General features: G+C 41.4%; 4 protein-coding genes across 8 annotated transcripts; 1 reads left to right on the top strand and 3 right to left on the bottom strand.

Annotated features, from left to right (window-relative positions):
• Positions 1-11,467: 11,467 nt before the first annotated feature.
• On the bottom strand, positions 11,468-19,604 carry LOC106613509 (uncharacterized). 3 transcript variants are annotated; one of them, XM_014215828.3, is made up of 8 exons: positions 19,430-19,604; positions 18,785-18,936; positions 17,796-17,921; positions 17,426-17,536; positions 17,171-17,227; positions 12,488-12,664; positions 12,131-12,244; positions 11,468-11,693 (listed from the first exon to the last, which is right to left on the bottom strand). In XM_014215828.3, exons 3-8 carry the CDS (start codon positions 17,919-17,921, stop codon positions 11,655-11,657), a joined length of 624 nt encoding a protein of 207 aa, XP_014071303.1. In that variant the 5' UTR covers positions 18,785-18,936; positions 19,430-19,604; the 3' UTR covers positions 11,468-11,654. The 3 variants fall into 3 exon arrangements, with proteins under 3 accessions (XP_014071303.1, XP_014071314.1, XP_045579189.1); XM_014215839.3 differs by having other exon boundaries at positions 18,785-18,931; positions 19,430-19,575; XM_045723233.2 differs by lacking the exon at positions 18,785-18,936 and having other exon boundaries at positions 19,430-19,577.
• Positions 19,605-27,636: 8,032 nt separating this feature from the next.
• LOC106612488 (chitin synthase chs-2) lies at positions 27,637-46,451 on the top strand. Of its 2 annotated transcripts, none has more exons than XM_014213682.3 (19): positions 27,637-27,786; positions 29,934-30,069; positions 33,826-34,011; positions 34,125-35,206; positions 35,436-35,537; positions 35,916-36,080; positions 36,251-36,398; positions 36,572-36,637; positions 36,788-37,022; positions 37,343-37,543; positions 37,794-38,078; positions 42,297-42,476; positions 42,858-43,374; positions 43,495-43,640; positions 44,075-44,418; positions 44,884-44,994; positions 45,087-45,304; positions 45,488-45,554; positions 45,763-46,451. In XM_014213682.3, the coding sequence occupies exons 1-19, from the start codon at positions 27,740-27,742 to the stop codon at positions 45,832-45,834; spliced, it is 4,308 nt and encodes a 1,435-aa protein (XP_014069157.2). In that variant the 5' UTR covers positions 27,637-27,739; the 3' UTR covers positions 45,835-46,451. The 2 variants fall into 2 exon arrangements, with proteins under 2 accessions (XP_014069157.2, XP_014069148.2); XM_014213673.3 differs by having other exon boundaries at positions 43,492-43,640.
• Positions 46,452-46,704: 253 nt separating this feature from the next.
• On the bottom strand, positions 46,705-56,231 carry LOC106612504 (mitochondrial pyruvate carrier 1). The gene is made up of 5 exons (XM_014213689.3): positions 56,032-56,231; positions 53,632-53,635; positions 53,166-53,262; positions 52,728-52,860; positions 46,705-47,227 (listed from the first exon to the last, which is right to left on the bottom strand). Exons 1-5 carry the CDS (start codon positions 56,100-56,102, stop codon positions 47,206-47,208), a joined length of 327 nt encoding a protein of 108 aa, XP_014069164.1. The 5' UTR covers positions 56,103-56,231; the 3' UTR covers positions 46,705-47,205.
• Positions 56,232-57,855: 1,624 nt separating this feature from the next.
• LOC106612512 (ribosomal protein S6 kinase alpha-2) lies at positions 57,856-105,997 on the bottom strand. 2 transcript variants are annotated; one of them, XM_045723232.2, is made up of 21 exons: positions 105,249-105,997; positions 85,895-86,011; positions 85,697-85,778; positions 84,689-84,769; positions 83,621-83,700; positions 77,513-77,619; positions 74,749-74,786; positions 74,452-74,594; positions 73,561-73,631; positions 73,391-73,479; positions 68,544-68,608; positions 67,961-68,063; positions 67,214-67,347; positions 65,505-65,630; positions 64,940-65,029; positions 64,510-64,668; positions 64,235-64,396; positions 64,069-64,145; positions 61,296-61,413; positions 61,061-61,198; positions 57,856-60,122 (listed from the first exon to the last, which is right to left on the bottom strand). In XM_045723232.2, the coding sequence occupies exons 1-21, from the start codon at positions 105,345-105,347 to the stop codon at positions 59,997-59,999; spliced, it is 2,205 nt and encodes a 734-aa protein (XP_045579188.1). In that variant the 5' UTR covers positions 105,348-105,997; the 3' UTR covers positions 57,856-59,996. The 2 variants fall into 2 exon arrangements, with proteins under 2 accessions (XP_045579188.1, XP_014069194.1); XM_014213719.3 differs by lacking the exons at positions 85,697-85,778; positions 85,895-86,011; positions 105,249-105,997 and adding an exon at positions 85,012-85,265.
• Positions 105,998-119,049: the final 13,052 nt, after the last annotated feature.

Here is a 119,049-nt window from a genome sequence, read left to right as displayed (position 1 = left end):
TCAGTGATCTTCAGGTCGGAAAGTCGGGGCTCTAGAAAGATGCTTGAGTTTCCTTTCCTATTTTTCCCAGTCGTCTTGAAAACACTGAAGTCGGAAGTCTGAGATTTCCGAGTTCCCAGTTGTTTTGAACACGGCATTAGTCTCAGCGGAGGGAGGGAGGGAAAGAGAGACAGTAAACAGGGCCCTGACAGTACATCTCAGTAAGACAAAAGCAATTGTGTTCCAAAAAGGGTCCAGTTGCCAGGACCACAAATACAAATTCCATCTAGACACCATTGCCCTAGAGCACACAACAAACTATACATACTTCAGTCTAAACATAAGCACCACAAGTAACTTCCACAAAGCTGTGAACGAGCTGAGAGACAAGGCAAGAAAGGCCTTCTATGCCATCAAAAGGAACAGAAAATTCGACATAGCAATTAGGATCTGGCTAACAACACTTGAATCAGTTAAACAACACATTGCCCTTTATTGTTGTGAGGTCTGGGGTCCACTCACCAACCAACAATTCACAAAATGGGACAAACAACTAATTCAGACTCTGCATGCCCGAATTCTGCAAAAATATCCTCTGTGTACGAAGTAAAACACAAAATAATGCATGCAGAGCAGAATTAGGCCGTTGCCCGCTAATTAGCAAAATCAGAAAAGAGCCGTTAAATTTGACGCTGGGGCAATTGTGCGCCACTCCATGGGACTCCCGATCACATCTGGTTGTGATACAGCCTCGGGATCGAAATAGGGTCTGTAGTGATGCCTCTAGCACTGCGATGCAGTGTCTTAGACCACTGCGCCAGTAGGGAGCCCATATTGTATATATACAGTTGAAGTCGAAAGTTTACATACACCTTAGCCAAATACATTTAAACTCAGTTTTTCACAATTCCTGACATTTAATCCTTGTAAAAATTCCCTGTCTTAGGTCAGTTAGATCACCACTTTATTTTAAGAATGTAAAATGTCCGAATAATAGTAGAGAGAATGATTTATTTCAGCTTTTATTTCTTTCATCACATTCCCAGTGGTTCAGAAGTTTACAAACACTCAACTAGTATTTGGTAGCATTGCCTTTAAATTGTTTAACTTGGGTCAAATGTTTCGGGTAGCCTTCCACAAGCTTCCCACAATAAGTTGGGTGAATTTTGGCCCATTCCTCCTGACAGAGCTGGTGTAACTGAGTCAGGTTTGTAGGCCTCCTTGCTCGCACATGCTTTTTCAGTTCTGCCCACAAATTTTCTATAGAATTGAGGTCAGGGCTTTGTGATGGCCACTCCAATACCTTGACTTTGTTGTCCTTAAGCCATTTTGCCGCAACTTTGGAAGTATGCTTGGGGTCATTGTCCATTTGGAAGACCCATTTGCAACCAAGCTTTAACTTCCTGACCGATGTCTTGAGATATTGCTTCAATATATCCATTTAATTTTCCTCCCTCATGATTCCATCTATTTTGTGAAGTGCACCGCTCTTTCCTGCAGCAAAGCACCCCCACAACATGATGCTGCCACCCCCATGCTTCACGGTTGGGATGGTGTTCTGTGGCTTGCAAGCCTCCCCCTTTTTCCTCCAAACATAACAATGGTCATTATGGCCAAACCGTTCTACTTTTGTTTCATCAGACAAGAGGACATTTCTCCAAAAAGTACGATCTTTGTCCCCATGTGCAGTTGCAAACCGTAGTCTGGCTTTTTTTAATGGCGGTTTTGGAGCAGTAGCTTCTTCCTTGCTAAGCGGCCTTTCAGGTTATGTCAATATAGGACTCGTTTTACTGTGGATATAGATACTTTTGTACTTGTTTCCTCCAGCATCTTCACAAGGTCTGGTGCTGTTTTTCTGGGATTGATTTGCACGTTTCTCACCAAAGTACATTCATCTCTAGGAGACAGAACGCGTCTCTTTCCTGAGCGGTATGACGGCTGCGTGGTCCCATGGTGTTTCTACTTGCGTGCTATTGTTTGTACAGATGAACGTGGTACCTTCTGGCTTTTGGAAATTGCTCCCAAGGATGAACCAGACTTGTGAAGGTCTCCAACTTTTTTTTCTAAGGTCTTGGCTGATTTCTTTAGATTTTCCCATGATGTCAAGCAAAGAGGCACTGAGTTTAAAATATACTGCTCAAAAAAATAAAGGGAACACTTAAACAACACATCCTAGATCTGAATGAAAGAAATAATCTTATTAAATACTTTTTTCTTTACATAGTTGAATGTGCTGACAACAAAATCACACAAAAATAATCAATGGAAATCCAATTTATCAACCCATGGAGGTCTGTATTTGGAGTCACACTCAAAATTAAAGTGGAAAACCACACTACAGGCTGATCCAACTTTGATGTAATGTCCTTAAAACAAGTGAAAATGAGGCTCAGTAGTGTGTGTGGCCTCCACGTGCCTGTATGACCTCCCTACGACGCCTGGGCATGCTCCTGATGAGGTGGCGAATGGTCTCCTGAGGGATCTCCTCCCAGACCTGGACTAAAGCATCCGCTAACTCCTGGACAGTCTGTGGTGCAACGTAGCGTTGGTGGATGGAGTGAGACATGATGTCCCAGATGTGCTCAATTGGATTCAGGTCTGGGGAACGGGCGGACCAGTCCATAGCATCAATGCCTTCCTCTTGCAGGTACTGCTGACACACTCCAGCCACATGAGGTCTAGCATTGTCTTGCATTAGGAGGAACCCAGGGCCAACCGCACCAGCATATGGTCTCACAAGGGGTCTGAGGATCTCATTTCGGTACCTAATGGCAGTTAGGCTACCTCTGGCGAGCACATGGAGGGCTGTGCGGCCCCCCAAAGAAATGCCACCCCACACCATGACTGACCCACCGCCAAACCGGTCATGCTGGAGGATGTTGCAGGCAGCAGAACGTTCTCCACGGCGTCTCCAGACTCTGTCACGTCTGTCAAATGTGCTCAGTGTGAACCTGCTTTCATCTGTGAAGAGCACAGGGCGCCAGTGGCGAATTTGCCAATCTTGGTGTTCTCTGGCAAATGCCAAACGTCCTGCACGGTGTTGTGCTGTAAGCACAACCCCCACCTGTGGACGTCGGGCCCTCATACCACCCTCATGGAGTCTGTTTCTGACCATTTGAGCAGACACATGCACATTTGTGGCCTGCTGGAGTTCATTTTGCAGGGCTCTGGCAGTGCTCCTCCTTGCACAAAGGCGGAGGTAGCGGTCCTGCTGCTGGGTTGTTGCCCCCCTACGGCCTCCTCCACGTCTCCTGATGTACTGGCCTGTCTCCTGGTAGCGCCTCCATGCTCTGGACACTACGCTGACAGACACAGCAAACCTTCTTGCCACAGCTCGCATTGATGTGCCATCTTGGATGAGCTGCACTACCTGAGCCACTTGTGTGGGTTGTAGACTCCGTCTCATGCTACCACTAGAGTGAAAGCACCGCCAGCATTCAAAAGTGACCAAAACATCAGCCAGGAAGCATAGGAACTGAGAAGTGGTCTGTGGTCCCCACCTGCAGAACCACTCCTTTATTGGGGGTGTCTTGCTAATTGCCTATAATTTCCACCTGTTGTCTATTCCATTTGCACAACAGCATGTGAAATGTATTGTCAATCAGTGTGTTGCTTCCTAAGTGGACAGTTTGATTTCACAGAAGTGTGATTGACTTAGAGTTACATTGGGTTGTTTAAGTGTTCCCTTTATTTTTTTGAGCAGTGTACATCCATAGTTACACCTCCAATTGACTCAAATGATGTCAATTAGCCTATCAGAAGCTTCTAAAGCTATGACATCCTTTTCTGGAATTTTCCAAGCTGTTTAAATCCACAGTCATCTCAGTGTATGTAAACTTCTGACCCACTGGAATTGTGATACAGTGAATTATAAGTGAAATAATCTGTCTGTAAACAATTGTTGGAAAAATTACTTGTGTCATGCACAAAGTTGATGTCCTAACCGACTTCCCAAAAATATAGTTTGTTAACAAGAAATTTGTGGAGTGGTTGAAAAACGAGTTTTAATGACTCCAACCTAAGTGTATGTAAACTTTGCTCTTGCTGCTGGTGATTCTCTGATCCACCTCTATGCAGACAACACCGTTCTGTATACTTCTGGTCCTTCTTTGGACACTGTGTTAACTAACCTCCAGATGAGCTTCAATGCCGTACAACTCTCCTTCCGTAGCCTCCAATAGCTCTTTTAAATGCAAGTAAAACTAAATGCATGCTCTTCAACCGATTGCTGCCCGCACCTGCCCGCCCGTCCATCATCACTACTCTGGACGGTTCTGACTTAGAATATGTGGACAATTACAAACACCTAGGTGTCTGGTTAGACTGTAAACTCTCTTTCCAGACTCACATTAAGCATCTCCAATCCAAAATTAAATCTAGAATCGGCTTCCTATTTCGCAACAAAGCATCCTTCACTCATGCTGCCAAACATACCCTCGTAAAACTGACTATCCTACCGATCCTTGACCTCGGCGATGTCATTTACAAAATAGCCTCCAACACTCTATTCAGCAAATTGGATGCAGTCTATTACAGTGCCATCCGTTTTGTCACCAAAGCCCCATATACTACCCACCACTGCGACCTGTATGCTCTCATTGGCTGGCCCTCGCTTCATATTCGTCACCAAACCCACTGGCTCCAGGTCATCTATAAGTCTTTGCTAGGTAAAGCCCCGCCTCATCTCAGCTCACTGGTCACCATAGTAGCATCCAAGGCGAGCACTTATTTAACTACAACCAGTAAGCAAGTCGGAAATGTCAGAGTTTCCTAGTTCCGACTAGCACACGAACCGGACATATACCCAGGTATTTCTATCAGAGACAGAAAAGGAAGCGAAACACCGCGCTTGCTGTTTTTTGTTGTTACTTTTTTTGGTTCAATTAAAGTCAATGAGCCAAGTAGGTAAAGGTAAAAGGTAAAAATCTGTCGTTCTGCCCCTGAACAAGGCAGTTAGCCCACTATTCCTAGGCCATCATTGAAAATAAGAATTTGTTCTTAACTGGCTTGCCTAGTAAAAATAACATAGACCAGACCAACCTCCAATTGCATTGGTGTCGATGGGAGACACACCCAGTTAAGTAGACGGGAACTGAAAAAAAAGAAAAGTTCAACGGCCTGATTGAATTATTGCTTTTATTTAGATGTAACTTTTGCAAGGATTCTATGCACTTATTTAAGAAGAGTGCCTTCACGATGAATGTAACACAATAAGTCTGTCTTATTTTATTGATTTTCGATTATCTTATATGCTATTAACCAGTATATAAAACTATAGGCCTACTTAATGAAAATGTGAAATGTCATTATTTCAGAATTTAATCCAGTGTTTCACACTTATTGCAGCAAATGCCAACTTTATCACAGTAGGCCTGTACATACTGAATATTACTTATATTTTTTAATGGTCAATTTATTGAGTGAATCAGTGGCGACCCGTCATTCAGGGCAGGTGGGGCAGAGCCTTTACATGTTTTTTGCATGTTATTTTGGCATTAATATGTGTCACATATCAGTTTGCCAACAATGTAAAAAAATGTCTATATCATTGTTAATAAAGCCGCATACAAACATGGTCTCTTTTTTGTTTTCTTGAGTAAGGCAGCTCCAAAAGGCAGGTGTTTAAGCCTAGCTCAGGCTTTCTGTGGTGATGGGGCAAGACAGCAGAAAATAGGAGCATTGTACCGTGATTGGCTGAGCATTGCACCGTGATTGGCTCAGTGTTCTGTCACTCATGGGGACACTATGTCACCCACCTTTAGTAAGGGTAGATATCAAGAATGTGAGCCCTTTGGGTGCTGCCATAGAGTTACATTAGAAGTGCCCTTCCAAGAAGGCTAAAGGTCATTGGCCACAGATAAAATGACGTCAAATCGCGTTATATCTACAGTCGCTTTGATTGGACTGATGATGTCAACATCATCCTTTCAAAATCTTAGTTAGCAGTCATCATCATGAATCAAGTCGACAATCTACTGACAAATCCTTTTTAATCATTGTCATATGAAGAGAAATAATGAAGAGAAATTATAGATAAAACGTATCGGTGCTCATCGGCCATTGGACATAAACATTACACAAATTGGAAATCGCAAATTCAACAATGAGTGGTTTGGAAGGAATCAGTGTGTCTAACTGCAAGCATTGCAAAACAGTCATTAGCCTGCTATTCAGTGGAGTGGCTGTGTGGTCCCAAGTCTAAGATTATTGGTCTCTTTTCCTAGTTTAAAATGATAAACATACATTGGCCAAGCTGTCAATGAAGCATGATTTGTGCCGCGCTCAAAACAACTTAACTCGGAACTGCAAAATCTGACTTTAGTGAGTTCAAGACAACTGGGAACTTGGGAAAAACGAGCTACGACTGGGTTGTCTTGAACTTTGTCTTGAACTCACTAAAGTCAGATTTTGCAGTTCCGAGTTAAGTTGTTTTGAGCGCGGCACAAATCATGCTTCATTGACAGCTTGGCCAATGTATGTTTATCATTAGAATTTTCATCCAACTCAAAATTGTACATTTGGGACTTGGGCCTCTTTCTAGAGCTACAACCTGAAGATCACTGATCGTTATCATGATTCAACTTTTTTTTTCTTGAGTTCCCAGTTGTCTTGACAGAACCATAAATCCAGAGAATGCCAGACTTTGAAAGTTTGATGACAATTTGTCCACCTTTCTGTTCAAGTGAGCACAGCACAACAAGGTGAGTCCAAAAATGTATTGTATGCCGATGCATAAATGTAATAAGCGAGGGAGATATGTATAATGTAGCTAAAAAATATGTTGTATGTTGTGTAGCAAGCTGTTAGTGGCCCATGTGCCTCACCCTAATAATGTTGTTTATTTTCTCTTAATTTCACCTACTGTTCTGACTTGGTGGTGCACATGTAGCCTATAACCTGTTGAGAAATGTAATCTAATATTGTAAGAGCTTTCATTTTCTGCTTATATGCCCCCTTTATCCTACGGCTCTGACTTGGTGTACAGGGAGAACACTAAGAACGGCCCATGTTCTGAATTCTGTTGCTGTACATTTCAAAAGTGCTGAACAAATAGTTATATTGACTCTGTCCTAGCTCGCTCATGTCTTAATTGAAATTACGGATTGCCTCTTATCCGTTTGTCGTCCCCTTATGCCATAGTTTGTACATCTCAATTGTCATTAGAAACCACATTTGTTTAAGCAAGTTAGCCATATCAGCTATATTTTTGTAAAAGGCAGTAAATGAGGCTGATTAAACTGTTTCGGCTGCCAGACAAGGCTCCGCTGATAGCCAGGTGTAGCTGTGATAAGGTGTTGGGACTGCTGTTGGGACTCTGCTGTTGGGACAGCTTTATGTAGGCCCTAACTGTCACGGGTGTCGTAGGGTAGAGACCAAGACGCAGCGGGAAAATGTACACTCATCTTTATTTGGTGAAGGAAAACACATAAACGTATACAAAACAAACTTGACAGTCTTGTCAGGCAAACAAGAACAATCTCCCACAAAATCCCATGAAAAACAAACTCCTAATTATAGGACCCTCAATCAGAGGCAACAATAACCAGCTGCCTCCAATTGAAGGTCCAACCCCAATTAACTAAACATAGAACTACAAAAGACTAGATACAAATATACTAACATAGAACAATGACTAACAAATCCCGGACTAATAAATCAAATACCCCTCTACCTAAACACATACACAAAACACACCCTGAACCACAAAACAAACTCCCCCTGCCACATCCTGACCAAACTACAATAACAAATAACCCCTATACTGGTCAGGACGTGACAGTAACCCCCCCCCCCCCCAAAGGTGCAGACCCCGGATGCACCTCACAAAAAAATAAAATAAATAACCACCAAAACTAAAATAAATCCCAAAACTAAAGGGAGGGAAGGGAGGGTGGCAGCCGTCAACGACGGCTCCTGTGCTACACCCCCCCCCCCCTCCCCAAACCTCCTACAGTGGAGGTGGCTTAGGCTCAGGCCTTAATCCCCTACCTGACAAAACCACCCCCACTGCATACCTCTGCCTGAGGCCAGTCACTGAAGACCCTGGACTGTATGGCGACTCTGGGAGCTCCGGGCCGTGGGACGACTCTCCTGGTTCCGGACAGTCTTGACGAGGGACTGTCGCTGGAAGCTCTGGACAAGTCTTGTCAGGCAAACAGCTAAACAAGAGCAATCTCCCACAAAATCCCATGAAAAACAAACTCCTAATTATAGGACCCTCAATCAGAGGCAACAATAACCAGCTGCCTCCAATTGAAGGTCCAACCCCAATTAACTAAACATAGAACTACAAAAGACTAGATAGAACATAGAAATATACTAACATAGAACAATGACTAACAAATCCCGGACTAATAAATCAAATACCCCTCTACCTAAACACATACACAAAACACACCCTGAACCACATAAAACAAACTCCCCCTGCCACGTCCTGACCAAACTACACTGCTCAAAAAAATAAAGGGAACACTTAAACAACACAATGTAACTCCAAGTCAATCACACTTCTGTGAAATCAAACTGTCCACTTACGAAGCAACACTGATTGACAATACATTTCACATGCTGTTGTGCAAATGGAATAGACAACAGGTGGAAATTATAGGCAATTAGCAAGACACCCCCAATAAAGGAGTGGTTCTGCAGGTGGGGACCACAGACCAGTTCTCAGTTCCTATGCTTCCTGGCTGATGTTTTGGTCATTTTTGAATGCTGGCGGTGCTTTCACTCTAGTGGTAGCATGAGACGGAGTCTACAACTAACACAAGTGGCTCAGGTAGTGCAGCTCATCCAGGATGGCACATCAATGCGAGCTGTGGCAAGAAGGTTTGCTGTGTCTGTCAGCGTAGTGTCCAGAGCATGGAGGCGCTACCAGGAGACAGGCCAGTACATCAGGAGACGTGGAGGAGGCCGTAGGAGGGCAACAACCCAGCAGCAGGACCGCTACCTCCTCCTTTGTGCAAGGAGCAGGAGAAGCACTGCCAGAGCCCTGCAAAATGACCTCCAGCAGGCCACAAATGTGCATGTGTCTGCTCAAACGGTCAGAACCAGACTCCATGAGGGTGGTATGAGGGCCCGACGTCCACAGGTGGGGGTTGTGCTTACAGCCCAACACCGTGCAGGATGTTTGGCATTTGCCAGAGAACACCAAGATTGGCAAATTCGCCACTGGCGCCCTGTGCTCTTCACAGATGAAAGCAGGTTCACACTGAGCACGTGACAGACGTGACAGAGTCTGGAGACGCCGTGGAGAATGTTCTGCTGCCTGCAACATCCTCCAGCATGACCGGTTTGGCGGTGGGTCAGTCATGGTGTGGGGTGGCATTTCTTTGGGGGGCCGCACACTCCTCCATGTGCTCGCCAGAGGTAGCCTGACTGCCATTAGGTACCGAGATGAGATCCTCAGACCCCTTGTGAGACCATATGCTGGTGCGGTTGGCCCTGGGTTCCTCCTAATGCAAGACAATGCTAGACCTCGTGGCTGGAGTGATTCAACAGTTCCTGCAAGAGGAAGGCATTGATGCTATGGACTGGCCCGCCCGTTCCCCAGACCTGAATCCAATTGAGCACATCTGGGACATCATGTCTCGCTCCATCCACCAACGCCACGTTGCACCACAGACTGTCCAGGAGTTGGCGGATGCTTTAGTCCAGGTCTGGGAGGAGATCCCTCAGGAGACCATCCGCCACCTCATCAGGAGCATGCCCAGGCGTTGTAGAGAGGTCATACAGGCACGTGGAGGCCACACACACTACTGAGCCTCATTTTGACTTGTTTTAAGGACATTGCATCAAAGTTGGATCAGCCTGGAGTGTGGTTTTCCACTTTAATTTTGAGTGTGACTCCAAATCCAGGTTGATAAATTGGATTGCCATTGATTATTTTTGTGTGATTTTGTTGTCAGCACATTCAACTATGTAAAGAAAGAAGTATTTAATAAGATTATTTATTTCATTCAGATCTAGGATATGTTGTTTAAGTGTTCCCTTTATTTTTTTGAGCAGTATACAATAACAAATAACCCCTCTACTGGTCAGGACGTGACACTAATAGTTTGTGGCCACTCGTTGTCACCTTTATAGTGCAATTAATGTATTGTTTAGTGTTGTGTAGTGGCTTTGCTGGCATGCATCCCAAATTATTTATTTTTTGCCCCACCAATATCTACATGCTACAATCGCCACTGGAGTGAATTAATGCAGATTCTGGTCATTTAGGCTATAATAATAGGTCTACAATCTAGGTATTGACAGGCCTATAAAATGTCACTATTCTGTCTTGTTTCATGTTGGGATGTTAATTGTATTTTATAAATGCAAAACCAAATCGACCTGTTGTGTGCATGAAACTCAAAATCAGTTCTACAGGTTTGAAAAGGTGTTTATTGTTGCACAGAAGCCCTCTAGAGTCATTGAAAAATGTTTTTTATATTGTTGTCATAATATTTGCAATTGTCTAGCTAGCCTACAGATCTCTTCACATTGAACAAAAAGACTCCACGCTCTAAAGAGTTAGATTAAAACAAGTAATTAAAACACTCTGTAACCGAGATGAAAGCTGTGGGGTGCATGCTGTGACCCTGCTGAGGAAACTATTTTTTCAGAGAATAGAGCAAAATCTCTATCTGGCCCACAAAATGTCCTGGCAGTTTATAGTCCCGTCCTGTCTTCTCTTTTCCCTAGTAAAGGTGCACTGTTGGACTTGCAGTTTCCATTCCCTTCCACTGAAATGATGGGGTCTCTGTTGGTATTGATCTACATTGGGGCACTACCCACACCAGATCAGGATGAATCTCTTCTCTCTGCTGCAGCTGCTACTTATTTGCAAATGGAGGAACTACAGCAGACTTTATTAAGGAGCCACCTGGACCCATCATCTAAGTCAGACTGCTCTGTTGCAGGTAAATAATCCATCTGTTCATTATTTCAATCGTATAAGAATAAAACACTTTTGGTAATATAGTCTGTGCTACCAGCCATTTGATGAAAAGGAAATGCTTTCAGATGTTCTCTCTCACTAAACAATTTGGGAAAGCACTTTTTGGCATTAGTCTACTGTGCCATGTCGTTTGATGAAGTGAAGACGACATTAAGATGGATTTCTCTTCAACTCTAATTCAAGTGGTCTTATACTGTACAAGTGACCGTCTTTGTAAATCACATATCTAAAGTAGGCAATGAGGCATTATAAATTGTGTGTAGAGTGACGTGACCTCCTTTTGTAGAAACCTAAAAGCAGTGAAAGAGAGTTCTCTGGCTCTTGTTTCTGGCATAAGAGAAAGGCAATGATATTTTGGACCATCAAGATGATCAAAACAAATGTCTAGTGGACATTTGTATGCACTTAACTGAGTGCTTTACTCATACTTGAGCAAAAAGTGATTTTTTAATAATGAGTAAACAAGCCGACAGTGTTCTATGAAATGATAATGCTGTGAGTGGCATATAATGAATGATCTTGTTAAATACTACTGTATTACATGGATGTGTTATTTTATTTTATTACATTTATTTCAAAGTAGAAATGAAAAGTGTATACAAAGACAATTTCTATATGTGGATTTAATGAAATGTTCTACACATTGAATACATTTATTTTATATCATAAATTCCAAGTTTTCTATCCATCCATCATGGCAGAGACAGTCATAAAAGGCTTGCTTTTTCTTCATTCAGTCTGCTGATGGTAGATTGTTCATTACCACAATTGCCTGTAAAGAAGAAAAAGGACAGAGTTTATCTTAGGCATTCACCTTGCAAGAGAAAGACAAAAAAACATTATGTACACTGTATACAGTACAAACATACCAGAGGAGGTTGGTGGCACCTTAATTGGGAAGGACAGGCTTGGGGTAATGGCTGGAGCGGTTGAGTGGAATGGTATCAAACACATGGTTTCTGTGTTTGATGCCATTCCAATTGCTCTGTTCCAGCCATTATTATGAGTCGTCCTCCCCTCACCAGCCTCCACTGAAACATACACTGTATTAACATAATTTACAGATAAGATTATGTCAGATTCTTTAGGGCACTTAATAAAAATCTAAATGTATTTGATTAATTGCACTGGCATACTTACCACAGTCTACAAGCCCCAGGCTAGGATAAATAAAAGGTTATAAAGTATGTCACTGGCACAGTACTTTACCTGTGTCTTACTGGACCGCAAGGCAGCCCTGGCAAATGCTGTCATCATTATTAGGAGCACCATTCCCACTAAGCTCTGATACATGAATACAGCCTCAAGGCTGAGCAACTGGCCCTGTCAGGAGAGAGAGCAAAATTAAGGGTCTCTTTGTTTAGAAAGAATGAGAAAGTTTACAGTTTAAAGCTGTGTTATAAGATGTTTATCCTTTCTTTATTCCATTTACTGGATGTGATTTTAAAGAGATTGTCACAAACCAAATACCCAAGAGAAGAGTGCCAATAATAATTTTTACAGATAGCAGTGATCCAGTTTCACAACAACAACAGCAAAAACAACAAAAACAACAACAACATTTACCGTATGATGTTTACGCCAGGGGACATCAACGCTGGTAGAGTTTGTGATGTCATCATAGTAGGAATGATAATAGCGGTAATGGTAATACTGCATGTTCAGGATGCCTTTAAGGAATTCAAAGAAAGCCACTGTGGCCCCCAATATAGAGATGATACTAAGGGCCAGGCTTGCTGTCACCTGGAGGGTGAGAACAAAGAAAATTGTGAAAAAACAGCAAGCACGGTGACTAAGCCTCTTTCAAGGCACGCATCGGAGTAGGATTCTATTGCATTGACAAGCCATACTCTACACAGACCTGCGTGGCATAATCGATCAGAGCTGCAGGAGGCCTATATGCAAATAGACCATTGCATGGAGCATGGAGGAGGTGTGATAGTGTGGGGATGCTTTGCTGGTGACACTGTCTGTCACATCCTGACCATAGTAAGAGGTTATTTTCTATGGTAGAGTAGGTCAGGTGGTGTTTTGTGTTTTTCTATGTTTTGTATTTCTATGTTAAAGTTCTAGTTTTTCTATTTCTATGTTGTTGTTTTTTGGGTTGATCTCCAATTGGAGGCAGCTGGTCCTCGTTGTCTCTAATTGGAGATCATATTTAAGTAGGGGTTTTGCTTCCTGGGTTTTTTGGGGTTATTATATTTTGAGTAGTGTTTGTTTCTCTCTGCGTCACGGTTTGTTGTTTTGTCATTTTCAGTTATTTGTGTATTGCAAAGTTTCATGGATTTAATAAACTGGAACTACAACCACGTTGCACTTTGGTCCGCTCCTTTCGACAGCCGTGACACTGTCAGTGATTTATTTAGAAATCAAGGCACACTTAACCAGCATGGCTACCACAGCATTATGCAACGACATGATATCCTATCTGGGACTATCATTTGTTTTTCAGCAGGCCAATGACCCAACACACCTCCAGGCTGTGTAAGGGCTATTTGACCAAGAAGGAGAGTGATGGAGTGCTGCATCAGATGACCTGGCCTCCACAATCAACAGATGGTTTGGGATTAGTTGGACCGCAGAGTGAAGGAAAAGCATTCAACAAGTGGTCAGCATATGTGGGAACTCCTTCAAAAGCTGGTTGAGAGAGTGTGCAAAGCTGTCATCAAGGCAAAGGGTGGCTACTTTGAAGAATCTAAAATATATACTATTCAAAAAATAAAGGGAACACTTAAACAACACAATGTAACTCCAAGTCAATCACACTTCTTTGAAATCAAACTGTCCACTTAGGAAGCAACACTGATTGACAATAAATTTCACATGCTGTTGTGCAAATGGAATAGACAACAGGTGGAAATTATAAGCAATTAGCAAGACACCCCCAATAAAGGAGTGGTTCTGCAGGTGGGGACCACAGACCACTTCTCAGTTCCTATGCTTCCTGGCTGATGTTTTGGTCACTTTTGAATGCTGGCGGTGCTTTCACTCTAGTGGTAGCATGAGACGGAGTCTACAACCGACACAAGTGGCTCAGGTAGTGCAGCTCATCCAGGATGGCACATCAATGCGAGCTGTGGCAAGAAGGTTTGCTGTGTCTGTCAGTGTAGTGTCCAGAGCATGGAGGCGCTACCAGGAGACAGGCCAGTATATCAGGAGACGTGGAGGAGGCCATAGGAGGGCAACAACCCAGCAGCAGGACCGCTACCTCCGCCTTTGTGCAAGTAGGAGCAGGAGAAGCACTGCCAGAGCCCTGCAAAATGACCTCCAGCAGGCCACAAATGTGCATGTGTCTGCTCAAACGGTCAGAAACAGACTCCATGAGGGTGGTATGAGGGCCCGACGTCCACAGGTGGGGGTTGTGCTTACAGCCCAACACCGTGCAGGATGTTTGGCATTTGCCAGAGAACACCAAGATTGGCAAATTCGCCACTGGCGCCCTGTGCTCTTCACAGATGAAAGCAGGTTCACACTGAGCACATGTGACAGACGAGACAAAGTCTGGAGACGCCGTGGAGAACGTTCTGCTGCCTGCAACATCCTCCAGCATGACCGGTGTGGCGGTGGGTCAGTCATGATGTGGGGTGGCATTTCTTTGGGGGGCCGCACAGCCCTCCATGTGTTCGCCAGAGGTAGCCTGACTGCCATTAGGTACCGGGATGAGATCCTCAGACCCCTTGTGAGACCATGTGCTGGTGCGGTTGGCCCTGGGTTCCTCCTAATGCAAGACAATGCTAGACCTCATGTGGCTGGAGTGTGTCAGCAGTTCCTGCAAGAGGAAGGCATTGATGCTATGGACTGGCCCGCCCGTTCCCCAGACCTGAATCCAATTGAGCATATCTGGGACATCATGTCTCGCTCCATCCACCAACGCCACGTTGCACCACAGGCTGTCCAGGAGTTGGTGGATGCTTTAGTCCAGGTCTGGGAGAAGATCCCTCAGGAGACCATCCGCCACCTCATCAGGAGCATGCCCAGGCGTTGTAGGGAGGTCATACAGGCACGTGGAGGCCACACACACTACTGAGCCTCATTTTGACTTGTTTTAAGGACATTACATCAAAGTTGGATCAGCCTGTAGTGTGGTTTTCCACTTTAATTTTGAGTGTGACTTCAAATCTAGACCTCCATGGGTTGATAAATTGGATTTCCATTGATTATGTTTGCGTGATTTTGTTGTCAGCACCTTCAACTATGTAAAGAAAAAAGTATTTAATAAGATTATTTCATTCATTCAGATCTAGGATGTGTTATTTTAGTGTTCCCTTTATTTTTTGAGCAGTGTATTTAGATTTGTTTAACACTTTTTTGATTACTAAACTGAGCAAAAAAAGAAACGTCATCTCACTGTCAGCTGAGTTTATTTTCAGCAAACTTAACATGTGTAAGTATTTGTATGAACATAACAAGACTCAACATCTGAGGCATAAACTGAACAAGTTTCACAGACATGTGACTAACAGAAATTGAATAATGTGTCCCTGAACAAAGGGGGGGGGGTCAAAATTAAAAGCAACAGTCAGTATCTGGTGTGGCCACCAGCTCCATTATGTACTGCAGTGCATCTCCTCCTCATGGACTGCATCAGATTTGCCAGTTCTTGCTGTGAGATGTTACCCCACTCTTCCACCAAGGCACCTGCAAGTTCCCGGACATTTCTGTGAGGAATGGCCCTAGCCCTCACCCTCCGATCCAACAGGTCCCAGACGTGCTCAATGGGATTGAGATCCGGGCTCTTCGCTGGCCATGGCAGCACATTGACATTCCTGTCTTGCAGGAAATCACGCACAGAACGAGCAGTAGGGCTGGTGGCATTGTCATGCTGGATGGTCATGTCAGGATGAGCCTGCAGGAAGGGTACCACATGAGGGAGGAGGATGTCTTCCCTGTAACGCACAGCGGTGAGATTGCCTGCAATGACAACAAGCTCAGTCCGATGATGCTGTGACACACCACCCCAGACCATGACGGACCCTCCACCTCCAAATTGATCCCGCTCAAAAGCACAGGCCTCGGTGTAACGCTCATTCCTTCGATGATAAACGCGAATCCGACCATCATACCTGGTGAGACAAAACCGCGACTCATCAGTGAAGAGCACTTTTTGCCAGTCCTGTCTGGTCCAGCGACGATGGGTTTGTGCCCATAGGCGACGTTGTTGCCGGTGATGGTGAGAACCTGCCTTACAACAGGCCTACAAGTCCTCAGTCCAGCCTCTCTCAGCCTATTGCGGACAGTCTGAGCACTGATGGAGGGATTGTGCGTTCCTGGTGTAACTCGAGCAGTTGTTGTTGCCATCCTGTACCTGTCCCGCAGGTGTAATGTTCGGATGTACCGATCCTGGTGTTGTTACAAGTGGTCTGCCACTGCGAGGACGATCATCTGTCCGTCCTGTCTCCCTGTAGTGCTGTCTTAGGCGTCTCACAGTACGGACATTGCAATTTATTGCCCTGGCCACATCTGCAGTCCTCATGCCTCCTGCAGCATGCCTAAGGCACGTTCACGCAGCTGAGCAGGGACCCTGGGCATCTTTCTTAGTGTTTTTCAGAGTCACTAGAAAGTCCTCTTTAGTGTCCTACATTTTCATAACTGTGACCTTAATTGCCAACCTAAGCTGTTAGTGTCTTAACAACCATTCCACAGGTACATGTTTATTTATTGTTTATGGTTCATTGAACAAGCATGCGAAACAGTGTTTAAACCCTTTACAACGAAGATCTGCGAAGTTATTTGGATTTTTACAAATTATCTTTGAAAGACAGGGTCCTGAAAAAGGGACGTTTCTTTTTTTGCATATGTGTTATTTCATAATTTTGATGTCTTCACTATTATTCTACAATGTATAAAATTGTCAAAATAAAGAAAAACCCTTGAATGAGTGGTGTGTCCAAATTTTTGACTGATATATGTTTTTTCCCCCTGAGCTTTCTATATCTCCTATATATACGAAAGATGCTTCAAAGCCTTATTCCTTATGATTTATTTTTTGACTGTCTTTTTTGCCATTTATGAATGTGTTATTCAATGCGTTTCTTTGGGATTTGGTACTAAAGTACAAATTCAATATTTTATAAAATCATTATTTTATTTTTTATATATATACCTAAAGGGGTCATAAAATTCAAACCAAATGTCTTATACTAAAGAGAATTACATTTCCTGCAGGAAAGTTATCCTGGAACAGGGTGATCAAATTAAGATCTTACATCTGTAATGCCTTTGCACTGAATTCCAATTCATGTTACTCACCAATTGTTTTGAAGTATTCTTCTCTGTGAGCACGTATAACAGCCCACAGATGATGAACTGCAAAACAGCGGAGGGAGCGGGTTTATAAATTCAAAAACACAAAACTGTCATGGGAGAAAGATATCATTGATTGGAAGATTTGAAAATGCGGGCTTAAGACTCCAAGTTATGTCTTACTGTAAGTTAGATGTTATGGTATGACATTTGGATTGTCAATATGATAGATTTATATATACACACGCAAGAAATGCATACCAGGATTCCTAGCCAAAAAGAGGTGAAATTCTCCGCAGAGGACTCCAGTGGATCCATTCTCATGGGAATCGCCAAGATGAAGAGTGATGAGCCCATGAACAGCATTACTATCTAACCAACCAGACAGAGAAATTATATATTTACACATAAATGACGGGGTATCTGGGCATATAATGTTTTCATTATGAGTAACTGCTGCCTGTTACCATGCTATTACCATGTTATTACCACTTTATTTGTACTGTAATGTAAAGTGCTACCACTACATTAACGGTAAATCCTCAAATTCAAAGTTTACATTTTTGTCTGCAATGATATCTTGGAGTATTTGTTAACAATGAATACATCAGTTCTCTGTTTCCAGTCTCACCCCAATACTCTTCGGCTCCCCTCTTATGAAGCGGTGCAGGGGTTTACTCCCTCCCACTGTGGCAGAATGTGGCTCTCTTACTCCCCCTGCTGGACTGATGTCAGACACCATATTCACCGACATCATCTGTTGAAGGATACAGACCTGTTAAGATCTGTAGGCTTAACAACACAACACTAATAACATAGTAACACAATAACAGCACAATAACAACAATAACACCATGACAACACTGATAACACCATGACAGAGAAACAAAAGAGGGACATAAACAAGATCAGCTTTGATTAAAATAATTGAACTCGTGTGGTTTTATTTACACTTTAAACTATGTGGGAACAGTATAAGAAAAGTGGCAAAGCAAACCTCAGAGCAGCCAGCCTTGAAAATACTTCTGTAAAGGGCCAGACCCAATCACAGGGGTCTAGAACTTGGTGAAAGTTCATAAATATGCTATGGTATGCATCACATAAAAACAATCTAGCAACAAATTAAACATTTGAAAAAAACCACTGAGCTCATCTTTTATACATTTGACAATCATCATAGGCCATAAACTGATAAGGCGGTTATAATGTATAGCCGGTTGCTATATGCCTCATCAAACCAAGATAGCCTAACTTTTTAGTGTTTTGAAAACACAATCAGGCTGAGATTAAGTACTAGGTCTGAATCTATAAATCAAAACTAACAAATGTCATAAATAATGTATTATACTGTATTTGTTTGAAGAGAACTGCAATATTCACCAAATAGTTCACCACCAACAAAAACAACACTAGAATTGCACAGAGCACCACAGAACCTATGACATAATATGGTCGTCATGTTCAAATGGACTTTGATTACTTTTGGTGACATATGTAAAGATAAGGATGTCCAATGTGTTGATAAGAGAACCTAACCTGTTCCAAATGCACAAATAATTGAATTGCAGAATATTTAACTGATATATATATAGCATAGAAAGTGGTAAAATAGTTACAGACCTGGCTTGAAACAGAACAGAACCTTGTCGATGAACAAATATTACACAATGGAGGGAGATATTGACACGAGGGAGACGGGTGGATGTGGGGGTGGTTGGGCGGGCGGTGGATGGAGGATAGTGCCACAGAAATGTGTTTACAATGAATCTGTCCTGAAACATTAAAAGGAACTGAACACTTTTGAACAGGTTTATTTAGTTTTTTCATGTTGAATGTCCATCAGTTGAACTTAGAGAAATGACATAGCTAGTTTGTTCTGCAACTGTTTTCCAACATGAGAGATGAAGACAGAGAGACCATAGAGAGGAGCAGTGGGGGAGGGGAGAGGGGAGAGGCGGTAGGGGGTTAACAGAAAGCAAAGGGAGTGGGAGGGAGAGAAAGAAAAAGTTTTACACAATGCATACTTCTATTTGGCAGGGGTTGAGATTAGTACAGTATTCCAGAAGAATGAGGAGAGGGAGGAGAGGGGAGAAGGAGAAGGAGATGGATCATAAAGGGTATAAAGGAATGGCTTGAAGCAATGTCTGTGTGTAACATCCTATACATTCAGGATTCAGAAAATGTTCCATGCAGAGATGCTTTCTGAGCTACCGAACAAGGGAAGAGATCGAGACATATAGGGATCAAGATCAAATTGTAGCTTACCAAACTTTAGAGACTTGATCCGTTGACTAAATCAAGAGGTCATCGATCTGAACTTTTCAACAAACTTAAACTTGGGCATTTCCTCATCACTGAAGCCCTCTTACCTGACGGCTCGTAAATAAGCTTTTCTAGCAATGTACAACTAACCTCGATTTCATGATACCACCTCAGCCCCCCCCCCACTTCCAGACCCAGCTTCAACCCCAACCCCCCTCTTCCCCAAAACAGCTGTGGAGTAAATAATTATCTTTGCCCAAACTAGTGTAACATCTCTCTCTCCACACACACACACACACACACACACACACACACACACACACACACACACACACACACACACACACACACACACACACACACACACACACACACACACACACACACACATACATACACACACATAGAAAGTGGTCAAATAGTAAGAGCTGTCTCAAATGTTTGTTCTCTCGGTGCTTCTGTAGGTTTATTGATTATCATTTGACAACGAATAAACAGAAATATCAGGTAACCATGCAACCAACATATCCAATTAAATGTTATTAACTTGCCAATCTATTGCATTGAAAACAATTGAGTATGAGTTAGGGTTGGGTTTGCTTGCTGGTTATGATAGTCAGTGTAAATGTGTGTCATATCAAAGTTCAAGTTGAATAGATGGCTGTAATTTACTGTAATAGTATCAGCTAGACCTGGCACATCGGCCAAGGGGTCATATTGCCCTCTCAAATTCTTCTGAGTGAACAACAGGGATATTTTTCGTTCTATGCTAATGATCTGTGATACCGTATTAAGTTTATAAAGTGCATCCCTGTATTTGTAATTCAGTTGAAAATCACAAAAACCTTTAAAAAATATATACCTAAAGAGACTAACTTGGATGAATAAATGTGAAATAAATTACATAAAAACTATTTATAAAAAAAAAAAAAAATGACTATAACTACCTATATTAACTATCCCTGAGGTTGAATGCTTAACCTTGGCCAGTCAAGTATAGAAGAAAATCTACTTTGTCATGTCATGTATAATGGATAAGGTCAATTCAGACATATTGATTGCTCTAATAACTTAAATTGTTTTGTTAAATCAAAAGGTCTTCACTTCCTCATGTCCTACATCCTTGGCAGGATTTTTATATATATACTGCTCAAAAAAAATAAAGGGAACACTTAAACAACACATCCTAGATCTGAATGAAATAAATAATCTTATTAAATACTTTTTTCTTTACATAGCTGAATGTGCTGACAACAAAATCACACAAAAATAATCAATGGAAATCCAATTTATCAACCCATGGAGGTCTGGATTTGGAGTCACACTCAAAATTAAAGTGGAAAACCACACTACAGGCTGATCCAACTTTGATGTAATGTCCTTAAAACAAGTCAAAATGAGGCTCAGTAGTGTGTGTGGCCTCCAAATGCCACCCCACATCATGACTGACCCACCGCCAAACCGGTCATGCTGGAGGATGTTGCAGGCAGCAGAACGTCCTCCACGGCGTCTCCAGACTCTGTCACGTCTGTCACATGTGCTCAGTGTGAACCTGCTTTCATCTGTGAAGAGCACAGGGCGCCAGTGGCGAATTTGCCAATCTTGGTGTTCTCTGGCAAATGCCAAACGTCCTGCACGGTGTTGGGCTGTAAGCACAACCCCCACCTGTGGATGTCGGGCCCTCATACCACCCTCATGGAGTCTGTTTCTGACCGTTTGAGCAGACACATGCACATTTGTGGCCTGCTGGAGGTCATTTTGCAGGGCTCTGGCAGTGCTTCTCCTGCTCCTCCTTGCACAAAGGTGGAGGTAGCGGTCCTGCTGCTGGGTTGTTGCCCTCCTACGGCCTCCTCCACGTCTCCTGATGTACTGGCCTGTCTCCTGGTAGCGCCTCCATGCTCTGGACACTACGCTGACAGACACAGCAAACCTTCTTGCCACAGCTCGCATTGATGTGCCATCCTGGATGAGCTGCACTACCTGAGCCACTTGTGTGGGTTGTAGACTCATGCTACCACTAGAGTGAAAGCACCGCCAGCATTCAAAAGTGACCAAAACATCAGCCAGGAAGCATAGGAACTGAGAAGTGGTCTGTGGTCCCCACCTGCAGAACCACTCCTTTATTGGGGGTGTCTTGCTAATTGCCTATAATTTCCACCTGTTGTCTATTCCATTTGCACAACAGCATGTGACATTTATTGTCAATTAGTGTTGCTTCCTAAGTGGACAGTTTCATTTCACAGAAGTGTGATTGACTTGGAGTTACATTGTGTCCAAATCAAATCAATCAAATGTATTTTTATATAGCCCTTCGTACATCAGCTGATATTCTCAAAGTGCTGTACAGAAACCCAGCCTAAAACCCCAAACAGCAAGCAAAGCATGTGAAAGAAGCACGGTGGCTAGGAAAAACTCCCTAGGAAAAACTCCCTAGAAAGGCCAAAAACCTAGGAAGAAACCTAGAGAGGAACCAGGCTATGAGGGGTGGCCAGTCCTCTTCTGGCTGTGCAGGGTGGATATTATAACAGAACATGGTCAAGATGTTAAAATGTTAAAATGTTCATAAATGACCAGCATGGTCAAATAATAATAATCATAGTAGTTGTCGAGGGTGCAACAAGCACGTCCGGTGAACAGGTCAGGGTTCCATAGCCGCAGGCAGAACAGTTGAAACTGGAGCAGCAGCACGGCCAGGTGGACTGGGGACAGCAAAGAGTCATCATACCAGGTAGTCCTGAGGCATGGTCCTAGGGCTCAGGTCCTCCGAGAGAAAGACAGAAAGAGAGAAAGAGAGAATTAGAGAGAGCATATTTAAATACACACAGGACACCGGATAAGACAAGAGAAATACTCCAGATGTAACAGACTGACCCTAGCCCCCCGACACATAAACTACTGCAGCATAAATACTGGAGGCTGAGACAGGAGGGATCAGAAGACACTGTGGCCCCATCCGATGATACCCCCGGACAGGGCCAAACAGGCAGGATATAACCCCACCCACTTTGCCAAAGCACAGCCCCCACACCACTAGAGGGATGTCTCCAACCACCAACTTACCGTCCTAAGACAAGGCCGAGTATAGCCCACAACGATCTCCGCCATGGCACAACCCAAGGGGGGGGGCGCCAACCCAGACAGGAAGACCACGTCAGTGACTCAACCCACTCAAGTGACGCACCCCTCCCATGGACGGCATGGAAGAACACCAGTAGGCCAGTGACTCAGCCCCTGTAAAAGGGTTAGAGGCAGAGAATCCCAGTGGAAAGAGGGGAACCGGCAAGGTAGAGACAGCAAGGGCGGTTCGTTGCTCCAGCCTTTCCGTTCACCTTCACACTCCTGGGCCAGACTATACTTAATCATAGGACCTACTGAAGAGATAAGTCTTCAATAAAGACTTAAAGGTTGAGACTGAGTCTGCGTCTCTCACATTGGTAGGCAGACCATTCCATAAAAATGGAGCTCTATAGGAGAAAGCCCTACCTCCAGCCGTTTGCTTAGAAATTCTAGGGACAATTAGGAGGCCTGCGTCTTGTGACCGTAGCATACGTGTAGGTATGTACGGCAGGACCAAATCGGAAAGATAGGTAGGAGCAAGCCCATGTAATGCTTTGTAGGTTAGCAGTAAAACCTTGAAATCAGCCCTTGCCTTAACAGGAAGCCAGTGTAGGGAGGCTAGCACTGGAGTAATATGATCAAATTTTTTGGTTCTAGTCAGGATTCTAGCAGCCGTATTTAGCACTAACTGAAGTTTATTTAGTGCTTTATCCGGGTAGCCGGAAAGTAGAGCATTGCAGTAGTCCAGCCTAGAAGTAACGAAAGCATGGATTAATTTTTCTGCGTCATTTTTGGACAGAAAATTTCTGATTTTTGCAATGTTACGTAGATGGAAAAAAGCTGTCCTTTAAACAGTCTTGATATGTTCTTCAAAAGAGAGATCAGGGTCCAGAGTAACGCCGAGGTCTTTCACAGTTTTATTTGAGACGACTGTACAACCATCCAGATTAATTGTCAGATTCAACAGAAGAGCTCTTTGTTTCTTGGGACCTAGAACAAGCATCTCTGTTTTGTCCGAGTTTAAAAGTAGAAAGTTTGCAGCCATCCACTTCTTTATGTCTGAAACACAGGCTTCTAGCGAGGGCAATTTTGGGGCTTCACCATGTTTCATTGAAATGTACAGCTGTGTGTCGTCCGCATAGCAGTGAAATTTAACATTATGTTTTCGAATGACATCCCCAAGAGGTAAAATATATAGTGAAAACAATAGTGGTCCTAAAACGGAACCTTGAGGAACACCGAAATTTACAATTGATTTGTCAGAGGACAAACCATTCACAGAGACAAACTGATATCTTTCCGACAGATAAGATCTAAACCAGGCCAGAACTTGTCCATGTAGACCAATTTGGGTTTCCAATCTCTCCAAAAGAATGTGGTGATCGATGGTATCAAAAGCGGCACTAAGATCTAGGAGCACGAGGACAGATGCAGAGCCTCGGTCTGACGTCATTAAAAGGTCATTTACCACCTTCACAAGTGCAGTCTCAGTGCTATGATGGGGTCTAAAACCAGACTGAAGCGTTTCGTATACATTGTTTGTCTTCAGGAAGGCAGTGAGTTGCTGTGCAACAGCTTTTTCTAAAATTTTGGAGAGGAATGGAAGATTCGATATAGGCCGATAGTTTTTTATAATTTCTGGATCAAGATTCGGCTTTTTCAAGAGAGGCTTTATTACTGCCACTTTTAGTGAGCTTGGTACACATCCGGTGGATAGAGAGCCGTTTATTATGTTCAACATAGGAGGGCCAAGCACAGGAAGCAGCTCTTTCAGTAGTTTAGTTGGAATAGGGTCCAGTATGCAGCTTGAGGGTTTGGAGGCCATGATTATTTTCATCATTGCGTCAAGAGATATAGTACTAAAACACTTTAGTATCTCCCTTGATCCTAGGTCCTGGCAGAGTTGTGTAGACTCAGGACAATGGAGCTTTGGAGGAATACCCAGATTTAAAGAGGAGTCTGTAATTTGCTTTCTAATGATCATGATCTTTTCCTCAAAGAAGTTCATAAATGTATTACTGCTGAAGTGAAAGCCATCCTCCATTTGCGAAGGCTGCTTTTTAGTTACCTTTGCGACAGTATCAAAAAGAAATTTCGGATTGTTCTTATTTTCCTCAATTAAGTTGGAAAAATAGGATGATCGAGCAGCAGTGAGGGCTCTTCGATACTGCACGGTACTGTCTTTCCAAGCTAGTCGGAAGACTTCCAGTTTGGTGTGGCGCCATTTCCGTTCCAATTTTCTGGAAGCTTGCTTCAGAGCTCGTGTATTTTCTGTATACCAGGGAGCTAGTTTCTTATGACAGATGTTTTTAGTTTTTAGGGGTGCAACTGCATCTAGGGTATTGCGCAAGGTTAAATTGAGTTCCTCGGTTAGGTGGTTAACTGATTTTTGTCCTCTGACGTCCTTGGGTAGGCAGAGGCAGTCTGGAAGGGCATCAAGGAATCTTTGGGTTGTCTGAGAATTTATAGCACGACTTTTAATGCTCTTTGGTTGGGGTCTGAGCAGATTATTTGTTGCAATTGCAAACGTAATAAAATGGTGGTCCGATAGTCCAGGATTATGAGGAAAAACATTTAGATCCACAACATTTATTCCATGGGACAAAACTAGGTCCAGAGTATGACTGTGGCAGTGAGTAGGTCCAGAGACATGTTGGACAAAACCCACTGAGTCGATGATGGCTCCGAAAGCCTTTTGGAGTGGGTCTGTGGACTTTTCCATGTGAATGTTAAAGTCACCAAAAATTAGAATATTATCTGCTATGACTACAAGATCCGATAGGAATTCAGGGAACTCAGTGAGGAACACTGCATATGGCCCAGGAGGCCTGTAAACAGTAGCTATAAAAAGTGAGTGAGTAGGCTGCATAGATTTCATGACTAGAAGCTCAAAAGACGAAAACGTCATTGTTTTTTTTTTTTGTAAATTGATATTTGCTATCGTAAATGTTAGCAACACCTCAGCCTTTGCCGGATGCACGGGGGGTATGGTCACTAGTGTAACCAGGGGGTGAGGCCTCATTTAACACAGTAAATTCATCAGGCTTAAGCCATGTTTCAGTCAGGCCAATCACATCAAGATTATTATCAGTGATTAGTTCATTGACTATAACTGCCTTGGAAGTGAGGGATCTAACATTAAGTAACCCAATTTTGAGATGTGAGGTATCACAATCTCTTTCAATAATGGCAGGAATGGAGGAGGTCTTTATACTAGTGAGATTGCTAAAGCGAACACCGCCATTTTTAATTTTGCCCAACCTAGATCGAGGCACAGACACGGTCTCAATGGGGAAAGCTGAGCTGACTACGCTGACTGTGCTAGTGGCAGACTCCACTAAGCTGGCAGGCTGGCTAACAGCCTGCTGCCTGGCCTGCACCCTATTTCATTGTGGAGCTAGAGGAGTTAGAGCCCTGTCTATGTTCGTAGATAAGATGAGAGCACCCCTCCGGAAAACAGTTTTCAACCAGCGATTGAGTTGTGAGACTCTGCTGTAGAGCTCATCACTCCCCCTAACTGGGAGGGGGCCAGAGACAATTAATCGATGCCGACACATCTTTCTAGCTGATTTACACGCTGAAGCTATGTTGCGCTTGGTGACCTCTGACTGTTTCATCCTAACATCGTTGGTGCCGACGTGGATAACAATATCTCTATACTCTCTACACTCGCCAGTTTTAGCTTTAGCCAGCACCGTCTTTAGATTAGCCTTAACGTCGGTAGCCCTGCCCCCTGGTAAACAGTGTATGATCGCTGGATGATTAGTTTTAAGTCTAATACTGCGGGTAATGGAGTCGCCAATGACTAGGGTTTTCAATTTGTCAGAGCTAATGGTGGGAGCCGTCGGCGTCTCAGACCCCACAACGGGAGGAGTAGAGACCAGAGAAATCTCGGCCTCCGACTCCGACTCGCTTAATGGGGAGAACCGGTTGAAAGTTTCTGTCGGCTGAATAAGCGACACCGGTTGAGCATTCCTACAGCGTTTCCCTCCAGAAGACATGAGAAAGATGTCCGGCTGCGGGGACCGTGCGAGGGGGTTTATACTAACGTTACTATCTGTACTTACTGGTGGCACAGACGCTGTTTCATCCTTTCCTACACTGAAATTACCCTTGCCTAACGATCGCGTCTGAAGCTGGGCTTGCAGCACAGCTATCCTTGCCGTAAGGCGATCGTTCTCCTGTATATTATAAGTACAACGACTGCAATTAGAAGGCATCATGTTAATGTTACTTAGCTTCGGCTGTTTGAAGTCCTGACCAACCATGTCCAGATAAAACCTCCGGGGTGAAAAAGTTGAATGAAAAAAGTTGAGTGAGGGAAAAAGTAAAAATATACGGTAATGAAAAAGTAAAAAACCGTCAGGTAGCAAAGTAAGATCGGCAACAAAATGCACAGCAGCGTAAACAAGTCTGCAAGTTGTGACCGGAAACAGTGTTGTTTAAGTGTTCCCTTTATTTTTTTGAGCAGTGTATATATATATATATATATATATATATATATATATATATAATATATATTTCTAATTGATTACTGTACACATTAACAAGGAAATAACCCCTCTGAACTCTCTCTTAAGTCGTTGGAAAAACTTGGCTCCTCATGCAGTGGAGATTTGTATATCTTATTTTTGTACACATAGGCTACAAGTACAAACGGAGGATCTACATATACTAAGGGATATTTCGAACAAATTCATAATTTGTAATCCAACAAAACCATAGTTAAAGAAGGCCTGAAAGAAAAATCACATCTAAAAGTGTTTAAGATTGTGTGAGTGGTGGATTTTCATCTATGAGGTCCTTCATCATACTATGACCTTGCACTGAATCACTGTTAATTTATGCTCTGTAACAATATAACTAGAATATCAAACATGTTCTCAAAACATTGTTGCTATGTAACTCATCTTGGTAAAGAAATTGCCCCACTGAAGACATGTGAATGTTTGAGGTGGTTAATTTTGTACATACAACATGTAAATCAACCTTTCACATGTACACTGTCATAAAGGCAAACAAAAAGACACCTCATAATGCCACATTTCTTGTTTCATTAATTTCTGTGAGCAATAATAAAGATGTTAAAGTGTCTTACGTATGATCCTTGTACCTCTTTATGGTTAATGAGTAGTAAACGAGGGAGTGGCGAGGCGTTGCAGACAGTGGTAGTTGATTAAAGTAAACGTACTTAGTGCCTCAGTAAATGAACTGCTACTAAGGACTACTAAGCTCTACCACTAAGGACGGTGAAACATGGAGGAGCTCAAATTCAGAGGGCGGAAAAGGGAAGGGAGGCACAGGTAAGTTTTAGTCATCTAAAATAAATACATTCAGATGGAATGTGGGAATAATTTCAGGCAAAACTGTTAGGATTCACAGGGCCTGATCCTGAAAATAATTAGCTCTGTAGAAAAAAATGAAATTATTCCATAAATTGAAAATATTCTACCTATACTGAAATCATACTAAATAGAGGTAATACAACTATATCATGATACAACTATACCATGTACAATGACAGATATAATTTACCATTATTTGGAGGGTAATGAGCATTTTGTTTTGAAGATATACACTGAGTTTGCAAAACATTAGGAACATGACACAGACTGAACAGGTGAATCCAGGTGAAAACTATGATCCCTTATTGATGTCATTTGTTAAATCAAATCAAACTTTATTTGCCACATGCGCCGAATACAACAAGTGTAGACTTTACCGTGAAATGCTTACTTACAAGCCCTTAACCAACAGTGCAGTTCAAGAATAAGAAAATATTTACCAAGTAGGCTAAAATAAAAAGTAACACAATAACATTAACGAGGCTATATACAGGGGGCACCGGTACCGAGTCAGTGTGCAGGGGTACAGGCTAGTTGAGGTAATCTGTACATGTAGGTGGGGGCGAAGTGACTATGCATAGGAAACAAATCCACTTCAATCAGTGTAGATGAAGGGGAGGAGATGGGTTAAAGAAGGAATTTTAAGCCTTGAGACATGGATTGTGTGTGTGCCATTCAGAGGGTGAATGGGCAAGACAAAATATTTAAGTGCCTTTGAACGGGGTTTGGTAGTAGGTGCCAGGCGTACTGGTTTGAGTGTGTCAAGAACTGCAATGCTGCTGGGTTTTTCACGACCAACAGCTGTGTGTATCAAGAGTGGTCTACCAACCAAAGGACATCCAGCCAACCTGACACAACTGTGATAAGCATTGGAGTCAACATGGTCCAGGATCCTTGTGGAACACTTTTGACACATTGTAGAGTCCATGTCCCGATGAATTGGGGCTGTTCTGAGGGAAAACGAGGGTGTAACTCAATGTTAGGAAGGTGTTCCTAATGTTTTGTGCACTCAGTGTACATTAAAACCCACTAGTTTTCATTTACGTTTGGTTGAGTTGTCAACTCGCGTGAATTCAATTTGAAATCCACAACAAATTTCACCATGTCATTGGATTTAGGTTGCAAGTTGGGTGAAAAACAGACAAAGATCGCTTACGCTGATGACCTTTTGCAAATCCATGTTCCATGTTGATTCAACCTCATCACATTTATTGTTGTTTTTGTTGTTGAAATGACGTGGAACCAGTTTTTGCCCAGTGGGAAGGAAGCAAAGTTTAATTCCTTCCCAAATGCTTCTTATGACCTTTTGTTCTGATAAGCCTATCAATAGGAATGAAAAAACAAAGACATCTGACAATGTATTATTCATTACTACATTATGCTTACAATAAGTGTTTTGAGACTCATTCGAACGAGCATGACAGATGCATTGCAATACATTCATGTTTTAGGGTGAATAATAGCCTACAAATATAGGTGTAAGGCTTGTGATCAGGCCTATTTTATAGGTGGCCAGGTTGAGAACCACTGAGCTAGACCATAATCAACTGTCTATTCAGATTAATTATTTGAGACAAGATTATCAACGTTTGGTTCCCTCTTCAAATCAGTTTCTTTCAGTAAGCCTGGTAGAGATGACACTTAACCCACAAAGCTTGTATAAGCAATAGTTTACATAAGGTTAATATAATGGATAACGGTCTTATCTTTATTAGGGTGATTCAACTTGTACGGCTGGTCACAATTGGGTTGGGTATGTATTGGATGTTTCAAAGCCAAAGCTCATTAGATATATGTAGACTGGGCTATGAAGTTGTCAGTATCCACTGTACCCCATCAACAGTCCCATTTCCAATGATTCAATAGTGCCTAATATACTGTCACCTTTGCCTGCCACACACTTGAAAATGGATGTTGTTTGATGCCACTTGTGACTCACTTGTGCCACTGGACTTCCTTCGATATAACATATCTTCAAGTTAGATATTAAAGTAAAAGTTTATAGGGGGTTTATAAAGACTGGAAGTTCACGTTTTAAGGATGGTTTATGAATCAGTAAAACTGTTTTAACTAAATGTTTGAAATTGTTTTCGATACTGTCACAGGGACACCTGGGATCCATTCCAGTTGAATCCCATTGGTGCTGAGAAAGAGGAGAAGAGAAGATGCTTTGAGTTGTTCCAGCACCTGGTGGCAGGGTTCGTGGGGATAATGGTCCTGTCCAGTGCTGTCATCAGCAAGGTGAGCCACAATTAGGGACCAGCACCCTGAACCTGGCAACTACTAGATCAACACATTCAAGCATAATACCTTCTGTGATGTCATCTTATAATCATATTTTAAAGGAATAGTTCACCCAAATTACAGAAGAACACATTGGTTTCCTTATCCTGTAATCAGTCTATGGACAAGGTATGACAGCAATACATGATTTGGTTTAGTTTCCCTTGCACCATATGCTAACATTTTAGCATTTCCGGCAGAAATCCCATTTAAGTAATGGGACAGATATTAGCATTTTTTCGCACATCATGTCCAAATATTGGTCCCATGACTTGAATGATTTAATGGGATTTGTGCCACAAATGCTAAAATGTTAGCATGTGGAACAGTGGCAGGGAAATTAAAACAAATCATAGATTGCTGTCAGACATCTACCTTGTCCATAGACTGCTTACATAGACTGCTTACAGGGTAAGGAAACCAATATGTAATTGTGTGATTTGGGTAAACTATCCCTTTAATGTATATCAAATCCATACAGTATCAGATACAGTGCCTTCAGGAAAATATTCAGACCCCTTGACTTCTTCCACATTTTGTTACGTTACAGCCTTATTCTAAAATGGATTAAATATATATTTTTTTCTTAGCAATCTACACACAATACCCCATAATGGCAAAGCGAAAACAGTTTTATCTACATTTTTGCAACAAAAAAAAGAAAAAGAAATATTTACAAAAGTATTCAGACCCTTTGCTACGAGACTCAAAATTGAGCTCAGGTGCATCCTGTTTCCATTGATAATCCTTGAGATGTTTCTACAACTTAATTTGTCAGAGAGGTGACCAAGAACCCAATGGTTACTCTGACAAAGCTCTAGAGTTCCTCTGTGGAGATGGGAGAACCTTCCAGAAGGACAACCATCTCTGCAGCACAATCAGGCGTTTATGGTAGAGTGGCCAGACAGAAGCCACTCCTCAGCAAAAAGCACATGACAGCCTGCTTGGAGTTTGCCAAAAGGCACCTAAAGGCTCTCAGACCATGAGAAACAAGATTCTTTGGTCTGATGAAAATAAGACTGAACTCTTTGGCCTGAATGCCAAGCGTCACATCAGGAGGGAACTTGGCACCATCCCTACGGTGAAGCATGGTGGTGGCAGCGTCATGCTATGGGGATGTTTTTCAGTGGCAGGAACTGTGAGACTAGTCAGAATTGAGGGAAAGATGACCGGAGCAGAGTACAGTGAGATCCTTGATGAAAACCTGCTCCAGAGCACTCAGGAACTCAGACTGGGGCGAAGATTCACCTTCCAACAGGACAACGACCCTCAGCACACAGCTAAGACAAAATAGGAGTGGCTTCGGTACAAGTCTTTGTACCGAATATCCTTGAGTGGCCCATCCAGAGCCTGGAATAGAACTTGATCGAACATCTCTGGAGAGACCTGAAAATAACTGTGCAGCAACATTCTTCATCCAACCTGACAGAACTTGAGAGGATCTGCAGAGAAGAATGTGAGAAACTCCCCAAATACAGGTGTGCCAAGTTGTAGCGTCATACCCAAGAAGACTTGATGCTGTAATCACTGCCGTAGGTGCTTCAATAAAGTACTGAGTAAATGGTCTGAATACTTATGTAAATGTAATATTTCTTTTTTTTAACATTTTTATAAATTAGCAAACATTTCTAAAAACCTGTTTTTGCTATGTCATTATGGGGTATTGTCACGATCGTCAAAAGGAGTGGACCAAAGCGCAGCGAGGTAAGTGTTCATCGTAGTATTTATTTACCTCAGAACACTACAAACAAAAGGAACAAACAATGAATACGACCGTAACTTCTTCTGGCTTAACAAGCAGTAGAAAATAAAGATCCCACAAAACAAAGGGAAAAACAGGCTGCCTAAGTATGGCTTCCAATCAGAGACAACGATAGACAGCTGCCTCTGATTGGAAACCATACCCGGCCAAAACATAGAAAACAAAACATAGAATGCCCACCCACCTATCACACCCTGACCTAACTATACAGAGAAAACACAGCTCTCCTAGGTCAGAGCGTGACAGGTATTGTGTGTAGATTGATTAGGGAAGAAAAAAAATGTCATAAATTTTAGAATAAGGCTGTAATGTAACAAAATGTGGAAAAAGTCTGTTATTGGTATGTTGGCATTGCAGTTTTTGCATCCTTTTCGGTTTCTCTGACCTGGTGGGAAAACCCAGTGCAGGCGAGCAACAACATGCAAGAAATGCTGACTGAGTTGGACACCTTCAGAGACTTTGTGTTTGTGATATCCAGCCTCTTAAGGATAGTAGTCATTGCTGCTGTGTACCTCATCTACCACGTGTTGATACAGGAAAACATTGTATAGTCAGATTTTGATTTCACTCCTAAGGCCGATAAAGATGAAAATTCAATTGCAAGGCATAGAGAGACACTTGATATTGGTCTTATTGTCCTTTTCCTCCAAGCCTTTTTCTCTGCTGCATGCCATTGGTTTGGGGTGGTGGCTTGTAAGATCCACTCTATGCGAATGAGCTTCGCCTTCCCTGTCTGCTTCACTGGGCCCACCGTTCCCTTACCCACATCAGCAGTGATTCATAATTTACAAGGGAAGTGGTATGGGTTCTATATGAGACAAAACTCATGACTGTCTTTAATGAGAGGGTTTATATAAATATATGTCTATATCATAGAAGGTTGGTGGCATCTTAATTGGGGAGGACGGGCTTGTGGTGATGGCTGGAACGGAATAAGTTGAATGATATCAAATACATCAAACACATGGTTTGATGCCATTCATTCGCTTCGTTCCCGCCGTTATTATGAGCCGTTCTCCCCTCAGCAGCCTCCACTGATCTATATCCACATATATTATTTATGTGATACTTTAGGCCATGCATGACAAAGACTGAGCAATTTATTTTTTCTAACTAAATTAACAATGTTTCCATTGACAGAAGTGATACTTATTAAAGCCTCTTGTACGTTTCCCCTTACCGTCTCAGCTGGTATTGCCATCTCCATGGGCACGTGTGGAGCAAGAGAATTTATGACATGACTGTACCCTAGACACTTTGTACTCTCCTATCTGTTTTTCTCTCTAACATGTACACTGCACACATTCTCATTGTGAAGTCAAAATACTATGAAGGAAATGTTCACACTCACTATGTAATTTCAGGGTTGAGTAAGTCACTTTCTAAATGTAATCCTTTACAGTTACTAGTTACCTGTCCAAAATTGTAATCAGTAATATAACTTTTGGATTACCCAAACTCAGTAACGTAATCTGATTACATTCATTTACTTTTGGATTACTTTCCCCTTAAGAGGCGTTAGAAGAAGACAAATAGAGCCCATCAAACACATTTGATGTGTCATCATAGTGGTCTCTGACTTGTGGTTAGACTCACTCAGATGGAACAAACTTAAACTTGAGCCTTGTTTCAGTGCTGAATTTAATGTCATTGAGAAAACAGAAAGGTGTCATAATGTATTTTTGCCTATGTCCTTTCTGTATTTAAAAGTAATCCAAGAAGTAATCATCTAGTTTTTAAAAAGTATATGTAATCTGATTACAATATTTTTGATAGTAACATAATGGATTCCAGTGTTATTTAAAAACAAATCTGATTACATGTAACTGATTACATGTAATCAGCTATTACACAACCCTGTGTAGATCAGTGTCTAAATTAATTAATTCAGTCACCTTTGATTTTATAATATAAGAAGTCTGATGTCAGTTGTCTTTACATCCAATCTGCAGGGCTCTCTGCTCGTTCTATCCACACTCTCAAGCCCCACATCAACTAGGACTCCCAAGGAAAGACAATACTACGTGCTCATGCTGGTGTGCTCTTTGGTGGTGCCCAACCTGCTCGTGTTCCTCAAGTCACTGTGGAAATGCGCTTTCAAGAACTTTGTTCCGCCAAACATGAGAACTATGGGAATTGTAAGTTGACACTGTGAAATACTATACAATTTGACTCCTTTGTGATCTTTGTAACTCTTAATTGCTCCTTGAATTGCTTGCTGTCAATACAAATTGAAATCTATATCTTTCAGGTGTGTGGCATTGAATGCCTGGTGTCTCTTGGGACCTCCATCCTGGTGCTGGTAGTGATGCCCCAGTTTGATGTACTCACAAACCTGTTCATCTCTGGGGGAGTCTGCATGCTTTCCTCTGTCCTACAGATAGCATTTCGCCTGCAGAGAGAGAACTGGAAGATCATCTTCCCCATTTGTTCTCTTATGCTTGTCCTGACTGGCTACTTTCTCCTTGGGGCAGACTATTACGTTCGGGTATCCTCTTTTGTATCAGGCCAGGAAGATGACTGTTATTGGTATGTTGGCATTGCAGTTTTTGCATCCTTTTTGGTTTCTCTGACCTGGTGGGAAAACCCAGTGCAGGCGAGCAACAACATGCAAGAAATGCTGACTGAGTTGGACACCTTCAGAGACTTTGTGTTTGTGATATCCAGCATCTTAAGGATAGTAGTCATTGCTGCTGTGTACCTCATCTACCACGTGTTGATACAGGAAAACATTGTATGGTCAGATTTTGATTTCACTCCTAAGGCCGATGACGATGAAAATACAATTGCAAGGCATAGAGAGACACTTGATATTGGTCTTATTGTCCTTTTCCTCCAAGCCTTTTTCTCTGCTGCATGCCATTGGTTTGGGGTGGTGGCTTGTAAGATCCACTCTGTGCGAATGAGCTTCGCCTTCCCTGTCTGCTTCACTGGGCCTGCCGTTCTTATCCTCGGCATGATCCTTTTCCTAACGCAATCTGAAGACCTAGCTGGGGCCGACACAACTTCTATCATAGACTTTTGCTCGAGCCTCGTTGAACTAAGCACAAAGAACACTAGCACAGTTGTGATGCTGGAGATCACCAAGAGCATCTGCAGGACTTCTTTGAGCAGCTATTACTGGACCTGGCCTTTCTCCCTACTTGCGCTGGAGGGGATTTGCATGTGGCTCGGGCTCATCACATGCACCTACTACGTGTGGAACTTCAGGGTCCAGAGGATCGAGCGGACAACTGAGCTGTTTGTGCGACGCTTATACGAGTCTGCCTTCATCGACCTGTCTCTGCTTCTGAACACCAAGATGAAGGTTGTACGAACGAGGAACCAAGAGAGGCAAGATTCTGCTATTTAATTGATTAAGTCCATGTGGTCCAATACTTCACATTACAGCAGTGCAAATAGACATTTGTTCACTTATTGTTTAGTTTTACCGACAGTGCACTATATAACACAGAGACTCAGTGGTATTGTGCTGAAATATACTCACATGATTAGAAAGAGTTCTCTCTCCCCATCCATCCAAACAAGTTCTCACACTTTCCCAATGTTTTTCATTCTACAGTAGTGTTGTTGATGACGTGGAGAATTGTGTCATTTACCTCTGTGCAACAATGTGGCATGAGACCTATGATGAGATGTTGAAGATCCTGACATCCATGTTCAGGTAAAGCAGAGGCCTCTTGTATACAACACAAAACAATGGCCCCGTACACACTCAAGTTGTATAACTCATGAAGCCTTTTGGCACAAACACATTTGGCACAAACGGTTGTGATACAACAGAGAGTTGTTCTGAACAAAAATAAGTACACAAGAGTTGTTGTGACACCATAAAATTTTTGTGTAAACATGTTTGTACAGACAAACTCTCTGTTGTATCACAAGATATAATTTGTATCACAAACATTGTGTAAAATGCGTTGCATATTAGTTGTTCGGAGCCAAAAGACTCCGTACAATAGAACGAATAATAAGGAGGTGATCATAATGTTAAGCAGAAAAATCTGACTTTATGTAATCATATATGTCTTGATGGTTTCAGGTTGGACCGGTACAGAGGTGAACCAAAAGAGGAACATAAAGATGTTTTTGACTTTGAATGCCACATATTTGTTGATGACGCATTCATGATAGAAAAGGAGACAGGCAAAAAGTTTGTCAACGAATATGTGACCGATCTCATTCATGTGGTCATAGAGGTATACAGGTAAGTGGACATTTTGTTTTTCTTTGCTCTTTGTTCCATATAACAGAACCAATAGTGTCAATTAATGAGCACAAGCACTTGTAATGATGCATTCACTACAACTGACAATTCTATTAATCCAAAGACTGCAAACTGTATTATAATGAATCTTGAATGTTTGTGTATTTCAGGGTATTCACCAATAAGGAGCCTGATGATGTGTCAATTATTGAGACTCCCTATGGTGGCCGATTAATGTTTGTGATGCCAGAGGGAAACATGCTGTATTTCCATCTGAAAGATAAACAGCTGATCCGAAACAAGAAGAGATGGTCACAGGTTGGTGGGATGATTTTCAGTATTAAATATTTTCAATATTCCTGTATGTTAACATACTTTAATTACATTTCTTGCAGAATATATGTATATCTTGTAATTGCTTTCTGATTTTAGAATGGAAACACTTCAGGAAAATGAAATGGTTATAGGTTTGCATCTGACATGTCTTTCAGATCATGTACCTGTACTATCTGCTTGGGTGGAAAGGATACATTGTCAAGAATCCTCAAAAGATAACGGTATGTAATACATTTAATGCAAATGTCCATGTTATTGCCTTTATCCCTGCAATACAGGTGATCTGTAAATATGATAAATCAGTAGACAGCCATGGTTTCCATGGTTTTCCTAAATTAATGTGTATGATATTTGTTGTGTGTCTTGTATAGAGACAGAATAATCCTTGCCGTGCCAGTCTAATATCATTGGATGGGGAGAGTTTCCTGTTGCCACAGCATGACAATGACAGTAAGAGAAAACACATATCTGATGACAATACCTACATCATGGCTCTGGATGGGGATACAGACTTCCACCCCGCAGCTCTGATCTTACTGGTGGATCGACTTCGGAAGTACGGCAATGTGGGTGCTGCATGCGGAAGAATCCATCCAACAGGAATGGGTGAGTAAAGCTTTACTAAATATTTAGGTGGTCCACTCAGACATTGCTATGTCTAGCATATACACTGAGTGTACAAAACATTAGGAACACCTGCTCTTCCATGACACAGACTGACCAGGTGAATCCAGGTGAAAGCTATGATCCCTTATTGATGTCACTTGTTAAATCCACTTCAATCACTGTAGATGAAAAGGAAGAGACAGGTAGAAGAAGGATTTTTTAAAGCCTTGAGACAATTGTGGCATGGATTGTGTATGTGTGTCATTTAGAGGGTGAATGGGCAAGACAAAAGATTTAACGTGCATTGCATTCTATTGTAGGTCCAATGGTGTGGTATCAGAAATTTGAGTACGCTGTTGGTCACTGGCTCCAGAAAACAGCTGAGCACGTTTTTGGTTCAGTCCTCTGCAGTCCTGGATGCTTCAGCTTGTTCAGGGGATCAGCTCTGATGGATGACAATGTGCTCAAGAGATATACCACCACTGCAACTAGAGCCTCTGAGTACGTTCAATATGATCAAGGTGACTACTTTCTTATTCTCTCATCAACAACACTTGATTGTCGATATCAGCCTTTACACAGGTGGTTCATAGAAAGTATTATTATCACAGTTCCTTGAGCTATCTCTGTTGGCTTCAGTCGACCAAGGGTGCCATACATATTTGCAAGCTGATTAAGTGTTCCCTAGAGATAATCATTATGGTGCGCACCTGTCCTAGGACCTGATTCGTACATTGACTTTCATGAATCTTCCCTCTTCCCACTGGCCAGGTGAGGACCGCTGGCTGTGCACCCTGCTCCTCCAGCAGGGCTGGAGAGTGGAGTACAATGCTGCGTCAGATGCCTACACCAATTCCCCTCAGGAGTTCAAAGAGTTCTATAACCAGAGGCGTCGCTGGGGGCCCTCTACTCTAGCCAACACCCTGGACCTTCTGCACAGCGGCAATGAGACAGTCAAGAGGAACTCTTCTATCTCCAGGCTCTACATCTTCTACCAGATATTCACTGTCAGCTCCTCCATTCTTGGCCCTGCCTCCGTTTCTCTGATGATAGCAGGTGGGCACCAATCTCACACTGTACTGTTCGGTTATTTCTTGGAATTTTATGTGTGTGAATAGCGATTATACTGTATGACTTAGAATAACTAGAGCTCTGGTTAAAGTAGATGTACCACTTATTCCCTTAAAAACTGGTGCGTCAATCTAAATTACATAACAAAAAAATACCCGTCAAAATCTGTCAGCTTAAACTAGAGATATCTGTTTTTTTGCATTGAATGTGTCTAAATCCACCGCATCCGCCAGTGTCGCACTTCCGCACCTGCGGTTTGACCTAGAAACTACACTGCTCAAAAAAATAAAGGGAACACTTAAACAACACAATGTAACTCCAAGTCAATCACACTTCTTTGAAATCAAACTGTCCACTTAGGAAGCAACACTGATTGACAATAAATTTCACATGCTGTTGTGCAAATGGAATAGACAACAGGTGGAAATTATAGGCAATTAGCAAGACACCCCCAATAAAGGAGTGGTTCTGCAGGTGGGGACCACAGACCACTTCTCAGTTCCTATGCTTCCTGGCTGATGTTTTGGTCACTTTTGAATGCTGGCGGTGCTTTCACTCTAGTGGTAGCATGAGACGGAGTCTACAACCCACACAAGTGGCTCAGGTAGTGCAGCTCATCCAGGATGGCACATCAATGCGAGCTGTGGCAAGAACGGTTTGCTGTGTCTGTCAGTGTAGTGTCCAGAGCATGGAGGTGCTACCAGGAGACAGGCCAGTACATCAGGAGACATGGAGGAGGCCGTAGGAGGGAAACAACCCAGCAGCAGGACCGCTACCTCCGCCTTTGTGCAAGGAGGAGCAGGAGAAGCACTGCCATAGCCCTGCAAAATGACCTCCGCAGGCCACAAATGTGCATGTGTCTGCTCAAACGGTCAGAAACAGACTCCATGAGGGTGGTATGAGGGCCCGACGTCCACAGGTGGGGGTTGTGCTTACAGCCCAACACCGTGCAGGACGTTTGGCATTTGCCAGAGAACACCAAGATTGGCAAATTCGCCACTGGCGCCCTGTGCTCTTCACAGATGAAAGCAGGTTCACACTGAGCACGTGACAGACGTGACAGAGTCTGGAGACGCCGTGGAGGACGTTCTGCTGCCTGCAACATCCTCCAGCATGACCGGTTTGGCGGTGGGTCAGTCATGGTGTGGGGTGGCATTTCTTTGGGGGGCCGCACAGCCCTCCATGTGCTCGCCAGAGGTAGCCTGACTGCCATTAGGTACCGAGATGAGATCCTCAGACCCCTTGTGAGACCATATGCTGGTGCGGTTGGCCCTGGGTTCCTCCTAATGCAAGACAATGCTAGACCTCATGTGGCTGGAGTGTGTCAGCAGTTCCTGCAAGAGGACGGCATTGATGCTCTGGACTGGCCCACCCGTTCCCCAGACCTGAATCCAATTGAGCACATCTGGGACATCATGTCTTGCTCCATCCACCAACGCCACGTTGCACCACAAACTGTCCAGGAGTTGGCGGATGCTTTAGTCCAGGTCTGGGAGGAGATCCCTCAGGAGACCATCCGCCACCTCATCAGGAGCATGCCCAGGCGTTGTAGGGAGGTCAAACAGGCATGTGGAGGCCACACACACTACTGAGCCTCATTTTGACTTGTTTTAAGGACATTACATCAAAGTTGGATCAGCCTGTAGTGTGGTTTTCCACTTTAATTTTGAGTGTGACTCCAAATCCAGACCTCCATGGGTTGATAATTGGATTTCCATTGATTATTTTTGTGTGATTTTGTTGTCAGCCCATTCAACTATGTAAAGAAAAAAGTATTTAATAAGATTATTTCTTTCATTCAGATCTAGGATGTGTTGTTTAAGTGTTCCCTTTATTTTTTTGAGCAGTATATTATAACCGCTCTATGGAAAGGGACACTCTCACAAACATTTATGAATGTGTTATTCAATGCGTTTCTATGGGCTTTAGTAGTAAAGGCCAAAATCAATATTTAAATTATCCATAGTATGACCATCTTAAAACAATCCATATGTCAGCTTAACACCCCCCAACATCTTACACTCTAAATAATTAAGTAAAGTTAAGTATTTCTAATTGTGACTATATTCAAAAGCTCAACTTCAGGCAGAGCGTTGACTGACTGGGTGGATGAGATTACATATGACTTTAACATTTTAGGGCACAGGGCTAAAGGTATAACCATAAAGTATGTCTACCCATCAGTTAAAGCAGGGGTTTTCAAACTGGGGTCCGCGGAGGTACTGACATTTTTTTATGAATATCGCTAGCTGCAACACAATATCACCTTGATATCATTTTTACGTCTGCGTCCAGCATCAAGGAAGTTAGTTTCATGAGGAGGTAGTTTCATGAGCCAGTGCTAACTAGCATTAGCGCAATGAATAGTTAACATGCTAGCTGTTCCTGTTCGTCCAACTCTGGGGAAGTAGATAAATGGCTTCATTGCCAAAATCTCGAACTATCCCTTTAATATGGAGGAAATTACAGTCATTGGAGTTAATTACTGATACAGAAAATTACATTTTGGGATGGAAAAAAAGTTTCAGTGTTAACTTAGATGACCAAAAACAATTAGAAAGCATGCAGAAAAGATATTGAACTATACATATTTTTTTAATAATACCATCTTTGAGAACTAACAATCAAACACAGTCAGACAGTTAGGGAGAATAGAAATGTTTTAAACCGGGCATTCAGGACACATGACCATTGATATTGTTGTAATGCTTGAGCAGAGGAACACAGCATTAGCCATGGCAAAATGCATAGAATTGCAGCTTTAAAACTGCAACATTTTCTCTTAGCTCCGTGAAATAATTTGTAGAATTGCAGAAAATGTGCTTTACAAAAGCTAAATGTTTTCTATGCCGCCAAGATACCTTTCTAGCTAATAGACTATGTTAGACTTTACACTTCCTCTTCCAATGAACAGTGGGGAGGTCAAAATAAAGAAACTGTCTCCCAAATCTATTCAGTTTATTCACTTTTTTTTGCTAATTTATGATGCGGGTCACTGGGCCTCATGTTCGCCTGGTCAGGGGTCCCTGGGCAAAAAAAGTTTGAAAACCCATGAGTTACAGTATACAGTGCCGTGAAAAAGTTTTTGCCCCCTTTCTGATTTTTTCTATTTTTGCATATGTTTGAGACTGAATGTTAACCAAAACCTAGTATTAGATAAAGGGTGCCTGAGTTTACAAATAACAAAAAAAATGGATACTAATTTTATTTATTTAATTAACAAAGTTATGCAAACCAAACAGTTGACTCAAGTTTGCCAAAAAGCAGCTGGAATGATGATCATCAAGACTCTTGGAAGAATGTTCTATGGACAGATGAGTCAAAAGTATAACTTTTTGGACGACATCAGTCCCATTATGCCTGGCAAAAACCAAAAACTGCATTCCACAGTAAGAACCTTATATCAACAGTCAAGCATGGCGGTGGTAGTGTGATGGTTTGGGAATACTTTGCTGCCTCAGGACCTGGACGAGTTGGCTTAATAGAAGGAACCATGAATTCTGCTCTGTATCAGAGAATTCTACAGGAGAATGTCAGGTCATCCGTCTGTGAGTTGAAGCTGGAAGACAATGCAGCAGCAAGACAATGATCCAAAACACACAATCAAGTTTATATGAAAATGGCTAAAAAGCAACACATTTGAAGTTTTGGAATGGCCTAGTCAAAGTCCAGACCTAATCCCAATTGAGATGTTGTGGCAGGACTTGAAATGAGCAGTTCATGCTTGAAAATTCACAAATGTCGCTGAGTTACAGTTCTGCATGGGACAAAATTACTGATCAACAACCACAGGAAGCGTTTGGTTGGAGTCATTGCAGCTAAAGGTGGCACAACCAGTTATTGAGTGTAACGGGGCAATTACTTTATCACACAGGGGCATTCGGTGTTGTATAACTTTGTTTATGAAATAAATTAAATAAGTATTTCATTGTTGTGTTATTTGTTTACTCAGGTTCCCTTTATCTAATATTAGGTTTTGGTTGAAGATCTGATAACATTCAGTATCAAAAATATGCAAAAGTAGAGAAAATTAGAAAGGGGGCAAATACTTTTCACAGCACTGTATGACTTTTGCTTCGGTTCAATAAAACCATAAAAGTAATGTGGCGAAGATGAGTTAAGATGAGTTCAAATGGTATTGTTCTTATATGATCAGATCTCCATTCCAGGAAGTATTCACCCTTTTTCTGTCTTCCTCTTTAGGTGCTTTCCAGTTTGTGTTCAAAATTGAAGGAACCCTGTCCATAATCATAGCAGTCATCCCACCTATTTTCTACATGTTTATTTGCTTTTTGGCAAAACCAAACGCCCAGATCATCATTGCAGCCATTATGAGTGTGTTATACGCCTTTCTGATGTTAGCATCATTCTTCGCCATCATCGGTAAGCTTTGGCAATGACTTTTCACTACATACCACAAGTTGTTTATGCAAAGATAGAGGCTACCTCTTATCTTTTAAAGGGTGGGGGCTGGTGATAAATAAAATGTTATTGCCAGTCCCATCATCATAACTATTTCTATATTTTGACATTGTCGGTTAACCTATCATCAGTATGCCACAGGTAGACTTTGTTCTAGTTTCTTTTCACCCAAACATACTGTATGACATTGAGCTGTATTTAGTCTCATGACAGCTTAAGTAACTGATTTAGTTCTGGGTTCTGAGATTAAGCTGTAGTTTACCACTAACTCTTACATCACTATTGTTGATTGGTGCCAAGTCAGACTGTTACGAGTCACATTTAATTTAATTTGTTCCCCAGGTGACATGGCTATGCAGGGCACATTTATCACCCCAACTGGCCTCTTCCTGGTGTCAATGGCTGTCATGTACCTGGTAACTGCCATCCTTCATCCCCAGGAGTTCAGCATGATCATCTATGGTCTGATGTACTTCATCTGTATCCCCAGTGGTTATCTCTTGCTCACAATCTACTCGCTGGTGAACATGCACATTGTCACATGGGGCACCCGAGAGACAAACAAGGAAAAAGAAGAAAAGATGACCCAGAATGTTCTCTGTGATCGCAACTGCAAACTTTGCTGTTGGGATATGAAACTACAAGTTACTCAAGAGACCGATAACTTGCTACTCCAGCAACTCCAGCAGGTAGTCAATCCAAACACGCAAGTCACCGAACAGGTGGTGAAAGAACAACAGGCCAACTCTAAGAAAGAGATAAATAATGCACCGAATGGAGAAAACAACAAGGGCATACTTTCAAAGTCTTCAGACAGCAAATTGGCCAAGAGAGACAGCGACTCAAAATCTGATACAAGGCATGTACAAAGCATTTCACAAAGGCCCAAAGGATCTTGCTCATTATACTGTTTAATGCAAACTTTTATCAAATGAAGTGCTACATCTGTTGTAACTTTTCATAATCTTGTTCACAGCAGTGATGACAGTGTTGACAGCATTCCTAAAAAGGAGAGTGCGTATTCCAGCATTGAAGATGACAATGAAGATGATGATAATATGCTTTATGATGGTTCGCTTTATAGTGGCTTCACCGAGGAAGAAAGAGAAATACTACCTCAAAGTGGTAGGTGTTTCAGTACATGAAAGTCTAATCTTTACCATCCATTTGCTAACCTGCTTCTTGCTCACCCTTTTCAATTGAAAGCTCTTATTCTTACAGCACAGAAATGACTAGGCATTTATTGAAAAGTTACATGGTAAAATTGTAGTTACATCATAATAACCTATTAATTAAAAACATTTCATTAAATAAAGTACCACAAGCCACCATCTGGTATCAAAGTATCCACTGATTTCATACATACAATACCAGGTAAATACCAATAGAAACATCCTGTGAAATAATGCGCAACCTGTAGACATGATTATTGATAAAGGATCACGTCAATAAAAGAGTATAGCTGTAACCTCTAACATACAAAAAGTCAGTATGTAACTGCAAGTTGAATTATACTCAACAGCACCCTCATCTCTACACAATTTGCTTTCAATAAATAGATTGGGTTCAGCCTGTCAAGGAAGAGTTCCTGAAGAAATTGACCTACGCCAACATGAAAAGGAACCTTCAGGAGCAGATCCGCTACTCCCTGAGGAACAAGAACCAGGAGGATGTGTGTGAAGAGCTGGTGATGATGCTAACCGACACGGTGAATGGAGAGCTGAAGGACAAGGTGGGCCCAGAGGACGTGCTGAGCGACAGCCAGCTAGAAGAGCTGCAGTACGCCCTTAACGAGGCCGCCAGGAGGATCCTAAAAACCAACCGCATGGAGAGGCTGGAGAGAAGGGTGAAAAGAGCCATAGAGAAGACCCTCATTGCCCCACAGGTGGAGAAACTGACTGAGGTATTTGCTTGAGTGCCACATGCCATTCATATTGTATTTATATGTTATATTGTATCGCCTGGTGTCTTATCAATGCAGCTCCAGGCATTGTTTTCTCTACATATTTGGCCTGGGATGGACTTCAGCAACAAGTAGACTCAGTACTCTAGAACCACCCTTTGAATTATAATCTGAATCAGGGGCGAACTGGCTGAAATGACAGTTGGGCTGGTCCATTTTTAGTCCAGTGTGCCTCTCTAACCTGGGTTTTTAGCGCAAAATTATAAATTTCTGGCTAATAATAGGGCCATCAAGGAAAATAATCGTCAGGTGTGTTATAAATGCCAGGGCTGATTTCTGGTCCGAGTCCACCCCTGACCTGAATAGACAGTTGCGCAACAATGTGTTTGCCCTCATCTAGGTGGGGATTATGAATATTACAAATGGGCAAATATAGCTACCATGTTTCCCTATGTATTTTGGCAGGAAGAACATGACTTTTGGAAGAAACTGCTTGAGAGATACCTTGCACCTATTGTTGATGATAAAGCACATAAAGAGGAAGTGACAAGGGAACTGAAGTCACTACGGAACAAGGTGGGCTTTTATATTAATTTATTCTAAATCCGTCTACTATTCATTTACTGACATGGCTTGTAGAATGATATTTTATTTTTGCTGTTTTACAGGCAGTGTTTCTGTATTTCATTGTCAACGTTTTGTGGATTGTGGCCACTTTCTTTTTACAAGCCATTGGAAATGACGTGATTAGTATCAAGATCGAAAAAGTCTGGCCAAATGGCACATCATCTGGAGAATACCTGAAGGTGGAGCCTCTCAGTCTGATGTTCCTCTTGTCATTTGCTGTGCTTCTAGTGGTGCAGTTCCTGGCTATGCTTTACCACAGGTGGGCAAACATTTCTCAAACACAATACGATACATGATATATAATAATTTGATACATGATATATCAACATAACACCACCTTCCAAACATGCATAAGACAGACATTTACAAATAAAAGACAAAGACTAATAGAATACAATTACAACCTCAAACTAAAAGTATACTGTGTGGTTTCTCTTTTCAGAGTATATACTCTTATCCATGTAGTGTCGTACAGAAGCACAGAAAAAGACTACATTCCCAGAGACGAGGTGAGTGACCTGTTAATCCAAACAATAGGAAGGATAAAGTGTACTTGATCATTATGCACTTTAGTAGACAATGAATACTTTGTGTAATTATGGTGCAAATATATCTAATAGGTTAATAAATTATTTCCTAGACCTTGTATGAAAACATATTGTGCAGACCTAAAATGCTTGTTGTTGATCATTTTAACTATCTCCATTGTTCGTGCAGGAGGACGAGGAGGGGCTGATTCTTGAGAACCAGATAGCCAATGGCCTTGTGATCACCAGTGATGACTTGTGAAACAGGCTTTTTTGGGGGTGACTTTTTTTTTTTAACCAAGTGTTCCATCAATAAAAAGAGTGACTTTGTGAAGTGTATTGCACCTTTATGTCTAAACCTAATTCAGATATACCTAGCAGGGAAAGCTTATTATGATACTGCAGCAGTGAAATAGGAAACGGTATACTAGGATTAAAGCAGTTGTCCAATGCCTCAGTAAAAAAAATAAAAAATCTATTGAATAACAATATGAGTGATAAGATGTGTATTGAAAATAATTGTAATTTAGACAGATTGTAATTACTAACTGGGAAACAAGACAGTATTACGATCAGACAATAAATAAAATCATTAAACGCATACATACTTCTAATACACTAACCTCCATTTTTCAAGGGAAAATGACCCTTTCTAAATGTATTGCACTGAACCTATCCAACTGAAGGAAAGCCTGACCATAATAGGCTGTTTCTTGATAAAAAAACGTTAATTTTTTTTAATGAAGTGGGTTTTGCAATTTTCAACAGACAATGTAAAACATTTTAGGTAATTTTACTAGTATTTATACTGCTATGTTTATGATGTAAATGTGACTGCTTATGCTAAATGCAAATAAAAAAATGAATATTTTTAACAGATACTGTATTACGAGTCATAACATTCAATGGCCACTGCATGCGTCTATAAGAAGATATGTCTAGCTACTTCACCTCAAGTATCATTACTAAAATGAACAAGACATTTACAATAAAAAGCATGATGAGAGCAAGATACAACTTCAAAAAGTCATTGCAGTACACATAACTAAGGCAGAATGTTCACTGATGCCTTTCATCAAGGTCATTCAGAATGCAGCCTTCATGAAGGTAAAAGTTAAAATCAGCCACTCAATGGATATCAGACAGTTTATTAGACATTATGAGCATGTAGTTTGATCAGTGTAAGAGGAAGTTTCATTTATGGAAAATAGATAATGGTTTATTCATAATCTTCAGAAATAAACACTGCCATGGCAACACAGAGTAACACTTGTATTGCCTGTACATTCTGATAAAGATTGTGTTATTGGTAGCTAATACATTTACCAAAATGAGGACGTAACCTAGAGTGCATGTGTTACAGACCATCTCTTTAAAAGACATCTGTAAAAGGGCTTCTACAGACTCCATTTCATTAGTTTGTGCATGATACATGGTGCAAAATCAATCTATTCATTGACCTTATATACACCTGAAGAAACAGACATTGTGATCTTCAACATAAGTTGAAACTTAATTAACAATGAGTTTTACATAGGTATGCAATGATAAGATAAAATTGCCATACACCCGAAACCCATACAACCAAACGATGCTGGTTTCTAACTAAACTAAATATTCTGCAATTCCACCCCTAAGATGACTTCTTCTCCAAGCTGGAAAGAAGGGGAAAAAATCCATAAGAATTACTGGAGATACACATTATGTAGAATAGCATTAAGTCTTAAATTATAACCAGTGACTATGTTTCAATATCTATGTGGGTACAGTGTGTGTAATATATATATATATATATATATATATATATATATATATATATATATATATATATATATATATATATCCATCCAGTTGAAGTCAGAAGTCAACATTCACTTTGATTGGAGTCATTAAAACTCATTTTCAACCACTCCACAAATTTCTTGTTAGCAAGTCAGTTAGGACATCTACTTTGTGCATGACAAGTAATTATTTCACGTATAATTCACTGTATCACAATTCCAGTGGGTCAGCAGTTTACATACACTAAGTTGACTGTGCCTTTAAACAGCTTGGAAAATTCAAGAAAATGATGTCATGGCTTTAGAAGCTTCTGATAGGATAATTGACATCATTTGAGTCAATTGGAGATGTACCTGTGGATGTATTTCAAGGCCTACCATCAAACTCAGTGCCTCTTTGCATGACATCATGGGAAAATCAGAAGATATCAGCCTAGACCTCAGAAAAAGAAATGTAGACCTCCACAAGTCTGGTTCATCCTTGGGAGCAATTTCCAAACGCCTGAAGGTGCCACGTTCATCTGTACAAACAATAGTACGCAAGTATAAACACCATGGGACCACGCAGCCCTCATACCGCTCAGGAAGGAGATGCGTTCTGTCTCCTAGAGATGAACGTACTTTGGTGCAAAAAGTGCAACTCAACCACAGAACAACAGTAAAAGGACCTTGTGAAAGGCCGCTCAGCAAGGAAGAAGCCACTGCTCCAAAACCGCCAGACTACAGTTTGCAACTGCACATGGGGACAAAGACTCTAGTTTTTGGAAAAATGTCCCCAGGTCTGATGAAACAAAAATAGAACTGTTTGGCCATAATGACCATCGTTATGTTTGGAGGAAAAAGGGGGAGGCTTGCAAGCCGAAGAACACCATCTCAACCATGAAGCACGGGGGTGGCAGCATCATGTTGTGGGGGTGCTTTGCTGCCGGAGGGAGCGGTGCACTTCACAAAATAGATGTCATCATGAGGTAGGAAAATTATGTGGATATATTGAAGCAACATCAAGACATCGGTCAGGAAGTTAAAGCTTGGTCGCAAATGGGTCTTCCAAATGGACAATGACCCCAAGCATACTTCCAAAGTTGTGGCAAAATGGCTTAAGGACAACAAAGTCAAGGTATTGGAGTGGCATCACAAAGCCCTGAACTCAATCCTATAGAAAATATGTGGGCAGAACTGAAAAGCATGTGCGAGCAAGGAGGCCTACAAACCTAACTCAGTTACACCAGCTCTGTCAGAAGGAATGGGCCAAAAATTCACCCAACTTATTGTGGGAAGCTTGTGGAAGGCTACCCGAAACGTTTGACCCAAGTTAAACAATTTAAAGGCAATGCTACCAAATACACTCAATTAGCATGTAACTTCTAACCCACTGGGAATGTGATGAAAGAAATAAAAGCTGAAATAAATCATTCTCTCTACTATTATTCTGACATTTCACATTCTTAAAATAAAAGTGGTGATCCTAACTGACCTAAGACAGGGAATTTTTACTAGGATTAAATGTCAGGAATGATGAAAAACTGGAGTTCAAACGTATTTGGCTGAGGTGCATGTAAACTTCCGACTTCAACTGTGTGTGTGTGTGTGTGTATATATATATGTACGTAAATATATTTTTTTTTAAAGGAGAAAGACAGAGACTGTAGTTAAGATGCTATCATGGATATGGATAAAATAAATGACATGAAGTACTGTGCTTCCATGTTGTACATTTTTTGTTAATTTGATGGTAACTTTCAACATGTTCTTGGACGGGGAAAACCCAAAAGATGTTTGGGCTTCAAGGCTGTGGCCTCCTTGAAATATCCGTCTATTATACCCTAACAAGTGCCACAAAGAAGTTGTTACGGAGAGGAGACACATCTGAGCAGTGACTAAATCACATACAGTCAGAACACACCTACTCATTCAAGGTTTTTTCTTATTTATTTATTTTTTACTATTTTCTACATTGTAGAATAATAGTGAAGACATCAAAACTATGAAATAACACATATGGAACCATGTAGTAACCAGAAAAGTGTTAAACAAATCAAAATATATTTTATATTTGTGATTCTTCAATGTAGCCATCCTTTGCCTTGACAGCTTTGCACACGCTTGGCATTCTCTCAACCAGCTTCATGAGATCGTCTCCTGGAATGCATTTAAATTAACAGGTGTACCTTCTTAAAAAGTTAATTTGTGGAATTTCTGTCCTTCTTAATGTGTTTGAGCTAATCAGTTGTTGTAACAAGGTATTGTTTTTATTTAACTAGGCAAGTCAGTTAACCTCTTACATCTAGACGTTCCGCTAGCGGAACACCTGCTCCAATATCCAATGATGGGCGTGGTGCGAAATACAAACTCCTCTAAAATCCGAAAACTTCAATTTTTCAAACATATGACTATTTTACACCATTTTAAAGACAAGACTCTCGTTAATCTAACCACACTGTCCGATTTCAAAAAGGCTTTACAGCGAAAGCAAAACATTACATTATGTCAGCAGAGTACCCAGCCAGAAATAATCAGACACCCATTTTTCAAGCTAGCATATAATGTCACAAAAAACAAAACCACAGCTAAATGCAGCACTAACCTTTGATGATCTTCATCAGATGACAACCCTAGGACATTATGTTATACAATGCATGCATGTTTTGTTCAATCAAGTTCATATTTATATCAAAAACCAGCTTTTTTACATTAGCATGTGACGTTCAGAACTAGCATACCCCCGCAAACATCCGGTGAATTTACTAAATGACTCACGATAAACGTTGACAAAAAACATAACAATTATTTTAAGAATTATAGATACAGAACTCCTCTATGCAATCGATATGTCCGATTTTAAAATAGCTTTTCGGTGAAAGCACATTTTGCAATATTCTCAGTAGATAGCCCAGCCATCACGGCTAGCTATTTAGACACCGACCAAGTTTAGCCCTGACCAAACTCCGATTTACTATTACAAAAGTTTGATTACCTTTGTTGTCTTCGTCAGAATGCACTCCCAGGACTGCTACTTCAATAACAAATGTTGGTTTGGTCCAAAATAATCCATCGTTATATCCAAATAGCGGAGTTTTGTTCGTGCGTTCTAGACACTATCCGAAGTGTAAATAAGGGTTACGAGCATGGCGCAATTCGTGACAAAAGATTTCTAAATATTCCATTACCGTACTTCGAAGCATGTCAACCGCTGTTTAAAATCAATTTTTATGCCATTTTTCTCGTAAAAAAGCGATAATATTCCGACCGGGAATCTGCGTTTAGGTAAAAAGAGGAAAGAAAACAAAGCATTCGGTCAACGCGGGCATTCGGTCGACGCGGGCACTCGCCTGAGTCTCACAGTACTGTAACCAGCCACTACCCAAACGCGCTACTTTGTTTCAACCAGAGCCTGCAAAGCCACGATTCAGCTTTTTGCCGCCTTCTGAGAGACCATGTGAGCCGTAGGAAGTGTCACGTAACAGCAGAGATCCCCTGTAATGGATAGAGATGGCAAAGAAGGCCAGGAAATGGTCAGACAGGGTACTTCCTGTACAGAATCTTCTCAGGTTTTGGCCTGCCAAATGAGTTCTGTTATACTCACAGACACCATTCAAACAGTTTTAGAAACTTTGGAGTGTTTTCTATCCAAAGCTAATAATTATATGCATATTCTAGTTTCTGGGCAGGAGTAATAATCAGATTAAATCGGGTACGTTTTTTATCCGGCTGTGAAAATACTGCCCCCTATCCATAACAGGTTAAGAACAAATTCTTATTTACAGTGACGGCCTACCCTGGCCAAACCCAAACGACACTGGGCCAATTGTGCGCCGCCCTATGGGACTCCAACCACAGCCGGTTGTGATACAGCCTGGAATCGAACCAGGGTCTGTTGTGACACCTCTAGCACTGAGATGCAGTGCCTTAGACCGCTGTGCCACTCGGGAGGGTTGGTATACAGAAGATAGCACTATTTGGTAAAAGACCAAGTTAATATTATGGAAAGAACAGCTGAAATAAGAAAAGAAACCGACAGTCCATCATTACTTTAAGACAGGAATGTCAGTCAATGCATAAAAATAAAAATAAAAGTTTCTTCAAGTGCAGTTGCAAAAACCATGAAGCACTATGATGATACTGGCGCTCATGAGGACCGCCACAGGAAAGGAAGACCCAGAGATACCTCTGCTGCAGAGGATAAGTTAATTTGAGTTACCAGCCTCAGAAATCGGCAATTAACTGCACTTCAGATTGCAGCCCAAATAAATGCTTCACAGAGTTCAAGTAACAGACATGTCAACTGTTCCGAGGAGACTGCATGAAATCAGGCCTTTATGGTCTAATTGCTGCAAAGAAACCAATACTAAAGAACACCAATAAGAAGAAGAGACTTGCTTGGGCCAAGAAACACGAGCAATGGACATTAGACCGGTGGAAATCTGTCCTTTGGTCTGATGAGTCCAAATTTGAGATTTTTGGTTCGAGCCGCCACGTCTTTGTGAGACACAGAGTAGGTGAACGGATTAACTCTGCATGTGTGGTTCCCACCGTGAAGCATGGAGGTGGTGGTGTGATGGTGCTTTGCTGGTGACACTGTCAGTGATTTATTTAGAATTCAAGGCACACTTAACTAGCATGGCTACCACAGCATTCTGCAACAGTACGCCATCCCATCTGATTTGCGCTTAGTGGGACTATCATTTGTTTTTCAACAGGTCAATAACACAAAACACACCTCCAGGCTATTTGACCAAGAATGAGAGTGATGGATTACTGCATCAGATGACCTGGCCTCCACAATCACCCAACCTCAACCCAATTGAGATGGTTTGGGATGAGCTGGACAGCAGAGTGAAGGAAAAGCAGCCAACAAGTGCTCAGCCTATGTGGGAACTCCTTCAAGGCTGTTGGAAAAGCATTCCTCATGAAGCTGGTTGAGAGAATGCCAAGAGTGTGCAAAGCTGTCATCAAGACAAAGAGTGGCTATTTGAAAAACCTCAAATATATTTAGAATTGTTTAACACTTTTTTGGTTACTACATGATTCCATGTGTTATTTCATAGTTTTGATGTCTTCAATATTATTCTACAATGTAGAAAATAGTAAAAATAAAGAAAACCCCTTGAATGAGTAGGTGTGTTCAAACATTTGACTGGTACTGTATGTGTTATTATATTTATTTAACTAGGCAAATCAGTTAAGAACAAACTCTGATTTACAATGATGGCATACACCGGCCAAAGCTGGACGACCCTGGGCCAATTGTGCGCCACCCTATGTTCAGGTTGTTGTTGCACGGTGCTTTGTAACCAAAATGGAAAACTGGTATAAAACAAAATTAGTTTGGCATTGAAATAAGCAAATCATGCAGTACAGTAAAATGTGAGCTTACTTGTATTTGATAAGTCGTGATCCTTGAATGAGCTGGGCTGTCTCATTGGTTAGGTGGCAAGCAAAGAGGAGCCAATTCCTTGGCTGAACTTTGTATGCAAACCTCATAAACAGGAGTGAGTAGCAGGTCAGAGCTGCGGGGGGGGGGGGCAACAACAAAGAACACTGAATAAATAAGGACTTTCAGACATCCTTATCAGAAAAAAAACAAAATGTTCTTGCCTCGTGTGTCAGACTGCAGGAAAGGTATGTTGAAGTTCAAAGAATAATGTTAACCTATTGGAATTCTACTTTATCAAAGCATGGAGCTATTCAACAAGCGTGAGACTGCTGCTGGTATTATAGTGAACAGGTGATCAATCCCTGGCAGAAAGTCCCTAATGCTATAGCTAGCTAAAACGGCAGCAATTGTGTTGAGTCTGTTTTCCAATCGTCTCACCAAAGGTCATTCTGCCACTGATAATCTCAGGGCTTTTCTTCATGTCACTTATGGCAGCTATGGGCAGACCCCAGTTGGCCACAGGTCCCCAGAAGTGCTGGAATAGAAGTAGAAAACAAAATTAAGGAACAATTAATGTAGAGAGCAACGAGGTTACTGTAAGGGTCAAATGTATTCAAGTTGCCATAGCAATTATACAGTCTTGCCAACTAACTACCTATGAGAGGAGTCTATCTGCTATGTTCAATGAAGCCAAAAGATTCTGTGATTTTTTTTTGTATACAAAAAGTTCTGACGAAGGCCTTGAGGCCGATACGTAAAGCTAAATAAAGAGCAGTGATACTAACAAACGCAGTGTGTGGGGTTTCTTCTTTTTTCCCCTCGTTATTCAATTGTTACCATGTACCAGTAACACAGATAGCTCAGATGTGCGAGTACCTTTTGAGTAGACAAAAACAAAACTTACTGTGCTTATTTTGAACGTTCCCGGTAGGACACCAAGATGACAGACATAAGACAAAAGGAGTTTTGGTTAGGAGATATGCCTATACAGGAAAACAACCAACACATCGCATCATGCCTGACAAACTAATAATGCAGAGTTCAAGTCATGTCGGGAACTCGTGAATATGATCTTCCTACCAGGAAACATTGCATGTGAATGACCCTCCAACTCATAATTACGACAAGGAAACTCCAGTATGATCTCTGGACCCCCAGCTTTCCCACATGCATCATAGGAAATGGCCACAAACATGGCCGTGTTTTCGGCTGTCAATGTTGAGAAAGGAAAGATGCAAGAACCAATCTCAACGCTCCCAAGATGTTCCTCCGAAGTAGACAAGTCGTTCCTCTGATTACTCCAGACATGACGTAAACGCGGCATAATACTAATATAGGGCTGACATCACCAGCAACACATCAGCACACACAGCAGTAGGCTAGTTTGACAGCTAGCTCTCGAGAACCCAAGGAGGCCCACAAGGGCTTACAGCCGCCGGCCCCCTTTTGGGTTTTCGGCTGAAGGTGTCCTGACACTCTGTTTTGACGTTTAGAAATGTTAAAGCTGCAATATCTAACGTTTTGGGGCAACCCGACCAAATTCACATAGAAATGTGAGTTATAGATGTGTCATTCTCACTGAAGTGGTAAATCAAATCAGTCACATTCACGTCTTTGTGGGTGTAACAAAATACTTGTGAATCATTTCTATGTGCGCTATTCCTATGCTTCCTGTCTTAAATTTTGTATTTGTGTCTTACCACCATACACCAGCTTCAAATACAATATTTTTGGTTACTGAAAATTACTTCAGTGATTTAATGGGTACAATGATTCTCTAAACGTGCTTGTTGTCACAAAACGAAATTAGGCAAACTATTAGAATTCTGGCAACCAGGAAATGTCGGAGTGATTTCTGCATATTGCACCTTTAATAATCCTCGCTTGTGATACGGTTTTGGAAACCTTAACTTTCATACCAACGAGAAACAATCTTTCAAATACAAAAGACGTACGACACAGCCTCCAGCCGAGGTACCACAACCTCTCACCTTGCTCTAGCATTTCGATTGTTACACTCTTTCCTGAAAACCCACGTTGAATTGCGTAAGGAACACTCATGACCTATACATACTGTAATGAAACAGCAGGGAGCAGGGTTTCGAACCCTCGACATTCAAGCCCGAAGTCCGGCGCGCTTTCGACTGTGCCGCAAAAGCATGCTCGAGCGGCAGAGTCGATTTCCGCGCTTATAAACCCAGGGTCTTTACACTACTCCCTCCTTTCAAAGAGCGCGTCCTTGCGCTAGCTTGCGACTCAACGTCTTACAGGAAGGCGCTCACCGGCCAAGCACACGCACTGTCGTGGATGCAAGGTCCGATCACTTCTGACACCAATGTAATGAAACAGCAGGGAGCAGGTTTCGAACCCTCGACCTTCAAGCCCGAAGTCCGGCGCGCTATCGACTGTGCCGCAAAAGCATGCTCGAACCGCAGAGTCGATTTCCGCGCTTATAAACCCAGGGTCGTTACAATACTTTACCAGTTGTCCGTGCGGTTGGTCCTTTTGGCGGTAAGAATGTGAGACAATATCCATAGGAAAGTATAATTACAACAACTTTTCAAAGCGCTGGTTGTGCATTCACATTTGATATCGCCTGAAACATTCGCACAAAATAAAAATACATGCATGAGAAGCATGCATACTTGCCGAGCTCGTGTTTATATGGTTCTGCACATGTTTCAGGTGATATAAATCTGAACGCACTACCAGCGCTTTGAAAAGGTGATGTAATTAAACTTTCAGGTAGATATATTGTCTCGTATTTCTACCGCCATAAGGACCAACCACATGAGCAACCCGTACTTTAAAATATAATTTTATTCAACATTCTGGCTTATAGAGGTCACGAGAGGAAACGGTCCTGATTCAAATCACATGCAATTCAATGTCGGGTTTCAAAGCAAGTGTTACTCGGAACACAGCTGGGTGCAACTTTGCTAAACTAAGTACGTTAAGTGTATCTTTTGTATTTGTAAAAAAAAAAATCTAACTCGTAAAAGTTAAGTTCGAAATGTTTCCCGCAAAATGGGACGTGCAATAATGACCCAGCAATGTAATTGGGGTCATGACAAGGGCTAACTTGAGTGATGCCAAAAACATTCAAGAACAAACGTCATTCAGGCCGGACACAATATTTGTTTAAAAAAAAAAAACGTTAACGGCGGGAGCTACAATTTACAACTAACGTTAGCTCGATGCGTTTGATAATTAATTGCATTGCTATATTAGGTAGCTGGCTAGTTGGTAAAGTAAAATTGTTACTGTAGCTAGGTATCTTCCAGATCTTGCAAATGCGTCATACCTCATGAGATACTCTCTGAACTCCTTGCTTTTAAGATGGTCAACAGCTTTACGTGCCAAAGTACCTGCCATGACTGTGGTGGTTAGCAGTGCAGAGGAAATTATAACTATGGGAATGTGCAAGCTGGATAAATGCAATTTAGGTTAGAGGACACTAGTGGTCACAGCTCGTCACCAAAACATTATATTCACGACACTATCGCAATCACTCAGTTAGGACGGCTCTCATTGGTGTTGCTATGCAATCTCACGATTTCCGGCCTCATGGTGATGACTCGCCTTTACCAAATATTGTTTACAATTAAACCAAGATAGAACAAAGCTTGTCGTTTCCGATGAGTCATAGTGGGCAGAACAAGCAATGAGGAGGGCAGAACCAAGCACGAGATAGCGAGATCCTATTGGCGCGTTCTAGCATCATCTGCATATTTCCGTTAGGGAACGCCTACTCTGTGAAGTGCGCGTGTGCAGTAACTTATTCACCTTTGCACTCTTTCGAAACAAGGAGATTAAAAAAAAAACTTTTGCCACGGGTAAAGTCTACAAAACTTTGTCCACTCTGTGGATTACATATTCTAGTTTTGGGAACAGAAAACTGTATTGAAATGAAATGTTTAATCGATGAGAAACTTTGCAGAATGTCGGCTAAATTCCATCTCGTTCCATCTTCTCCCACTGCTGGCCAGTGGGTTTCCTCTCACTACCATATTTGGAAACGCCAAGCTGGTGCTTCACATTTAGGCATCTGGGGAAATATCTCTCATTTGTCTATCTGTGCATCTACTTTCTGAGATTGTGCAACTGATCCAGGATCAGCATCTTCTCTCTTGGTAGATTTATTTTTCATTATTTAACCTTTATTTAACTAGGCAAGTCAGTTAAGAACATATTCTTATTTACAATGACAGCCTAACCCGGACGACGCTGGGTCAATTGTGTGCCGCCCTATGGGACTCCCAATCACGTCCGGTTGTGATACATCCCAGGATCAAACCAGGGTCTGTAGTGACGCCTCTAGCACTGAGATGCAGTACCTTATACCGCTGCGCCACTCGGGAGCCCAATACACATATTGCTCAAGAATAGTGGCTGAACTGGTTACACCACAATTCTCAGGTGTCCCTTTAGCTATCACTTACTGGCTCAAACATATAGCTACCACCTTTAAAACATGTAGAACCAGGAAACAATGAGCAACCGTTTTAGACTGACCACACTTCCATTCAATTAGGCTTTGATTTCAACTATTTGTATAGTATTATAATAATGAATAACATGCCATTTAGCAGACACTTTTATCCAAAGCAACGTACTGTAGTGTATGCATCACATTTTATGAGTGGGACCAGTGGAAGTCAAACCCACGACCCTTGAGTTGCAAGCACCATGCTCTACAAACTGAGCCACACAGGACCACAAATTGTCAACAAACTGCCATTAGTCAACGTGTGTATGCCTGACCCATATGCGATTTATGCTGCAATTCTGCATTTCATACGGGTCCTAACTGGACTATTTCTCTAATGGTTTCCAATAAGACATTGTGACTAAGATGCTCCGTGTGGATCCACACCAATGGCTAACCGCCCCCCCGGTTCTCAGACACCAGTGAATAGTCAACCAAGAATAGCTGTCTCAAGAGTCATCTTATAAGATAGGATGTACAGCTTGTGAAGGTAAGGAGGAAAACCTTAGAAAAACACTAAACCTGACATAGTGTAAGAAGCACCATCATCTGCATGTGGTGCCAATCTCTAGCCTCGTATACCAGACTGACCACATTGTTTCAGTCACTGTGTGTATGCCTGACCCAATCATCACAAAATATCAACAAGAGTTTATTCCACACTTGATTTATTTTTACATTTAGCCTACACAGTATGTACAGTCCTACTAGCACAGATACTAACACTCACACTGACTTTGCCAATAGCTACTTTGAGGAAAATGTACTTACTATGACTGAGATGTGTGGTTGCCCCATCTAGCTGTCTTAAGATGAATGCACTAACTGTAAGTCACTCTGGATAAGAGCATCTGCTAAATGATTAAAATGTCAATGTAAATGTACTCCTTTCACAATGTTACTTTTTACTTAGTGGTTATGAGACAGTGTGTGCTCACTTGAGGGCTTTTTGACTGAACAACACAGAGCTGAAGACACTTTGAATCAATTATCTTTGCAGAAGTACCTTCAGCATGCACAAAACACTTAAGATCTATACAAGCCACAGCAGCACAAGGAGAGGCATTGATCAAGGTACTCTATTGTGTTATTCTATGGTGGATTGTTCTTTACATCATGTATTTGAGTAGTTATTCAATGAAGCTTTGTGAAAACAGAAATTAAGGCTCACTGTGCAATCAGCTATAATGCTTTTAATTTTCTCTGTCCCAATTTAGCAAGTTGTACTGTCAAAATGATGAATATATTCTAAAGGTAAGTCTGTAGTATTTACCCTATGTAACCTGTTTTGTCATATTGGTGTGTATCCCATATTCTTCTTATTATGGAGCAACTAATGCTCCATTGTGGGCTTAGGTTGATTGATAAACCATTCCTGAATTCTGTGTGCTTTCTACCTGTAATTCTATATCTCAATGTGTGAGTACACTGAATACTGTTGAGATTTCTTGTGTGTTTCACATAGCTTCTTTACTACTTGACTTGCACATAAATCAGAAACAAAGGCATCCAAGGTGGCATTCTACTGTAGGTGTTTTTTGTTGTCCCTGTTCAAAAATGGAACAATAAATGTAAATACTCATGTGAATTCATATTGGTTCCATACTGTTTAAAGATGAATGGTATATTTTCTGAAAAATAAATAAATAATGTTTTACAGACGGCAAAACAAGGTAATGCTGATAAAGGCAATGTATTTGCTAATACAACAAATACTTCCTTCCAGAAAGTCACTTCAGATCAGGTATAAAACACTTAAATCTGTTGTGTATTAAAAATAAAATAAATAGACATTTACATAAATTAATACACAAAAATAATGGATAATGTAGAAACAAATACATTTGTTTGATCAAATAACTTAAATAAGTCACATTTAAAATAAATATAACTTGCATTGGCAATTTATAAATGGGTCTGTTTTCAGTAAACCCTCCAAAAACACGTAGAATGCTGTTAGAAATGGCCAAAACTATCAAAAGCATCCAAAATAATGCTCACTAGATTTTTTTAAACAATAGAGTGAATTTGTGATCTACAGAAAATAAATATTGTACACTACAGTATATCGAACCTTATGAACCAACCTGAAAATCAAAGACAGATGCATACATATACTCTTTGTGCTCATTTAGCCATTTCAGTTTCTGTTACAAAAATGTATCAACGTATCCTCAGCAGCTGTAGCTGAACATTTACATTGCCAACAATCTGTCAGCAATTACTCTCCCAGATGAAGACTAATAAAAGTAACATTCCAACATGCCACAGCGAAAAATACAGATTTCCGATGTTGATAAAATCCCGTAAATGTAGTTAGTTATATGTAGTCATCATAAACTGTTCTCAACTTCTCTGTTACAGCCTTTATGACAGTGTCAACTTGAGGTTCTGTAAGATTACTTGGTCTTCTAGATAATATCATATGAAACATACTCTACATAATACAAAGGTGTCAAATAATTAAAGAGTAGCAGATGGCACCTAAAGGAAAAGGCAAATATGAATGAATAAAATATATGAACATTACATATCTTCAATACCAATGAACATTTGAACATCATTCTGGTTGGTCTTTTAATACCACCATTTGTTTCTAGTGCATCTAAAATCTGTAAAGATTTCTTTCTTAGTGCAACAACCGGATGTATCTTCTCCACATTTTTTTCTTCTTCTGATAAGTTGCTCCTCCTTGCTCCCACTATTGTGGACTTCCTGGTATTTTGGACGGGCACTTAAACCCCTTTTCTAACTCTGTCCCTGAATCATATATGAGGGTGCTATAAACCAGTGGATGTGAGTCTCTTCATTCCTCTTCTCTGCGCCAAACTTGAAGACTCCACAGGCTCCAGCTTTGGGGCCAGAGGCAAACGATTCAAAGCCAAGTATGTTGCAGCCATTGCACCCTAGAACGACAGAGAAAAACATCTTTAAATGATATAAAGCTGGAAAAATTGCTCTGTGGATAAAAACTGCATATTTAAAGGCCCAGTACAGTAAAACATTGGATTTTCTGTGATTTATTTACATACTATGAGGTTGGAATAATACTGTGAAATTGTGAAAATTATGATAATGTTCTTTTAGCGTAAGAGCTGTCTGAAAAGACGGCCTGAAATTTCTGCCTGTTTTGGTGGGATAGAGATTTTGCCCACCTGGTGATATCCTCAGGCGGTAAATTAGTTAATAGACCAATATGAAAGAGCATTCCAAACCTCTCTGCCGATAACAGCTAGTTTTCCGTTTTCACCTCACCACTCAGACCATTCCCAGACAGTCTTAGCAAAATTCTTAATAAGAAATTGCTAAGAAGCTATTATTTGACAATTTTAATTGAACAAAATCACAGTAAGGTATTTAATTGCTACCCAGAAATGATTTGATATTGAAATAAAAAAGGCTGCATTGGACCTTTTTAAGGGGGCAAAGCGAGCACAGTATGTGAAACTTTGAGCAGGTTTCAAATGACTTTGGCTGACAGAAGAACGCAAAAGGTCTACATGTAATGGCAGAGCTGTACACAGGGTGGCAGTAGAATGTCAGTGAATACTGAAATGGCATTTCTACAGAGGACAAATTAATTTGTAGAGACCTTTCATAAATCAGTGAGCTTTAGCAGGCAAAAATGCCTGCTAAATGCCTGCACAAAAATGCCTGCACAATTAGCTAACATAATTTGCTTAGGGACAAATCGACTAGCCTGGTCAATCAGTCAAACTGCTGGGCTGAAGTGAAACAATGTGGTCAGTCTGGTTTACGAGGCTAGAGATTGGCACAACCTGCAGATGATGGTGCTTCTTACACTATGTCAGGTTTAGTGTTTTTCTTAGGTTTTCCTCCTTACCTTCACAAGCTGTACATCTTGTCTGATGAGCTGACTCTGAGACAGCTGTTCTCGGTTGACTATCCACTGGTGTCTGAGAACCTGGGGGGCCGTCAGCCGTTGGTGTGGATCCACATGGAGCATCTTAGTTACAATGTCCTATTGGAACCCAATAAAGAAATAGTCCAGTTAGGACCAGCATTTATTAATCAAATTCAACAATGATGTGTCATTAATAAAAGCCAAGTAACCTCACCTTTGCAGCATCAGAAACTGTATCCCAGTTTCCTCCAATGAGGGCATATTTTCCACTACCAATGCGAGCCAGTATTTCCTCCGGGGTGTCATTAAGACCATTGGCAAAAGGGGTGAAGCTGTAAGCACAAGTGTGGGGAAGGACAAAACAATCATACACTTTTCAATAATACTTTAGGTAACTGAGTTAACCTTTTTCACCCTGCTCTACCGTAATGAATGTGCTAACCTGTTTCCCAAATAATTATGTATCTGGGTTTGTTTGAATTGGGGGGTCTTGTATTTCTTTTAGTATCTCAAATCAAAATCAAATTTAATTGGTTGCGTACACAGTTTAGCAGATGTTATAGAGGGTGTAGCAAAATGCTTGTGTTACTAGCTCCTAATAGTGCAGTAAAATGTCAAACAAGTAGGCCTAGACAAATAATAAAAAATAAAAAAACAATATTCAGAACGAATCCAATTAACACTATCAGTAATCCAAATGCAATCTATGCATATATACACCAGAAATAAATATACTAAGAATGATATGTACAGCAGTAGATATAAATGTTATAGTGCTTTCAGAAAGTATTCAACCCTCTTGACTTTTTCCACATTTTGTTCTGCCATAGCCTGAATTTAAATGGATTAAATTGAGATGTTGTGCCACTGATCTACACACTATACCCCATAATGTTAAAGTAGAAATTTGTATGTAGAAATTTTTACAAATTAATTACAAATGAAAAGTTGTATTCAAAGAGTATTCAAACCGTTTGTTATGACAAGCCTAAATAAGTTCAGGAGTAAAAATTTGCTTAACAAGTCACATAATACGTTTCATGGACTCACTCTGTGTGCAATAATAGAGGTTAACATGATTTTCAAATGACTACCCCATCTCCGTACACCACACATACAATTCTCTGTAAGGTCCCTCAGTCGAGTAGTGAATTTCAAGCACAGATTCAACTACATAGACCAGGAACGTTTCCAATGCCTCGCAGAGAAGGGCACCTATTGGTAGATGGGTACAAATAAAAAAGCAGACACTGAATATCCCTTTGAGCATGGTGAAGATATTAATTACACTTTAGATAGTGTATCAATACACCCAGTCACTATGACGATACAGGCGTATGTACTAACTCCGTTTCTGGAGAGGAAATAAACTGCTCAGGGATTTCACCATGAGGCCAATGGTGACATTAAAACAGTTACAGAGTATAAATGGCTATGATAGGTTAAAATTGAGGATGGATCAAGAACATTGTAGTTACTCCACAATACTAAACTAAATGACAGTGAAAAGAAGGAAGCCTATACAGAATACAAATATTCCAAAACATGCATCCTGTTTGCAATAAGGCACTAAAGTAATACTGCAAAAAATGAGGCAAAGAAACAACATTTTTGTCCTAAATACAAAGCCTTATGCTTGGGGCAAATCCAACACATCACTGAGTAACACTATATTTTCAAGCATGGTGGTGGCTTCATCATGTTATAGATACGCTTTTCATCGATAAGGACTGGGGAGTTTCAGGATAGAAATAAACATAATAGAGCTAAGCTCAGGAAAAATCCTAGAGGACAACCTGGTTCAGTCTGCTTTCCAACAGAGACAGGGAGAAAAGTTCACCTAAAACTCAAGGCCAAATATACACTGGAGTTGCTTACCAAGACGACATTGAATGTTCCTGGGTGGCCAAGTTACAGTTTTGACCTAAATTGGCTTTATAATCTATGGCAAAACCTGAAAATGGCTGTTTAGCAATAATCAACAACCAACTTGACAGAGCTTGAAGAGTTTAAAAAATAATAATAATAATGTACAATCCAGGTGTGCAAAGCTTTAAGAGACTTACCCCAAAAGACTCACAGCTGTAATCGCTGCCAAAGGTGTTTCTACCAAATATATTAGTTATTTGTCATTTATTTTTTCTAATTTTTCTTCAACTTTTCTTAAATGACAATTAAATCAATTTTAATCCCACTTTGTAACACAACAAAATGTGGAAAAAGTAAAGGGGGTTGAATACTTTCTGAAGGCACTGTATTAGCTAGGTCAAGAATCCAGTATAAATACGCAGTGTATAAACACTGTAACAAAAAATTCAATGTACAGTAGTAGATACAGTGGGTCAGAATGAGCTATGTCGAGAATACAGTATACACAGACAGTGTGAAAAACAGTATAAAAGAAACAGGAAGTGTCCAGTGTTTAATGTCTCTATATACATGGGACAGCAGCATTGGCTGTTGGTGTGTGTGAGTGTCTTTGTGAGTATGGGCTATATCTGAGGTGCTATTTTTAGGCCATTTCTCCAATAGCCTTATTGAGCAAAAACATAATAATAATAATGGCATCTAAACAGTGTTTGACATCTATGAAAGAATTCAGCTTTTTTTCTAATGCCCTGATTACAGAGATTTAAAACATGAGCCACAGGCTGGGACATTAAATTGTCAGAGCAGGTCCTGAGAGATTTGGCATTGTGCAGAGTACAATTAAAATCACTCTACCGCAGACTCAACCTCAGCTTAGAAAGTAATCCGTCGTCCACTGTCCCTCTCACCGTTCCAAAATGAGTCCTTAATCAGTGGTAGCCAGGAGAGGTAGCACAGTCCAGAATTCATTGTTTTTTGTTTGTTACTGTGAAACTGGTTTAACCAGGTTTCTAGCAAAGGTAAACTGTCACTTAGCAAAGGGAAATTGGGATATAAATGGTCTGACCCTGCGTGTTCAGTCTTCTTGAGGTTTAAATAAACCAGCGAATTAGGATTACCCTGCGAGCATAGTGTAGAGTAGGATTCCCAAACTCCAGATGTCACAAGCAGCATCATACCCCTGCTTCTTCAGGACCTATGAAAGACATGAAGAATCTGTGTCATATCACAATATAGAGATATACAGCACTTGAAATAAATAGAGCTGATCAAACCACTCCTTACCTCTGGAGCCACAAAGTTTGCTGTGTAACAGGGCGTCATGAGGAGACCATTTTCTGCCCTTAATTGTTTGGCGAACCCAAAATCACAAATTCGGATCGATTCCGGATCTCCCGTTTCATCCACATAGAGGATGTTGCTTGGTTTAAGGTCACGATGTACAACCTATGACAAAATAAATAAAATAAATTGCCAGTATGAATATGTCCTAGCTAGGAGCACTACTCCTTTCACTTTGATACAGATTTTAGTTGGACATATACATTCATGATACTGACCCCCTGTGAGTGAAGGTACTCCACTGTCTTGGTAATAGTGCAGAGCACAGCAGAGGTCTCTCGCTCAGAGAAACTCTTCTGATGGAGGATTCTGTCCAGCAGCTCTCCACCTCTCATCAACTCCATCACAAGGTACACATACTTCCCATCGTCATAGACCTAGGGGCCAAAAAGACAGTTTAATCCCACATGGAGTTATTTATGAACCAAGAGTACATTAGTCTAGTCCTCAGAGCCCACAAAAAGTGGCTAGTGAAATTCTAATAGAGATACAAATGGACAAGAGAAGATGCAGTAAAATATGATGGTCAGTGAAAACTCAAGTCTGCTGGACACATTTTTCATTAGTCATGCAAACTCACAAGGTTCTCTGTCCTTATGGAGGGCTTTCAGCATGCGCATGTGTTTGAGTCATTGAATGATTACTTACATCCTTCAGCGTGATAATGTTTGGATGCTGCCCATATCTCAACAGAATCTCAATTTCCTCAGATGGATCTTTTTTGGCTCTGTCGATGATCTGAAAGAGACACACCACACCCCGTTAGATTAGAACAGTTTTTTAATTTAATTTTTTATTTCGCAGACGCTCTTATCCAGCGACTTACAGTAGTGCATACATTTTCGTACTGGTCCCCCTGCTTGGTATCCCTCTTACGATAAAATGTGTGACAGAGCATCATCTGCACAAAATACAGAATCATTGTCGCTGCATGAATCATCCTGAGAGACTATATTATAGTTGAAAGGCTTGTAGTTGTTCCAGGATTCAAGGAAGTGAAATGTGTAAACTACATACAGTATATCACAAAGCTACTATAATTAAAGATGATATATCATTCTGGAATCCTTGTACTGATCGTAACATCCCCTTGCTGCGTATGATGCTGTTTCTTATAACTGATTGGCCGTGAAAATCATTTCTCTCCAAGAATGATAAAGTACCTATAAAAAATATTCCTCTTGAAAAGAATCTACCTATAGGGTTCACTTACTTTGACAGCATATTCAACACTGGTGATTTTGTGGATGCAGCGTTTGCAGACGGAGTACGCCCCCAAGCCCACATCCTCCTTCATCTCATACCCATCAGTGAAATGGATGTTGGTCCCATGAAGTTGCTGAAATGACAAACATATCCAGTCATCATGAAAACGTTTAAGCCTCTGCTCATATTTATGCTCTAAGCTTGTCATCTGATTTAGAAACTATTCGCTCATGTCATAATCCTGCTCAGGCAGACTAGGGAATCCATCAGTCTTCCTATAATCCTCAGACATATTCAGGGGTAGCACACTGGTATTCAAAACAGATCTACTGTAGCTATCAAATTATTCCCCTAGTAAGAATTGTCCTTGAAGAACATTCTATGTGAACAGTGTTCCAGCGAGAGTGCACTTTAGTGGCATTTCTCCTTTCTCTTGTGATGTAATGCTTCATAAGATTTAGGACGTGTTCCTTTATTGCTGTACAGTATGTCAAAACACAAATAAGAGCAAGAAAGGTGAACTGAAAATGTTCACAGTAACAGTCCATCTTGGGTTCACACATCCACCTTGCGGTCTGCAGTATAGTCCATGCTATATTGTGTTCGCTGAGAGACCTTGTCTGCACATATGTTGGCTCATTCATATTCATCCACACTGCAGTGGCATCTAATCTCACTTGTTCAATACAATGGAAATGTTCACCGTTGATCTATGCACCGCCGCAGCAGAGGATCCAAATGTTCTCAGAACGCTGCCACTGCAGAGCACCCATGGCCATGATGTCAGAGGGAACTAAGTGTTCTCACAAATCAATATGTTTTGCTGAGGGCACTGGGAGGCCTCTCTGGTGAGTGACTTCAATGAAATGCTCACTCAGGTATGAACCATCTGATAAGAATCAGTCCTGGTGGTTATGTAAGTGGATCTGTTTTTGTGTGTGCCGCAGGACACACAAAAGGGCCTCTCTGGAGCAGTGGCTAAGACGTGTGTTGTGGTTAGATCAAAAGATCAGGGGTCAGCCTTAAAGAAGAGGGTCACTTCGACCTCACTGTCATTTGTCCACTTAAAATAAATTGAATTCGTCAAAAGACAAATTCCTTAGATGTTTATGCTGTACTATAGGTAAGCGGACAGTCATGTCAGTAACAGCACCATACACAGAAAGACAGAGGTCTCTAGTGGCAGCTTGTTAGTACAGTTGGGCTACAATGTTATCTTCCTTAAGCTCCCACCTTTCATATGTGTCCAATGTGTAAGTAAGAGGACGAAGGTTGCAAAAAGGTATGAATTATGTATAGAGAAAATGTATTTAATTGAATCTTTTATGCCCCACACAATTACAAAATCACCAGAAATGACCTTTGAATATGAGTTGTATTGATGATTGTAAGGGGGCCTTTACTTTCTTTACTCAACACTTTCTGAATACAGTATCAAAAGTGGTTAATCCATTGTATTCTGATGTAATGCCATGACATCCCCCTGAGGTTCCTTCCTGATATCATATTGATTTCTTCTTCTTCCTTTTTACATACAGAAACAAGGCTTGACATTCTCCTTGATGTTGATACTCATGAGTTTTTTCTTCTTCTATATATAAATAAATAAAAGACAATAGCCTGAATGATGTCATATTAAGTATTTAAATAGAGTATGGTTGATAGAGCTGAATAACAGAGATGATTAGTCCTCTCCCTCTAGTCTATCATTCTCACTTGGACAATAGTGTTGACAGTTGAGTTTTGCCGTATTTCAGCAATGGACTGCTCCTGGTCCAGATTAGTGGCCACGAAGCTGAACCCTCTGAAGAGCTGGTGTGTGTTGGCACTGGGAGGGATGCCCGGCGAGTCTGATGGGAGAAAGGTACAGGAAATGTTACAACCACTACTGTCTAACGGGCAGGCACGAAACAAACATGGGAACTAGGACACATTGGCAACTGGAAATACATCACAGTTGACTGAATGTCAGTTATCATTAAATTCACTTTTGAAAAGGTTAGTCCCATTGTACTGTACAACTGTGGCCTAGAGGGTCTTGTCGACAGCTCTGACTTTGCAAACTAGCAGCTGATATAGGAGACTAAATAAATATTGGCACTTTTTGTACCACATTTCCTTTGCCCATGGACTATGATCCATTGAAGGATATAATACTTTCAGAGGATTCAAAAATAAAAGATTTAAAGTTGCAGCTGGGTGACTTTATGCAGATATATAAGTGTGAGTTTATGTGGACATTACAAGAGGGGGTTGTTTGTCAGTAATTGAGTGGCAATTTTATGTCAGTGTGTGAGGAGAAACCAGATGCATGGAGAAATTATTATTCTGAGCATAACAATGAAGCAAACAGCATGAAGTAAAACATAACATGATTAATGAAATTATGAGGCGACAGGGATGCAAGCACGTACACAGGCACGCACGCACAGATGAACTACTTCACCTACAATTACCAATCACCTGTTGGTGTGCGGGAGGTGAATTCAGGGTCAAAGTGGAAGGTGTCATCTGGCCTGCCCACTGCTGGTTTGAATGGAGGCTTGATCTCTCTTCTGTAAAGTTTCTGTGGTTTCACCATGAGGGGGAAAGGAAAAATAAAACTTGTATTTTTCCATTTAGTATTTGAGCTACAGATGTAGGATCCTGTTGCAGGAGAAGGACCCTGTTGCAGATGAACGGTCTTGCAATGCAGGAAAAATAAAACTTTTTTATTTGAGGTTTAAAAAGGCTTCTGGAGTTTGTAATTTCCACTTAGAAATGTCAGACTTTTTTCCCCCTTACAATTTTTTTTATCAACACCTACAAAAATGTCTATTAATTATAATCCACATATTAATTAGCTGTTAATCCTGTTGCTGCAGGATTATTTTACTGCTGTAGAAAACTGGCTCAAATGTAAGGTCCTACATGTAAGTACTGGGGTCTGGGGTAAAATACCTTTACTTCTTGTCTGAAGTTATGACAATCAAATCCTCAGGAGGACATATCCGAAGCAATGCCTTTAAGGATTTTTAGAAAGGGTTATGAAGAGCTTTATACTCACATTCCAATCTATATTTCCAAAGAAATTATGCTTTTTAATCTCCTCGACTCCATCTGGTCCAGCACCTAACAGTAAAATGCACCAGAACATTTAGATTGAATACTCTTTTTAGCTTCACTGGGCTGTAATTGCTCACTTACTAAAATTCTATCTCAAGTATCTCTGCTCCACCATATTATTCAGTGAGAATATGGGGTATTATGGGGATTATTAGGCTACACTCTCTAAACATGATTTTTGAACAAGTGTCTAGGGTGGTAAAATACAAGCCCTATGCAGTAATACATAAAGGCTCATATACATGCATATAATTAAGTGATAATGCCCTCAAAGCCGGTGTTTGGAGGATATATTTCCACTGGTTTTGTTCGTCAAGGGCCAGCAAACCATGCCAATATATCCTCCAAACACCGGCTTCGAGGGCATTATCACTTTTCTACAATGGGTGGTCATTCGTTCTATCGGTTCGGTTGCCAGAGACGCGACCCAGCCGTTCAGTCTTTTTGTTCTGTATCTATGGACACGACCCAGTCGTTCGTACTAAATGTTCCATAGCCATACTGGCTGGCAATGTTCTTATCCCTTGCTTGCTAGCTAGCCAACTATAGCTAACTTACAGTCACGTCAAAAAGTGCAGCCAGAATAACAACAAAGTAGCCGCATTTGAATTTGTTTAATCTTTTTTCTAGTGACATTTATTTGGATACATCCATAAATAACAATGAGCTAATGAGGCGTGATTTTGCCTGGCATAGAAAATGTGCTCACTCACTCGTCAGGACACTACTGTTCAGAGGAGCTAGTCAACAACACAGTGAACACAATCACTTCAAACTGAAGCTGGAAAGACTGCAAAGTAGCTGCACTTCATTTCGTTTGAGCTTTTTTCAATTTACATTTGTTTGTATATATCCATAAAAATTATTCCATCCGATTCATGATTTCGACTGGCTGAGAAACGCTCTGTCTGTTTCGTCCGGACTCCCGACACGTTCATTACTATGGGACAGCTGGAGATGGAATTTGAATACTGAAACAATGTTGCAAATGTCGGAGAGACAGACAGCAAGGTTTATATAAATCTCCACTGTTGAAAACTAAAGGTTAATCTAAAAGAAATGTGAGATAATGTCTAGATGCTTTTTATAGGGGAGATCAAGTTTAAAAATTGCCTGGCTGGACTGATGAGACAGTGGCTTGCACAGTCAGATGGAACCAAGTAAATAGGTATTTTAACATCAGATTAAACCAGTGGTAACTTGTGGAATAGACACCAGCTGCAATGCCACCCGTAGACCCACCCATTGCATAACACGTAATAAAGCATTAAACCCATCTACTTTATGATAACCGCCATCGATAAAAGACAGTACTGTGCAGCCATCTTCATCGACCTGGCCAAGGCTTTCGACTCTGTCAATCATTGCATTCTTATCGGCAGACTCAATAGCCTTGGCTTCTCAAATGACTGCCTCGCCTGGTTCACCAACTACTTCTCAGATAGAGTTCAGTGTGTCAAATCTGAGGGCCTGTTGTCCAGACCTCTGGCAGTCTCTATGGGGGTGCCACAGGGTTCAATTCTCGGGCCGACTCTTTTCTCTATATATATCAATGATGTCGCTCTAGCTGCTGGTGCTTCTCTGATCCACCTCTACGCAGACGACACCATTCTGTATACAGTCGTGGCCAAAAGTTTTGAGAATGACACAAATATTAATTTTCACAAAGTCTGCTGCCTCAGTGTCTTTAGATATTTTTGTCAGATGTTACTATGGAATACTGAAGTATAATTACAAGCATTTCATAAGTGTCAAAGGCTTTTATTGACAATTACATGAAGTTGATGCAAAGAGTCAATATTTGCAGTGTTGAGCCTTCTTTTTCAAGACCTCTGCAATCCAACCTGGCATGCTGTCAATTAACTTCTGGGCCACATCCTGACTGATGGCAGCCCATTCTTGCATAATCAATGCTTGGAGTTTGTCAGAATTTGTGGGTTTTTATTTGTCCACCCGCCTCTTGAGGATTGACCACAAGTTCTCAATGGGATTAAGGTCTGGGGAGTTTCTTGGCCATGGACCCAAAATATCGATGTTTTGTTCCCTCAGCCACTTAGTTATCTCTTTTGCCTCATGGAAAGGTGCTCCATCATGCTGGAAAAGGCATTGTTCGTCACCAAACTGTTCCTGGACGGTTGGGAGAAGTTGCTCTCGGAGGATGTGTTGGTACCGTTCTTATTTCATGGCTGTGTTCTTAGGCAAAATTGTTAGTGAGCCCACTCCCTTGGCTGAGAAGCAACCCCACACATGAATGGTCTCAGGATGCTTTACTGTTGGCATGACACAGGACTGATGGTAGCGCTCACCTTGTCTTCTCCGGACAAGCTTTTTTCCGGATGCCCCAAACAATCGGAAAGTGGGATTCATCGGAGAAAATGACTTTACCCCAGTCCTCAGCAGTTCAATCCCTGTACCTTTTGCAGAATATCAGTCTGTCCCTGATGTTTTTCCTGGAGAGAAGTGGCTTCTTTGTTACCCTTCTTGACACCAGGCCATCCTCCAAAAGTCTTCGCCTCACTGTGCGTGCAGATGTACTCACACCTGCCTGCTGCCATTTCTGAGCAAGCTCTGTACTGGTGGTGCCCCGATCCTGCAGCTGAATCAACTTTAGGAGATGGTTCTGGCGCTTGCTGGACTTTCTTGGGCGCCCTGAAGCCTTCTTCACAACAATTGAACCGCTCTCCTTGAATTTCTTGATGATCCGATAAATGGCTGATTTAGGTGCAATCTTACTGGCAGCAATATCCTTGCCTGTGAAGCCCTTTTTGTGCAAAGCAATGATGACGGCACGTGTTTCCTTGCAGGTAACCATGGTTGGCAGAGGAAGAACAATGATTCCAAGCACCACCCTCCTTTTGAAGCTTCCAGTCTGTTATTCAAACTCAATCAGCATGACAGAGTGATCTCCAGCCTTGTCCTCGTCAACACTCACACCTGTGTTAACGAGAGAATCCCTGACATAATGTCAGCTGGTCCTTTTGTGGCAGGGCTGAAATGCAGTGGAGATGTTTTTGGGGGATTCAGTTCATTTGCATGGCAAAGAGGGACTTTGCAATTAATTGCAATTAATTTGATCACTCTTCATAACATTCTGGAGTATATGCAAATTGCCATCATACAAAACTGAGGCATCAGACTTTGTGAAAATTAATATTTGTGTCATTCTCAAAACTTTTGGCCACGACGGTACATCTGGCCCTTCTTTGGACACTGTGCCAACAAACCTCCAAAACGAGCTTCAACGCCATACAACTCTCCTTCTGTGGCCTCCATCTGCTTTTAAATGCTTGTAAAACGAAGTGCATGCTCTTCAACTGATTGCTGCCCGCACCCTCCCGCCCAACTAGCATCACTACTCTGGACGGTTCTGACCTAGAATATGTAGACAACTACAATACCTAGGTGTCTGGTTAGACTGTAAACCTTCCAGACTCACATTAAGCATCTCCAATCCAAAATGAAATCTAGAATCGGCTTCCTATTTCGCAACAAAGCCTCCTTCACTCATGCCGCCAAACACACCCTCGTAAAACTGACTATCCTACCGAACCGTGACTTTGGCGATGTCATTTACAGAATAGCCCCCAACACTCTACTCAACAAACTGGATGTAGTCTATCACAGTGCCATCCGTTTTATCACCAAAGCCCCATATAGTACCCACCACTGCAACCTGTATGGTCTCGTTGGCTGGCCCTCACTACATATCCGTCGCCAAACCCACTGGCTCCAGGTCATCTATAAGTCTTTGCTAGGTAAAGCCCCTTAGCTCACTGGTCACCATAGCGACACCCACCCGTAGCACGCACTCCAGCAGGTATATTGCACTGGTCATCCCCAAAGCCAACACTTACTTTGGCTGCCTTTCCTTCCAGTTCTCTGCTGCCAATGACTGGAACGAATTGCAAAAATCACTGAAGCTTGAGACTTCTATCTCCCTCTCTAACTTTAAGCATCAGCTGTCTGAGCAGCTTACCAATCACTGTACCTGTACGCAGCCAATCTGTAAATAGCACACCCGTCTACCTCATCCCCATATTATTACTTACCCTCTTGCCCCCCAGAATCTCTACTTGCACATCATCATCTGCACATCTATCACTCCAGTATTAATGCTAAATTGTAATTATTTTCGCCTCTAGGGCCTATTTATTGCCTACTTCTCTACATTTGCACACACTGTACATAGATTTTTCAAATTTTCCTTTATTTTGTGTTATTGACTGTATGTTTGTTTATGTGTAACTCTGTGTTGTTGTTTTTGTCGCACTGCTTTGCTTTATCTTGGCCAGGTCGCAGTTGTAAATGAGAACTTGTTCTCAACTGGCATACCTGGTTAAATAAAGATTATTTTTTATTTTTTTTAATACTTTAGGTAAATTGTTACTAATATTTAACGCAATCATACATACAGAATGACTTCCGGCTTTAATCTGACTGCACCACAGGTACCACACAAGTGATGCCTGGTACAGTTGAAATTTAGCTGGACTTTACTCTCCATCTTATAAATCATGGAGGAAGTGATTCATGGGGTTATATTCAATCCCAACACTGGTCAACCAGCTTCCACCGAGGGGTAAGAGAGCACATGCAGTAACTGTGCTTTCTAGCCTGCACTGTCCCTAAAACCCTCAATGTGAAGATGTGAAATGTAAAATTCCGATTTCAATGCTGTCTGTGTCACATTTAATAAATGAGAAATGGCTTATCTAATGCTGAAAATTAGTCTTCCAATTAGAGGAGCATGTGAAATGACACACACTATTCTTTCTCTTGACTACATACCTAATCTATTGGTAGGATTTCTTTTGAAGAGGGCCCGTATTAAACTTTGCACCTCTGGGCTTAAGAATTGCGGCATGCCAAGTTTTGCCCTACAAAACAGAAAAAAAATGTATTATTTCAAAAACTAATGCATTTCATATATATTTGCCATACAAATTGTCATATCTTACTTTAGTATGAGGGCCATTGTTTCCTTGCGATCTTTGCCTTGAAATGGTAGAGATCCTGTCAGCATTTCAAACTGAAAATAAAGACAAACAATGTCAGTGCCAATCCTCTAAATCTCTTTACAAAACAATGTATTCCACCACAATGTTGACAGTTTCTTGGGTGAAAAACTCAATATACTATGGCATGATATAGGAAAATAATATTTTCCAGTTACTACACATGCACTTGTTCTAACACTGCAGATGCAGAGAAAAGAGAAAGGAAAAGGGGGATACCTAGTCAGTTGTACAACTGAATGCATTCAACTGAAATGTGTCTTCAAGGTGATATCAGTGAGAGTGCCTGGCGGGTTTCTTTTGGAGAGAGCAAAGCTTGCGTTATAAATTCTGGCCCTAAAGGAATACATTTGGCAAGGTTTGTATTGATCTGGTTTTAACGTGAGGCTAAAGTACTGAGCTAAGAAACCATTAGGGAGTCCTTTGTTCTTTAGAGGTGGTGGAGTAATGTGTGGATTAGTCAGCAGCAACCTTATTATAACAGGTCTGGCTCTATTCAATCAGCATTCATATTTTAATATAAGAGGATTGAAGAGGTGAGACGTGAGACGTGAGACGTATGGCGTAGAAGTAGTGGACTACTATCATACCAGTATGTATCGTCATTATGATGTCTCCGCATTAAGATCCACATTTTGACTATAGGTTTGACCATTAGTGACCAGGTTGTACAGGCTATATGCATAGCGCTGCACATCCATATAATGTATGCAAACATAATTTCATTATATGAAACTCTGACCTGGAGATTGTGTTGCAATAACATTGCAGCCAACCAATAGCTATAGTATGTCTGTAATGCATTATCAAAAAGAAAGGGAGGGAAGTCCACACCATTAAGACACCAAATGACCACCAGTCAGCACTATGTGTATGTCCTCTTCTGTTGACCACCTCAGGGGCCATGTACTCTATTGTCCCGCAGAAGGAGTACGCTCGCTTGTCATGGTCTATTGCCTCTTTACTCAGCCCGAAATCTAAAATACATTTGATAAAAGGGATTGAAGTCAAAGACAGAGGAAAACAGCCACCAGCTATGGGCTTAATGGATTCAACATAGAGAGACTACTTCTATATCTATTCGAACTACTACTACCACTGCTGTATGTTTTTAAAACAGTCTTTAGTCACCTGTTATCTTGATGTGGCCCTCCTCATCAAGAAGAATACTGTAGAGGGAAGGAATGCGACATCAATATACATACAGTACCAGTCAAAAGTTCAGACACACCTATTCAATCGTTTTTCTTTATCTTTACTATTTTCTACATTGTAGAATAATAGTGAAGACATCAAAACTATGAAATAACACATGGAATCATGTAGTAACCAAAAAAGTGTTACATATATTTTTGATTCTTCAAAGTAGCCACCCTTTGCCTTGAAGACAGCTTTGCACAGTCTTGGCATTATCTCAACCAGCTTTACCTGGAATGCTTTCACAACAGTCTTGAAGGGCTGAGCACATATGCTGAGCATTTTTTGGCTTCTTTTCCTTCCCTTTGCGGTCCAACTCATCTCAAATTGGGTTGAGGTCAGGTGATTGTGGAGGCCAGGTCATCTGATGCAGCACTCCTTCACTCTCCTTCTTGGTCAAATAGCACTTACACAGCCAGGAGGCGTGTTGGGTCATTGTCCTGTTGAAAACAATTATAGTCCCACTAAGCGCAAACTAGATGGGATGGTGTATTTCCACAGAATGGTGTGGTAGCCATGGTGGTTAAATGTGCCTTGAATTCTAAATAAATCACAGACAGAGTCACCAGCAAAGCACCATCACACCTCCTCATCCATGCTTCGTGGTGGAAACCAGACATGCGGAGATCATCTGTTCACCAACTCTGTTTCTCAAAAGACACGGCAGTTGTAACCAAAAATCTCAAATTTTGACTAATCAGACCGAAAGGAAAGAGTTCCACCAGTCTAATATCCATTGCTCGTGTTTCTTGGCCCAAGCAAGTCTCTTCTTATTGGTGTACTTTAGTAGTGGTTTCTTTGCAGCAATTCAACCTTGAAGGGCTAATTCACACAGTCTCCTCTGAACAGTTGATGTTGAGATATGTCTGTTACTTAAACTCTGTGAAGCATTTAATTCGGATGCAATCTGAGGTGCAGTTAACTTGAATAAACGTATCCTCTGAAGCAGAGGTAACTCTGGGTCTTCCATTCCTGTGGCGGTCCTCATGAAAGCCAGTTTCATCATAGGGCTTGAGGGTTTTTGTGAATGCACTTGAAGAAACTTTCAAAGCTCTTGAAATGTTCCGGATTGACTGACCTTCATGTCTTAAAGTAATGATGGACTGTCTTTTCTCTTTGCTTATTTGAGCTGTTCTTGCCATAATATGGACTTGGTCTTTTACCAAATAGGGCTATCTTCTGTATACCACCCCTACCTTGTCACAACACAACTGATTGGCTCAAAGGCATTAAGAAGGAAAGAAACTCCACAAATGAACTTTTAATTGAAATGCATTCATGAATCTGGTTGAGAGAATGCCAAGAGTGTGCAAAGCTGTCAAGGCAAAGGGTGGCTACTTTGAAGAATCTCAAATATATTTTGATTTGTTTAACACTTCTTTGGTTACTACAGGATTCCATATGTGTTATTTCATAGTTGTGATGTCTTCACTATTATTCTATTAGAAAATAGTAAAAATAAAGAAAAGCCCTGGAATGAGTCGGTCTGTCCAAACTTTTGACTGGTACTGTATCACACACACACACACACACACACACACACACACACACACACACACACACACACACACACACACACACACACACACACACACACACACACACACACACACACACACACACACACACACACACACCTTCACAAAAAAGGTTTGCTCCTAGAGACAGTGAGTCACGTGGATGTGGCTTCATATATAAAGCAGGCAATAAGGCATTAAAGCATTGTTACTGTTCTATTGAACCTTAGAATGGGCAAAACGAGTGACCTAAGCCACTGAGCGTGGTATGATCGCCGGTGAAAAGTGAGCCGGTTTCAGCATTTCAGAAACAGCCGGCCTCCTGGGCTTTTCAAGCACAACAGTGTCTAGGGTTTACAAAGAATGGTGCAACAAAAAACATCCAGTCAGGATGTTGCAGTGGTGTAATGGTGTGGGGAATGTTTTCCTGAAACATGTTAGGTCTCTTGATACCAACTGAGCAACGTTCCCATGCCCCGAAGAATTCAGTCTGTACTGGAGGCAAAGGAGGGGGTCTGACCTAGTACTAGATGGGTGTACCTAATAAACTATCTGTATAATAGAAATACTTTATATAAAATCTTCACATCTTACACACCTCTCGGCACTGCACACCCACACATTTATTGAGTGTTTGTTTGTTAGAACTAATGGATCTGTGCACAGCACACTTTTGCCCTTGGGTTGGTGTTGTTAATCATCAACAGTAAAGCTGGGAATAGCTCGTCCTTCAAAGACAAAAAAAGCAGAACCACTGAAACCAGGAATTACGCGAGACCTTCAAACGTAAATTATTCCCATGCCGAGAGTTCCTCTTTTATTTCCTCTCATCAAATACCCGAGAGACAATTTACAAGTCTAGGAGGAAAAAGATGCAGAACAGATGCATCCTTGATTGCACCAGAGACCTGTTGTTGTTTTGATAGACCTGTCACAGGCAGCACCACGGAGCAGTAACACAACCTTGTTTGAACTCATGGATCGGAATTATATGATATCAAATCCGACAGTTATGTACTTGGTCATTCCCTATCAGAATATTCGTAAGTCTCGGAGATAAAGAAACAATGTATAGGAGTACTCATATGGGTAAAAATTGTATAGCTGTGGAGAATGGATATGCAAGATGCTCTTTGAATAAGGAAGTAGTCTATTGCACAGTACAGTCAGTGAGGCTTTACTTCTCTGGTTTGAGGTCTCTGTAGATGATGCCCAGACTGTGAAGGTGATCTAAGGCCAAGGCCAGCTCAGCCAGATAGAATTTCACATCCTCTTCAGTAAACATCACCTGCAGATGGAGAAAGGTGAAAGATAAAGTAACAGTCATTGACAAGATGCAAACAGTACATGTGTGATATGTGATTGTGAAAATAAAAGCCGTGTTTTTAAAACCGTTGAGTAGCCTACATTGATGTGTTTTAAACACATAAAAACCAGACAGACAGCTTTCCATAATTCCAATGTCAGGTAGCCTGAGCAAAACAAGAGCACTACCCACAGATTGAACACTACTGAAACTCATTAACTTGATTACAAAGCCAGCTGTTTTGAACCTCACCCAAAATATTTGCATCAAAGATGTTACACATTTACATTTTAGTAATTTAGCAGACACTTTTATCCAGAGCGAGTTGCATTCATCTTAATAAAAACTTTGCTGAGTTTCCTCAGGTAGAGCATGTATTGTTGTCTTTCTCTTTGTTTACTAAATAGCACATTTTAACCACAGAAAGATTACTTTAGCTCTCAAATGGAATATGTGTGGGGAATAAACACTGCGGTGCCAAGGAGAGCATTTAATTGTGGTGAAAGTAACAAGTTGCTACCAGCATTAGGGCATCTGCTAGCTGTTCCAGATGAGTGATTTCCAAAACCAGCAGTAATTCATTCATATTTCAATTCCCATTTGTCTGTCGGCCCAGAAGAACAAATTTAAATCTAGAGACAAATTGTTTGCCCAATTTCATTCCAGTTATTATTTACAAAAGGATTGGTAGTAGTCACGATGACACATAGGAGGCAGTAGTTTTAGGAAACATGGGTGAATGGATGAACGCATTTCTAAAGTTGGTGGTCTATTATCCGGACTGCAGGTTGTTTTTATTATTCAATAATAATCAAGGTCTCCATCCATTTAATCATTTCTTTGAGCAAAACTCCCCTCGAATACCCCAGAGAGTTAATTTTATATGATCTATTCCAGTAGGCATACTAGCACACCCGATTCAACTAATCAGGGGCTTGATGATTAATTAGTTGGAGCAGGTATGCTAGTTGGAATTGAACAAATAAGAAGAATGGCTGGGGGTACTCAAGGAGAGGTTTGGAAACAACACAGAGCCGTGCATGAGGCCCCCCGCTGATCCGGAGGACTAGGTTATATCTCTCGTCTGTCTGTCTGTAAGGCCAGACGGTATTCCAGGGCGTGTCCTCTGGGCATGTACAGACCAGCTGGCAGGTGTCTTTCCAGACATTTCAACCTCTCCCAGTCTGTAATCCCCACACGTTTCAAGCTGACTACCATCATTCCTGTTCCCAAAAACACTAAGGCATCGCGCCACAATGACCACTGCCCTATAACACTCACATCTGTAATGAAGTGTTTTGAAAGGCTGTTCATGGCACACATCAACTCCGTCAGCCCAGACACCCTGGACCCACTCCAATTTGCCTACCGACCTAACAAATCCACAGACGATGCAATCTCAAGTGCACTCCATTCTGCCCTCTCTCACCTAGAAAAGAGGAATACCTATGTGAGGATGCTGTTCATCAACTACAACTCAGATTTCAAACACCATAGTGCCCTCCAAGCTCAGGACCCTGAGACTGAACACCTCCCTCTGCAACTGGATCCTGGACTTCCTGATGGGCCGACCCCAGGTGGTAAGAGTAGGCAACAACACCTCCGCGACTCTGACCCTCAACACAGGGGCCCCCAGGGGTGTGTGCTCAGTAGGGCTGTGACGATACCAGTATCGCAATATTTTTTCCATGGCAAAAATGAAAACACAAAGCAGAACAAATTCTTTGGTCCTTTAAAAATCTGATGTATGTAAAATACAGTGTGCTATAGCTGCAAATTCAAATAAACGTGACTCTGGATGACAACATGATGTTTGGTTCCAACATTAGGGCTGTTTTCCTAAAGTTAAATATGCTTCAAGTTTTGTTTCCTTGCCACGATACTAACGAGTATCGCGATACTGGTATTGTCCCAGCCCTAGTCCCGCACTTGTGGCGGTTTAAATCTCTGCTGTTTGTTGCTGTTCATATCAGCCCTGTGAGCTGTGCTGGCTGGAATTCCGTGGATAACCAGCATTAGCCTACGTTACTACCGTCATGCCGACCAAAGTTATAAAGAAATTTGGAGAAATGGAGAGAACAGTGTTTCACTATCACAGGTGCATGATCTTTTAAAAACCAACCAAAAATATGTCAACAAGCAATTGTTACAACAACAGGAAAATACCTTCAAGAGCTTTGTCCAAATACTGGTGGACTCAACTAACAAAATAATGGGCAATCTGACCAGAGAAGTCCAAGAACTTAGGAAGAGTTTTTCAGTTCTCCCAGGGAGAGGTGGATATCCTGAAAGAGACTTGCAGCAAGATGACAACAAACTGTAAGCCCACGCGAGATGACAGCAGTCTGTGGATCATTATTTCAGATGACTGGGAAAACAGTAGTGATATCAGGATATTATTTTTGACGATATATCATATCGTTTTGAAAATATAGGAATATTATTTTTGCCCTAGTTGGCTGTACCTACACCACAACTCCAATTTGTTTTGAGAACTTTTATTTCCTTGACTGATTTTCTCATGGCTCTGTCTTGTCCCTCTACAGCAGACATATGGTGAGCAATATGTTTGGAACATCGAATCGCAATAAAATCACAGTATCGAATCGCAATACATATAGCATCACGAGAATCGCAATACATATCGTTTCAGCACCTAAGTATAGTGATAATATCGTATAGTAAGGTCCCTGGCAATTACCAGCCCTACTATCTAGACTAGAGGGACAATCCAGGAGGAATAACATTGTTGTGGATGGCATACCAGTCTCCACATGAGGCCTGGACGGAGTCTGAGGAAAAAGTGGAGCACGCCCACAGGTCAGGAAAACCTGTAACCAGCCCAGATGATAGACCCAGGCCGATAGTGGTCAAGTTCCTGAGGTTCAAGGTCAAGACGGCTGTTCTGGAGAGAGCCAAGAACTTGAGAGAAACCAACATCTTCCTCAATGAGGACTTCTTTGAAGCTTTGCGCCAGAGCCGGAAATAACTTATCCGAGCTATAAAAACTGCCAGAGAGCGTTGGGACATTGCTTACATCCGCTACAACAAGCAAGCACATTGTCCCAAAAGCCTGGGAGGAGTGAGAGAGCCAAGCTTCAGGTTCAGTTGTTTCAGCCCAACATCACACACACACACACACACACACACACACACACACACACACACACACACACACACACACACACACACACACACACACACACACACACACACACACACACACACACACACACACACACACACACACACACACACACACACACACACACACACACACACACACACACACACACGTTAATATTTTCTCTCCATATTATCTACGATAAGCTACCCAGGATAGGGCTAAGTATATTAATATATGTAACCTTAGAAATAAGGTTCATGAAATCAATAACTTGCTAACATCTGATAACAGTCATATACAGTGCATTCGGAAAGTATTCAGACCCCTTCCCACATTTTGTTACGCTCCAGGCTTAAAATTGAGCTCAGGTGCATCCTGTTTCCATTGATCATCCTTGAGATGTTTATAGAACTTGATAGGAGTGAACCTGTGGTAAATTCAATTGATTGGACATGATTTGGAAAGGCACAAACCTGTCTATATGAGGTCCCACAGTTGACAGTGCATGCCAGAGCAAAAACCAAGCCATGAGGTTGAAGGAATTGTCCGTAGATCTCAGAGACAGGATTGTTTCGAGGCAGAGATCTGGGGAAGGGTACCAAAAAGTTTGGAAGCACCAAGACTTTTCCTAGAGCTTGCCTCCCAGCCAAACTGAGCAATCGGGGGAAAAGGGCCATGGTCAGGGGAAAAACATGATGGTCACTCTGACAGAGCTTCAGAGTTCCTCTGTGGAGATGGGAGAAACTTCCAGAAGGACAACTATCTCTGCAGCACTCTACCAATCAGGCCTTTATGGTAGAGTGGCCAGATGGAAGCCACTCCTCAATAAAAGGCACGACAGCCCCCTTGGAGTTTGCCAAAGGGCACGTAAAGGACTCTCAGACCATGAGAAACAAGATTCTCTGGTCTGATGAAATCAAGATTGAAGTCTTTGGCCTGAATGCCAAGCGTCACGTCTGGAGGAAATCTGGCACCATCCTTTCATTGAAGCATGGTGGTGGCAGCATCATGCTTTGGGGATATTTTTCAGCGGCAGGGACTGGTAGACTAGTCAGGATCAAGGGAAAGATGAATGGTACAAAGTACAGAGAGATCCTTGATAAAAACCTGCTCCAGAGCGCTCAGGACCTCAGACTGGAGGCAAAGGTTCACCTTCCAACAGGACAACGACCCTAAGCTCACAGCCAAGACAATGCTGGAGTGGCTTCGGGACAAGTCTCTGAATGTCCTTGAGTGACCCAGCCAGAGCCCGGACTTGAACCCAATCGAAACATCTCTAGAGAGACCTGAAAATAGCTGTGCAGCGGCTCCCCATCCAACCTGACAGAGCTTGAGAGGATCTGTAGAGAAGAATGGGAGAAACTCCCCAAATACAGGTGTGCCAAGCTTGTAGCATCATACCCAAGAAGACTCAAGGCTGTAATTGCTGCCAAAGGTGCTTCAACAAAGTACTGAGTAAAGGGTCTGAATACTTATGTAATTGTGATATTTCAGTTTTATTGTTTACATTTTTTGCAAACATTTCTAAAAACCTGTTTTTGCTTTGTCATTATGGGGTACTGTGTGTAAATTGATGAGGGAGAAAACAATCTAATACATTTTAGAATAAGGCTGGAATGTAACAAAATGTAGAAAAAGTCGAGGGGTCTGAATACCTTCCGAATGCACTGTATATAATACATGCATCTTAGTTCATCATGGAGTCAACTGGCATGTTAAATATGATCATTGTTCGTTACAAACACAAACTATTGCAATCCACATAGCTTGGCGTATTGCCAATTAATGAGTAAAAAAAATATATGGTGTGATGAAACAATCTGCAGTTGTTAGCTGAATGTCCCAAAGGAACTCTATGAGTCAATGATTTCATCAATTGAGTCGTTATCTATAATTTCTTCATAATAGCAGTATTACAATACAGGCTATTGAAGGGGTGGGGAATCATTTTGAATTGAGGGCCACATTGGGATTTCGAAATTCAACGGAGGCCCACAGTTTTTCTGGGGACCGATTTGCTCGTCAAAATCATTTTGCAGGCCAGAAAAACTGTAGTTTTTTGAAAATCATTTCTACATACTTTCTATCTAGTTGTAGATGTTCAAATGTGACCCAGAGTGTTATTTAACCCAAAATAATTATTCCCCCCCCCAACCCTGGGTTAGTGCACGGAACGAAGGAGATATTGTAATCTGACTGATGAGGTCTGGGCTGTTCATTGGCAGTGAGCACTTGAAAATGTTTGCATCGAAAGCCCATGCTAGACATACCACACAGGCCATTATGTCTGTGGTTTGAAATAAACCTGTGCTGGTAATTGGAAGTGAGCACATGAAAGAGCTACACTTTATTACTGAAGTAGCTTACTTATTTCAACTCACTATGAATGCATGGACATTCAGAGATGCTGAAGTACAAGATTAAAGCCAAACCAATTAGGAATGAACATTTACAATATAGGGACCTATTCCTGATGGGGTCCGGTCAATGGCAGGGTGTTTATACATATCGATTGAATCAGTGGGGTGGACGGACCTATTTTTAGTCACAGAATGAGTCCTGAAGCTTTGGAGTGCGCACGTGTGATGAATGAAAGTCCTACTTGTTTTTACTCTATAAGCCAAATTACCAATTGCTGTTGAGTTGACCAATAAAAAAAAAGTAATATCACGCAAATTGAGAATGCCTCGAAAATATACTGTACCTATTCAATCAAAAAGGGACATTTGCACCAAGAAAACAAATGATTGGAAATAAAAGTATATATTTTTTAAACATATGCATGTGGTGATTGAATGTATTAATAAAACAGTGAATGAGCAGTAAGCCATCACAGTGAGTAACAAGATGACTGACCTCTTTAGAAAGCCGTGTGAAGAGGTCTCCCCCTCTGAGGAAGTCTAGAATCAGATATAGCTTCCCCTCCGTCTGAAAGGCTGGGCCATAAAAACAACATAAATGGTCACGCAAAATACATATTCTCCTTCACTCATGACATGCAATAAAATGAAAACACTCCAAAGTGCAAGAGGCGTCACTACAGTTCATAGTTCGATTCCAGGCTGTATCACATTTGGCCATGATTGGGAGTCCCATAGGGCAGCACACAATTGGCCCAGCGTCGTCCGGGTTTGGCCGGGATAGGCCGTTATTGTAAATAAGAATTTGTTCTTAAGTTCTTAACTGACTTGCCTAGTTAAATAAAGGTTAAATCAAAAATCAAAAATAAAATAATTGTACAATGAGGCTCAGAGACGATTTGGCAGTTTTAAAGCCAATTTCCTGCAATTCTACACATTTAGCTATCATATGCTATCTGGGGGGCCCACAACCAGGGGGCCCACAACCCAAAATAAATACATTTGGTTGGGTACCACCTGGAGTTCAGGGGGCCCCGGGTCATGTGCCCTACGTGCCCATTCAGTAATCCGGCTCTGCTTAAAAGGTACATGTCAAGGCAAATCTTTTTTTCCCTGGTATAATTTTGATATTATGGACTTCTTCTCGTGTATTCCTATTATCTGCTTTGTTGAGTGCATCTGTTTGCCTGGGGCTGCTGTGGCAATACTCAGAGCATGCTAATAAATAAGGAGGTAAAGTGCTTTGAGACGGAGTGATGGCTTACGCTGTCTGAAGGGCTCCAGACGTCATTGAAATGTTTAGAGGGACGTGCCAAGCCTTATAAAACGCTTGGAGAGTTATTCAATGCAAGAACCTACTCCATTTGATATCACAATGTGTTTCTGCCTGCTGCCTAATGGCAGAACCATTCTAACAACTGATGGCTAAAGACAATCTCGTCACATAATTATTTGGCTGTCTTAACAAGAGGGTTTTCATGTCTCAATGTTTGTTGTATGTATGTGTGCCAGTCAGAACATGGTTGCATGGATGAGAAAGACGGCACTTGGGAAATACGCTCACCATAATGGAGTTTGACTATGAAGGGGTGGTTGACTTCAGCCAGAATGTCTCTCTCCATTTTGGACCGCACCCTATCCCGGACTGAAAAACAGACAAAGTTTATCAAAATGGTGTTAATGAATTAAGATACTTGTAGAACTGAACAGATGTGGACAAAAGCTATACATATACAACCCATTAGAGTTGGGCCGGTATCCGACAATACTGTATAAAATATCTCAGGTATAAATTTCTATACTGTCAAAACTGTTGATACAATGAAAATCTGTAAACCACTCAACCATGCATATGCAAGACTTCTCCCTCACTAGTCAGCCACTTACCTAATCAGTGCATTGGGAATGTCATCGCATAATCGAGACAGAGTGAGCTAATGCAATGACTTGCTGCATTATGCTCATCTATCTGCATTACCTAAGCCTTCTCCCTATGTCACCTGGGAAATGGAGGTCAGCTACTTCGTTATCAATAATAATCAAAATCATAATCCCCTCAAGCACCTTTGCTGCAATGCCAGCTTCCTCTTGCAACGGCTCTCTGCTTTGCAGAGGACATTCCTGCAGCTGTTCCTGTATTATGTAAGCAAGGAGAACATGATCTCCATTTCCTGAGACAGGGCCAAAAGGCTGCATTTCATTATCTAGAGCAGATTTTTTTAAACGTAAAGCGTTTGACTGAGATTTGTTGAGTACAGGAAATGCAAGATGTTTTTGACTGAGATTTGATGAGTATATGAAACGTAAAATGTTTTTGACTGAGATTTGATGAGTATAGGAAACGTAAAATGTTTTTGACTGAGATTTGATGAGTATAGGAAACGTGAGATGTTTTAAAAAAAAAGGGAAAAAAAGGATATATATTTTATTACTTATGCCGGAAAACCAGTTTGGCTGGATTTGGAATTAAATCATACCCATATCATGTCTGTTTACTGTAATAATATTACTCTCTTAGTAAGATTGGTCTGATGAAAAACATACCACTCTTCGAAAGTATCAGAATAAGTACCTTTTAGCGTTGCTTTCCTTAACACTTTCATGGCATAAAGCTGTCCTCTGTCAGACCCTTTGATTTTTCTCACCAGGAACACCTATGGAAGAGATTAATATCAGATTGAACAGTAGGGGAAATGTGATGAATGCATAGTACATACACAGTAGGTGTAACATAGATGCGACACCTTAATTCAGGTCACTATATGTTTACCTTTCCATAGGAGCCTTGGCCTAGCACTTTCAGCAGCTCAAACTGGGAGGGGTCTGCCTTTTCAAAGCCCTCTTTGGTGTGCTGGCTGATGTCGATCTCTTTCAGGATGCCATCGTCCTGTAGGGAAACAGATGGCCCTCATATCAATCAAGTGATTATAGGAATACCAAGAACACCCATATCGTCCAAAGAGAAGCAGGGAGAGCCAGAGAGAGGGATTTAGTCAGATGTACAACCTAGGGAAGTCAAATTTGATCAGGGCAAACGGAGACTACTCAACATAATCATGAATTAAGATGTTCCAGCTAGTATCATGAATATACAACTATCAGAGGAAACTTAGCATTATTACATCCAAGGATAGAACGCGCACATTGCTATTACACTTTTTGCCCTTATTATCCTCAATCTCCACACATATCCACGTTAACTGGTGACAATAGGTGGATTTGAAACAGATGTTGTAGGCTAACAGTCAGAGTGTGACCTTGGCTACAGAACCAGCCAGTAGTCCATCCTGTTCCCCTCTTATCAGGGGAGATTAGTGTAACCATGTTTTGCGTGAGTGGGGCTATGTGGCTGCCAAACGGGAGATCTTAAAAGGGAACACTCCGGCTATTAATGCTGTCTTCATGACGTGCCTCTGAAATATGCCGACCCAGGCATGTGAGAGTCCTGCCCTGACCGTCGCTGATTGATGCAGAATCTGCCACGCTGACACAGCAGAGAGCATGGTTAAACCTGTTTATCTCCCTCAATACATACAAGTACAACACACAGTTACATAACCCTTTGCATACAATATATCATTGGGATGAAATAAAAAAGATGCTTTTCAAATCCATATGCCGATTTGCCCCTTATGGTTAACGTTAACCTATAACTTCTCCTTCAACATATCATGTTGAACACAGCATTGAATAGGAAGACAATCATGTAGATGAAGAATCAATGGGTTAAGGATGACCTCTGTAGGGGCTCTAGAAAATAAAGGCAAATAAATCAAACAGTGGGATTACAAATTCTCTGTAGCTATCCAAGGTGTCAGTCCCATGGGCTTTTTATATTTCCAAACCTCTATCAAATCAAAGTTTATTTGTCACGTGCGCCGAATACAACAGGTGTAGACCTTACAGTGAAATGCTTACTTACAGGCTCTAACCAATAGTGCGAAAAAAAAGTGTGTGTGTAGGTAAGTAAAGAAATAAAACAGTAAAAAGACATTTGAAAATAACAGTAGCAAGGCTATATACAGACACCGGTTAGTCAGGCTTATTGAGGTAGTATGTACATGTAGGTATGGTTAAAGTGACTATGCATATATGATGAACAGAGAGTAGCAGTAGCGTAAAAAGAGGGGTTGGCGGGTGGTGGGACACAATGCAGATAGCCCGGTTAGCCAATGTGCGGGAGCACTGGTTGGTCGGGCTAATTGAGGTAGTATGTACATGAATGTATAGTTAAAGTGACTATGCATATATGATAAACAGAGAGTAGCAGCAGCGTAAAAGAGGGGTTGGGGGGGCACACAATGCAAATAGTCCGGGTAACCATTTGGTTACCTGTTCAGGAGTCTTATGGCTTAGGGGTAAAAACTGCTGAGAAGCCTTTTTGTCCTAGACTTGGCACTCAGGTACCGCTTGCCATGCGGTAGTAGAGAGAACAGTCTATGACTAGGGTGGCTGGGGCCTTTGACAATTTTTAGGGCCTTCCTCTGACACCGCCTGGTGTAGAGGTCCTGGCTGGCAGGCAGCTTTGCCCCAGTGATGTACTGGGCTGTACGCACTACCCTCTGAAGTGCCTTGCGGTCGGAGGCCGAGCAATTGCCGTACCAGGCAGTGACGCAACCGGTCAGGATGCTCTCGATGTTGCAGCTGTAGAACCTTTTGAGGATCTCAGGACCCATGCCAAATCCTTTTAGTTGCCTGAGGGGGAATAGGCCTTGTCGTGCCCTCGTCACCATTGTCTTGGTGTGTTTGGACCATTCTAGTTTGTTGTTGATGTGGCCACCTAGGAACTTGAAGCTTTCAACCTGCTCCACTACAGCCCTGTCGATGAGAATGGGGGTGTGCTCGGTGCTCCTTTTCCCGTAGTCCACAATAATCTCCTCAGTCTTGGTTACGTTGAGGGATAGGTTGTTATTCTGGCACCACCCGGCCAGGTCTCTGACCTCCTCCCTATAGGCTGTCTCGTCGTTGATCAGGCCTACCACTGTTGTGTCGTCTGCAAACTTAATGATGGTGTTGAAGTCGTGCCTGGCCATGCAGTCGTGGGTGGACAGGGAGTACAGGAGGGGACTGAGCACGCACCGCTGGGGAGCTCCAGTGTTGAGGATCAGCGTGGCAGATGTGTTGCTACCTACCTACCCTCTAACACCTCAACAGTCCGCTGTCCAAAAGTGAACAAAGAAATGAGTCATGATGCCTTGTACAAACAGTGATATTCCACAGTAACCAGTACACCATCCATTAATACTAAACTCTGCAAAAAAAGAAACTGCCCTTTTTCAGGACCCTGTCTTTCAAAGATAATTCGTAAAAATCCAAATAACTTCACAGATCTTCATTGTAAAGGGTTTAAACACTGTTTCCCATGCTTGTTCAATGAACCATAAACAATTAATGAACATGCACCTCTGGAACGGTCATTAAGACACTAACAGCTTACGGATGGTAGGCAATTAAGGTCACAGTTATGAAAACTTAGGACACTAAAAAGGCCTTTCTACTGACTGAAAAACACCAAAAGAAAGATGCCCAGGGTCCCTGCTCATCTGTGTGAATGTGCCTTATGCCTCCTTACAGCATGCCTGAGGACTGCAGATGTGGCCAGGGCAATAAATTGCAATGTCCGTACTGTGAGACGCCTAAGACAGCGCTACAGGGAGACAGGACGGACAGATGATCGTCCTCGCAGTGGCAGACCACGTGTAACAACACCTGTACAGGATCGGTACATCCGAACATCACACCTGCGGGACAGGTACAGGATGGCAACAAGAACTGCCTGAGTTACACCAGGAACGCACAATCCCTCCAACAGTGCTCAGACTGTCTGCAATAGGCTGAGAGAGGCTGGACTGAGGGCTTGTAGGCCTGTTGTAAGGCAGGTCCTCACCATACATCACCAGCAACAACATCGCCTATGGGTACAAACCCACCGTCGCTGGACCAGACAGGACTGGCAAAAAGTGCTCTTCGCTGACGAGTCGCGGTTTTCTCTCACCAGGGGTGATGGTCGGATTCGCATTTATCGTCGAAGGAATGAGCATTACACAGTGGCCTGTACTCTGGAGCGGGATCGATTTGGAGGTGGAGGGTCCGTCATGGTCTAGGGCGGTGTGTCACAGCATCATCGGACTGAGCTTGTTGTCATTGCAGGCAATCTCACCGCTGTGCGTTACAGGGAAGACATCCTCCTCCCTCATGTGGTACCCTTCCTGCAGGCTCATCCTGACATGACCCTCCAGCATGACAATGCCACCAGCCATACTGCTCGTTCTGTGCGTGATTTCCTGCAAGACAGGAATGTCAGTGTTATGCCATGGCCAGCGAAGAGCCCGGATCTCAATCCCAATTGAGCACATATGGGACCTGTTGGATCGGAGGGTGAGGGCTAGGACCATTCCCCCCAGAAATGTCCGGGAACTTGCAGGTGCCTTGGTGGAAGAGTGCAAGCAAGATCTGGCAAATATGGTGCAGTCCATGAGATGCACTGCAGTACATAATGCAGCTGGTGGCCACACCAGATACTGACTGTTACTACTTATTTTGACCCCCCCCCCCCCCCCTCTTCGTTCAGGGAGACATTATTCAATTTCTGTTAGTCACATGTCTGTGGAACTTGTTCAGTTTATGTCTCAGTTGTTGAATCTTGTTATGTTCATTCAAATATTTACACATGTTAAGTTTGCTGAAAATAAACGCAGTTGACAGTGAGGACTTATTTTTTTGCTGAGTTTAGTTAAAGCATCAGTTTTGTTTTCAAACGAGGCCTATATTTGAAATAGTTTGCTTCCAATTATTCTATACCATTTTAGATTACAGAGAATTGCTTTATTATGCTAAAGATCAAACTAAAGTTAAGTCTGTGGGGAATTTAAAAAAAAAATACATTACTACTACACATCAGAAAGAAAGCGAGAATGGATTTTTTATTCTAAAATACTGGAAAGGAAAAGAAAACATTTACCTTTGGAGGGAGTCTACCTGGTAGTACTAGTAGGTTTTCACAGTACCCAATCAGTCTGTTGTTAAATCAGTCTTTTTAAAAAGACACCATTGCAGATTATCTTATTGAATCAAAATAATAAAACAACCATTGTCCAACTATTACTCTTTACCAATAAACATGGATGACAGACTGACATGCGTAGTATATTCTGAACACCAAGATTTGTTATCTGGGTCAACAGCTGTTGATGGTGTGTATTTCAAGATAATCTCTTTGATTGAAAAAGTCAACTTGACAAAATGTCTCAGTCGGTTGGACAATGGTGCTTGCAATACAATAATTTGGGGTATGATTCCTGCATGGGCCACCTGGATAAAAACATCTGGTAAATGCTGTTTTCATATTCAGCTATTTGCCATGACTTCATGTTTATGCATCTCAATGGTAGCTTGGTAGTTCTAATGTCAACTCTGATAGCAGCTATACCAGTTTACTATTACAAACCATCATCATCATGCATTCTGTGCATGCCGTTTGTAAAGGCTGATCATTCCGTGCATGCCGATCATTCCTAGCATGTCGTTTGTAAAGGCTGATCATTCCGTGCATGCCGATCATTCCTAGCATGCCGTTTGTAAAGGCTGATCATTCCGTGCATGCTGTTTGTAAAGGCTTATGACCTACAGTATACTGTACTTTTCAAGTCAAAGTAGGAATTGAGTTAAATGTTACCACAGCAGTTCATCTCTGCCCTTAATAATCTCAGTATCATGGCATAAAGCAGTCAAACAGGGATTTCGATAAACAATAACACAAACATACCAATGGTCTGATTGACTGCCATCTGTCTGATGAGTCTACCTGACTTAGTACCAGATTCTCCCTCAAGAAAACTACCCTTCATTTCATGGTCTTGGGTAAACTATACCTAACTCCCACAAGGGTTTGTCTTCATCCAAATAAAGTATTAATGACAACAATATAATGAAAATCACTTTGCGATGCAAAATAGCATTATTGTCTTGTGAGATTAATGATACAGACAGAATAACTCAAGAGGCAATCATGGAGTAAAATACCCCATTATGTCACAAGCGCTCAGATATCTAAATCCATCAGGTATTGTTTTGAAAATTGTTTCCATATATGTATTTGTATGCATTATGTTAATCATGCTTAGCATGCCTCAGTGTATTGCAGATGTGCAATATTAAATCCCCTACGTCTGGCGTGCAATATTAAATCCCCTACGTCTGGCGTGCAATATTAAATCCCCTACGTCTGGCGTGCAATATTAAATCCCCTACGTCTGGCGTGCAATATTAAATCCCCTACGTCTGGCGTGCAATATTAAATCCCCTACGTCTGGCGTGCAATATTGAATCCCCTACGTCTAGCGTGTAATATTAAATCCCCTACGTCTAGCGTGTAATATTAAATCCCCTATGTCTATTGTGTGATGTGAATGTCTGTTTCCTGGTGAAGGGATTGGGTACATGATGACTACATATTATCTCAGAGAGGCTGGTCTGTCTGAACATCTTGCTATGAGACACTCAGGAAGGATTACAAAGAGACGTCAAAGTGAATGTGATTTCTACTGATAACTGCACACAGACCGAAGCATTCTGTAAGACAAACAGTCACAAGCAGAGACATGTTTACACAAACAGTACCATTAGCTAACACTTAGAGCCCGACTAGTCTGAAAACATTTGCACCGAATACAACAGTGAAATGCTTACTTACAAGCCCCTAACCAACAATGCAGTTAAGAAACAATTGTGTTAAGAAAGTAAATAAAAAATGTTTAAATAGAAAACAATAAAATATTAAAAGAGCAACAATAAAATAACAGTAACAAGGCTCTATACACAGGACGGTCCTGGTACACAGAGTCAACGTGTGGGGGCACAGGTTAGTCGAGGTAATTGAGGTGCATGCTATACAGAGAAATATGTTGTGGGGTAACAGCCTAAATTTGTCGGGGCATGGCCTCTACAAGGTGTCGAATGCGTTCCACAGGGATGATGGCCCATGTTAAATCCAGTGCTTCCCACAGTTGTGTCAAGATGGCTGGATGTCCTATGGCTGGTGGACCATTCTTGATATACATGAGAAACTGTTGAGTGTTAAAAACCCAGCAGCGTTGCAGCTCTTGACACAAACCGGTGCACCTGGCACCTACTACCATACCCCGTTCAAAGACACTTCAATATTTTGTCTTGCCCATTCACAAATACACAATCCATGTCTCAATTGTTTCAAGGCTTAAAACCTCAAAAAAGGATCTGACCCTTTTTCTAAATTTTCACCTAAAATGACATACCCAAATCTAACTGCCTGTAGATCAGGACCTGAAGCAAGGATATCCATATTCTTGATACCATTTGAAAGGAAAACTGTAGAACCCAGTTCCTACATTTGAAAATAAAAATTGATTTTATCAAACAAAACTATGCTACATTTTGTGTCTGGGATCCACGGGATGACAAATTAGAGCAAGATTACTGAGTGCAAGTACATTATTTACCTTCAGAGGTGAATGTATCAAAACAGTTGCTGTGATAAAAGTTTGTTGCCATGCACTCTCCTCAAACAATAGCATGGTCTTTTTTTCACTGTAATAGCTACTGTAATTGGACAGTGCAGTTAGATTAACGAGAATTTAAGCTTTCTGCACATATAAAACATGCATATGTCCTGGAAAGATGGCTGTTACTTACGTCATTCTAGTCACATTAGAGCACGTTAGCAACAACCGTCCAGGTATAGGGACACCGATCCCGCAGAGGTTAAAAATCCTTTGTTAGCCTGTCTCCTCCCCTTCATGTACACTGAAGTGAAGTGGATTTAACAAGTGACATCAATAAGGAATCATGGCTTTCACCTGGATTCACCTGGTCAGTCTGTCATGGAAAGAGCAGATGTTCGTAATGTTTTGTACACTCAGTGTAGTATATCGTTTTGTATCGTACAGAGTTCCACACATAGTAATTTAATAGGATATCTGTGGTTCCACCACTTTAGAAGGCATTCCAACTCTGCGGGAATACCTTGTGCCTTTAACCATCACACAGCATTCAGCACCATGGACAGCACCATGGATAGCGTTGCGATCAATTTGAAATTTCGAATGGACAAAAGATTAATTGTCGATTCAGCACCACGGCTGCTGAACAGCGCCATGCCCAGGTAGCTTTGCAGTGTGGCGAAGAAAATGGTGGAGATTGCAATCACCGGTGTAGTGGTTGGGTTGGACATGTTTGTCTACTGTTCCAATTCCCATTCCCCCCGAAACTTACAATTGTAAAACTAGGCCTAGAGAATACGTTGAAGATCTTGGTTTCATGCTTAAATATTTCAGTCCAAATCTAATAAAGAATTAATAATTTGAAAGGGTCAATCTGGAGTTCAAACAATAAAGCCCTCATCCGGCCACCGTTCTGGGTAAACAGCTTACTGATGGAGCTGGAGAAATGTAACCTCTCTCAAATTCATAGACTGGGATATAAATGCAAGGACTGACCATCCATTTGATCAATACGATAGTTGTAACCATGTTTTGAAGCTATACAATGTTTGTTTACAATTAGATTGTTTACAAACAATGGAGTAAAACAAGTTTATATTTTGGGTTCTGATTGGGTTAAACTGTTAAACTAAGCTCAATAAGCAAAAAAAGTTGTATTCTTCAAGAATCAATATAAGTAGTCTACATAAAAGTTACAAAGTTTAGCAATCGCAGACTGCCTCGTAAAAAAAAAAAAAATCTGGATTCTTACAAATGATTAATCTCTTAAAATATAATAGTCCCTAATAAACAAATGAGCAAGTAGCCTAGCTACACCAAATCCAGCCCGCATTAGGCCTATATTAGGCTATGCTTAATCATGTGCACCTTAATTTGGGAGAACGGACTCGTGGTAATGGCTGGAGCGGAATTGTATCACATACATCAAACATGGTTTTCATGTGCTTGATGCCATTCCATTCGCACCGTTCAGCCATTATGAGCCATCCTTCCCTCAGCAGCCTCCAATGGATCTCAGTAACAGTTGCAATAAGACCAACTACTGAATACATTTAGGGCAGGGGTCCCCAATTACAGTGTCAGTCATAGTGAAGACATCAAAACTATGAAATAACACATATGGAATCATGTATTAACCAAAAAAAGTGTTAAACATATTTTAGATTCTTCAAAGTAGTCACCCTTTGCCTTAATGACATTGTTGCACATTCTTGGCATTCTCTCAACCAGTTTCACGAGGAATGCTTTTCCAACAGTCATGAAGAAGGTCCCACATATGCTGAACACTTGTTGGCTGATTTTCCTTCACTCTGCAATCCAACTCATCCCAAACCATCTCAACTGGGTTGAGGTTGGGTGATTGTGTAAAATGTAAATGTAAAAATTGTGGAGGCCAGGTCATCTGATGCAGCACCATCACTCTCCTTCTTGGTCAAATAGCCTTTACACAGCCTGGAGGTGTGTTTTGGGTCATTGTCCTGTTGAAAAACAAATGATGGTCCCACTAAGCGCAAACCAGATGGGGATGGCGTATCGCTGCAGAATGCAGTTGTAGCCATGCTGGTTAAGTGTGCCTTGAATTCTAAATAAATCACAGACAGTGTCACCAGCAAAGCACCCCCATACCATCACACCTCCTCCTCCATTTTTCATGGTGGCAACCACACATGCAGAGTTCATCCGTTCACCTACTCCGCGTCTCACAAAGACACGGCGGCTGGAACCAAAAATCTCAAATTTTGACTCAGACCAAAAGACAGATTTCCACCGGTCTAATGTCCATTGCTTGTGTTTCTTGGCCCAAGCAAGTCTCTTCTTCTTATTGATGTCCTTTAGTAGTGGCTTCTTTGCAGCAATTCGACCATGAAGGCCTGATTCACACAATCTCCTCTGAACAGTTGATGTTGAGATGTGTTTGTTACTTGAACTCTGTAGCATTTAGTTGGGTTGCAATTTCTGAGGCTGGTAACGCTAATGAACTTATCCTCGGCAGCAGAGGTAACTTTGGGTCTTCCGTTCTTGTGGCGGTCCTCATGAGCCAGTTTCATCATAGCGCTTGATGCTTTTTGCAACTGCACTTGAAGAAACTTTCAAAGTCCTTGAAATTTTCCGGATTGACTGATCTTCATGTCTTAAAGTAATGATGGACTGTCGTTTCTCTTAGGTTTTTTGAGCTGTTTTTGCCATGATATGGACTTGGTCTTTTACCAAATAGGGCTCTCTCCTGTATACCACCCATACCTTGTCACAACACAACTGATTGGCTCAAACGCATTAAGGAAAGAAATTCCACAAATGAACTTAACAAGGCAAACCTGTTAATTGAAATGTATTTCTGGTGACTACCTCATGAAGCTGGTTGAGAGAATACCAATAGTGTGCAAAGCTGTTATCAAGGCAAAGGGTGGCTACTTTGAAGAATCTCAAATATAAAATACACTGCTCAAAAAAAGAAAGGGAACACTTAAACAACACAATGTAACTCCAAGTCAATCACACTTCTGTGAAATCAAACTGTCCACTTAGGAAGCAACACTGATTGACAATAAATTTCACATGCTGTTGTGCAAATGGAATAGACAACAGGTGGAAATTATAGGCAATTAGCAAGACACCCCCAATAAAGGAGTGGTTCTGCAGGCGGGGACCACAGACCACTTCTCAGTTCCTATGCTTCCTGGCTGATGTTTTGGTCACTTTTGAATGCTGCCGGTGCTTTCACTCTAGTGGTAGCATGAGACGGAGTCTACAACCCACACAAGTGGCTCAGGTAGTGCAGCTCATCCAGGATGGCACATCAATGCGAGCTATGGCAAGAAGGTTTGCTGTGTCTGTCAGCGTAGTGTCCAGAGCATGGAGGCGCTACCAGGAGACAGGCCAGTACATCAGGAGATGTGGAGGAGGCCGTAGGAGGGCAACAACCCAGCAGCAGGACCGCTACCTCCACCTTTGTGCAAGGAGGAGCAGGAGGAGCACTGCCAGCGCCCTGCAAAATGACCTCCAGCAGGCCACAAATGTGCATGTGTCTGCTCAAACGGTCAGAAACATACTCCATGAGGGTGGTATGAGGGCCCGACGTCCACAGGTGGGGGTTTTGCTTTCAGCCCAACACCGTGCAGAATGTTTGGCATTTGCCAGAAAACACCAAGATTGGCAAATTCGCCACTGGCGCCCTGTGCTCTTCACAGATGAAAGCAGGTTCACACTGAGCACGTGACAGACGTGACAGAGTCTGGAGACGCCGTGGAGAACGTTCTGCTGCCTGCAACATCCTCCAGCATGACCGGTTTGGCGGTGGGTCAGTCATGGTGTGGGGTGGCATTTCTTTGGGAGGCCGCACAGCCCTCCATGTGCTCGCCAGAGGTAGCCTGACTGCCATTAGGTACCGAGATGAGATCCTCAGATCCCTTGTGAGACCATATGCTGGTGCGGTTGGCCCTGGGTTCCTCCTAATGCAAGACAATGCTAGACCTCATGTGGCTGGAGTGTGTCAGCAGTTCCTGCAAGAGGAAGGCATTGATGCCATGGACTGGCCCGCCCGTTCCCCAGACCTGAATCCAATTGAGCACATCTGGGACATCATGTCTCGCTCCATCCACCAACGCCACGTTGCCCCACAGACTGTCCAGGAGTTGGCGGATGCTTTAGTCCAGGTCTGGGAGGAGATCCCTCAGGAGACCATCCGCCACCTCATCAGGAGCATGCCCAGGCGTTGTAGGGAGGTCATACAGGCACGTGGAGGCCACACACACTACTGAGCCTCATTTTGACTTGTTTTAAGGAGATTACATCAAAGTTGGATCAGCCTGTAGTGTGGTTTTCCATTTTAATTTTGAGTGTGACTCCAAATCCAGACCTCCATGGGTTGATAAATTGGATTTCCATTGATTATTTTTGTGTGATTTTGTTGTCAGCACATTCAACTATGTAAAGAAAAAAGTATTTAATAAGATTATTTCTTTCATTCAGATCTAGGATGTGTTATTTTAGTGTTCCCTTTATTTTTTTGAGCAGTATATATTTAGATTTGTTGAAGACTTTTTTTGTTACTACATGATTCCGTGTGTTATTTAATAGTTTTGATGTCGACTATTATTCTACAATATAGAAAATAGTAAGAATAAATAAAAACCCTTTAATGAGTAGGTGTCCAAACATTTGATTGGTACTATATATAAACATTTTTTTCCATCGGATAACTTGGGTAGCCAAATAAAATCTCCCGCAAGCTGTATTTGGTATTGGGGAACCCTGGTTTAGGGAAAAATTCATTTGAATGCAATCACTTTTTGCAGTAGTGGAAAAAGTACCCAATTGTCATACTTGAGTAAAAGTAAAGATATCTTAATAGAAAATGACCCAAGTAAAAGTGAAAGTCACCCAGTAAAATAGTGCTTGAGTCAAAGTCTAAAAGTATTTGGTTTTAAATATACTTAAGTATCAAAAGTAAATGTAATTGCAAAAATATACTTAAGTATCAAAAGTAAAAGTATAAATCATTTCAAATTGCTTATATTAAGCAAAGCAGACAGAACAATTCTCTTATTTTTTTTTATTCATGGATAGGCAGGGGCACACTACAACAGTCAGACTTCATTTAAAAACGAAGCATGTGTGTTTCGCGAGTCCGCAGGATCAGAGGCAGTAGGGATGACCAGGGATGTTCGCTTGATAAGTGCATGAATTTGACCATTTTCCTGTCTTGCTTTTGGGTGTCAGGGAAAATGTACAAAGTCAAATGTACATTATTTTCTTTAGGAATGTAGTGAAGTAAAAATAAAAGTTGTTAAAAAATATAAATAGTAAAGTACAGATACCCAAAAAAACTACTTAAGTAGTACATTAAAGTATTTTTACCTAAACACCACTGACTTTTTCACAGCATCCCTTTTGATTTAACTTCTATGGGCTAGGTGGGACGTTAGCGTCCCACTCTATTCAACAGCCAGTGGAAGAGCGTGGCGCGAAATACAAAACCTCAAAAATGCTATAATTTCAGTATTTCAAACATACGACTATTTTACACCATTTGAAAGATAAGACTCTCGTTAATCTAACCACATTGTCCGATTTCAAAAAGGCTTTACAGCGAAAGCAAAATATTAGATTATGTTAGGAGAGTACATAGACAGAAATAACCACACAGCCATTTTTCAAGCAAGCATATATGTCACAAAAACCCAAAATCCAGCTAAATGCAGCACTAACCTTTGATGATCTTCATCAGATGACACTCCTAGGACATTATGTTATACAATACATGCATGTTTTGTTCAATCAAGTTCATATTTATATCAAAAAACAGCTTTTTACATTGGCGTGTGATGTTCAGAAATTGTATTCCCACCGAAAACTTCCGGTGAATTTACTAAATTACTCATGATAAACGTTGACAAAATACATAACAATTATTTTAAGAATTATAGATACAGAACTCCTTTATGCAATCGCTGTGTCAGATTTTAAAATAGCTTTTCGGCGAAAGCACATTTTGCAATATTCTGAGTACATAGCTCGCCATCAAGTTCGGGGCTCACTAAATTCAGAATTAGTATTAGAAAAATTGGATTACCTTTGCTGTTCTTCATCAGAATGCACTCCCAGGACTGCTACTTCCACAACAAATGTTTTTGTTCCAAATAATCCATAGTTATGTGCAAATACCTCCGTTTTGTTCGTGCATTCAGGTCACTATCCAAAGGGTAACGCGCGAGCGCATTTTGAGACAAAACATTTCAAAATGTCCCATTACCGTACTTAGAAGCATGTCAAACGCTGTTTAAAATCAATTTTTTAATGGTATTTTTCTCGTAAAATAGCGATAATATTCAACCGGACAATGCTGTATTCATTCAAAAAGGAAGAGAAAAAATGGCGAGGTCTCATGAACGCGCATTTCCAATCTCTTAGCCACCAGGCAGTCCACTGACAAACTGTGCTCCTGTACTCTGCCCGGAGACAGGAGACGCGTCAATCCGCTTTCTGAAGGCTTTAGAGAGCCAATGGAAGCCTTAGAAAGTGCTACATAACTACAGTGCCCGTGGGGTTTCGATAGAGAAGCAAAGGGAGAACTACAAAATCACAGACAGGCCACTTCCTGCTTGGAATTTTCTCCGGTTTTTGCCTGCCATATGAGTTCTGTTATACTCACAGACACCATTCAAACAGTTTTAGAAACTTCAGAGTGTTTTCTATCCAAATCTACTAATACTATGCATATTCTCGTTTCTGGGAAAGAGTAGTAACCAGTTTAAATCGGGTACCGTTTTTTATCCGGCCGTGAAAATACTGCCCCCTAGCCCAGACAGGTTAAAAGACAACTTTGCATACATGTTTGCCCATTGAAGAAGTTGTCAGATTGTTACTTTTTGGACCTGAATGCCAAACATTCAGGAGATAAAGGTGCTCAAAGTTGACTCATTTTGCATACCCCACCCTACCATGAGACATCCATGTCTTCGTCACTGGAAAAGATAAACGGTTGAGTTTGATATAATTTAAAAGCTTACAACAGGGTTGTCAAACTGTTTAAAAAAAAAATGATAAAAAAAGAAATAACATCAATTATCGTAAAACGTGAACAAAATAAAACAAATCATATTTGCATATGTTGTAGCTTAGACCCTATTTTACATCATCTGAGATGTTTGTGTTGTGTCCGCCATCGGTTGAGACACAACATGCTCTTGAATACAGGGAGGGTGTAATTTTAATCAGAAACATAATTCATAGAACAGACCAGTCCCTTAGGACCACTGGAATTGATCTGGTCCACCATTGACATTTTAATTGAATTGAAATTGTAACTTCTAAATTACTACCACAAAGATGGCCGCCGGTCCACCCACCGTGGAATGTCAACTTATATGGTCATGTCCATTCTATTATCTACCGAACAAAAATAAAAAAAAAACGCAACATGCAACAATTTCAATGATTTTACCGAATTACAGATCATATAAGGAAATCAGTCAATTTAAATAAATTCATTAGGCCCCAATCTATGCATTTCACATGACTGGGCAGGGGCGCAGCCATGCGCAGCCACTTGGGAGACTGGCTGAATGGGTTTTTACCTACAAAATGGCTTTACAACAGTCAGAAATACTCCTCAGTTTCATGAGCTGTCTGGGAGGTTGGTCTCAGACGATCCCGCAGGTGAAGAAGCCAGATGTGGAGACCCTGGGCTGGCGTGTTTACACGTGGTCTGCGGTTAGACGTACTGCCAAATTCTCTAAATTGACATTGGCGTCTTATGGTAGAGAAATAGACATAAAATTATCTGGCAACAGCTCTGGTGGACATTTCTGCAGTCAGCATGCCAATTGCACACATCTGTGGCATTGTGTTGTGTGACAAAACTGCACATTTTAGAATGGCCTTTTATTGTCCCCAGCACAAGGTGCACCTGTGTAATGATCATGCTGTTTAATCAGATTCTTGATATGCCACACCTGTCAGGTGGATGGATTATCTTGGCAAAAGAGAAATTCTCACTAACAGGGACGTAAACAAATTTGTGGACAACATTTGAGAGAAATAAGCTTCTTGTGTATATTGAAAATGTCTGGGATATTTTATTTCAGCTCATGAAACCAACACTTTATATGTTGTGTTTATATTTTTCTTCAATATACAGTACATTTCTATGATTTCAATAGGTTTCCTATGGAGAATTGACAGTCTAATTTAAAACAGATATTCCCATTCAAGTCAACATTCTCTGATGTCTGGACCTCAAACCTTTGATGTACCATTTTAAGGTTAAAATGTCAGATTGTTTTCCTATTTTAGTACATTTATCAGCCAAAACATGGCATCCACCCTGTATTCAAGAGCATGTTGTGTCTCAACCAATGGTGGGCACAACACAAAAACCTCAGATGATGTAAAATAGGGTCTAAGCTACCACATATGCAAATATAAAAAATTATTACTGTTGATGCGTTGTTAGATCATTGACATTAAAGGTTAAAAAAAAATCAGGAAATTATCAAATAGTTTGACAACCCTGTTTGTAAGCTTTTAAATGCTTACAAAAATGGTGCTGGAAGAAATGGCAGCTGTTTTACAGGCGCCTAACCAATTGAGCTATTATGTGTTTTTTCTCACGTTATTTGTAACTTATTTTGTACATAATGTTTCTGCCACCGTATCTTACGGCAAAAAAAGAGCTTCTGGATATCAGGACAGCGATCATTCACCTCGGATTAGACTAAGATTTTTTCTTCAACAAGCAGGACGCATAGGATGTACTTCAGACACCCGACAAGGCCAAAATCCCCGTCAATGGCAAGAGAAAGAGATAATAGGTTGCCTCTTGTGTAAATATTTTCTGTCTGGATTTTAATGATTTGTATCAGAAGGACAGAGGACACAGAGTGGGGTGCCTCGTAAGGATCCGCCGATGGCGAGTGGGAAATCTGCCTTTAACCTCAGTATTACTTGCCAACATACAATCACTGGACAATAAATTAGACGAAGTACGATCAAGAATATCCTTCCAACGGAACATCAAAAACTGTAACATCTTATGTTTCACAGAATTATGGCTGAATGACGACATGGATATTCAATTTGTGGATTATATGCTGCACCGGCTAGATAGAACAGCACACTCCAGTAAGATGAAGTAGAGTATCTCATGATAAGCTGTAGACCACACTATTTGCCAAGAGAGTTACCTATATTTTTTGTGGCTTTTTATTTACCACTAAGACCACACTCAGTCAGCTGTATACGGAAATAAGCAAACAGGAAACTGCTCACCCAGAGGCGGCGCTCCTAGTGGCCAGGGACTTTAATGCAGGGAAACTTAAATCAGTCTTACCTCATTTCTATCAGCATGTTAAATGCACAACCAGAGGGGGAAAAAATATAGATCACCTGTACTCCATACACAGAGACGCATACAAAGCTCTCCCTCGCCCTCCATTTGGCAAATCTGACCACAATGCTATCCTCCCAATTCCTGCTTATAAGCAAAAATTAAAGCAGGAAGCACCAGTGATCAGATGAAGCAGATGCTAAACTACGGGACTTTTTTGCTAGCACAGACTGGAATATGTTCCGGGATTCTTCCGATGGCATTGAGAAGTACACCATCAGTCACTGGCTTTATCAATAAGTGCATCGAGGATGTCGTCCCCACAGTTACTGTATGTACATACCCCAACCATGGATTACAGGCATGGAAGCCATTGATTACAAGCAACATTCGCACTGAGCTAAAGGGTAGAGCCACCGCTTTCAAGGTGTGGGACTCTAACCCAGAAGCTTATAAGAAATCCTGCTATGCCCCAAGATGAACCATCAAACAGGCAAAGCGCCAACACAGGACTAAGATTGAGTCGTACTACACCGGCTCCGACGCTCGTTTTATGTGGCAGGGCCTGCAAACTATTACAGACTACAAAAGGGAAGCACAGCCGAGAACTGCCCAGTGACACGAGCCTACCAGACAAGCTAAATCACTTTTATGCTCGCTTCGAGGCAAGCAACACTGAGATATGTATGAGAGCATCAGTTGTTCCGGATGACTGTGTGATCACACTCTCCATAGCCGATGTGAGTAAGACCTTTAAACAGGTCAACATTCAAAAGGCTGCGGGACCAGACGGATTACCAGGACGTGTGCTCCGGGCATGTGCTGACCAACTGGCAGGTGTCTTCACTGACATTTTCAACACGTCCCCGATTGAGCCTGAAACACCAACATGCTTCAAGCAGACCAACATAGTCCCTGTGCCCAAGAACACTAAGGTAACCTGCCTAAATGACTACAGACCTGTAGCACTCATATCTGTAGCCATGAAGTGCTTTGAAAGGCTGGTAATGTCTCACATTAACACCATTATCCCAGAAACCCTAGAGCCAGTCCAACTTGCATACCGCCAAACAGATCCATAGACGATGCAATGTCAATTGCACTCCACACTACCCTTTCCCACCTGGACAAAAGGAACCCCTACGTGAGAATGCTATTCATTGACTACAGCTCAGCGTTCAACGCCATAGTGTCCTCAAAGCTCATCACTAAGCTAAGGATCCTGAGACTAAACACCTCCCTCTGCAACTGGATCCTGGACTTCCTGACGGGCCGCACCCAGGTGGTGAGGGAAGGTAGCAACACATCCACCATGCTGATCCTCAACACTGGAGCCCCTCAGGGGTGCGTGCTCAGTTTCCTCATGTACTCCCTGTTCACCCACGTCTGCATGGCCAGGCACGACTTCAACACCATCATTAAATTTGCAGACAACACAAGTGGTAGGCCTGATCATCGACAATGACGAGACAGCTATAGGGAGGAGGTCAGAGACCTGGCCGGGTGGTGCCAGAATAAAAACCTATCCCTCAACGTAACCAAGACAAAGGAGATGATTGTGGACTACAGGAAAAGGAGGACCGAGCACGCCCCCATTCTCATTGATGGGGCTGTAGTTGAGCAGGTTGAGAGCTTCAAGTTCCTTAGTGTCCACATCACCAACAACCTAGAATGTTCCAAGCACACCAAGACAGACGTGAAGAGGGCACGACGAAGCCTATTCCCCCTCAGGAACTAAAAGGATTTGGCATGGGTCCTGAGATCCTGAAAAGGTTCTACAGCTGCAACATCGAGAGCATCCTGACTGGTTGCATCACTGCCTGGTACGGCAACTGCTCGGCTTCCGACCACAAGGCACTTCAGAGGGTAGTGCGCATGGCCCAGTACATCACTGGGGCTAAACTGCCTGCCAGCCAGGACCTCTACACCAGGCGGTGTCAGAGGAAGGCCCTAAAAAATTGTCAAAGACCCCAGCCATAGACTGTTCGGTACTGCTTGCCATGCGGTAGCAGAGAGGAGCACCAAGTCTAGGACCAAAAGGATTCTCAATAGCTTTTACCCCCAAGCCATAAGACTCCTGAACAGGTAATCAAATGGCTACCTGGACTATTTTCATTGTGAGCCCCCCCACCAACCCCTCTTTACGCTGCTGCTACTCTGTTTATCATCCGCACATTGGCTACCCAAACTATCTGCATTATGTCCCACTAACCCCTCATTTACGCTGGTCCTATTCTCTGTTTATCATATATGCATAGTCACTTTAACTATACCTACATGTTCATATAGCCTCAATTAGCCCAACTAACTGGTGCCTGTATATAGCCTCGCTACTGTTATTTTCATTGTCTTTTTATTTCTTTACTTATATATTGTTCACCTAATACCTATTTTTTACTTAAAATTGCACTGTTGGTTAGGGCCTATAAGTAAACATTTCACTGTAAGGTCTACACATGTGGTCTACACAGGCGCACATGACAAATAAACTTTGATATCAGTCTCAACCATTTATCTTTCCCAGTGGTTGAATACATGGATATCTCATGGTATGGGTATAAAAAAAGGGGCCAACTTTGAGCACTTTTATATATCTCTTGAATGTTTTGATTTTCAGATCCAAAAAGTCACTTTCTGAGCACAATGGAAGGTTTCATTCAAATAAAAAAAGGGGTGCTGTCAAAATGTGAATGAATTCAAATGTGTTTACCCTTTAGTAAAAGTATGTTATTTATTTTTGTATAGCATAAGATCAAATCAACCAATCAAATGACATGCAAAAACACAGGTATTGAAACAAACAATTCTGAAAATCAACCTGCAAAAGGGCATCTGGGAAATATGATAATGATGAGCATGGTTTTGAGCAAACATTAATTTGTAATTTTACTCAAGTTTATTCAAATTCAGCTCACTTCTAGCAGAGTTTGTTGAGTAAACGACACATTAGCAAAAATTATTCACCTTTTCAAGTCCACTCAAACTCACAGATTAACGTTGATTAAGCCATTAGTTTAATTGTTTTTTTTGTGTGCGTGTGTGTGCAATACCATGCTAGACAGAATTCAACATGATTTTTTATGAAAATGTTGTGCAATGGTAGTCTACAAAGCTTGTCAAAATGCTGAAATTGTACTGGCAAGTGTAGCCTAATATCGGGTAACAAACAAGACCGACACAGGGTTCCACAACAGCCTACCACAACATCATTGAGTGACAGCAGTCAGTGGCAGCTGAATCACACCTTTAGCAAACAATTATTCTGCGTTATGGCACGCACAGCCACAAAGTAGTTGGGCAGTAAAGAACAATACACTTACCTCTAATCTGCAGAGGTTCGAGTTTTTGGACCGTGACTTCTTCTGAAGGTAGACGGAAAACCATCTCCTAACTGTAAATTTCTGCATGTTCGTGTCCATTGTGTGCCCCGCTTCAGATCCGCATTGGCAGTTTGTCTTTGCTCAACACCTAAATCCAGATCAGTACACAACAATAGAGAAGGATTTAGTTTCCTCCCAGCCACTCTTCTAATCCACTTCCTATATGGCAGATAAACAACAACCAGGAAAACCAGCGATTTGGTCACTGTTGACACCACTGCAGTGTCCGTCCGTCCTTGCTACAGCGCAATGCTTTGATATGCACAAGCATTTCGCTACACCCGCAATAACATCTGCTAAACACGTGTATGTGACCAATACGATTTGATTTGATTTGACAGTGCCATCCAAGCAGCAGTGATTCTGGCGATTACGGTCCTCAGCACCCGCCGCTATCCCTTTTGTCCCGCTGAATCAGCACGGTGCAGTCATGCAATGTGAAGCAAGCGAGGGCTCCCCTCCTCCCCAACATTCAGCTTCTTTTCGCGCCCAATCAAACTGTACTCTCACCGTTGGGAGTAGAGAACTCCCCTTCTCTGACAACAGAGAGCAACTAATCCACATGTTCATGATACACCCCTACCTCATGTAGATATCAAGGAGGGTGGACACAGACTCCGAGAGCAGCATACAATGTTGGTATGAAGCCCAGTGAAATTATGAGACGTCTCATCTGTCGTCAGGCATGTTAGGGATGCATGGATCACAGGCGAATGTTGTTCGTGTTTTTAAGGCTGTGTTTACACAGGTAGCCCAAATATGTACATCCTCCCACCCTCAATAAATGAAGGTTGGAGTGTCGGCTGATTAGTGTCTGCTTCAGACAAGGATCAGCTAAAAGGAAATCAGATTTTAAACATTGATGCCATATTTCTAATTCTATAAAATATATCCAACTAATTGTACAATAAAGCGAGGGAATTATTTCCACTGAGGTCCTATTTTTTACACAAATACATATACAATTACATGGATACAGACACATTACAGAGATACCCGAAAGAAAGGTTATACTGTTCACCAGCTTTTGACATTCTTTTTATAAGTTGTTATGGTTAGTATGGGTTTGAGTTGTTGTGGTAGTTTCCACTCAACAGCACCAGTATATAAAAATGTTCTTACCACATACTCTTATTTAAAACAGTGAATTTTAGAAACTCTAGCTATGGTATTATACTTGTGAACATCTCTCACAAATGGAAAAGAGTTGGACAGAAGCTAGGGGACTGAGTCTGTGATAATTCTGTAGACCAGACCAAGTTGAATTAATACTACTCATTTTTTCCACAGATAGCCAGCCTATCTGATTAAAATGCTCGACCTTCAGATGCGTATGAGGGGGGAGTTTAAGTACAATTCTTACAAGCTTGTTTTGGCTGATTTGTAGTTTATTCTTTAGATGTTTGGGGCTGCTGGTGAACCATGGATGTGCAGTCATAATCAAAGTGACACTGGACAAGCATACTTGCCAGCATCTTAACTGTGTCGATAGCTAGGTTGCCATCCAACTGGCAAAATATTTTCATGCCAATATTCTAAAATCTGTATAAAAACAATAGGCAAATTGACTTGTTGCAGATAAGTCTGTGTGTAAATACGTAGTGCGCATAAAAATTACTTTTGCGGTTAAATTCCCAGGTACTGATAATGTTGCTTAGGTATAGTGAATGTGCCCACTCTGGTATTTTCACATGCGCTCTAGTCAACAGCGCATAGGTACAGTGCGGGTATAGCCAACATGATGAGATTATTATGGACAAAGGTGCGAGATCATTTTTTAATTGTCCAACGGCAGTCAAGCATTGATCATCATGTCACCAGAATAAGACCCTCGATATTTATTGAAAGGAGCATCAAGCTCATCACCGTGGACTTTCACCACCCTGTGAAGTTAATCATAATTTATTTAATCTGTAAGAAATTGCATGCTTTCCCATGATGATGTGACATTTTTTTATCCGACATGTACGTTACTCACATAAAGGTTGGATGGAAACCTGGTTAATGTCAAGCCATTTTGATGATGCTGGAATTATATTTTGGATGAACGTGCCCATGCCTACATCAGACTTCTGCAGCAGCCTAATCATATTCAAATATTGTGACTGGTTGTGTTTATGCTACATATAAAAGGTAATATATTTTAAAAGTTAAATGACAAATATTTAGGCTATATTGAAGCGTTAGGTTCTAGGTGTGCGAGGAATAGCCGCCCAGATTGGAGAGGAGGCAGAGCGCACGTTAAGCTTTCCTGAATAACTGGGTCTGCCGGGAACATATGTGGCCACATTATTGTATGACGACTTGGGAGAATGATGATCTGCAACAGGAAGCACATCTCAGTATCAGAAGTAAAAATACAGCCAGACTGGCCTGCTACTGTGCGTTTCTAACCCTTGTAAACTGTTGAGAGTAGACCCACAATTGATCCAAATGGAATTAAACAGAATCACAGAGCTTTTGCGCCATTATTCAAATGACATTTTCACTGCAGCCTAAAGTAAAAACATGCTCTCACTTGAAAACAATAATGCAATTATTCATAGCATTATGGTGTTGTTGGCTAGTCTAGGTAGGATAATTGTATTGTCCCTAAACAAGATCAATAGGGGAGCAATTTGAGCTGAATGTCTCATGTCTTGACTGTTCTTTCATGCACAATGATGCACCTGGCCTCCCCGCTACCTATCAAACTATTCCTATTTGTTCTTGTGGATTCATATTGAAAATTGATGCAGCTTTGAATGCTTTTATGTGTGGTATGATTGATAGTTAGCCTATTGCAGATCTGGACAAATGATCCACCTACCACTATTGTCACTAAGAATGGTGGACAGAGGGCAGGATAGATACTTCGATAGATAGACTGGTAGACTATATTGACATGTGGTATAGTAAAAGTTGGCGTCTGGAAAAGTGTAGTGCATAAGGGAAGTACCAATACACCTTGCTATAGGGGAGGTGCATGCAAGCAGATGAGGAAATTTGGCTAGGATGTAAGAAATGATATAGAGTAAACCCTACAAATCAGCGAATGTTAACCTGAGAAAAAACGCACTACCCTCCACAGTGCCCAATAAAAAGAAACACAACCGCCCCAAAGCAAAAATAAATAAAATAATGAAGTTAGACAACCCTACCCTTTTTTTGACCCCCACCCCCCCACCCACCCCAGTAAATTTCAAACTGTCCCCAGGAAGATGATTAAGATAAAATGCAAACAACCTTTGCAAAATTAGAATGCCTGTAATATAACCTGGTAAAATCACTCATTTGAAATGTATAACCCATGTACTCAATTGACATGTACAATCAATCTTGATAGTGTGCATTGAGAATCCTAATTGACCTCTTAGGAGTAGCTCATTATATAATGTACATTAGTTTATCAATATGGGAGAACTCCATTAAGCCTACCATCTAACCCCTCTGTCTGTCTATACCGTAGAGGGTCATCACAGCGCAGCTACAAATACATAAACAACTTTGAATAGGTTTGCTGTGTAGAGATTGTTAATGAAATGATGCACACGCTTAGCTAGTTTATGCAATGATGTATTAGGCCTACAATACAGTGAAAGTATGGTTAAAGTGGTACCTGGTTAAAGTGGTACCTAAGCCAATGCTTTGTACAAATGTAAAAATCTGATGTTGCATACAGAGCCACACTGAAACCTTTAGATAGAACATATTTTTCTCCTTCTGCATGTGCAGCTTAGAGGTAGTGAGGTGAGAAATACCCATTGCAGTGGATCAGATTTTTTTTTTCACACTCATATGTTCCACATTCATCAGAGCATGCTTACAGTATATGAACATCCAGACATAGCTTATGTTGGGAATAGATTGCACTTGTACCAGTACAATCAAACAGTGATAACAGTTGTTACCAGACCTATAGGGACGCTTGCTTCTGTTCTCACAAAGGTGACAATGCCTCTAAGAATAACAAGATTATAATTAGCAATGACCCAGTCCCAGACTCACCAGGTCACCGTCTGATCTAAGCCTGATCCAGAGGCTATGGGGAGGACAGGACACCAGACCAGACGTTGTCAGGGGGCATAAACAACTTTTCATACACCTGTAAGTTAAGGATAATGATATTTTCACCAAATCTTGTGAAAAAAATTATTGGGACAAACATGTCATTATTTTCCAGAATCCTCTACAGTTGTTTGTTTATAGCAGAGCAGTACTTTTATAGTCGTTAAAAGGCCTGCATACACTGTATGTGGTGAATCTTCAGTAAATGTGAACATTTCCATAATACCTCATTCCTTTGGACAACACAAGGCATTCATTATTTCTGGCTCTGGCCATCTGTGGGACAGACTGCAATTTATTACACCCTGGTGGGTTTTAAATTCCTAAACAAGACTGTTAAATAGCTAATCAACTGGCTATCCGGACTATCTGCATTGACCCCTTTTTTAACTAACTCTCTTGCACTGACTATGGACACACACACACTGGACTCTACACACACAGTCACACAGTCCTTACACTGACACCCAAACACACGCTGCCGATACTTATTTTACTCTTACCTACATGTTCAGTACATAGCTACCTCAATTACCTCATACCCCTGCATATCAACTCGGTACTGGTACTCCCTGTATATAGCATGTTATTTTCTACTCCCTATATATGGACATCTTATTTTACTCCTTATTTTTGTTTGTTATTCACTGTCACTATTTCTATTTTTTTTTATTGTATTTATTTATTATCTTATCTTTAACTCTATATTGTTGGAAAAGGACCCATAAAAAGCATTTCACGGTTAGTCTACAGCGATGGTCTACGAAGCGTGACAAATGAAATTACACCCTGGTAGGTATTATATTTGCAAACAAAAAACAGAAACATCTGAGTGATTCTGCGAGAATCTGTCCATATGTTAATATCTGTGAAATACTACAAATAACGAGATAACGAGTCATTCACAAATGTGGTAATGGCACAAAATATCATACCTAGAAAAACCCAAAGACACACTTTAGATTGGAATTTCATGGAGTACTGTCTGACAAAGATAATAAAGGTCTCAAAACCAATCTTTCATATCTTTGGAGAGTCACTGCTGTGAATATATTCCTTATTGGTGAGACTTCAAAAGAATGTCAGGATTTGACATGTAAACCCACTTCAAAAAGTCAACACCCTACTTTGCAATGACAATGTCAAGACTTCAAAGTGCATGCTTTAGTTGATATAAGCACCTAAAAATGTTCCCCTTCGGAGCAACCGTACAGCAAAAGTGTTGCGGTGTGTTTCTCAAAACAAACATCAGAGAGGATTTCATTCAAAAAGCTTTGCCGTGTCTTTCTTGACATACTCGCTTTCCATACAGTAATTTACCTGGAACGGATTGAACCATCAGGGTTCTTATATCCGACTGGGATTCATGATACAAAGCTGTTCCCCTATTAAAGTACATTTTCCTAGTTGCAATAATGTCCTTAGAATCTGTTCAAGATGTATAAGAAATGTCTATATGCAATTTCTTTATTTTAGATTCACAGGGTGTGAAAAAAAATTCAGTATTCACTTTAGTTTGTATAGCAGTCATATGGACTGAACATAATTGTACTGGACATGATCCCACTGAGAACACAGATGGAAGGTGGGAGTAATCATGCAAATATTTCCTCATAGAACCTACTGGTGTTGTGCAGAACTAACTACTTACATTGACATATTGAGCACATCACATAAGGCAAGTACAGTCCATAATAATTATTATTATTATTTGGTGTGTGCTTATATTTTTCCTATTTCACATGTACAAGTGTGTATTAATGCAGATTTTCTTTTGCACACTTTTCCCTGAGACCCCTTCCGAGTGGGGTCACAGCCAGGGCCTGGCATTATCAACAGCGACCCTGGCACAATTAGGGTTGAGTGCCTTGCTCAAGGGCATAGACATATTTTTCACCTAGTTGGCTCGGGGATTCCAACTAGCAACCTTTCGGTTTATTCGGATCCACATTAGCATATGGAACATTTCTGGGATCTTTTATTTCAGCTCATGAAACATGGTACCAACACTTTAAATATTGCATTTATAATTTGTTTACATTTACATTTTTTTTTACATTTTAGTCATTTAGCAGACACTCTTATCCAGAGCGACTTACAGTAGTGAATGCATACATTTCATACATTTTTTCCCGTACTGGTCCCCCGTGGGAATCGAACCCACAACCCTGGCGTTGCAAACACCATGCTCTACCAACTGAGCCACACGGGATTTGTTCAGTGTAATTTACTAAATTAGACTGTTTTGCAATGAAGGTCCACTGTAGCCTCAACTGCACTCTGTAGGGTACCACTATTGTGTTGTTGGAGGACAGCTAGCTTCCGTCCTCCTCTGAGTACATTAACTTCAATACAAAACCTAGGAGGCTCATGGTTCTCACCCCCTTTCATAGACTTACACAGTAATTATGACAACTTCCGGTGGGTATCCTCCAACCTATCAGAGCTCTTGCAGCATGAACTGACATGTTGTCCACCCAATCAAAGGATCAGAAAAGGAATCTAGTACTGAAAGCATAAGCTACAGCTAGCTAGCACTGCAGTGCATAAAATGTGCTGAGTAGTTGACTCAAAGAGAAAAAGATCATAGCTGAAAAGTTTTGAACAAATTCATTTCTTCGAAAGTGAAGGAGTAACAAGAGAGAGAGGAAGAGAGCTATATTTCGTAGTTTTTTTCTCACTTTTCACTTACTCAGCTAGCAAATGCAGGTAGCTAGTTTAGCCGACTCAAACACTTGGCTCAAACAGAGGGATGCTATGTTAGCTAGTTGGCCATGACTATCCAACACAGGAACTCTTCCAAGTCAAGGTAAGCTTTTGGTTTCAAAAATGTATTGCCACCGGGGCCCGTCGGTGTAACTGCTAAACTGCTTACTACACTGTACTGCATGATTGTAGCGGGTTTACTAACATGCTAGTTCTATTAGCTATGTTGACTAGGACGTTACTTTAGCGAACCTGGTGACAACGATGCATGTTGTGTTTAACGGTTATGGTATGACGGGTTGGCTTGGAAAGGTTTTTTCACCTGGTCACAGACAGCTGATGTGGTGAACATTGAAGTCCACAAACGAAGGGAAAGGGTGAGGAGAAGAGCTTGTAGATGCGAGAAGGAACACACAAGCTGTTTAGTATGTGGCTATGAAAGTGAACTGTTTGCTTGTGATCAGGGGTCGATTTATTCTGCCGATTCTGTTGTAAAACCATTTCTTAAAACGGAAGCAAACGGAATGAAACGGGGATAAACATTCCCGAATTTGTCCAATCGAAACTCTCGTTTGCAACTGTTGGACTAATGATTACATTACACCCTCCATCAGCTAGATGCAGGCAAGAGTGGGCAAGGCGGTATTGAATGTGTCACTGTCTGTCCATGTGTCACTGTCACCTCAAATCTTCCTCTCGACCTGTGTGCATCTACGTTGTAAACTTTAATTTATAGGTAAGGTTGTAGTAACCTCATGATGGGAATAGGGAAAATTAGAGTATTATGTAGTAGCCTAAACCTATTGATATTACATTGAACTGAGTGAATGGAATATGAATGACAGTTTACTGTAATAGAAATAAGGCCATGCTCATAAAAACAATTATTGTCCTCCATCCTCTTAATAATATCCTCTTACATCTAGGCGTTCCGCCAGCGGAACCCCTAGCCAACAGCCAATGGGATCGCATGGTGCGAAATACAAAACCTAAAAAATCCAATATTTTCAATTTTTCAAACATATGGCTATTTTACACCAATTGAAAGATAATCCTCTCCTGAATCCAACCACGTTGTCCGATTTCAAAAAGGCTTTACAGCGAAAGCAAAACATTAGATTATGTTAGGAGAGTACATAGACAAAAATAATCACACAGCTATTTTTCAAGCAAGCATATATGTCAATAAAACCCAAAACACAGCTAAATGAAGCACTAACCTTTGATGATCTTCATCAGATGACACTCCTAGGACATTATGTTATACAATACATGTATGTTTTGTTCAATCAAGTTCATATTTATATCCAAAAACAGCTTTTTACATTGGCGTGTGATGTTCAGAAAATGTATTCCCACCAAAAACTTCTGGTGAATTTACAAAAATACTCATCATAAACGTTGACAAAATACATAACAATTATTTTAAGAATTATAGATACAGAACTCCTTTATGCAATCGCTGTGTCAGATTTTAAAATAGCTTTTCGGCAAAAGCACATTTTTCAATATTCTGAGTACATAGCTCGCCATCACGGTGAGCTATTCAGACACCCGCCAAGTTTGGGACAAACTAAACTCAGAATTAGTATTTGAAATATTGTATTACCTTTGCTGATCTTCATCAGAATGCACTCCCAGGACTGCTACTTCCACAAGAAATGTTGTTTTTGTTTGAAATAATCCATAGTTATGTCCAAATACCTCCGTTTTGTTCGTGCGTTCAGGTCACTATCCAAAGGGTAACGCGCGAACGCATTTCGAGACACAAAATGTCAAAATGTTCCATTACCGTACTTAGAAGCATGTCAAACGCTGTTTAAAATCAATTTGTATGGCATTTTTAACGTAAAATTGCAATTAATATTCCAACCGGACAATAGTGTATTCATTCAAGGAGGAAAAAAAAAAAACTGCGTGCTTGCGGGAACGCGCATATCCAATCTCTTTGTCCCCAGGCAGTCCACTCAGAAACTGAGCAACTATACTCTGCCCAGTGACAGGGGAATGCTCAAAACACTTTCTGAAGGCTTTAGACAGCCAATGGAAGCCTTAGAAAGTGCAACGTGACAGCACAGATACTGTAGTTTCGAAAGGGACTTGAAAGAAGAACTACATTTCTCAGATCCTACACTCCTGGTTGAATTTCTCAGGTTTTTACCTGCCATGAGTTCTGTTATACTCACAGACACCATTCGAACAGTTTTAGAAACTTCAGAGTGTTTTCTATCCAAATCTACTAATAATGCATATTCTCGTTTCTGGGCAAGAGTAGTAACCAGTTTAAATCGGGTACGTTTTTTCATCCGGCCGTGAAAATACTGCCCCCTATCCATATCAGGTTAAATGGCACCAACCGCCACTGAAAGGAACATATCTATATTATTACAGACCAATAAAAAAGCCAATTAGCACAATGAAATTAGCTAATTTCGAGTGATCTTTCAAGCAGATTATGTAAACCTCTCACACAGCACTGGTCCCCATGGAGCTGAAAATGAATAACTGTCTGAATACAGTAGTAGATCTGAACCTTAGCCTGCAGGTATAAGCTTATGAAATGTCTAATGCAGATATTTCATTCAGTATATCAGAACCTTACATTTATGTTCAAGTCATACAATAAATTAACTTCTATGAAATGCAAGGCTTGTAGTAGTGTATCCATATTACTGCACTCCTTAACCTTTTACTGCAGTGTGCTAAATCAGGGTCACACAGTGTTTCTTGGTAGTCAAACAAATCAAATTATTTGTTACATGCGCCAAATACAACAGGTGTAGACCTTACAGTGAAATGCTTACTAACAAGCTCTTAACTACTTTGAAATAATAGTATACACCTCACACACATGGTTCTGCGTTTAAAAAAAAAGAAACCTGTACCATGTCAGATATAGAGTTGAAATGTATTCAGTTTTGAGTTTGCGTCCCAATATTACACTTTATATACATCACAGACGACTGAAATATTACAAAGCCGTTTGACATAGAAACACAGGATTTTCTGAGGTTTATATTTGTTTTATTAATTATGAAAAATATGAATATTCCATCCATGAGGGAGCTTTGGTTATTCTACTGCAGGAAAGGGATTTTAAATATCCCTACAGAGGTTTTTATACTTACCTAAGTAGTATTAAAATACCTGATCATAGTACTGTTCCTTGATAGAGGTAGACATTAATTAAAATAAATGTGTCTTGTTTAATGAAATCAAGACACAGTATGGAAAACATTGATCTTTTTTAATTAAGAAGGTACTGGAATGGATTCACTGAGCACATTATTTGAGCCATTGTTCATGCTCAATCAGCAAAACATCCTCCTGAAAAACTGTCCATTCCACATTACCCCTCAAATATCATAATGTACATTAATGAGAAATGGCATGGTTGTCAGTGCAGTCCAAACCCTTGCTTAGGTAGGGACTGCTTTGCTTTGTTGTGTCTAAATGGATGGAAGAACTATAGTTAGGCAGGAACATACAAGCTATAGAGGGCTTGAAGGCAGAGATACCGAAGTGGAGAAGTATCTGTCTTGCAGCCAGGTCTGACCTGTGGCTGATTAGAGTTATCTTGCCCAAAGCCAGGAGTGTTGTGATTCATATAGAGAGCAATCCATTAGGACCCAGACTGTCAGCCACACCTCTGTATGGTCTTTATGTCTGTCTACTGTTCTCTCCGCTCTCTGGAGAGAACTGCTTTCATCTCACCTGTGCAGATGCACACGTTCAATACAGCATCTATTACAAAACCGTTTGACGTAGAAACACAGGCTTTTCGGAGGTTTATATTTGTTTTATTAATTATGAAATTATTTAAAATATTAATATTCCATCCATGAGGCCACTAGAGGGCGCTTTGGTTATTCTACTGCAGGAAAAGGATTTTAAATATCCCTACAGAGGTTTTTACACTTAACTAAGTAGTATGAAAATACCTGACTATAACTGTTCCTTGATAGAGGTAGACATCTGCAGTTGACATGATCTTATTGTGGATTTATTAATTTCCTTGAAAAGTTGTGATTCCTTAGATGACTGATGTATACAGTGCATTCAGAAAGTATTCAGACCCCTTGTATTTTTCCACATTTTGTTACATTAAAGCCTCAAATGGATTAAATTGTTTTTTCCCCCTCATCAATCTACACACAATACCCCATAATGACAAAGCAAAAACAGGTTTAGACATTTTTGCAAATGTATTAAAAATAAACAAATACCTTAATAACATAAGTATTCAGACACTTTGCTATGAGACTCGAAATTGAGCTCAGGTGCATCCGGTTTCCATTGATTATCCTTGAGATGTTTCTACAACTTTATTGGAGTCCACCTGTGGTAAATTCAATGGATTGGACATGATTTGGAAAGGCACACTGTCTATTTCAGGTCCCAAACAGTTGACAGTGCATGTCAGAGCAAAAACCAAGCCATGAGGTCAAAGGAATTGTCTGTAGAGCTCCGAGACAGGATTGTGTCAAGGCACAGATCTGGGGAAGGTTACCAAAACATTTCTCCAGCATTGAAGGTCCCCAAGAACACAGTGGCCTAACATAACTACACAATTCTAATCACCGCATAGGTGAGTAGCAATGATAGACTTAACCAACTTATAAAATGCCTTTGTTTGAAAATCTGCACATCTCTCGTATTGTCCCTGACCAGTGCATCACTGAATGATTACCCGCCTTTAACTACATTTTGGAGGACAGACTGAGCCCTGAGAATTAATGTATACTGCTCAAAAAAATAAAGGGAACACTTAAACAACACATCCTAGATCTGAATGAAAGAAATCAATCTTATTAAATACTTTTTTCTTTACATAGTTGAATGTGCTGACAACAAAAATCACACAAAAATAAATCAATGGAAATCCAGTTTATCAACCCATGGAGGTCTGGATTTGGAGTCACACTCAAAATTAAAGTGGAAAACCACACTACAGGCTGATCCAACTTTGATGTAATGTCCTTAAAACAAGTCAAAATGAGGATCAGTAGTGTGTGTGGCCTCCACGTGCCTGTATGACCTCCCTACAACGCCTGGGCATGCTCCTGATGAGGTGGCGGATGGTCTCCTGAGGGATCTCCTCCCAGACCTGGACTAAAGCATCGGCCAACTCCTGGACAGTCTGTGGTGCAACGTGGCGTTGGTGGATGGAGCGAGACATGATGTCCCAGATGTGCTCAATTGGATTCAGGTCTGGGGAACGGGCGGGCCAGTCCATAGCATCAATGCCTTCCTCTTGCAGGAACTGCTGACACACTCCAGCCACATGAGGTCTAGCATTGTCTTGCATTAGGAGGAACCCAGGGCCAACCGCACCAGCAAATGGTCTCACAAGGGGTCTGAGGATCTCATCTCGGTACCTAATGGCAGTCAGGCTACCTCTGGCGAGCACATGGAGGGCTGTGCGGCCCCCCAAAGAAATGCCACCCCACACCATGACTGACCCACCGCCAAACCGGTCATGCTGGAGGATGTTGCAGGCAGCAGAACGTTCTCCACGGCGTCTCCAGACTCTGTCACGTCTGTCACGTGCTCAGTGTGAACCTGCTTTCATCTGTGAAGAGCACAGGGCGCCAGTGGCGAATTTGCCAATGTTGGTGTTCTCTGGCAAATGCCAAACGTCCTGCACGGTGTTGGGCTGTAAGCACAACCCCCACCTGTGGACGTCGGGCCCTCATACCACCCTCATGGAGTCTGTTTCTGACCGTTTGAGCAGACACATGCACATTTGTGGCCTGCTTGAGGTCATTTTGCAGGGCTCTGGCAGTGCTTCTCCTGCTCCTCCTTGCACAAAGGCGGAGGTAGCGGTCCTGCTGCTGGGTTGTTGCCCTCCTACGGCCTCCTCCACGTCTCCTGATGTACTGGCCTGTCTCCTGGTAGCGCCTCCATGCTCTGGACACTACGCTGACAGACACAGCAAACCTTCTGGCCACAGCTCGCATAGATGTGCCATCCTGGATGAGCTGCACTACCTGAGCCACTTGTGTGGGTTGTAGACTCCGTCTCATGCTACCACTAAAGTGAAAGCACCGCCAGCATTCAAAAGTGACCTAAACATCAGCCAGGAAGCATAGGAACTGAGAAGTGGTCTGTGGTCCCCACCTGCAGAACCACTCCTTTATTGAGGGTGTCTTGCTAATTGCCTATAATTTCCACCTGTTATCTATTCCATTTGCACAACAGCATGTGAAATTTGTCAATCAGTGTTGCTTCCTAAGTGGACAGTTTGATTTCACAGAAGTGTGATTGACTTGGAGTTACATTGTGTTGTTTAAGTCTTCCCTTTATTTTTTTGAGCAGTGTATTTCTAGGCTCTGTGGTTTTGAGGACCTCACAGGGACTGAATGGAATATATAGGAACTCTGCATGCATCGCCTCTGTTGTATTGCTAACAACTCATGTATTCCTGAGTTAGCCAGTATATCATAGTTATTTGTATGTCTTCCAAACTCCTCCCTTCTACTGAAGCATTTTAGAGATCAACACATAAGATAGCTGGATACTCTCACTACAGCACATCTCTCTGATTCAGAGGGGTTGGGTTAAATGCAGAAGACACATTTCAGTTGAATGCATTCAGTTGTACAACTGACTAGGTATCCCCCTTTCTAGTATGTGTCCTCTGTATCCACTGGCTATTCTTACTGCTATACTACAGGAAGTTTTAATGAAGGATATCAGATACTGAACATGTAAAACACAGATACTGCTTTAGTATACTAACCTGTGCTATATTCAGGAGCTCTTCATAAGGACCCTCGTCTTCGGTCAACGAGGCGAAGGCACTGTCGACAGACAACGTCTCCATGTCTGCACATGCCAAATCCAAACTCAGCCTTACATTCCCGCTCACTCCAGTCAGGGAGCACTGGCAATGACTCATGGTGAAGTTACTTCCTTTTCGGCCCCGTCACCCTTACAGGAAGAAGGGCAGAACCAACACAGGATCTCTGCTCTCCTCTACCACAGA

The sequence above is a fragment of the Salmo salar genome, chromosome 01, assembly GCF_965601325.2.
Source record: "Salmo salar chromosome 01, fSalSal1, whole genome shotgun sequence".
In the NCBI taxonomy this organism is placed as follows: Eukaryota; Metazoa; Chordata; class Actinopteri; order Salmoniformes; family Salmonidae; genus Salmo; species Salmo salar.
The sequence above is the reverse complement of the archived record's forward strand: the minus strand, read 5'-3'. Positions and strand labels throughout refer to the sequence as shown.

What these genes read in the sequence shown, in the direction of transcription:
- LOC106612488 (XM_014213673.3), top strand. Translation starts at nt 27,740, where the DNA reads ATGGAGGAGCTCAAATTCAGAGGGCGGAAAAGGGAAGGGAGGCACAG. An exon ending in AAAAGGGAAGGGAGGCACAG is followed by an intron (nt 27,787 to 29,933) that starts GTAAGTTTTAGT and finishes ATACTGTCACAG; the next exon opens with GGACACCTGGGATCCATTCC. An exon ending in ACTACATTCCCAGAGACGAG is followed by an intron (nt 45,555 to 45,762) that starts GTGAGTGACCTG and finishes TTGTTCGTGCAG; the next exon opens with GAGGACGAGGAGGGGCTGAT.
- LOC106612512 (XM_045723232.2), bottom strand. Translation starts at nt 105,347, where the DNA reads ATGGACACGAACATGCAGAAATTTACAGTTAGGAGATGGTTTTCCGTC. An exon ending in AAGGAAAGCAACGCTAAAAG is followed by an intron (nt 84,770 to 85,696) that starts GTACTTATTCTG and finishes TCTGTTTTTCAG; the next exon opens with TCCGGGATAGGGTGCGGTCC. An exon ending in CTCTACACTATGCTCGCAGG is followed by an intron (nt 61,414 to 64,068) that starts GTAATCCTAATT and finishes TTGTGCTTACAG; the next exon opens with CTTCACCCCTTTTGCCAATG.
- LOC106612504 (XM_014213689.3), bottom strand. Translation starts at nt 56,102, where the DNA reads ATGGCAGGTACTTTGGCACGTAAAGCTGTTGACCATCTTAAAAGCAAG. An exon ending in CAGTGGCAGAATGACCTTTG is followed by an intron (nt 52,861 to 53,165) that starts GTGAGACGATTG and finishes CCCCCCCCGCAG; the next exon opens with CTCTGACCTGCTACTCACTC. An exon ending in TCACGACTTATCAAATACAA is followed by an intron (nt 47,228 to 52,727) that starts GTAAGCTCACAT and finishes CCTTCTTTCCAG; the next exon opens with CTTGGAGAAGAAGTCATCTT.
- LOC106613509 (XM_014215828.3), bottom strand. Translation starts at nt 17,921, where the DNA reads ATGATGTCGGTGAATATGGTGTCTGACATCAGTCCAGCAGGGGGAGTA. An exon ending in AGAATACTTCAAAACAATTG is followed by an intron (nt 12,665 to 17,170) that starts GTGAGTAACATG and finishes CTCACCCTCCAG; the next exon opens with GTGACAGCAAGCCTGGCCCT. An exon ending in CCTGGCGTAAACATCATACG is followed by an intron (nt 12,245 to 12,487) that starts GTAAATGTTGTT and finishes CTCTCCTGACAG; the next exon opens with GGCCAGTTGCTCAGCCTTGA.